Genomic DNA, 144,179 nt, shown 5'->3' with positions numbered 1-144,179 from the left:
CCATAGATCCACTCTTCTATAGCCTAACCCTCACATAAAGTTGCAAACTTTAAGTGAGAGCAAGGAGATATAAGCCCAAAACACTTCTAGGGTTAGGGTTAAAGACAAAGTGCTTCACCAATAACTCTTAGACAGGAACTTTATGACATTTTGGGCCATCACACGTCTAGATCTGAAGTAGCAACTTCAGATCTAAGCCTGAAACTCGAGATAGCTCCCAAACAAGCTAATGAATCCCAAATCAACCACCATTCATGAATCAATAATGAAATAGCTTAAGGAGGAGGTTCCTTACCCCTGAAATGTGCCCAAACAGAAGTAGATTCCAGATCTACCCAAGCCCCTTGATGATGGCCTCCAAATCTCCAAGCTTCTTACACCAATTTTCTCTTCCGAGCTCTAATTCTTCATCAATGGAGTCACACACACGAGATGAGGGTTTATGGGTCTCAAATGGGTAGCAAAGAGGCTGAAGGTGAGTTATAATGTGCTTTATATAGGTCAGAATCCTCGGATTAGGGTTTTTTGTCTTCAACACCAACTCGCCGAGTCCAGCCGCCGACTCACCGAGTTGGTCAATTAACACGTGACCAGAACCGCGAATCGACTCGACGAGTCTACCCATCGACTCGCCGAGTCGACCTTCCATATTTACACTAAGAACCCTGAACTTGCACTTCTGAACTTGGGGTGTTACAATTCTCCCCAACTTAATTTAGGCTTCGTCCTCGAAGCCTGCAGCAGCACATCCCAGATGATACTCCTGCAATACTGCTCCTGGCCTCAACCGACCCAGGTTCCTCCCAACACTGCTATCAAACCCTTATAAAGTCCAACTCTTTCTCACAGATTCATGACAACTGCTTCAAGCCGGCCACCGACTTCCTTCTCTGATAACAACACTTATCAACCAATGATCACCCGATGATACTTCCATCATTCCAAATCACATAATCACTTGTCTCTTACTAACTAGATATCACCCTGAACCACCGGGTCCTAACCCGGTACCAACTGCTATCCCTTTCCTCGCTTATCATAACTTATTGAATTTACTGTTGGGACTCATCCTGCTTCCTTCCGAATCCAACTCTTTTTCTTTCCGTGCTGACAGGATGCCACATCCTTCAGCTCCTGAGCAACTCCCATGAGCTCTCCTCTTCAATCACATACACATGCTGAACCTGCTCTAACATCCTCGGGCTGGAAAAACCCGACACACTGACGATACCTCCAAACATCCCAGGACGAATTACCGCTACATACATAGCCTCCTGATCACAACCATACTGGAAACCCAAGGCTCCATCCTTGCATTCCTTCCGAACTCCTCTGGTTCTATACCACCAGAAATTCTTCCGCAACCTCAACAGACACTCAATCCGGATGTGCTTCCATACCACTGACACAATCACAGTGCTCAACAACCATAATTGAAATACTCTCAATCATCCATTCTCACCACTGCTTTCACTTTCGTGAACCAACACTCCCTCCCGGAGTTACATACCTTTCCCCTTCCTTATCCAAGGAAATCTACTTGCCAACCTTTCCACTTCAGACAAGTGCCACGGTGCTCACACCCCACTCTACACTATCCCTTTGTAGAGTAATCGCTATTTTATGCATCACACACACTCTGAATCTGCTCACAAGGACTATCGGGCCCATGCACTGCCTTCCACTAACATGATCATTACCCAGGGCCAGACCTACTGTCTGCTATTGCATCGCAACATACCCAATCCATCTCCTCATATAGATCTATCAACACATATAGAGTCTTCAGCATGACTGGACCGCCTTACCAGGCCTTCAGCCAATCTGGACCATTCTCAGAACCTTCAGCATGTCCTGACCGCCCTTTAGGGCCTTCAGCCTGTCTGGACCGTTCAAACTATCATGCAATTCTCGAACTATCCCTCCTGGTAATCTCTCCCGTACATATTGTTCTAGCTCTCTAGGGGTTCCGAACTCTAACTCCATTCCATCTACTCAGATCCTGGCCTAATCCTAGGCCTCACAACAACCAATCACCTTTTCCGAAACCTTGGTCTGTACCCCACCCCATTTGCCTGTCACTTACTTATACCAGCCCACACTCTTGGCTGACTGAAACACTGTTGAATCCCAAATAGGTAACCAACCTCTAATTCTTGTCGATCCTCCTGAGAATTTTCCAATTCTCCCCACTTAGAGCACTGACTACCAACCACCGGTGACTCACCCGGGATAAATCAATCATCCCTACTCAACATACTCCTCTTATCCATGAACTGATTTCCTCTGAAACGAGTAACCTCCACAAACTCACTTCTCGACATCACACATCATGAACTCTAAGGGAGTTTGACTCTCCGTTGAGCACTTCTCAAATCACAATTGCTATACCTAACAACAAGACCATACAACCAAATTCTGACCATCAATTCCTTGGATGCTAACCGCCTACAACTTCTAGTTACTAACACTCCCAACCAAACCATGAAACACGCAGAACGGCGACTAAAATACAACACTACTTAAATAACCAGATAACAAAGAAATGAAAACATACCCGCAATTGCATTCGGCTCTGCCCTGACCTCCTCTGCTATGAACTGAAAAGCGCGCCCCTGGGCCCTCGGAGGCTCCTCTCCACCCTGACCCCCACCAGTAATCCTCACAGAAGACGGTGCTGGAACTTGCACCAATCTGGAAACAAGTTGTGGACAGTTGGCCCTCAAGTGACCAACCTGGTGGCAATGATAACAAATCCTCAAATCCTGAATCGGGGCTGACTAACGGAAATCCCTCGCGTAATGCCCCTCTCTCCCACACTTGTAGCATGCACCACCGGACCTACAACTCCGGTATGACCCTTCCCACACTTCTCACAAGTGTGGCTACCCTGACCTCCTAACCTGAAATCAACGGTCTTGGACCGTTTCGGCGCCGGCTGCGACTGCGCCGGGGCCTGCCTCCGCTCTCGCAACTGCAACTCAATCTCCAACTCACATCGTCGAGTGGCCTCCTGCAACTCCAGCAAGGTCTCGCATCTCTGCGTAGACACAAACTGCCTGATATCCCTCTTGAGCATGCTCGGATATCGGGACATCTGAGCCTGCTCCGAAGCAAACTTAGGGCAAAACATCGCCCTCTCAGTGAACATCCTGGTGTTCTCCGTCGCTGACTCCGAATCCTGCTTCAGCTCCAAGAACTCCTGATCCAACCTCCCTCTCTCAACTCGCGGAACATAACGGGTACTGAACATCTCCTGAAACTGATCCCAAGAAATCGCAGCCCGCTACGCATCCGAATAAGATCCCATGGTCAACCTCCACCAATCCTTCGCCCCGAGCCTCAAAAGGTTCAGAGCACACCTCACCCTCTGATCCGCAGGGCATGAACACGTGAAGAAACAACCCTCCACGTCTGACAACCACCTCATAGCAACGATCGGGTCCTGAACTCCATCGAAGGTATGGGGCTTCGAATTATCGAAGTCCCGATACTGAAAACCTCGACCGGTTCCTCCCCCTGCCGTTGATACAGCCGTTGTAGCTGTCGTGGCAGCCGCCTCTGTAAGAGCTGTATAGCGCTCATCAAAGTACTCAACCATGGCGGTCTTGATCGACCCAAACATCTCTGGCAACTCAGCCGGAACATAGCAACAATCTCCTCATGCAGGATCTCACGAGTCCTGGCATTCAACTCATCCGTACTCATCTGACCAATGACCTCATGTGGTACCGATCCACCCTGATCACCCTCTCCTGATCCTGATCCCGAACCGGATCCTACCCCGAGACGTTTCGTAATCGCCATACTGAAAATACGCCACAAGAATAATAGGCATTCCTCATAATAATCCCGAGAACTAGCTCCCAACAAAACCCTAGGGGTTATGAATTCCTTGATACGCATATGGGTCATGTGCTTTTAGTAGTACGGGCCCATACTACCTTCCATACCTACCCATATTTGTATCAAGTATCACCACAACACCCTAACAATAACATATACATAATGAACACTCGATCCCCACTCTTAGAGGAGCACCACTATCCCATAATTGACCTACCGGTCTCACGCAACCCACTCATCCATGAAACTTCCGCCAACCTTGCAGCACTAGTGTATGCTAGCCATACATAATGCTGGACCCCATAGACTTTCGAATATCCAATCCTACCCTAAGCTCTCCAATCAAACAATAACAAAATATAAGGCCAAATCAAACATTCTCAGGCTATAAGATCTTCATTATATATGGTTGTGATGCATACACTAAATAACTACAGTAATGATGTCAATTTCATACAAGGAAACCCTAGGCTAGCAGGCATCATATAATCAAGAAATTCTATTATGCAAATTCCTGAAGATCTGTAAGTCCCTAATTTGCCTGTGTATCAATCAGATTCGTTTGATGGTGCGGAATCCCAATCAAATGGATGATGTCAGATAAAATAGAAGAGAAGAAGAAGAGGAATAAGATGAATCTCAATGTATTAATGAATAGAATGATGATCCAGATACAAGAGATTCACACACACTAACACACAATAGTTCTTCTGTCTCTCTGGCCGTAAACTCTCTAGGGTTTATCAATCTCTACTCCTCACCCTAACACCTATATTTATAGTTGGAGAATATGGGTCGTATAACATGGGCCGTAAACCTCAAAAATATTATAGAAAAATACAATTTCCTAGAAAAGCAAAGTGTAAACCATATTTTTGACCCAACAATCTCCCCCTTGGTTTATAGCTTTCTTTTCTTAAATGACCCAACAAGCTCCCCCTAAAAAGTAGCTGGCTTTTCTTGTTAATCTTCATTGAGAGCTTGGCTTCAGCATTAATCTTCAAATTCTTCACGACTTCAAGATGAACTTGATGAATCTTCAATGAATGACTTCATCTTGAGCACTTGAGCTTTTCTGCAGAATTTGACATTGAACGCCCATTGGGTGAGGAGGCTTCTTGTACTGATTCTTGAAAATTGGTGCTTTCAGCTTGAGAATCTTCAGAAAGAACATCAGAGAGAACTAAACTTCTAGATCACTTCAGCAGGTACAAAGATAGCAGCAAACTGATTGAGGAGGCTTCAATGCAATCTGTCACATAATCTTCAATTTCAGCTTAACCTTGCTTCTAGGGTTGAAAGGTTGAATGTTGAAAGAATCATCTTCATTTCTTGCTCCTTCGAATGTGAATTCTTCGATGCTCACGGACGAGGCTTTGGCTCAAAAATCTTCAACACAAACTCCATGAGTCCTATCTATACCTGAAATCACTATTCAAGACAAAAACAAAACTAAAAGAAAACTTAGCACACAAATTAAAACAAAAACAAAAATATTTTTGGACTTTTGATTTTTCTGAACAAGAAATAAAACAGAAATAACACTATTTTTGGATTTTTTAATTTTTCTGATTTTTCTTTGATTTTTTGAATTTTTCTGATTTTTTTATTATTTTTAATTTTTAATTCTCCCCTAATATTTAAATTAGAAGAAACTATGACAAATTTAACAAAATTAAAAATGATATCTAACTTTAAGAGTGATTTGGGATCATAGTTTTTAGACAACCTTTGTCCACTTGTCGGTACCTTCTATATTCACATCTTTGTCTGGTTGATCGCCGATATTGTTGTCCACTTAAACACGAAAAATTGTGACTTATTTAGGACATACTATTTGATACAAGACAAGGTGAACTTAAGTTCCTAAAAATTATATCTAATCCTAATTGATGGGTTTTGGTCATAAGAACATCCTATGTGCTCATACAAACCCTAATGCTTGGATCTAGGTTTCTCTATTGTACATGCACGTTATCCAAGACTATAAACCCTAATTCTAGCATACAAGTAATCATATTAACATGAGAATAGGTTTAAGATATTACCTTGATTGTTATGTAGCAATAACAATCCAATTCCTTATTCTATTGACTTTAGAAAGCTTAGAGTCACAAATGTCACTCCTCTAATGGTTCACAAACACCAAGAGCAAGAGGATGAGGAGGAGAGATGAAGGAGGCTGCCCTAAAACATGTGAAACCCTAGAATAAGTATTAGCCACGTTTTTTTTTGGGTCATAAGGGATGTATATATAGTTAGGCTATTAGGGTTATCTAACAAGGAAACCCTAAATTGAATGCTTAAGCCCTAAGCAACCCATGGATCCCTTTACTTAAGGCCTTGGACGATTTCTTATGGGCTTCCCCATAGAATTCGTCAACTCCTTAATATAAGGCAATCCATGGCCCATATTGCAATTATCTTATAATTACAATTCCACTCCCTTAAGTTTAATTAATCTCTTTTAGTCACAAAACTAATTACCAATTAATTATTGACTAATATTAATTAAACAATATGATTTCTCCTTTAATATATTATTCCCATAATATATTAATAAATCATATTTAATCCTTTCTCTCCATAATTCATCCTATCAAGTTGCTTTGGTGAAGGCAACCCAAAAGGACCATGCACCATCGGGTCAAGTACATACCAAAATAGTTATGGACTTAGACACTAATCCAACATTAATTCCTTAGATACTATATCTTAAGGACCATTCATCTGATGACAACCAGGGATATTGTTGTCCACCTAAATTGAGCAGCGAGATCTACAGACAATCTGTATAAGTTCAATTTTAAGTGTACTGGAACGTGTTTCCCGCTTCCTGATATGCCCCAACCATCAATAACTTCCAGAGTACTCCTTACACCGGGTGAGCAAACAACCATTCAGAGAGAGAAGAGATTCAGAATTCTATCACTTACTACTTCAGAGGGGTTGAGAAGAAGAAGGTTGCATATGCTGTGTACCAGGTCGGATTAGAAGTCACGCAAAGGAGACATCATATGGCTAACAGATAAGACGAATTTCATATATATAACATGCAGAGAAATAGAGTCGCATATGTTGTGTACCAGGTCGGATTGGAAGTTGTGACAACCCGAAATTTCCATTCTGAACTACCCATATCAAGACAATAGAGCTTAGAACAGTTTCAGGGAAATTCCAGACTTTGGGTATAAGTTTGGCAGTTTTCAGGATTTACACTTAAGGAGATATCAGGAGAGTGGTGGCACTAAGGTTTTGTGCAACACTATTATTCCAACACTCTATTATATTAGAGATCGTTTCAAGAATAGAAATATTTTCTGCCAAAAATCTCAGGACTATAAATAGAAAACCGAACCAAATAATTCATTATTCACATTTCCAACTAGAGAAAAGCCAATTTCTCTCTCACGGATCTTCGGGTTTTCATCCCAAATCGTGAGTCTACTTTCCTAGATGTGTTTTAATACTTTTTATATGCTTAATAACATTGTTTACATGTCTAAAATGAGAGATCCGGGAGTTTACCGCCCAAGAACGTTCTTGGGGAGTAAACTCCAAAACAAGGCCTAAAAGCTACCTAGTCCCATTTCCTTGTTAGGTAGCTAGTTAAGGACATTATGTATGATCTTTTAAGGCTAGAACATAATCAAGAACACTTAGCTTTTGGAGTTTACGGCCCAAGAGTTTCTTGGACCGTAAACACCATTTTTCAAGGGCTTAAAGTGCCCTAAACACCCCTTAAGGCTTTAGACATTAACCCTCTATTACTTGTAGCTTGAATGGGGAGTAAAACACATCAAAATCATCCCTAAAATGGAGTTTACGGCCAAGAAATACTCTTGGGCCGCAAAACTCCAAGTAAAGGCACCAAAGTGTGCCTAAAGTCCCCTTTAGCCTAAATCAAAAGTCTAGAAATTATCCTTTGTGTGCAAGAGGACTAAATGAATTAAAACACCCACCCCATAGGAGTTTACGGCCGTAAACTCTAGGGGATATGGCCTTTAGGCTGTAAACTCCTCAAAGGAGCATTCTAAGGCCCTAAAATACCTAAAGGATTAAACCACAAATGCTAGGCTTATTCTAGAAATCATTTGACACTTTAAAACACCCAAAACCACCAAGAGTGGAGTTCATGGCCGTAAACTCAAGGGTTTACGACCGTAAACTCCAAGGGTGGGGTTTGTTGGGTGGTAAACACTTATTCAAGGTTCTTGGAAGCTTCAAACCCCTTTAGCCTTGTCCCGTAGCAACTTAGATGCAACCATTAGGACCTATAACACTTATACCAAGTGTTTACATGTTCCTGAGTGTCCCAACTTATTTCATTAAGTTATTATTTTGGCCAATTAGTTATATATATGCTCATTATATGATAACTAGGCTCGTGCATGTGAACAAGTCTCCGTTTGACACCTAGCCATCCTATACCGTTCAGTTCATCCCAATCACCAACTACAGGTGAGTTCATACCCCTTAATCAATGTTTTAAATGATTTTAAATGTTTTAATGGGGGGAATACAAGTAGAAAACAGTATGTTATTAAATAAATCTTATGTATTTTATAACTGTGTTTTCACTCAGTAGGTTTCACAGATTTCAAAAGGTGACACATGAAGTGGTTTTCTATCTTAAAATACCTTGATAACAAAAGTATTAGTTTTGAAATGTTTATTAAAATGACATCAAGTCATTCTTAATTATTGTTCAAAACTCCTAGATATCTTGCAAAACCATTATTTTACCTTCTTGAATCAAACTATACTTATGCACATATGTTCATATATATGTTAGAGATTATAGTTTTCACCCTTCATTTAGTTTCCAATACTCTTGGGTAGCAAGAGTGCATAAACCTACGTAAACAACCAATTACCTTCCAGTTAGCTATCATAGGGATAGTCAGAAGATATCAAACATTACTACTATTACAAGGAATCACACAAGAGTCAGTTCCTTCATGAGTCCATACCAATACCTTACATGATACATGAGTACACTTACTTAGGATTACCTGATACATGAGTACACTTACTTAGGATTAACTGATACATGAATATGTTTACATATACTTACCTGTTACATGAGCACACTTACATGAATACCATACAGGAAGACTGTTACTTAGGTGCATTATACTGTATTTACTTACCTGGATACTTGTACTTAGAACTACGAGGATGATTTATTAGTACCTTCTGTGTAAATCTTCCTGCCTATCCCACAGTACCTCGGAATATCTAAGACAGGACCCTATCCCATAGTACCTCGGGATACCTAGATGGGCCTCTATCCCACAGTACCTTGGGATATACGTACGGGACTAACCATTCCGGAACTCATCTGTTAGCAACAGTGGGTATGAACATCTACGGATGCCTACGGTTATTACTTATACTAGGAGTACCTTTGCGGGACTAACCCTTCCTCCAACCTGCTGCTGCTACAGAGGACAATTGGACCATCTTCGGAGGTTCATTAGGTTATTTATTTCGCTTACCGCGATGTATTGTTAGCACCAGTACCTCCGGCTAACACTTACATGATTATATTTTTCCTGTTTACTTTATTTTTGTGATACTTTCACATAAACGATGAGTTAGACTAAGTACTCTAGTACTAGTCAATAGAAAGGAAAAGTTATCATATTACTTACAAAACATTCGAGTCTTGGTAGAAGACTACCTAGTCATAACAGAACATTCGAGTCTTGGTAGAAGACTACCTAGTCATAACAGAACATTCGAGTCTTGGTAGAAGACTACCTAGTCATAACAGAACATTCGAGTCTTGGTAGAAGACTACTTAGTCATAACAGAACATTCGAGTCTTGGTAGAAGACTACTTAGTCATAACAAAACTTTAGGGTCTTGGTAGAAGACTATCATATCATTTTCCTATTTTACTTTATTTTGTGATATATTCACATAAACGATGAGTTAGACTAATTACTTTAGTACTAATCAACCAAAGGAAAACTACCATTTTACTTACAAAACATTCGGGTCTTGGTAAAAGACTAAATTTCACACTTATAGAAAATAAGGGTTTTTCTAGGGATTTCATACTTACCTCAACATTTTCATTTAAAGGTTTACATGGCTTTCATAACAGACTTTCATAAGCAAGACAACGACACTTAATTTCTTATGAATTCACCAGCTTTAAAGCTGATACTCACTTTCAAAATAACTTGTATTCTCAGGTCATCAGTTAGACAGGTGCGGTGGTCAGGTTTTTGAGAAGATGGAGCACAGACAAGACTCGCCTTATTTTGATTATTCATTTTATTGTTGTACATTATGAAAGAATACACATGTATTGAAATTCTACTTATAATGCAATGGATGATGTTGTTGCTTGTTTATTATATTACACTGTTGTGATACTGTACATGACGTCCTCCACCCCTGAATGTTTCCGCCGTTTGTGGTTTTGGGGTGTGACAGATTGGTATCAGAGCATTGTTTATAGTGAATATAGTATATCAACCCATAAAAGATATACTAACTATAAATACATCGGGATTAAAAACACTTTGTCTAAGAGTTATACTTCTAAATAATAAAATATTTAAGTAAGTATACGTGCCTGCATTCATACTAAAATCAGTGTTACAATGACAAAAACAAAAGTATTACGATTGTTGAATATCACAAGTAAGCCTGGGGATATATAGTCAGTCTTGGGAATGGCATAGCCTGATCAACTATGCTGGTCCGAGGAGTGATTAGCATATGCCCAAGAATGGTTGTGATATGGCAACAAGTCTAAAAACTTACCAACACCACCATAAAGAAATACCATATGGGTATTTGGTCTTACTGTAATTATCTTAGTCAATTCGTCTATATAGCTATTTCTTATATCTCCAAATTCTCGCGTAGATAACATGGCTGGATTCCATCCCCACGATAACCTGTTCCTTCCGAACGAAGTGATTGCTGGATGGTTTGGAGAAGAACCAGATGATGATCATCCAATCCCTCTGAATGATCACCATGCTGACGACCTTTCAGACGATGCCATCTCCGAACCCGAGGTTGAGAACCTACCCCAGGCAGCTCCCTTTCCGATTCCTAACCCTCGTCCGGCTTTTCATGGCCTGACGCCTGAGTGGGTGGAATGTTTGGAAACATGGAGCCAAGGATAAGATCAGCCCATGCCATTTAATGGTAATAGAAGCTTCTATGACCTGAGCAATGGGGGCTCAGCAGACAGGATCATGCCAATTCTGATCCGAAGAGTTGCCCGAAACGAAATTCAGGGCAGGACAGCTCTACAACGTATCGCAGAAGTTGATAGAAATGGAGGAATGCATATGCTTCGCACCAGTCGCCTTGAACATACTCGTGAGAGGTCTGAGAGAGACCATGAAACCCTGCTGCAAGCACTGGTCGAATCACGAGCCGAAGTCATAGAACTTCAAGTACGCCATAGAGTGTACGAAAAACACCTACTTGATGTGGAACGCCAACTGGCTGAATTGAGAGTTCACCAGAGTGATGATCGTCGCTAGTAGTAGATACTTTACTTTAGATCCCTTGTTAGAAAGGAATAGTGTTTCTGTATATGCCCGATGGGGCATTTTCTATGAAACTATCTTGTACTGTAAGTACTTTGGTTAGGCCTTTTTACTGTCAGGAACTATCTTCTCTGGTTATGATGTAAGACCTTTTTACAAGGTCATTCTCCCGAACCTGTACGTCATGAATATCAAAGATATTGACAGTCGGCTAACTTCTGTGTCGTTCTTTATTCGAATACTCTTATCAGGCTTTCTTTAGAGTCTATTTGAAACATGCTCTAGTCAAGTCATTGGACTATAGCCATTTAACTCAGGAGACATCTCCAAGTCTCTGGTAATGGTTGAATCACGTGATTAGCCAACCAGTGATACCTCGGTTAGAACGACAAACATCTTGAGACCATCGCACGAACTTACTTCCATTCCATACTAGGACTGCATCATAGGGATGTAGGTTGAACTTTCCTGAACATACTTCTATTCTTTTCATGAGCGATCGAACTACGTTCAGATTCAATCATTTTTGCTCACAAATTCATTTTCTTTCAGTAACAGAATCATGGTGGCTCCCAAGAAGAATGATCAGCCCATCAACCAAACACCAACTCTTCATATTGATGCATCTACCTTTCAAGCTGCAGTCTCGGCTGCCGTGTTAGCTATTCTAACCCACCTGAACGCTAATGACGCAGGTGTTAGCAGGATTGTTAACAATCATTCCAATCCAAGTATCAAGCGAAAGACTTGGACTAACTCTAAGGACACGTCGCTTCGAAGGGCGAACAAGAAACAACCACCAATAACAACCTTCACAGCTACGACATCAGTACCTCCAACTACCATCCCTTCGGGCGTCCCAATGGTCCCCAAACTAGCCAAACTTTATGATGGAAAACTCCCAAAATGCATCAGATGCAATTATCACCACCATGGACCTTGTAGGGAGATGTAGTGCTCACACTGCAACAGGAATGGACATACAGCTAGGCACTGCAGGATCCAGATCCAACACGTTTCTTCAACCACCAATGTCCAAACCTCTCAGATGTGCCATCTATGTGGCGTCATGGGACACTTCAAGAGGGACTGCCCATCGGAGAAGGACAACGACAAATCAGGATGAGTTTGACCTCAAAATGCAAAAAGACAGTTAAGGAACCTAATATAGTATAGGTTCCCTCCAAATCGTCAGTATTTTGTATGTACAAAAACATGTTTAAAACTAGTGCAACCAGAGTCTAATCTTTTGCGAGATTCCGTCCGTTAAGGGACTCTCGTGCTGCGTATACTTGTCTTTTGTAGTATACCTTGTTTCGCAGCAATAGTCTTGTAATAAATCCTAAGTACAGTAACTCTGTTAGTGGTTGCACTGTTGTGTTTTGTCTGTAACGCCTTATGTTCAAATCTAATGTCTTTAGTTTCCATATGTTTCCGACTTTATCATACGACTCGAGTAAATTAATCTTCGAAATACCAGCTTCATAAGTACATCTCTTTCTCAGAAATCGCCTTTTAGCAAAGCCGTTATATTAGAACACCGAAGTACTCATACAAGGAGTACCTTATAGTTCTTTTCCTTTCCGAAGGAATCCCCACATTATTGCTCATGCAGTACGTCAAGTTCAATTCCAGGATTCATACGGGTGATCTCTCACTGAAGAATGTATACATGAGAGTGATATATAATCAATGCTCTACAGGTTTAGAATTGATGATTCCACTTTAACTTCTTTTCCCTCGGTGGGATGTGAGATTAAAGAAGAATCAGTTATTCGACTACCTTTTCAGTCTTAATTATATACGACTCGTATACACGAAATTGTGATCGTTGAATCACGTATGAATTCTAATATGAACTTTAGGACGGAGACTGTCCAGGAGTACGAGAAATTGCATTGGCATAGGAACAAACTTAGAACCCAGTTTGACTCTTATAACCAGATCACCTTCAGTCTAAACACCTACGGAAGGTACAAGAACAACCCGGACAACACAACGAACTACTTAACCATAGAATTAGAAGACCAGGCTTCTCACCCTTGAGAGCTCCGACCTTAGTCTTACCAAAATTCGACGGAGTGCATTCTATGTACCTCGACAACCAGAGACTTCATTTAGATTTCCTTTAGAAATCGTTGTCTCTGCCTCGCATAGACGAATTGATCGGGAAAACACAGGGAAAGAATTTCTTCAGAAATGAACCTTAGATCCGAATATCACCAGTTCGAGTGTAAGGGAAGGATGTCCTAAAGACTACCCTCCGAAATCGATGCGGACACTTCGAGTCCGTAGTGATACCCCTCGGATAGGATCAGTACGTCCATAGTATACATGAGTTAAAGGAGTGGAGTATGCCTTTCTTACTGGGATCAGTTCGTCATTTCTCCATAAAATGACTACTTATCTACCCTCGTAGTAAGAAAGAACCCATAGAAACGTTACCCTCGGAGATACTTTCCGCAAAGTTCTCTGAACAAGAGTTTTGGAATTTAGAGTCAAAATTCCTGATACACACTGTTAGTGTTGTGGGAATTCTTGAGTACTCTGGCAAATCATCCAAAACCGTTGGGAATTTGTTGGCACCATAGTCACAGACGGAAAATTCGCCAAATTCTAGGTCTTACAGACCTACTATCATAGTCCATTCGGAACTCCCCACAAATTTCAGAAACCCTTTAGACTTTGACCCAGCAAGGGATGGCCCTTGACTGGGAAGTAAGCGAGAGAAAGAACATTTGGAATTCCAAGTGAGAGACCAAATTCTTTAGGAAACCTCACTCTGGGAACGGCTTAATACGCTTCGTAAAGTGTGGAAAGCTAAAAATCCAATATAGTTAGGACCTCCGAGATTCTTACCAGAATCGGTCCTGCATTTCACAAACTAGACCTACCCCGCGAACTTAGTAACGTACATTTTCCCCTTCACATCTCGAACTTGAAATAGTATCCTTCCATTAGGACTTTCGTAATCCCTCTCGACGAGATCGAGATTTACGAGATCCTTGCCTTCGTATTAGAACCGTAGTGACCTTCGACCGAGTGGCCAAGCGGACGAAACAACGTCGTCGCCCGTTAGTGAAGGTTCGTTGGGATACCAACCGAGAACCTGATTTCACTTGGGAGCGCGAGAGCAAATCGATTAGGAAGTTTTCACCTAACGACTCGATCATTTATACCTACTTCCTTATCTAAATTCTAATTTCGGGACGAAATTCCCTTTAACAGGGGGATGATGTGACAACCCGAAATTTCCATTTTGAACTACCCATATCAAGACAATAGAGCTTAGAACAGTTTCAGGGAAATTCCAGACTTTGGGTATAAGTTTGGCAGTTTTCAGGATTTACACTTAAGGAGATATCAGGAGAGTGGTGGCACTAAGGTTTTGTGCAACACTATTATTCCAACACTCTATTATATTAGAGATCGTTTCAGGAATAGAAATATTTTCTGCCAAAAATCTCAGGACTATAAATAGAAAACCGAACCAAATAATTCATTATTCACATTTCCAACTAGAGAAAAGCCAATTTCTCTCTCACGGATCTTCGGGTTTTCATCCCAAATCATGAGTCTACTTTCCTAGATGTGTTTTAATACTTTTTATATGCTTAATAACATTGTTTACATGTCTAAAATGAGAGATCCGAGAGCTTACCGCCCAAGAACGTTCTTGGGGAGTAAACTCCAAAACAAAGCCTAAAAGCTACCTAGTCCCATTTCCTTGTTAGGTAGCTAGTTAAGGACATTATGTATGGTCTTTTAAGGCTAGAACACAATCAAGAACACTTAGCTTTTGGAGTTTACGGCCCAAGAGTTTCTTGGACCGTAAACACCATTTTTCAAGGGCTTAAAGTGCCCTAAACACCCCTTAAGGCTTTAGACATTAACCCTCTATTACTTGTAGCTTGAATGGGGAGTAAAACACATCAAAATCATCCCTAAAATGGAGTTTACGGCTAAGAAATACTCTTGGGTCGTAAACTCCAAGTAAAGGCACCAAAGTGTGCCTAAAGTCCCCTTTAGCCTAAATCAAAAGTCTAGAAATTATCCTTTGTGTGAAAGAGGCCTAAATGAATTAAAACACCCACCCCATAGGAGTTTACGGCCGTAAACTCTAGGGGATATGGCCTTTAGGCCGTAAACTCCTCAAAGGAGCATTCTAAGGCCCTAAAATACCTAAAGGATTAAACCACAAATGCTAGGCTTATTCTAGAAATCATTTGACACTTTAAAACACCCAAAACCACCAAGAGTGGAGTTCATGGCCGTAAACTCAAGGGTTTACGACCGTAAACTCCAAGGGTGGGGTTTGTTGGGTGGTAAACACTTATTCAAGGTTCTTGGAAGCTTCAAACCCCTTTAGCCTTGTCCCGTAGCAACTTAGATGCAACCATTAGGACCTATAACACTTATACCAAGTGTTTACATGTTCCTGAGTGTCCCAACTTATTTCATTAAGTTATTATTTGGCCAATTAGTTATATATATTATCATTATATGATAACTAGGCTCGTGCATGTGAACAAGTCTCCGTTTGACACCTAGCCATCCTATACCGTTCAGTTCATCCCAATCACCAACTACAGGTGAGTTCATACCCCTTAATCAATGTTTTAAATGATTTTAAATGTTTTAATGGGGGGAATACAAGTAGAAAACAGTATGTTATTAAATAAATCTTATGTATTTTATAACTGTGTTTTCACTCAGTAGGTTTCACAGATTTCAAAAGGTGACACATGAAGTGGTTTTCTATCTTAAAATACCTTGATAACAAAAGTATTAGTTTTGAAATGTTTATTAAAATGACATCAAGTCATTCTTAATTATTGTTCAAAACTCCTAGATATCTTGCAAAACCATTATTTTACCTTCTTGAATCAAACTATACTTATGCACATATGTTCATATATATGTTAGAGATTATAGTTTTCACCCTTCATTTAGTTTCCAATACTCTTGGGTAGCAAGAGTGCATAAACCTACGTAAACAACCAATTACCTTCCAGTTAGCTATCATAGGGATAGTCAGAAGATATCAAACATTACTACTATTACAAGGAATCACACAAGAGTCAGTTCCTTCATGAGTCCATACCAATACCTTACATGATACATGAGTACACTTACTTAGGATTACCTGATACATGAGTACACTTACTTAGGATTACCTGATACATGAATATGTTTACATATACTTACCTGTTACATGAGCACACTTACATGAATACCATACAGGAAGACTGTTACTTAGGTGCATTATCCTGTATTTACTTACCTGGATACTTGTACTTAGAACTACGAGGATGATTTATTAGTACCTTCTGTGTAAATCTTCCTGCCTATCCCACAGTACCTCGGGATATCTAAGACAGGACCCTATCCCATAGTACCTCGGGATACCTAGATGGGCCTCTATCCCACAGTACCTCGGGATATACGTACGGGACTAACCATTCCGGAACTCATCTGTTAGCAACAGTGGGTAATGAACATCTACGGATGCCTATGGTTATTACTTATACTAGGAGTACCTTTGCGGGACTAACCCTTCCTCCAACCTGCTGCTGCTACAGAGGACAATTGGACCATCTTCGGAGGTTCATTAGGTTATTTATTTCGCTTACCGCGATGTATTGTTAGCACCAGTACCTCCGGCTAACACTTACATGATTATATTTTCCTGTTTACTTTATTTTTGTGATACTTTCACATAAACGATGAGTTAGACTAAGTACTCCAGTACTAGTCAATAGAAAGGAAAAGTTATCATATTACTTACAAAACATTCGAGTCTTGGTAGAAGACTACCTAGTCATAACAGAACATTCGAGTCTTGGTAGAAGACTACCTAGTCATAACAGAACATTCGAGTCTTGGTAGAAGACTAGTTAGTCATAACAGAACATTCGAGTCTTGGTAGAAGACTACTTAGTCATAACAGAACATTAGGGTCTTGGTAGAAGACTATCATATCATTTTCCTATTTTACTTTATTTTGTGATATATTCACATAAACGATGAGTTATACTAAGTACTTTAGTACTAATCAACCAAAGGAAAACTACCATTTTACTTAAAAAACATTCGGGTTTTGGTAAAAGACTAAATTTCACACTTATAGAAAATAAGGGTTTTTATAGGGATTTCATACTTACCTCAACATTTTCATTTAAAGGTTTACATGGCTTTCATAACAGACTTTCATAAGCAAGACAACGACACTTAATTTCTTATGAATTCACCAGCTTTAAAGCTGATACTCGCTTTCAAAATAACTTGTATTCTCAGGTCATCAGTTAGACAGGTGCGGTGGTCAGGTTTTTGAGAAGATGGAGCACAGACAAGACTCGCCTTATTTTGATTATTCATTTTATTGTTGTACATTATGAAAGAATACACATGTATTGAAATTCTACTTATAATGCAATGGATGATGTTGTTGCTTGTTTATTATATTACACTGTTGTGATACTGTACATGACGTCCTCCACCCCTGAACGTTTCCGCCGTTCGTGGTTTTGGGGTGTGACAGAAGTCACGCAAAGGAGACAACATATGACTAACAGATAGAAAGAAAGAAAACAATTTTCTACAGACCTAATTTATCGGAATTTACCAGTCGCCCCATCCAACCGGAATTAAGGATAGAATCCGCACATCGAGGAAAAGTTAAACCACGATTCCAAGTACAGGTTCATTTAATGTGACGAGTGGATTCCCATATATATCTCCCTGCTCAACCTATCCAAGTATCGTATTGTCAGGCAAAACGTATCTAACTAGGTCAAGATTTGTCAAGTCTATAAATTTCCTAAGTTCAACTCTGCCTAGTCAAGTCCATTTAGAATCTTTCGTGCCTACCGACGCATCAAACCAGAGCAAAGACCCTTCAACTTTGGGTACGTTAAGCAGACTCAGGTTGCCTGTTATCACTTGATAATATCACTTCCCAAAAAATCTCCCTCAAGCACACTTCATAACCAACATATTTTTGATTTTCTGATTTTTTTTATGTTTTTGGATTTTTTAAAGTTTTTTAATTTTTTTGTTTTGTTTTTATTTCTCCCCCTAAATTTGTGCATAGGAGAGAAACGAAAGTAAATGCGCAAATTTAAACTATCCTAAAACAAAATTTTGTCTTTAAAGCGAATCAGCTTAAGAAAAACTCAAGAGTATAGAGAAGAAAACGCAAACCGTAATTCACCGATTGAATCTGCATTCAGAAGGTCTGAGAACAGCAAGCATAATTTTATAACAGATCCGAAAATTCTTTATATCATTAAGCACTAACCCCATTTGTGATCTCTTCCTTTCTTCCTTTCCCACAAAAGGACACATACTCTCAAACAAAATTCCGAGTGTTGTATAGTTGAGATATGCCTCCTATCATGTGCTTGGAACAGCCACTACCAACAAACCGAAGTATGATGATATGCCTCCATAGCTGATCTGACACAGGGCGAGATTAATTGGTCTTTGGAACCCAGTCCATTTTGAAACTAGGTCGACCTTTGTCATCCTTGCACGGTACTCTCTCCCATGACATATCCTGCTTATCACAAATAGAAGATGTAGAAACGTTAGAAGCTTTAGGAAATTTGGGAGTTTTCACCTTTGGTATCGATCTATATTCGGGTTTAACCCATTTCTTGTTCGATCCGATAGGTGCCTCGGCACTTGATTTGGAACTTGAAGCCGACTGCCTAGATGACTTTGACCTAACCGGTCTTGGCTTCACAGGAGCATCTCTTGAACTAGACTTCTGGGCCAACATTCCCTTCTTGTTCTTGGGAGTTGGATGCTTGACCTTGGGAGTTGGATGCTTGGCCTTGGGAGTTGAATTCTTGGCCTTCATGACATTCCGGTCGGCATTGTCTGAACGTGAATTTGAGGGGTTTCTTTTGAAAAATCTCCCTCTTGGCGCGTTCTGCAAGCCTTGTGCATAGTAGGGAACATATGCGCGATTAGGACAATTTCTGGCAATGTGTCCAGGTGTTCCACAGTGAAAACAAGTTTTTTTCTTCACTGTGAAGTTATCTCTTCCTGCCCCTAGTGGCGTATCTTTGCCTTGTCTCTAATTTTTCCCACATGCACAATTGCAGGAGGCGCTCTGTTTCGCTGGAATTGGTGGCATGTATTTCTCAACGGCAGGTTGATCAGAAGCAGTTGAGTTCGAAGCAACAGATTTAGAGTTCAAGGAGTCATTGGTTTGTTCAGAAGAACTCTCCTTATTCTCATCCTCTACTAATTTACCTGCACATCTAACAGAAACATCAGTATTTTCAACATTAATAACTCCTCCTGACACAAATCCAGCTCGTTTGCCATATCGAAGATGTGGCTCCCTGTCAGTTTCGTCCTGTGTCATAGGGATGGATGTGTAGTTATGATTATAAGGAGGAGGTACACTATCATACCCTAGACCCTTGTTTTGATTTTCTTTTAATTTTAATTGGGTTTCATATAAGGATTCGAGTGTCTGACTTGACGCAGTATAATTTTTGAAACTGACATCAGTTTTTCCACACTTAATTTTTAAAGCGTCAAGTTATTCAGTTACAACAACAAGTTGTCTCTTAACATAATCATAATTTTCACACTTGTTGCTATACTCTTCCTGAAGTTTCCTAAAGTTCGTGGTTTTTGCTTCTAATTCAGCCTTCAGGGGTTTCTGTCCTTTCCTGAGTTGATATCCTTCATATCCCAGGTCCTCAACTTCTCTTTTAAATAAATCAATTTGTTCTCGAAGAAATTTAATCGTGGCTTCACAAGTTGGAGTACATGTAACTTCAGTGATCGAAATGTTTTCAGAACTCATTGTTTCTCTACACTTCAAAATATCAAGTTCTTGAATTACATCAGCAAGACTAAGATGATTGAGATCTTTTGTCTTCTTGATGATAGCCACGTTCATATCCCACGATTTCGGAAGTGAATTCAATATCTTTTTGTTTATCTCAGATTTGGTCAAAAAGATCCCAACAATATTCATCTCAGTAGTGAGTGTGGTAAATCGTTGCAACTGAGCTTCCAGGGTTTCTCCAGGGATATAATCGAACATGTTGAAATTTTGTCTTAAGATATCCTGACGACTCTCTTTCATGTTTTCGACACCCTCGTAGACCTTAAAATCAATTAAAAAGCACAACTAGAAGCTAAGATAAAAATTAAACGTCAAATTTAAAATGCCCCCTTTTTTTTCAAAAGTCAACCTTAAAAGTCAAATATAAAAAATTAAACTCAAAAGTCAAACTTGAAAAGTAAAACTGAAAAGTTAAATTTGGTTGGCAGCAGACCCTGATTCGATCCCCGGCGCCTGCAAAGTCACTTCCTAATTTTTTTAAATGCGAAGCGAAGGTTGTTCTTGCGAGGCTGCGCTTGCGAGGCCGAGTAAGCTGGTGCGAGGCCGTAAAACACCGAGGCCGAGTCCGACGCCGTAAACTCCGAACTGCAAGCTCGGACCGTGAACCTTCGGAACCCTAGCCGCCGGCCACTAACTCCTCGCAAAAAACACCGATTTTTCGACTTTTTTGCTCCAAAACTCGATCAAAAACTCTTTTTTATGAAAAACACGAAGAACAACCCCCCCCCCCTCTTATTTTTGCGAGATCTATCCAAAAACGCAAAAATATTTCAAAAATAAGATAAAATAATGCCCCAAATCTGACAAAATTGACTGATACAACTTGGCTCTGATACCAATTGTAAGTCCCTAATCTGTCTGTGTATCAATCAGATCCGTTTGATGGTGCGGAATCCTAATCAAACGGATGATGTCAGATAAAATAGAAGAGAAAAAGAAGAGGAATAAGATGAATCTCAATGTATTAATGAATAGAATGATGATCCAGATACAAGAGATTCACACACACTAACACATAATAGTTCTTCTGTCTCTCTGGCCGGAAACTCTCTAGTGTTTATCAATCTCTACTCCTCACCCTAACACCTATATTTATAGTTGGAGAATATGGGTCGTATAACATGGGCCGTAAACCTCAAAAATATTACAGAAAAATACAATCTCCTAGAAAAGCAAAGTATAAAGCATATTTTTGACCCAACAAGATTCCTAGCCCCCAGTACTAGCATGCTGTTCTAACATATCACATAATCAAATAACTTGTATGGTATTTTGGGGTCTACTTACTAGCTTTGGCTGATCGTAACTCCGCATCCTCCCATACTCATTTTTTAAAACCATTTTAATTTCACTTTGAAAACACTCCTGGATTTGAGACTAGATTCACACGAATGTTCCTCCAATTCACTCAAACCTGACTTTGATACCAACTTGTAACATCCAAAAATTTACAACCAATTTAAACTTTTCAAAAACAACCCATATTCATTAAGTTATTACAAAAAGGTTTTTAGTTCATTTATTATCAGAGTATCCGAGAAACATCAACATAAAACTGAGGAGCAATAAGATCACGCCTTCGCCTTGCCACGGTCTCCTGAAGTACATTAAACAATACCCTGAAACTGTAAGCCCGAAAGCTTAGTGAGTTACCCCCAAAATACCAACCACAATACCATATACATATCATATCATAAACAGAACAGTCATGCATATCGAATCTACAATGTGTCTGGTCCGCCTGCACTAGGCCTTCAGTCCACCCGATCCACTCTCTCTCCGAGTCAACAGTATGACTGGTCCACCTGCACCAGGCCTTCAGTCTGTCTGGTCCACTCTCTGAGCCTCGGCAAGTCTGGTCCGCCCTCTTGGGACCTTCAGCCTATCCAGACCGCTCGTCGGGCCTTCGGTCTAACCGGTCCGCCCTGGGTATGTTGGCCTACAACACAAAGCAAGACCCTCCTCAACCCAACCCTAGTCCAACAACCATGTGCACATAAACATATAATCATATAGAAATTCACAACTAATCAACCGATCTAGCAGATCACATAACATAGCAACATCCTAACCAGGATACCGACCTAATCGATCACTAACATGGCATCATCCTATATACCAGGATACCGACCTTAACCAGGTCCCAAACATAGCATCATCTTATATACCAGGATACCGACCTTAACCAGTCACTAACATAGCATCATCCTATATACCAGGATACCGACCTTAACCAGGTCCCTAACATAGATTCATCCTATATACCAGGATACCGACCTTAACCAGGTCCCTAACATAGCATCATTCTATATACCAGGATACCGACCTAAACCAGGTCACTAACATAATACTGTCCTAATTACAAGGACGCCGATCTAAACAGATCAATAAGCACATCAAACAATACATGTACATATATCAGATATAGCTATCTCATAGATCATCGATCATAGTAATCTCTCATAACTAAAACACCAACCTAACCAGGTCACTAACATACCAATCCTAACGGAGCATAAGAGCTTGACAACATAATGTCTATCCAGATACCGATCTAACATATCATAACCACATGTAGCATACTGTAACCATGATAACAACTAAAAGGGCCGATCTTGGTGCCTTAGACCCTATTGATATAGTGAGGATAACTCACCTGCAACTGCCGATTTGAAGAAATAAGATCACGCTGCTCTAACTACCAGCACGAACTCCACCACTGAACAAATCCAATAAACACCAATAATTACCAAAATACCCTTGGAAGTCAAACTAGTCAACCCTTGGTCCAATTCAAAGTCCTCAGTCAAAGTCAACCTTCCTGGTTGACCCTACTCGTCGAGTTCCTGTGCTCAGAAACTCCCATGCCATGACTCAACTTGTCGAGTCACCCAAAGACTTGTCGAGTCCAACAATCTCAAAGTCCCATCCTGCTCAACTCACCGAGTTGTCCCTCAACTCACCGATACACGACTTAACCAGAAAGCCTAGGGTTACACGACCAGACTTGCTGAGTCCAAGGCAATCTTCAACAGACTCATCGAGTTGTTCTTCCAACTCGCCGAGTCCATGCACATTATCATACAACTCGTCAAGCACACCCATGTGACTCGCCGAGTCTCTTTAGTTCTCATTCCATACAAAGGCTTTTCAAGCCATGTAGGGACTCCAATCCATAGATCCACTCTTATATAGCCTAACCCTCACATAAAGTTGGAAACTTTACGTGAGAGCAAGGAGATATAAGCCCAAAACACTTTTAGGGCTAAGTTAAAGACAAAGGGCTTCACCAATAACTCTTAGACGGGAACTTTATGACCTTTTGGGACATCACGTGTCTAGATCTGAAGTAGCAACTTCAGATCAAAGCCTCAAACTCGAGATAGCTCCCAAACAAGCTAATGAATCCCAAATCAACCACCATTCATGAATCAATAATGAAATAGCTTAAGGAGGAGGTTCCTTACCCCTGAAATATGCCCAAACAGAAGTAGATTCTAGATCTACCCAAGCCCCTAGATGATGGCCTCCAAATCCCCAAGCTTCTTACACCAACTTTCTCTTCCAAACTCTAATTCTTCATCAATGGAGTCACACACATGAGATGAGGATTTATGGGTCTAAAATGGGTAGCAAACAGGCTGAAAGTGGGTTATAATGTGCTTTATATAGGGCACAATCATCGGATTAGGGTTTTTTTCCTTCAGCACGAACTCGCCGAGTCCAGACGCCGACTCGCCGAGTTGGTCACTTAACACGTGACCAGAACCGCGACTCGACTCGCCGAGTCTACCCATTGACTCGCCGAGTCGACCTTCCTTATTTACAGTAAGAACCCTGAACTTGAACTTCTAAACTTGGGGTGTTACTGGATATGGAAGATAAGGAAGACGTTATAGAAAGGAAAAAGGTGGTGCAAGGTTCACATTCAAAGAAAAGTCCAAAAAGAAAGAAAGGAAAAGTAGAACATGAAAATGATAAAATCAAAATAGTGGAGGAGAATGTCAGAAAAATAAGCAAGGACCATCCAGAAGGTTATAAAAGACTTGCAACTAGGATGACTCCTGGAAGGAAAAGTTCAGCTGTGAAAGTAATGTCACCCCGCACAGAAAAATGGGATTTGGTTCACTTCTTCATATTGACATAGACACTACTCCGGGTTTACTTAACTACAATCTGTTAGATCACTATGATCCAGCTAGTAGCCATCTAGTTCTGGAAAATATGGTCATAACAATTACGAAAGACACAGTGCATGAGATGTTGGGTTTACCAAATGCAGGGGAAGACTTTCTGAGGTTGAGTAGTTGTGATAAGGATAATGAAGTTCTGCAATAATGGAAAGGGTAATACGACAAAAAAGGGTTCAATGGTGAAGAATACCTGAAAAGTATCAAAAGACAGTCTTATGTTGTAACATCCAAAAATTTACAACCAATTTTAACTTTTCAAAAACAACCCATATACATTAAGTTATTACAAAAAGGTTTTCAGTTCATTTATTATCAGAGTATCCCAGAAACATCAACATAAAACTGAGGAGCGCTACGATCACGCCTTCGCCTTGTCACGACCTCCTGAAGTACCTGAAAAAATACACTGGAACTGTAAGCCCGAAAGCTTAGTGAGTTACCCCCAAAATACCAACCACAATACCACACACATATCATAACATAAACAAAACAGTCATGCATATCGAATCTACAATGTGACTGGTCCGCCTGCACCAGGCCTTCAGTCCACCCGGTCCACTCTCTCTCCGAGTCTACAGTATGACTGGTCTGCCCGCACCAGGCCTTCGGTCCACCTGGTCCACTCTCTAAGTGTAACAACCCGAAGTTGTTCATCGCCGATAACCCGTTCTACCCGTAAAGATTCGCCGTTTGTCAATCGATCCGTTTTCATTTTAGGTTGAATAATTTAAATTTATATGTTATTATAAATCCAATGAGTGTCCAAATCCTTTAGGAACTCATGAATCTAGCCCAAAAATGTTTATTTCAAAAAGTTAGAAACGTCCCCGCCGGGTGACGGAAATTTAATCGGGTGCGACCTAAAGCCTCGTTTAAGGCCGATATCGGGTAGAATTACTCTGTGTCCAAGTTTTAGGACCTATATAAACATGTTTAAACATTCATTTGAAGCTTTTTCTTCCTCTCTCTACTCTCTCTCTCTCTAACCTCTCTCCTAAAATCCAAGTTTAAGGGTCCAAATCATCAATTTTAGGCTCCAAATCTTTGAGGTACCTTCCCTAAATTGATATGTAACCTCCCTAGCCTTCAAATTCGAGTTCAAAACATGGATTAGGACCACATTCATGATTTTACGGTCCTGGAATAGTCCTAGGCCGTGAACTCATATGAAATGGGTTTTGGAGCACAAAAACCCTTCCAAAACACAAATGGACCTTAGATATGGCTAGAAGGCTTTATGGAATGGACCTAGAATGCCTTAAACTATAATTTGGAGACTTGTATATGAGTTTATGGCCAAGGATGGTGTTTAGGTCATAAACTCATAATTAAAGGGTTTTTAAGCCCTTAAACCCTTCCTAAACCTCAACAAGACATGGATATGACTTCTAGAATAATTGCTTTAGTCTTGGAACACTTTAAACATGATGTTTGAGGGATTTATATGAGTTTACGGCCAAGGCATGTGCTTGGGCCGTAAACTCCTTAAAACATGGTATAAACTCAATTTCAAGGTGTTAGAAAGCCATCCAACACCACCAAAAGCCTTGGAATAAATCATAGGACCAACCAAAAATAGTTTAAGGACCTTAAACACATAAAAACTCTTCATTTGAGAGTTTACGGCCATAGAAGGTGCTCCATGGCCGTAAACTCCTAAAAGTATGTCATTTTGTGTCCAAAAATCATTATAAGGCTTGTAGGAATTTTTAGAATCACATGTGATTAACTTTGAGACCTTAAGAACAATTATTCATGGGGATTTGAGAGTTTACGGACATGAGTCCTATGCTAGGCCATAAACTCCCTTAAATATGTCCCTTTGGTGTTTAAAAATTATTCCAAGCCCTTAAAACAAAGTCTAACATTTATCCCTAAGTGTTTCAAGCCAAATTGTGCCATAAATCACCCCACCATGAGTTTACGGCCGTAAACTCATGGGGAGGGGGTCATTAGGGCCGTAAAATCCCTAAGGAGTTTACTTTTGGAGTCCCATTTCAATATCCTAGCTTTATGTGTCCCCAAATGTCACCCGGGTCCCTCCAAACACTTGTATCGGGGTGTTTTCGCGACTAGAAGTAATTGTCCCTATCAAATAATCAATCTAAGTCCTAATTAGATACAAATGTGTATCTTTACATTATACTGAGGAACCTCGTGCGTTTGCAAGCCCTGGACCAACGTTTAGCATCCGAAATCGTCACATTTCTCATTTGGTGAGTTCATACCCCAACGTCTTTTCTGTGATTTTCAATGTTTTCAGGGGGGAATACAAGCAAACTATAACTGTTTTCAAATCATAACATTGATATGTTTCAAATAATATATGGCAAACTTATTAACTCTTTTACTCCTTATGTATTATGTTGAGCATAAGGAATGATTTATTAATTACAACTAAATGGATTTTAGTTAAGAAAATAACCAAACTAATCAAATTATTATGGGAATAATTTGGGAATTCTTTAGCGTTCGTTTTATCATGTACTGATATTTATATAAAGTTATTAGATAAACTATGTCTGATTCAGTTTATCTCCGTATCATTTGAATGTATTGCCAGATAATTTCTTTGTATGTATCCATTTTCACTGTATTATGTTTCATAATCCTTGTATGTTTGATATCGTATGAGAATCCTGTGAATAGTTTAGTACTAGTTTGTGAGTAGTCACTACCCTTTATGGATGATCAGTAAATCCTCCCCGGAAGTGTAACCAGAGTCTCCTGGAGGGAGAGCGAGGAATTTGTGAATAGATCTATTCGGGACTGACAATCCCACACCTTAATTGTTAGCTACAGTTAGGCGGGCACGCCTGGGGTGACAAATTCTGGATATCATCCGACGTCTGACAAACGTCAAGGAGGTCTCGTTGTCGTATCAGCATGGTTACCCGACTCACAATATGTATTAATATAAGTTTATTCACAGCTTTGGTTTTAGAAACTATATCTAATACGGGATTGTAATCCCATGACTTTATCCAATTATCTTATATCTAGTTCGGGATAGTGATCCCATGGTTTTATCAAACAATCTTATACCTATTTCGGGATAGTAGTCCCATGGTTTTTAATCTAAAATTTCAAGTATATCAAACAATCTTGTAACTGGTTCGGGATGATAGTCCCAAGGTTTTCAAACTACTTTCTATCTACAATTCGTGTTTATTATAGTATTTCATATCTAATTCGGGATAGAAATCCCATGATTCTCAATATATAGTTTTGTGTATTAAACTATACTCTGTGTTATTAAATCGATCTTGCATTTAGGAAAATATGGGATTTTCCTGGGGTTAACATATATCGCATAAGTGAACTGTAACGAAAGATAACCAAACTAACTTTACATAAGAAAATATGGGATTTTCTTGGATAACAAACCTTTACGGAAAACTAAAGGAAACCGATACGTTTTCATAAAACAAAACCGCTTATGAACTCACCAGCTTTATGTTGATTTTCAAACTGCTTGTATTCTCAGGTCCAAGTTAGATAGGTACCCGACGATATCTTTTGGTGAAGACGGAGTGCTCAGAAGACTCGTCTCAACTTTTGTTTATATGATATATGTATAACACTTGTACAATTTACTTTTGAAACAAATGTAAACTTTCACGTATATGTAATGTAACGGTTGTTTACTGTGATTACTATGTACATTGGATTTGATATTCAACGTGGAGTCAACCCCGGAAATGTTTCCGCCTATGGTTTTCGGGGTGTGACAGATTGGTATCAGAGCCCTTGTTTATAGTGAACAGAGTATACCAAACCTTACATGGTATAAAACTATAAACATTAAGGGGCCTAAGTGCTCTGAACTAAAAGTATCCTACAGAATATAAGTATTTTCAAAAGTATTTAAGTATGTCGAGCCGTCGAAATCCGTAACTACAAGTAGAACAAAACAAAAGTAAATGGGTGTTGTACGCTGCATTAAACATGGGCAGTTATGTAGTCGTTGTTGGATAAGGTGTCTAAGTCCATAACTTATTTGGTATATACTTGACCCGACCCGGCATGGTCCATTTGGGTTGCATTTCACCCGAACAATTTATGGATAATTTTATGAGAGTTATACACATATGTTTATTAATATATTATAAGTTATAATATATTAATATGAAGTTATGTTATTTAATTAGTCTTAGTCTTAAATTAATTATGAATTAATTTAGAGATTAAAAGGAAGACTAATTAGATTATGGGCTATTGGTTTTATATGGTGTGGGCTAACACTCATTTGTTAATGGGCTAGGCTTGGATGGAAGTCCATGGATGATCCATGGAGCTTTTAACCCATGGATCCTTGGAAAAGGAAAGGTCATGGGTTATTAGGGTTTCACCCTAACCATATACACTATATAAGCATGCTTATGGTGCATGAAATGGCAACTAGTGAACTAGTGTGTGTGCTTGTGAGTGGCCGAAAATTGCAAGAGTGTATACTCTCTCAAAGTTTTCCAAGTGTTTGTGGTGATTTGTGATTCCATTTGAGGCATTCATACTATTGGTGCTTGGCCCTCAAACTCCTCAAGAATCAAACTCATCAAAAAGGTATGTAATCTATTCTAACTCTTTTATGTTGAAATGTTCCCCATGCCATGTTAGATAGGTTATGAACCTTGGAAAATTATTATTTTGCATGTATTTAGACAAACATAGATCCAAGGTTTATTAGGGTTGCATGCACACTTAGGAAGTGTTAGATTGCTCAAAACCCAAGAGTGGTATCAGAGCTTAGGCTTGCTTGTTTGATACTTGATGCAAAATAGTTGAAAAAGTCGAAAAACTTGTTGTCTGCCTGATGAACTCGCTGAGTCCATGGGGGGACTCGCCGAGTCCATGTGTATCTTCAACCTACTCGCCGAGTAGGTTCATGCACTCGACGAGTAGGAGCCACAGAGTGCAAATTTTCGACTTTTGCTGCTGGAAATGGACTAGAAACATTACCCTAAACTGTTTTGGTGTTTTAAAACTTGTTTTAGTTGGTGTAATGGTTGTTCTAATCCATTTACAATAGCATATATCAAAATTCCATGATTTTTATGTGCTCATATAATTCTTGAAATTTTGATGATCATGTTCATGTTCTTATGAATTTAGAAGATGATAGGAATTATTTGCTGAATTGTTTAGAATTAATTCTTGATCATTTATGTGTTTTAATGGAGTCCATAATTTGTCCTCAAGTTATGGATATCCAAAGGTCACTTTCTTTAACACACACATTTAAACACATAAGTTACATGAAAATGAAGAGTCTTCATTTTTATGAACCTTTAATTCATAAGTTATGAAATGAAAAGTTTTGGATAGTTACAAAACTTGTCCTCAAGTTTTGGAATTTGTAAAGTTTCACACACTTTAATAAACTTTAATTCCAACCCTTAGAGTTTTAATAGTTAAAATTCAACCCTTATACTATTTATAACATTAATGGTTAATTATTATATATATGTATAAGAATAAGTCGTTCTACCGTTAGTAGGCCTCATTCACGAAGCCGGTCTATAAGGTGGGTATAAGGTTGTTGCCTATAAAATGGCGACTTAATGGGTGTCCACTCTCACCCACCGCTTGCTTGACTGGTGGAGGGTCGTTAGCCGAACGGGTAGGACAATGACTTTAAATCCTCATTAAAAGTATAATGATTATTATAAAGTAACTAAACCTTTTTAATTCCCAATCTTAGTTATTTTAGGAAAAATGTGAACATGGTGCTAGTCCATGGAATTCACACTTTGTACCTTACCAAGTCGTTGGTGGAGCGTGTGTGGTTAACCGGTACACTAACTTGGACTAGTAAGGATCACGAAGGGTGACTTAATGTTTGTCATGGATCGATGGAGCGTGTGTGGTTAACCAGCACATTGATTAGGTGATAATATTAAGGGTACCAAGTGAATTAGCATGGTTATTCACACCTTGTTTTGTGATCCTCGGCATCCCAGTCACAAAACTTGAAGGGCACAATCGAGATTGAAACATGCCATTGAAAAGTTCAATGAATCTCAAAAGAATCTAGGAATTTCAAATCCAATTAAAACCTAATAATTCATTTGGTTTTTCATGGTGGAAATTGGTGAATTGTTATTCACCTACCTTTCAAATATATTATTACTTAGATTACGGCATCCCTCTTCTAAGTATAATATATTGTGATTGGGTCCTAGCCTTAATATTACATTTGGGTGTCTTATTAAGGATTCTATATATCTAATCTAAACTTGCCTTCTTCTTTCAGATGTCTTCCAACACTAATGCTTCAGGCTCTAACCCAACTGGTTCTTTCTCTCTCATGAATCTTTGTGGGAGGGTCATCTTTGATGGTTCCAACTTCATGGATTGGATTAGGAACATCAGGATGGTTACTCGTTATGAGGACAAGGAATATGTCCTCGATAAGGAGTTAAAAGAGCTTGATGAGTCTACTGCTACTCCTGAGGAGATCGCTGAATTCAGGACACATGAGAGAGATGCTACTAAGGTGGCATGTATCATGATGGCCACGATGACAACCGAGCTCCAAAAGTCATATGAAGATTTCTACCCTTTTGAGATGCACCAAGACCTGATGGAAAGGTACCATCAGAGTGCTCGTCAGGAGCGGTATGAAATAATCTCCTCCATAATAACTACCCGCATGAAGGACGGTGATTCCGTCACGGCTCACATGCAAAAGATGCAAAGGTATGTGGATCGTTTGCTGAAGCTGAATGTAAACATCCCTGAGGAGTTGGCAATTGACATCATTTTGCACTCCTTACCTTCTTGTTATGACCAATTTCGTATGACATATCATATGAACAAGGAGGAAGTTACCCTCAGCAAGCTTCAAGGACTCTTGAAGACCGCGGAAACCGGTCTTAAGGGCAAGGCGGTTGTTACCTCTACTACTCCTACTCCAACATCTACCCCTGTTTTGGCTATCGGGCAAGGCAAAGGGAAAAAGAGGAAGCACCCTTCGAAGGGTACCAAGGGAAAGTCTCTTGAAGGCTCCTCATCGAAGACCAAGAGCGGTTCTGTCACTCCTTCTGCCATTCCCAAGGATGCTGAATGTTTCTATTGCCATGAAAAGGCACACTGGAAGCGAAACTGCCCTGAGTACTTGCAGGATCTAAAGGATGGGAAAGTGAAACCCACCCATGCAGGTATTTACACAATATTGTCTAATTACTCATCATATTCTAACTCTTGGGTGCTTGATACAGGATGTGGTATTCACATATGTTCTGATATGCAGGGCCTAAGAAGAAGTGAGGATGTGGAGCACGGGAAGATGAACTTGATCATGGGGAATAGGAAGGCTTCGCCTGTTTCCAAGATTGGAGTTTATACTTTGTTGCTTAATAATGGGTTAAAATTAGATTTGAATAAATGTGTGTACTCGTCTGAAATGGCGAGGAATATTATTTCTTTTCATGCTTTGTACAAATAAGGTTTTACCTTTTTGTTTGATAATGAATGTGGTGGTATTAATGCTTTCTTTAAAAAAGTGTTTTATTTTAAAGCATTACCTTGTGATGGTGTGTATGAAACTGTGTCGATTGTAGACAACTTAGGAAATAATGTGTTGTATATTGATTCTTCTACTAGCCTAGATAAATCATCATTGTGGCATTGTCGTCTTGGACATGTAAACAAGAAATGCATAGGCCAACTCCAAAAGAGTGGAGTTTTGGAATCATTCGACCTTAAATCGGATGATAGTTGTGAATCTTGTCTACTTGGAAAGATGACAAAATCACCCTTCACTGGAACTTGTGAAAGGGGTGAGGGTTTGTTGGACCTAATACATACTGATGTATGTGGGCCATTCAAAACCGCCACAAGGGATGCTAATCGGTATTATGTGACTTTTATTGATGATTTTCGTAGATATGGGTATGTCTACTTAATCAAACATAAGTCAGAAACCTTTGAAAGGTTTAAGGAATTCAAACAGGAAGTAGAAAATCAATTGGGCAGGAACATTAAGATGCTTTGATCCGATCGAGGTGGTGAGTATCTTAGTACCGAGTTCCTTGACTATCTTAAGGAGTGTGGGATTGTCTCACAATTGACTCCTCCCAGGACACCACAGCTGAATGGTGTAGCTGAGAGGCGTAATCGAACCTTGTTGGACATGGTTCGCTCTATGATGAGTCGAGTTTCGCTACCAATCTCTTTTTGGGGGTATGCCTTAGAGACTACCGCCCATATCCTTAATCTAGTCCCTACAAAGAAGGTTACCAAAACACCTCATGAGATGTGGACTGGGAAGGTTCCCAATTTGAACCACATCAAGATTTGGGGCTGCGAGGCTTTCGTGAGGCGTGAGACTCATGATAAGCTTGAACCCCGAAGCGAAAGGTGTATTTTCATCGGCTACCCACAGAAATCCTTTGGTTACCTCTTCTACAGACCCAGTGAGAATGTGGTCTTTGTAGCAAGAAGAGGGGTCTTTCGTGAGAGAGAATTTATAAGCCAAGGAGACAGTGGGAGGCAAATTGATCTTGAAGAAATTCAAGAAGCAATTGGTGAAGGAACCTCAGACACTAGCAATCAACCTGAGGAGGAAACTCCTGTTGAGCAAGCTGACATGTCTGTACCTCCGAGGCGTTCCACACGGGTTAGGAACACACCTTCGTTTTATTATGGCTTTCATATTACTACGGAAGGTGATACGTTTATCAGCGATAGTACACTGGTAAATTTGGATGAACCTAGCAGTGTTAAGAAAGCCATGGCAGGCCCAGAGTCTGCTAAATGGAAGGAGGCTATGGACAGCGAGATACAGTCCATGTATGACAATCAAGTTTGGAACTTGGTTGACAATGTACCAGGCCGTAAAACAGTCGGGTGCAAATGGATCTTCAAGAAGAAGACCGACATGGAAGGAAAAATGCATACTTATAAGGCTCGACTGGTTGCGAAGGGTTTTACTCAGACTCAGTGTATTGATTATGATGAAACCTTCTCGCCGGTAGCAAAGATTAAGTCTATTAGGGTTATGCTAGCCATTGCAGCATTTCATGATTATGAAATATGGCAAATGGATGTCAAAACCGCTTTCCTTAATGGAAAGTTGGCTGAGGATGTGTAGATGAATCAGCCAGAGGGTTTTGTTAGTACAGAGTACCCTAATAGAGTATGCAAGCTTGAGAAATCCATTTATGGATTAAAACAAGCATCTCGTAGCTGGAATCTTTGTTTTGATGAGAAGGTCAAAGAGTTTGGCTTCTCGAGAAGTGAAGATGAGTCTTGCGTGTATGTCAGAGCTAGTGGGAGTATAGTTAGCTTCTTGGTACTGTATGTGGATGACATACTACTTATAGGAAATGACATCCCAACCTTGCAGGAGGTTAAGTCCTGGCTTGGGAAGTGCTTTGCTATGAAGGACCTAGGGGAGGCTACCTATATCCTAGGGATAAGGATATTAAGAGAAAGGAGTAAAAGACTAATTGGACTTAGTCAGAGTACCTACTTGGATAAGGTGTTGAAAAGGTTCAACATGCAGAATTCCAAGAAAGGAGATTTACCGATCCAAAGCAATGCCAAACTAAGTAAGACTCAGAGTCCGAGTACAGAGGCAGAGATAGCTGAGATGAGCCAACTATCGTATCTTCCGCTGTTGGCTCGATCATGTATGCAATGAATTGTACCCGCCCTGATGTGGCATTTGCTTTGAGCATGGTCAGCAGGTATCAGGGGAACCCTAGCAAGGCTCATTGGACCGCGGTAAAGAACATTCTCAAGTATCTGCGGAGGACTAAGGATTGGATCCTTACCCTTGGTGGGAGTGATGACTTGAGAGTATTAGGGTATAGTGATGCTGGTTTTCAGACTGATAGGGATAACTTCCGCTCTCAGTCGGGCTGGGTCTTTACCTTAAATGGAGGGGCAATTTCTTGGAAGAGTTCCAAGCAGGAGACGGTGGCTGATTCGACTTGTGAATCAGAGTATATAGCAGCGAGTGAAGCAGCGAAGGAGGCGATATGGCTAAAGAACTTCATCGGAGACCTTGGAGTTGTACCAACTATTAAGGAACCTATGGAGATTTTCTGTGACAACGATAGTGCGGTTGCCTTAGCCAAGGAACCAAGAGATCATGGCAGATCCCGACACATTGACAGAAAATATCACTTCATAAGACACAAGATTGAAGAAGGACTCCTCGTGACAAGGAGGATATCGTCGGATGAGAATCCTGCAGATCCCCTTACGAAGGGACTGACGAGGGTTAAGCATTTTCAGCATGCGAGGCGCATCGGGCTGAGGGACGATATTAGTTTTACAGATTAGATAGTTTTCCTGAAACTTGTAAAATGTAATCGACGTTTGATGATGAATAAAATTTGTGATTTATTTATGAGTAAAGTGTTACTATCATTGTCAATTATTTACTATTGTTTCAGTTTTGCATGTTTTGACTTCCAGAATAATTAATTTATTCAAACCTCCACAATCGGTCATACATCGGAAGTAGGTATGAATCAAGATTGTCATGAATTGGGTTTGTAGATGGCTAAAGGTGTTTAGACATGGCAATGGTTGCTGCAACGTTCATGAGTACTCATAAGTTATGAGTATTGGTATAAACCCACGCTCACTTGTATCACTTCATGGAATTTATCTCGAGTGATCGTGAGACGATAATATCATATAAGTCTTCAAACCTAGAGATATGAGTTGTTACCTATGAGTTGGTTGTGCATTGATTGCACGAAAACGCATCAGTAACTTGATGTTATAAAACGTGCCTTTGTGTACAATTCAACAAGTAGTAGAACAAGCATATGAGTCGAAGTTTATCTGTTCCTTCTAGAAATAGAAGCAATATCTGGGCCCCTCGATGATTTTGTGTTGACCCATGTACCGGGCCCGGTCAGAACTAAACTGATATGTTCAGTAAAGTTCTTTGTCAAACAAATCGGAAATCGAGAAACAACTGCCAGACAATAAGCAAGACATAGTTCCATGTGTTTGTCCGGCTGATATCATGAGAACAGAGGATTATATGATCACTTGTCTTAAAATGGCGCTTCATAGTTCAACAGAGTTTTCGAGAGCTACGATTGCTGGTTGGTTCCTGAAGTTATATAGGCAAATAGAGTTATTAGACTTATCCAAGTGGGAGTCTGTTGGATAAGGTGTCTAAGTCCATAACTTATTTGGTATATACTTGACCCGACCCAGCATGGTCCATTTGGGTTGCATTTCACCCGAACAATTTATGGATAATTTTATGAGAGTTATACACATATGTTTATTAATATATTATAAGTTATAATATATTAATTTGAGGTTATGTTATTTAATTAGTCTTAGTCTTAAATTAATTATGAATTAATTTAGAGATTAAAAGGAAGACTAATTAGATTATGGGCTATTGGTTTTATATGGTGTGGGCTAACACTCATTTGTTAATGGGCTAGGCTTGGATGGAAGTCCATGGATGATCCATGGAGCTTTTAACCCATGGATCCTTGGAAAAGGAAAGGTCATGGGTTATTAGGGTTTCACCCTAACCATGTACACTATATAAGCATGCTTATGGTGCATGAAATGGCAACTAGTGAACTAGTGTGTGTGCTTGTGTGTGGCCGAAAATTGCAAGTGTGTATACTCTCTCAAAGTTTTCCAAGTGTTTGTGGTGATTTGTGATTCCATTTGAGGCATTCACACTATTGGTGCTTGGCCCTCAAACTCCTCAAGAATCAAACTCATCAAAAAGGTATGTAATCTCTTCTAACTCTTTTATGTTGAAATGTTCCCCATGCCATGTTAGATAGGTTATGAACCTTGGAAAATTATTATTTTGCATGTATTTAGACAAACATAGATCCAAGGTTTATTAGGGTTGCATGCACACTTAGGAAGTGTTAGATTGCTCAAAACCCAACAGTCGTGTCTAGGGTCAATATAGTCTGGCCAACTATATTCATTCGAGACACGGCCAACATGTGCTTGGGAGTGACTGTGGTATGCGGCATATCTAAAACTTACCCAATATCCCAAACAACAAATCGTCGCTGCAGCGAACCATGAAATACTATGGGAGTATTTCTCGAGCCGATTCTTTGTAGAAAATCCTCGTATACGCGTTGTTCCTTGATCCTTTCTCTAGCGATAAAATGTTCTGTCTTGATAACTCCTTCCTACTTTATCGCTTAGTATGATGCTATATCTGTCTTGAAGAGATATCCTCTGTTTCTTATCTCTTGATTCAATTCAAAGGACTTATGATCCTCTCTTTCCTGATCTTTTTATATCAAGATGCCTCCAAGAAAGAGACCCAGCTCAAAGAACAACAGCAATCCTCCTCCGCCACCACCTCCTCCTCAACTTGATCTTGCATCACTTCAGATAGTTCTGACTGCTGCAATGGTAGCAGCCATGTCGCAAATGAACCCTGGTAATTCAGGAGGTGGTCCCCAGCCCCAAAACCCAGAAGATAGCCAGGGACACCAAAAAGGGGGTTCTTATAAAGACTTCATGAACGCGAAGCCCACATCCTTTGATGGCACTGGAGGTGTCATTTACCTCACCCGATGGTTCGAGAAAATCGAATCAATCTTTGAAATATGCGCATGTTCGGAGTCTGATAAAGTAAAGTTTGCCACCTGCACCTTCCTAGACAAAGCCCTGACTTGGTGGAACGGCCGAGTCAAATCCCTAACTCTACCTGCAGCGAATGCTATGGGTTGGGAAGCTATGAAGGAGCTTCTACTCGCAGAATATTGCCCTCGGGGCGAACTCCAGAAGCTAGAACACGAACTCTGGAACCTTAAGATGAAGGGTTCCGACATAGCCGCCTATACTTCAAGATTCGATGATCTAGCGTTACTCTGTCCGGGAATGGTTACCCCGGAGAGTAAAAAGATTGAGAGGTTCATCTGGGGGTTGACCCAGCCAACCAAAGGTAATGTCTTAGCTGCAAAGCCAGACACATATGACAGCGCTAAATGTCTTGCGAAAATTCAGATCGATCACGAAGACAACTCTGATGAGGAGGCTACCACGCCCGAGCCAGTCACCAGTGGAGGCGGAAGCAAAAATAAATCTTGGAACAAGCAGAAGGCCCAGAGTACGCAAGGGTCTTCTAAGAAACAGCAAACAGTAGCAGTCCATGTTGCTACTGCCCCTGTTGCTGTTTCAGCTATCGGTTCCACAGCCCAAACTCCCGCCAGTGGATACACTGGTACCCTTCCTTGCTGTAGGAAGTGCAACTACCACCACCGCAATCCTGGTCCATGTCGCGAAAGGATCTGCGACAACTGTGGCAATAAGGGCCACCTTGCTCGAACCTACAGAAAACCAGCCAAATCAACGAACCAATCATCCGGAGCAGGAATCAGTCCTGCCTGCTACAATTGTGGCGAAGCAGGTCACTTCAAAAGGAATTGCCCCAAAGCAGCTACAACCACTGATCCTTCTGTCGCTGCAGGTATACTTCTCTTTGATAATTCTTATACCCGCAACTCTTTTCGATTCTAGTACAAAAAGGGAAACCTGTTATCTATTTATTCGAACATTTCCTAAACTCAATCCTTCGTATGTAATCGAAATGTGTACCGTCGAGATGACTAACTAGTGAGATAGAGGACACTAACTTCGTACCTATAGATTGAATCCTCAGTCCGGAGGATTATTCTGTCCCATTCGATTTTAAAAGGGGGAAACTTTTCACGAAAATACTTTGATGCTATGTTTAACATGAAATGACCGAGTCTCATTCATGTTGTTATCCTCGGTTTCGAAAGGGTCGCTTGTCTAGATCTTTTCCTCGACCCAGTTCTCGTGATCTTCGGCATCAAACCTTCATATCATTCCATGCCTTAAAAACTCAAAAGTTTTTCCCGATATGAATTACCACGCATCCCTCGTTTCTGTGATCAATGAGAAACGGGAAGTTAGCAGCTCTTTCCTCTAAATTTCTTTCCCGAAGGATTCCCGGGAATTTCTTTCGAACATCTAGTTTAGTCCCACATCAGACCTTTCGAGATCTTCGTAGAAATCGATTCTGCAATCTTCAGATTTCGGATGCCCTTAGAGCTTGGTAACATCTATCCAGTACATCACATCTCGAATCCTTAGAAGCATCTACCCATCAAAACTCTAGTGATTTCCTTTGAGGAAAACGAAGTCGTCCAGGGTTGGAACTTCCATGAGAGAACCGATTGATATCGTAGATTGAGAGAGAGTCAATGTGCAAAACAAAGACACGTCCCGATAATGAGAATTCGCTAGAACGCCCAGTAGAGACCTGATTCCACTTGAGAAAGTGAAGATCCGAGGCAACAAATCCATTCGTGTCTCATTCCAAATTCATGATCTATATCTTATTCTTTGAATTTCGGGACGAAATTCCCTCTAACGGGGGGATAATGTAACAACCCGAAGTTGTTCATCACCGATAACCCGTTCTACCTGTAAAGATTCGCCGTTTGTCAATCGATCCGTTTTCGTTTTGGGTTGAATAATTTAAATTTATATGTTATTATAAATCCAATGAGTGTCCAAATCCTTTAGGAACTCATGAATCTAGCCCAAAAATGTTTATTTCAAAAAGTTAGAAACGTCCCCGCCGGGTGACGGAAATTTAATCGGGTGCGACCTAAAGCCTCGTTTAAGGCTGGTATCGGGTAGAATTCCTCCGTGTCCAAGTTTTAGGACCTATATAAACATGTTTAAACATTCATTTGAAGCTTTTTCTTCCTCTCTCTACTCTCTCTCTAACCTCTCTCCTAAAATCCAAGTTTAAGGGTCCAAATCATCAATTTTAGGCTCCAAATCTTTGAGGTACCTTCCCTAACTTGATATGTAACCTCCATAGCCTTCAAATTCGAGTTCAAAACATGGATTAGGACCACATTCATGAGTTTACGGCCCTGGAATAGTTCTAGGCCGTGAACTCATATGAAATGGGTTTTGGAGCACAAAAACCCTTCCAAAACACAAATGGACCTTAGATATGGCTAGAAGGCTTTATGGAATGGACCTAGAATGCCTTAAACTATAATTTGGAGACTTGTATATGAGTTTACGGCCAAGGATATCGTCCGACGTCTGACAAACGTCAAGGAGGTCTCGTTGTCGTATTAGCATGGTTACCCAACTCACAATATGTATTAATATAAGTTTATTCACAGCTTTGGTTTTAGAAACTATATCTAATACGGGATGGTAATCCCATGACTTTATCCAATTATCTTATATCTAGTTCGGGATAGTGATCCCATGGTTTTATCAAACAATCTTATACCTATTTCGGGATAGTAGTCCCATGGTTTTTAATCTAAAATTTCAAGTATATCAAACTATCTTGTAACTGGTTCAGGATGATAGTCCCAAGGTTTTCAAACTACTTTCTATCTACAATTCGTGTTTATTATAGTATTTCATATCTAATTCGGGATAGAAATCCCATGATTCTCAATATATAGTTTTGTGTATTAAACTATACTCTGTGTTATTAAATCGATCTTGCATTTAGGAAAATATGGGATTTTCCTGGGGTTAACATATATCGCATAAGTGAACTGTAGCGAAAGATAACCAAACTAACTTTACATAAGAAAATATGGGATTTTCTTGGATAACAAACCTTTATGGAAAACTAAAGGAAACCGATACGTTTTCATAAAACAAAACCGCTTATGAACTCACCAGCTTTATGCTGATTTTCAAACTGCTTGTATTCTCAGGTCCAAGTTAGACAGGTACCCGACGATATCTTTTGGTGAAGACGGAGTGCTTAGAAGACTCGTCTCAACTTTTGTTTATATGATATATGTATAACACTTGTACAATTTACTTTTGAAACAAATGTAAACTTTCACGTATATGTAATGTAATGGTTGTTTACTGTGATTACTATGTACATTGGATTTGATATTCAACGTGGAGTCAACCCCGGAAATGTTTCCGCCTATGGTTTTCGGGGTGTGACACTAAGTCTACAGTATAACTGGTCCGCCCGCACCGGGCCTTCAGTCTGCCTGGTCCACTCTCCGAGCCTCGGCACGTATGGTCCCCCCTCTTAGGGCCTTCAGCCTATCCGGACCGCTTGTCAGGCCTTCGGTCTAACCGGTCCGCCCTGGGTATGTTGGCCTATAGCACAAAGCAGGACCCGCCTCAACCCAACCCCAGTCCAACAACCATGTGCACATAAACATATAATCATATAACAATTCACAACTAATCAACTGATCTAGCAGATCACATAACATAGCAACATCTTAATTAGGATACTGACCTAACCGGTCACTAACATAGCATCATCCTATATACCAGGATACCGACCTTAACCAGGTCTCTAACATATACCATCCTAAATACTAGGATACCAACCTTAATCAGGTCCTTAACATATACCATCCTAACTAGCAAGATGCAGACATAGCAAAACAATAACATAACAAACAATTACCAGGATTCCCATCCGATAAAGGGCCAGCCTTGGTGCCTTAGACCCTGTCGATATAGTGAAGATAACTCACCTGCAATTGCCGAATGATGAATAAGATCACGCCGCTCCGACCACCGACACGAACTCCACCACTGAACATTACCAAATAACCAATCCAATAAATACCATTAATTACCAAAATACCCTTGGAAGACAACTGGTCAACCCTTGGTCAAAGTCAAGGTCCTCAGTCAAAGTCAACCTTCCTGTTGACCCTACCCGCCGAGTCAACCCGTTGACTCGTCGAGTTTCTATGCTCAGAAACTCCCATGCCACAACTTAACTCGCCGAGTCGCCCCAAGACTCGTCGAGTCCAACAAGCTCTGAGTCCCTTCCTGCTCAACTCACCTAGTCATCCCTCGACTCATCGATTCACAGCTCAACCAGAAAAAGGTTAGGGTTCCACGACCAGACTTGCCGATTCCAAGAACAGACTCGCCGAGTCCAAGGCAATCTTCAATAGACTCACCGAGTTGTTCTTCTAACTCGCCGAGTCCATGCACATATTCATACAACTCGTCGAGCGCACCCATGTGACTCGCTGAGTCTCTTCAGTTCTCATTCCAAACAGAGGCTTTTCAAGCCATGCAGGGACTCCAATCCATAGATCCATTCCTCTACAGCCTAACCCTCACATAAAGTTGCAAAATTTACATGAAAGCAAGAAGATATAAACCCAAAACACTTCTAGGGCTAGGGTTCAAGACAAAGGGCTTCATCAATAACTCTTAGACAAGAACTTTAGGACCTTTTGGGCCATCACACGTCTAGATCTGAAGTAGCAACTTCAGATCTAAGCCTCAAACTCGAGATAGCTCCCAAACAAGCTAATGAATCCCAAATCAACCACCATTCATGAAACAATAATGAAATAGCTTAAGGAGGAGGTTCCTTACCCCTAAAATGTGCCCAAATAGAAGTAGATTCCAGATCTACCCAAGCCCCTTGATGATGGTCTCCAAATCCCCAAGCTTCTTACACCAATTTTCTCTTCCAAGCTCTAATTCTTCATCAATGGAGTCACACACACGAGATGAGGGTTTCTGGATTTCAAATGGGTAGCTAAGAGGCTGAAGGTGGCTATAATGTGCTTTATATAGGGCACAATCCCCAGATTAGGGTTTTCTTCTTTCAGCACCAACTCGCCGAGTTGGTCACTTAACACTTGACCAGAACCGCAAATTGACTCGCCGAGTCTATCCATCGACTCGCCGAGTCGTCCTTCCTTATTTACACTAAGAACCCTGAACTTGCACCTCTGAACTCGGGGTGTTACATATGTTTAGGCTGAATTTCATGACCCTTTTCATTAACACATTTGTTGAATCAACTTTGAGTGGTACAAATCAAATTAATGTTGTGAATAAGTTGGTCTTGGTAAAGGACTTCTCTAAAATTGATTGGTGCAAGTATATCCTAGATTGTTTGGTAAGCAGAAAACAATTGTGGAGAAGAGATGATAAGACATGCTATTACAGTGTACGTATACTAGTTTTGACGGTAATATTGTTGTGTATATTGATGTGTGTAAAACCAACTAGTTTTAACCCTACTAACTTAGACACAAAATAAACACACGAAAGGCAGTGTACCTATCAATTGTGGTATAGCTAAATAAGCAGGGTATCGAACACAGGGAACGGCAAATTAAACTAAAAACTAATTTAATCTAAGTTAATTAAGAAGCAGGGGGTTTTTCTCTAGTTTTACAAGACTAGAGACTTACTAACTATTACTAATTTAAAACTAGAAAATAACGTTTTAACTAGATTCAATAATTGGAAAGGAACTTCTGTCTAGTTCAACTTGGTTAACTCTATGGTTGATTTTCAAGGTAATAGTGCAATGGATTAATTCTTTTGTTGGTTACCGATTCAAGTGATTAGATTTGTGTTCACTACCCTAATCCTTAGCAAATAAACTAACTCAAACAGTGACCAATTGTCTAATTTAATTATATTTACTAGATTAATTATTCGGGTTAAGTTAGACTTGCAATAGTTAACTAATTTATTCTTTTTAATTAACCTCTTGTTTGATGGTCATCTTACAAGCTTGCACATGAATTTACTCAATTTTCTAATTAATTCTAGTTTCATATTCATTAATCCTAGACATATGACTATGTGGTCACAATATATCATATGAGGACAATAATCAATAGATGTTCATTCTAATCAATTATCTTCCTATTAACAGAAAATTAATTATTATTCACACACAAGGTTCTTTAGCAAGCTAAAATAACAAAAATTCACCAACTTGGAATTAATCCTACCAATCAATCAAGCCATATTGTCAACTTTGTATCCCCAAACAGAAGTCTAAAGGTTTTAGCTCATAATTAAAGTAAATAACAGCAAACAATCAAAGTCAAGTTGCTTAATCATGATGAATAAACAAAAGAATAAGTGAAATGATGAAATTTTGCCTTAATTACTCTCTGGAATTGAATTCTAGCTTCCTTCATCGTCTTCTAGGGTTTTTTAGGCTTCTCAATCGTAACAAAGCACTTCTGAATCGTCCCAGAACTCCCCTATCGATCTGTGGAATTATCCTTAAATATACGAATCGACTCGTCGAGTCAAGTGGTGACTCATCGAGTCCCTCTCACATTCCCCCTATTGCGATAACTCTCTGGGATCCCGAGTCATTATCTTCTCGATCCTTCGATTGGACTCGCCGAGTAGACGATATGACTCGCCGAGTAGGTGCCTTTTTTTAGTGTTTTCCTTCTTTATTTCATTCTCGATCTTCTAACTGTTTCTCCCGCTTCCTTTCGCTTTCGAGCTTCATCTTTGAACTGAAAAACATAATTTAACACTTTTAAGTACCTTTTGTCCTTAATATGCGATAATTAGACTAATAAATGAATAAAAATGTATACTTAATATGAACTAATTATGCACATATCATATATTAAATATTTACTTTATTTTATGACAGTAATATGCATAATGAATTACTTAATGAAGTTTAATCTTTTTTTTATGTAGTTGGTGTATGTATATAGAATGAAGTTTGCAGGTTTGAAGATAGTGAAAAGGTTACCGTTTGTTAGAAATGTTACTGGTTCTTTACTTGAAAAAATAGAGAAAATGGATATTAGTGTTGGGGGGTTTGGTAAGCAGTTACCGGAAAACTTTGAGGATATTGGTGATGATGATGGAATGGTTGATGAAGATGATATGTTCGACGGTATGATGAGGGATTATGGTGACGAGGAGGTAATCTATAAATTCACTAAGAATTAAGAACAATATTTCTTTCAGAATTGTAAAAAATGATAGTTTAATATAAAACATAAATGCAGATGTGGCTGATTTAAATTGTATAACTTGATTTATAGTTATTGATCTATTTGGAACATTTATTTTTTTAGAATATTAATCATGATATGTTAATATAAAACTTACAGGCATACGTGGTTGTTATCAAGCATAGGTATGGAGTAATATTGTCTGAAAAGAAGAATATTGAAAAAGCTCTAAAACATGGAATTGAGAAATTCCCAGACAGCTTGAGCTTGAAGGAGTGGAGTGAAAAAAACTAAAAAATATTCAAAGAAGTTAATAATGCAGAGAGTGGAGGAGTGAAAGACAAGGATCCTAGTTTTGATGGTCATAGTAACAAAGGAGATGCAGATGGTGGTAAAGAAGCAGAATTCTCGCCAATTAGAGGATTGGTAGTTGAAGGGGAAAAGAAGGATGATGGTGGAGGTTTCAGTACACCTCGAATGGATAAGGTAGGTAATACATATAATCTAACCTATTCACAATTCTTGGAGAATCCTAAAGTGTTGGAAACGACAATTAAAATGACGGATGAGGCTGTGTTGGAAAGTTATAAAAAAAAAGAGAAAAAAGAGGAAAGAAAATCATGGAAACAGTTGAGGTATGTGAGGAAGATGATGACCATGGAAAAAGGGGAAAAGAGATCAAAAGATACATGTATATGGAAAATCACCTTTTGTTGAAAGGATTGTTAGAATGAGTGAGAAGGTGAAGAAGGATGAAATGTCGTTATACAACTCAGTTTTTGCATCAAAAAGAGATTATGGGTAAGTTACATAATACAATTTAGTGGTTTGCTTTTAAAATGTGGTGTTATAACAATGATCATTTTATAATTTTCAAGCAGGGAAGAGATATGGAACATTGGTAGCGGGCATGTTTTGCATCAAGGATTCACATATCATTTTAAAAGAAACACGTTTATTCATGCGATAATCATTGACTGTTGGTCATCATTACTCAATAGAATGGAGGAACCCAGGGATGTAGGATCGGTTACTAGAGTATTCTTTGACACAAATTTTTTGGTAAGTATTTAAATTAAAATTAGTTCCAGTTGAATAATATGTGTTTTATTGATTGGTTTATTAATCTATACATGCAGAAGAGATACTGGGTGGATCATTGTCACCTGAACTAACTTAAGACTTATTTGATTCGATGTTGAAACTCCACCTTAAAAGTCTACCAAAACAGGAAAAGCTGAAGGATATTGGACTGGTGAATTAATTAAACCTTGTTTTTTTTTTATCAATTACAACCATAACATACAATACTATCTTATTGGACCACTATGTGTTATGTAACAGGTTTTCTTCCCAATAGTTGATAAAAACAAATATTATATGATATGCTTTGATCTAAGGGTTCCAACATACTACATTATAGACCATGTGACCCGAAATGGTTCTGTTGAGGAAATTTATGGAATAAAACACATTCATGTGGTATGTTGAAGCTTTATTATTTGAAAGATTTAAAATACATGAGTTTAATATTGAATTGTAAAATGATTGTTTTGTATCGCATAAAAAGTTGCTTGGGAACTATCTGAAAATAGAGAATTACCAAAAGTCAACAGCTTTCAACAAGATTAAAGCTCGTGTAATGAAAATGACATGGAAAGTAGAGAAAGAAGGATCAGACTGTGGAGTATATCTTATGAGGCATATGGAGTCATATATGGGGGAAAATGAAGGGCGTTGGGATTGTGGTTTTACAGGAAAAAAACAGATTGATTTACTTGCATTAAATAATCTACGAATCAAATACATGGCAAAGCTTATGAAATCAGAGTACAACAAACATAAAAGTATGTTGGAGAAAGATGCAGAAGCATATAAGAGGCTCGATCCATTGCAGATATTGGTTATGATGAATGAAGTGAAGGAAATCAGGGAGAAGCAGAAACGTGGAAGGCGTCGATTTTAAGATGGGTGTTTTATGATGTTAGGATGGTTGGTTTTCAAAGACGTTTGGTTAAGTCTATGTTTTTTTATTTTGGTCTAGTATTGTGTGTTTTGGGGTAATAGTTTATCATGGTAGGATTGTTATATGGTGTAAGACTTTTGGTAACATTGTTTGTGTTGGTCTAACTTATTTGCTTGGGAACAATGTTGATGTGTTTTATTATGTTCTAGAATTGTTTGTTTTTTAGAAACAGGTTAATGTGAATGGTGTTTGTTGTAGTATAATTTATTTTTTGGTAATTGTTACTACTTGATTGATGTTGGAATGTGTATATGGATATGAAAGCTATCAAAAAATGCAATGTGTTGGAAGATGGTTTGTAATGTACAGGTAAGTTAAGTTTATAAATCATACATTACGATATGCATTTGTTGTGGTAGTTTGATACAAGTTAGTGTAGACAGTTTTGGTGTATGTAAAATGTTTTAAGTATAATTAAATGATATTCTGATGGAATGTATATGTTTGAGTATAAGTGGCAGAATGTATGAAGATTATGATTTACCATGATTGTTTCGATGATATATGTCATATGTGATACAAAATAGTCATGTGTAAGAGTTGTTAGATTTGACTTTACATAATGTTCTGGAAGAATATATTAGCTTATGTTACAAATGGTAAAGTGTAACAAAAATGAGTTGTTGAAAGATGGTTTGTAATGCACATGTATGTTTTGTTTTTCAAGAATAATATGTGTACATTTGACCTGTCCATTAAAAAAGGAAACTGTTAAGTGTTATGTTTACAAGATATTCTGACAGAATATATGTGCTGTTTTGCAAGTGGTAGAATGTATGAACATTATGATTTTCCTTATTTGTTTCAATTTTGAATTTCAGATAAGATGCACATTAATCGTGGTAGAGTGTATGAAGGTTATGTTGATACATGTTAGGATACTCATTAATGGTAGATAAGAATTGTTACAAAATATGCAAAAGTGTATAACAATGTATGACGATTTTATTAAATACGATGAAATTTGTAAGCAGTAAAATAAATAAAGATGAAACAAAAAAGTTTTAATGTAATATAATATTAAAAGAAAAACTACATATAAAGCATACTACTTAGACACGTTTTTTAAGAGGACAATTTCGTTTATCATGGTTAGCCATCTGTTGACATAAAGCACACTTTCACTTAGGCTTCGAACCAACTTTTTGCAGCATTTCTTTTTTTTTTTTTTTTTAATCTCTTGCCACGACTGCCAGTTCCCTTATTACGAATATTTGATGGGTTGTCAATATCGGGAGCATCATTAGTTAATTCTACGCTTATAATCTGGTTGTAGAATGTTTCTCTTGATGGCATCTCAGGGGATGGACAATCATCTACAAATTTTTTCTTCAACTTATTCAACTCTTCAAGGTATGACTTTAACTTCGATGCATCATGGCTTAAAAATGAAACACAACGATCTACGTTTGAAAAAATTCCAATAGCCATCATGTCAGAGTTAGAGTCTAGTAAAGAATTAGAAAAACGCCTTTTAAGCAATTCTGTTGGAACAACATCCCGACGCCACTGTTTCATAATGTATTCTTCAGGAATCTATTCAATACTAGAGAACTTAAAAACACAAAATATGTGCCTACACAAAATACCTACATGTTCAAAATGCATGCAGGTACATTTGTATGAACCATCTGTTGTTGAGTGTGTAACCTGGAATATGTATGAATAAATATGAGTTTCAGTAATAAAGTATTGTTGTGTGATTAAAAAAATAATTACGCATTGTTAAAGTAATAACGTACGATGTATTGGGTATCCTCTGTAAGACAATCGTAATGGTATTCCTCAAGTTTGTCATCAACAACAGGACTTGATGGTTGCCTTGTTGTTATGTTCTTTTGCTTCTCCAAAACAATAATAGTGTCAACATAATTATTAAAAGTAACACTCATTTGGAAACAAGTGTTATCAGAATCTGATATCTCTTTCTGCACCTGATAAAATTTTTTATGAGTGTAAACCTTTGAAGCATGTGCTTCAATTGGACTAGATGTGATGAATCTGGGAAGTGTTGTAGCAGTGTTAAAGTCGTTGACAACTTGATTACGCCTTTGCCGTTCCATAACACCCTCAAATGTCATCATAAACATTAAAAGATAAGAACCAGTAAGGGTATTGTTCTGAAACGACCAATTTTGTCCTTCTGACAATGATGTAGTTCTCATAAGACCAGACATCGGTATGTCCTTGAAAAATGCAGGTACCCAACGTCTACGCAACCCATATATCTCTTGCAACCACTTGTTATTTGAAATGTTAAACTCATTTAAACAAGATTTCCATTCCTTTTCAAAATCATGTGGTTCCAGCTTAGAATTCCAGATTATAGAGTGAAAATGCTTTCGAAAGGCTGAGTTTGTGGCTAGTTGCGATGTTATCTGAAAAAAAAATATATATGTTAGTATAAAATAAATAATTGTGTTGCACAAGGAATGCATGGGGCTGAATGGTGTAAACTATGAATTCCAACAGAATGTTCTTCATGAAATTCTTAAAGAATGTATCTTAAAATCTAACAAAAGTCGGTAATGAATTGTAGTTGAGGCATATATTTTTTTCTGAAATATTTTATTTCTATTTGAAAAATATGTGCTAACAAGATAAACATAGTGAGTTTGGGTTAAATATAAAAAAAAATATTGACCTTGTTTGGAAGTTTTTTTTGTAATATGCCACATACAAAACCTATGTGCTGACATTGGAAATACTTCATTAACAGCCTTGTTTAAAGCCGGATCTTGATCTGTAAGAACAAGTGTAGGTTGTTTTTTGAATGATTTCAAAAATGCACTAAGCAGCCAGGAGTAAGAACTAGCATCTTTCTACTCAAAATTCCAGCGCCAAAAGTCACACATTTTTATGATTATCTATCCCAGTGAAAGGTACGAAAACCATATCATATTTGTTTAAAAATATAAAACTTGGTAAGCATTATTAGAATCAAGAAAAATTATGTGAGAAGATTGCAAATTTTAATAATACTTATTCATGCTGAATGTGGCATCCAGAGAAACAACGTCTCCAAAAGCATTGTAGTTGTACTTTGCAGTTTCGTCAGCCCAAAAAATCGTGTTCAATTTTTTCTCAACAACTCTAAAATCGAAAGAAAAACTTGGGATATTTTTTTTCCTCTCCAGCATCTTTAATACAAGGAATTTTTCATCCCTGTCACCTATGTAAGAATTGAGATTTCTCGTACTATTCTTGAAATCAGAAACCAACCCACCTCTAATGTCAGAACCACCTTGAAGTCCGGAATACAATCTATGTGCTTTTGAGGCATCAATATTTTGCTTTGACAAGTTATGAATAAACATCTCTTGTGAATAATCAATTTTCCTCTTTGTACGAGACAAAAACATATTGTCCTTACCAAACAACATATGATTATGTTGTTCAACAAATTCAGCAACATTATATTTATTAGTACTATGTAGTAGAATAACAACAATTTTCGTTTTGCATTCACACCTAAATGAGTCTTTCCTTCTCTGAATCTTATTATGTTGAGGGTCCAAAGTATCCACTTTAGATGTTGTTGGTTTACCTTCCCGATTGCATAACAAATGTCGTTGTGTGGTAATGCCAGATTCGGTTGTTCTAAATGGTCCAAGCCTGACATCAAAACCTGCTAATGATGCATAATTGTAATACATTGATAATGCTGTTGTATATGAATCAAAAATTGAATTGATTTTAGGTTTGATGTTGTCTGAAACAACATGAATCCAATATGATGATCCACCAGGAGATACATAATCATGTGTAACATGAGATTGTTCTGCATAAAAGAAAATTTTAAAAAGTTTCAAAGAATTAATCTAGTTTATTAAAAAATTATCATATACTAACCTTTCTAAAATTCAATGTTATCATCGTCTATAGTATAATCTGCCTCATTATCGTTGAACTTGAATTGATTTTCTGCATCTTTTAATAAGAGTATGTGTAATGGATACGTAAAAATATATAAAAACGAAAAAATACTTAAAATACATCACCTGGGTTATGATTACTAGAGTCACCGAAATGTTATTAGGAATGGTCATACATGTGATCTTGAATGTGTTCTAATGGATCCTCATCTTTGCAAGTGCAAGTTACACCAAAAACACAAAAAACAATAGAAAATTTCAACATTATTATTATACAAAATAACACATATTAAAAACTTATAAATTAAATTCACCTAAATTTAGATTGCTACTCTCAGATATTTGAAAAATCGACATTATGTAGAGAGTCATGATCCCGTAACCTGATATTTTCATACTCCTCAGGAAATTCATGTTGATCATGAATATGATCATCACCAGCTATATTGTATCATCCATAAGATAAGTAACAACACGATTGAACACCAGTTGATATGAGTAAGCAAAATAAATGCGATATTACAAAATTTGAGCCAATTCAGTATATATTAAAAAAGGAGAAACCGTGTAATTGATATGTAACTAAAAATGCGTGATATTTGTATTCATTGTTATCAAGTATTTGTTTTTTTTTTTATTTTTAGAAAGATTGTAAGGATAATAATCAACACAAAATCGTTTTATTCATCATGATATTGTAAATATTTGACATATTCAACTTCCAAATATAATAAATTGTGTTTATATGACTTCAACACATCTTGCGTTTTAAATTAAACTTTTAAAAAACTAATTCTGCGAACTTTAAAAAAAAATAATTGAATTTACAAATGATTTCTGGTTTGTTATGACATAAACGCATATATGAAATAATCAATTAATATCACAAGCGTGTTATTCTGTGAGAAAATCACAAACAAGATCTACAATAAAAATATTTTTCACACATTTGTTCTGTATATTCTCGTACAACTTAACATAGACATACATATACCACGATATCATGATACAACAATTTTATTCTGTAAAACTATATGTGATAATAATAACAACAAATTTATTTTGCTCCTGTTTGATCTGTATATTGTAATACAAATTAGCATTCTGGTAGAATTTCATCCAAAGAATTCTAACACAATCATTGACTAATCAAAATGTAACAGGAAATTAGAAACACTTATTCTGTACGAATAATAAGCATTGTGTTTTTTTTTAATGTATATTGTAATCAACAATTACATTATACTACTTTGGATAAAAAGAATTGTGTTTTTTTTTTGTTCTATACGAATCATAAAAATTATGTTTTGTATCGCACATTCTTACAGAATGTGTACATATGACATTAAGTACAACACAATTTACAAAGAATTGTTATATCCATAAACATTAGAAAGAAAAAACATTTACAACAACTCTGTATTCATATGATAAATAAGAAAATGTATGGAATTTTAATCAAACTCAAAATGAAAATTATTAATATTAATTGAATGAAAACATAAACTTACAAGGATACCCCCTATAATTCATGAATCCATATCATTATTATACTGAAATAAAACTCCATAAAATCAGATAAGGCTAAATTGAAAACATTATTCAGATCCTAAAATATGTTGACGAAGTAAAAATCTACTTTATGTTGACCCTAACTTGAGGACAATTCCGCCTATCATGACCAATACCAAAACAAATCCCACATCTTATTTTCTTCCGATCTTGATGCACTTGACATTGATTGACATTCCGATCATTGTTATCTGAAAAGTTCTTCTTATTGTTATCAATATAATCTTTGTCATGAAAAACAAAACAATAAAATTGAAAACATGAATTTCGTCACTGGAATATCGTAAAGAACAAATATTAGATTAATCATATAAATGATTATTCTTAACTATGAATATACAATAATTTATATGCACATGATAAATGATACTTCAAAAATATAAAAAAATCCATGAACAACATACCTCCATTAACGAACAATGAGCATAAGAAAACTGCTCTGAAGATGATGAACTATGAATCTGCAATGGATTGAAAACGTATACGATAGATATATATATATATATATATATATATATATATATATATATATATATATGTTATGTTCGTTGATACAATGTATATTTAATAGCCTGATATTTAGGAATTTGATTGATATCAATCAAAGTTTAATTAACTGGGAAAAAATAAATTATATTGTAAGATTACATTAATACCCTTTTAGAATAATTGGTCCACATTTGTCTATACAATAACACAATACTTAGTTAATTTAAACAAATGAACCATCTCTCTCTCTCTCTCTCTCTCTCTCTCTCTATATATATATATATATATATATATATATATATATATATATATATATAGTTTAAAATAAGTAAGAGACTACATTATTAAATTTGGATTCTAATGGCTTAAAAAATTTATATTATTTTGAAACAAAATAAAAGGTTACCAAGAAATATGATATTTAATTTATCGAAACAATATGTGTTATCTAACTTGAAATAAGAAGGAAAAATGTCATTTTAACCCTATAAACTTTTTATATTTGTTTTGTAAATTCACTTGACTTAATTTTGGACTTTAAGGGAACTAACTCCATTATGACTTGCTAAAAAAAATCATTTCACATTGTATTAGCGGGTTTCGTGCCACGTTGGATAAATATTGATGAGTTTTACAACACCATCGATTACCATATCACATGTTCAAGCAATCAAATTGATGATGAGGGTGATAGTCCAATAACAATGAAAAATCGATACTCCGTTAGAATAACATATTAAAATTCATCGACATACATCAATTTACAAGAAAGAAAGATATAAAATAGATAACCTAACAATCATCTTGTAACAAAAACAATGAATGAAAGAACACCTAAACAATACCTTCAACGAGCGAAATCTAATCGAAAACTCTAAGCTTATTCACCATAGATTCTACGAGCGATATCATATCCTTAGGCATAATAAACTCTTTTATCAGAAATTGAGCATAAGTTAGTATCATCAAACAATCCAACTAGGTATAGTTTAGCCACCTCTTAGAGTGCATCAACAACATAGCTCTAAAATCAAAGATATGTCTTGAAATCATGAGCTATTTCCCCCACAAACCACTAAAATAGGAGTTTCATGATCAACAACTCAGTGCTCTTCTCATACTTCGTTACTACTGTAGTGGTCAACCTCTTCCTTGGAGTCTTTCATCCCATGAACTTCTTTTATATTTGCTTAGTATGAGTCATTTAGTTTTCAACAAGAAGATGGAAATTAGAAGAGTGTAAAGGAAAATTTTGGAGGTAGAAATACTCGAGGAGGTGACAAATCCCCAAATCGCCACCATACACGTCCATGTAGCATCCCATAAATCGTGAAAATTTAAAACTTTTCAAAAACAACCATTAAGCATCATTGTTTACAAAAGGCCATTGTTTCTAAAGTAAAAATCATGTCACAGTGTCCCAAAAGTCAATATCATGAAAAATATGAGGTTGTGCACGGTCAGGCCTTTACTTTATCATGTTCCTCTGAAGTACCTGAAACAATAGACTAAAACTATAAGTCAAAGCTAAGTGAGTTCCCCCCCAAAGTACCAACACACAACATAACAAACAAATCATGCAGATATGAGCCTTCAACCTGATTGGACCGCCTCGTAGGGCCTACAGCCTATTTGGACCGCTCTACAAGCCTTCGGCATGACTGGACCGCCTCGTAGGGCCTACAACCTATTTTGACCACTCTCCGAGCCTTCTTCATGACTGGACTGGCTCGTAAGGCCTACAGCCTATCCATACCTCCGAGGGTATCTTGGCCTTCAGTACAAAGCATGACCGCCTTAACCCAACCACAATATGTCGACATATGTAACAAAAAAACATAAACATCGAACCATCAAATACAGATAATCATACATCTAATCAGTCATATACCAACATATCTCTATCCTAAAACCAGGATACATAATCTAGTGGGTAGGCATTGGTGTCTTCGACCGACGATTACAGTGAGAAGAACTCACCTCTCAGTTCGAACAAAAACTGAATAAAACTCTACTCCAGAAATCGGCTCTACTCGACAATTATTATTCAAAATATTGCCCAAATTAACAATAATATTAAACTACCCTAAATACCCTTTGGTTAAAATTGGTCAAACTCAACAAAACAGCGGAGTCAACCTAGCTGAGTCGACCCAGCCTTGCACGCGGGGCGTACTCACTCGCTGACCAAAGACGGGGACTTGATCGCATACGCGCGACGTACTACTTAGTACGCCCAACGTACGCAGTTGGATTCTTCCCAACACATTAAGTGCTTAATACTTAATGCCCTACGTCCAAATTACAAATCCCAGTCCCAAATGTTGTCCTTAACCATAAAGTTTCCAACTTTATGGTTTATTGTGGCCATTAAGTGCTTAACACTAAAACCCCCAATATCTTAAGCCATCAAGACAATCATACCCATGCACGGGGAAGAACCAAGAGTTAAAATCCTATTTTATTACTCTAGACATAGAAAAACATCCAAAAGGACATCCCATATGCTCTATAGCATGCCATGCACAAGAAAGTAGTATTTTAGGGGCAAAAGCTTATAATATCATCATACCAACAAGATCTATCAAGTTAATCACCAATGTATGAACTTTATACATTTTTGAGATTGAGGATAATACAAGACTTCCAGATCCAAGCTTGCTTCTAGTTTCCAAGCTTCACCACCACCTTCTTCTTCCTTTGAAACACACAAAAACACACTCTCAAGCTTCAAAATGTAACAATTGGGGCTAGGGGTTTGCAAGGGGGGACGTTTCTAGTGATGGAAACTATAAATAGGATGGGGAAATGGGACTCAAGGTTCAATATATAGGGTTTAAACCCTAAATATTAGGGTTTATGTCCAGACGGAGTATGCCCAACATACTCCCAAAACGCTTCTTTTTCACGTTAAGCCCCCTTACGCCCAGCGTAAGGGCCAAAGTGCCAATAATTACAATTTAAAGGGTTAGAAGGGAAACTTACCAAGACTCGAGTGTAACAATCCAACAATTAGAGCTAAAGTTGTCGCATGAGTTGTATGCATCACCAAAGAAGGGAGCTCTGTCGGAGAATTAGGTGACGTCGAAGAAGAGGATACTTTCTTCTTCGAATTCAAATCTAAACTTAGATTGTCTATAAAGTCAAGGATATTCTCATCCATCGATTCCTCCATTTTATCTTACGTGGCATTTTATTTAATGATACGACAAAGGAGTGACCAATTTACCCTTTCATAATTTTGAAAATGACTTTTAAACCCAGAAAAACCCACATTGTGCCCCTAGGAAGCCAAAAAAAAACATCAACGAATAATTTGAAATAATTTGAAAAAAGTTTGTTGGGTTATAATGACATTTATATCTATTAAAGTTTGTTTATATAATTAGTATTAACTATTTAAAAAGATTATTGGGTTCTAGTAATTAAAATATGCATATTAAATACACTTAAAATTCAAATTTCATGATAATAAAAGTATTTATCTTAAAAGTTATCAAATTTCTACCATATAAAAGAATTAAAATATTTTATTTTTAATGTTAATATTTTTAATTTCATTCTAATATATTTAATTTTTCAATTTAAATATGTTACTCAATGTAAAATATTACCATTTAGAGGGTGTTTGGGAGTGATTTTCAATCAACTTCTGAAAAGACCATAAATTCATGACTTTTTGAAAAAAAAAAAGTCATTTTTTACATTAAAAAGTTGGTGTTTATCAAACATTTTTTTTAACTTATTGATTTTTTGAATTGTCAATGAGTTAATAAGATATTTTGAAAAGCACTCCCAATCACCCATTTAATCTCTTTCCTTTAAGCCATATTTATGTATACATTTTAGCTTAAACGCCACTCAAATATATTTATTTATGGTTATAAATGGGAAATATTATGTTTCAAGTAGTATATTTATTAAAAACATGGATAAACTTACTGCATTTGCAAGGAAAAATGGGAAACAAACATAAAATGGAAAAGTTTGTTTCCCATTTTACATGTAGTGAATTTATGTATACATTTTAGCTTAAAGGTCGCTCAAATATATTTATTTATGGTTATAAATGGGAAATATTATGTTTCAAGTGGTATATTTATTAAGAACATGAATAAATTTACTGCATTTGCAAGGAAAAATCAATTATATTTTCAGAGCTAGGTTATTAGTAATATAAAAACTCAATAGGAAAATAGATTGTTATTTTGATTGTTTAATATATGTTCACACAAGTGCAACATTCTCAAATGTTTCATTTAGTTTACACCCCTGCACATCCAAAGACAATATTAGTTGGAGCTTTCAGATTAAACAAATGTTTAAATTACAAATTTATTGCCCCTGATTTTTTTGTGTGTGTGTCTATGGGTATTAAGAAGATATGGTAATATAAAGTGGAAAATTACATATACAATTTCAGAGTTTTATGCAAAATATGTAAGGGTAAAGACTAACCGATTGGAGTCTGTAATAAATCTCTAGCTAAAACCTTCAGTACTAAGGGGGTGTTTGGATAGGAAAAAATAGTTGTTTATTGCTTATTCCCACAATAAGTTAATTTGAGTGTTTGGATAAAATCCAGCTTATTAAGCGAAATAAGTTAATTTTAATAAGCATCCCTCCCCATGCTTATTGCTTATTGCTTATTCCCACCACAAATAAGCTATAAGCAATAAGCTAAAAAGCTAATCCAAACACCCCCTAATGTAACATGTAAATAAACCTTAGTTTACTGTATAAAGTACATTTTATATATGATGATCTAATCAATTGTAAAAAATGAAAAAAATGATGAATTGCCGGTTTCTGATTCTTATCTTTTCAAAAGAAATGTATATCAGAATCACAACTAGACTTCAATCGACTACAAGAACAATTTCAAATTCAGTTTTGGGAGTATGTTTTTGCTCAATGATTTGGGTACAAATATGTTGTGTCCTTGACATTTGATTGGAAATATTTGAAAGTAGTTCAATCTTACTTTCTCATGGAAAAAAAAGCAAGTATTAAATGGCACAACTGTTTTTCATATTCAGTAATTTCATTTTCAGATATTTCATAAATAGTACATTTGGATTACTGTACCAATTACCAAATAACTATAATTGGGTCAAGTACAACCTAAAAGGACCATGCTCATAATTGGGTCAAGTACATACCAAAATAGTTATGGGCTTAGACACCTAATCCAACACCTTATCATCCCCACCTACCACAATCACCATTCATCACCCACCACCACCACCTACCCACCACCCAACATCGCCACCCACCACCACTACCCACCACTACCACCGCACACTCCTATCCATACGCACCACCTTTTACTACCCACCACCCACCACCACCTACCAACCATCATCTACAACTGCCACCACCACCACCCACTATGTAACACCGTAAATTTTCAAACCAAAATTTTCATTTTTAAAACACATAATTGTTAGAATATTTCATAAAAACCACCAGTGTCTCAAAGTTCAACATAAATCCATAATAAAAGTCCCAGAATCCTCAACATAGTCTCGGGCAGGTGTGTACAATCATGTTGGTGCCTTCTCGCGGTCCTGAGAGGTACCTGAAACACATCCACATAACACGGTAAGCACGAAGCTTAGTGAGTTCCCCAAAATACCACATACACAAACAATAAGCCTCTCATGGCTATAACTCGACATGGACCCTCCGGTCTCATGCGTCTTGGTGTGGACCCTCCGGTCACGTGTCTCAGTGAGGACCCTCCGGTCCCACAACTCGGTTTGGACTCTCTAGTCCAGTATCTCAGTGAAGACCCTCCAGTCCCACAACTCGGTTAGGACCCTCCAGTCCTATCTCAATAAGCACATAATATAGCATATATATTTCACGGACAAAATGCCTAGTATCACATAACTCAAATAAGCACATAAGACCCTCCGATCACACATAGATACCACTCATGGTAAGTGTGGTGAGGAGACTCACCTCGTACGAAAGCTAAGGAAATGTGTACTCTTCGAACACGAATCACCGAACCTAGCCTCCGCCTAGTCACATTTGATAATTATCTCTAATTAACACTTAAATCACAAATTCTAACAAACTAAGTTATTTTCCCTCTCTAACTCTTGGATTATGAAAAAGACCATTTTATGCCTCCATGGTCACCACGACTCATGATTGACCAAACCTTAAAGTCAATAGAAGTCAAAATCGAGTCAACAGTCCATGTTGACCCAACTTGCCGAGTGCACCTATGTGACTCGCCGAGTCCCCACTGTTCCTCAGAAAGTCGCGAAAACCCAACTTAACTCGTCGAGTTGTCTCATCAACTCGCCGAGTCACCCTTGTCCAGACTCATCGAGGAAAACCCTAGCCGACTCGTCAAGTCAGCTCATTGACTCGTCGAGTCCCTTAAGTGAAAATCTTATTCAGACGTTTCTAAGGCAAACCTACCACTCCAAACTCTAGATCTAGCCTCCCAAGGTTCGAATGACACGTAAAGCTTCGATCTTTATGTTCATGCATGGCATATTTGCTCCATAACGCCACTATAAGCTCTAACCAAGGTGTTTAAGCACAATAACTCTTTCATGGTTGAATAAAGTTGGGACCTTTGGACTCTAAGGACCTCACAAGGTCCGAATCTAATGTCTCAATGCTTGGCAAGCACAAGTCATACCAAATCTCAAGGAAATATGGAAAAAGCCCTAAAATTTCCTCGTTAGCAACATCTAAATAACACGACGATCAAGGTGATGGCTTTACCTTTCAATAGAAGCTCCAAGTGAAGGAATGTTGGATCCCACAACCTCTCCTCGTTCCTTGCTTGAATCTCACTTCTTCCTTTCAAAAAGATTCACCAAAACACCCAAATGTTAGCTCAAACACTCTCTCTTAGCTCAATGGCCGATTAGGGTTTCATATAGGGGAGTTGGGTAGCTGGTGAGGTAGAAATGAGGACATAAGTTTCCTTAAATAGGCCCCAAACCCAAGAATTTAGGGTTTCCTCACACAGCGCCAACTCGGCGAGTCGACTCTCTGACTCGTCAAGTCAGTCATTAAACCCACGTGACTAATCCAACTCTACTTGACGAGTCGGACACATAACTCGTCGAGTCACTCATTTAATCCCAAAAAATAAATAATTAAATAAAAAATGCAATACCTGGGAGTCAGGATGTTACACACTGTCATAACCACCCTACCCATCACCACCAACTACCCACTACCCATTACTACCACCACCCCACCCACCACCACCACCAAATACCCACTACCCGCTACTACCACCATGCCTCACACCACTACCACCCCTACCACCAATAACCACCATCATCACCTACCACCTAACTCCTCTAACACATTTCAACATCCACCTACCACCCCCATCACCACCTCTTACTAACCATTACCCATCACCCACCATCCACAACCAACCATCTCCACCATCACCCTCACCTGCTATCCACCACCTACCATATATGACCACCTGCCACCCATCACCATCCAATAACTACAAGTACAACGACGACCAAAAATGTGATTAAAATGAATATAATCACATAAAACATATATGGTTATATGCATTTAATCACATAAATCACATGTGATTAAATATGTATAATCACATGTGATTAAATACATATAATCATGTTTGATTATATGTATCTAATCGCATAGTATTTATATAGACAAGATTCGTTTTCAAATTTTTGAATCAATTTTTTTCATGTATTTAATCACATATGGTTAATATGGACAAAGAACAACTTTTGAATCAAGAACACAAAAACATATCTTGCATATAATCACATGTAATTAGATACATATATTGAATACACAAAAACACATATTGAATCGAAAATGAAAAATGAATATTGTTCGTATAAATCATATGTGATTAGATACGTATAATCACATGTCATTAAATACAAGAACAACTATTGAATCTAGAATGCAAAAATAAACTTTTCTACATAAATAATATATGATTATATACTTAAATTATATGTGATTAGATACATACAATCATGTGTAATTATATGGATTTAATTTTTCTTATGTATTTAACCAAATGTGATTATATATATATATATATATATATATATATATATATATAATCACATATGATTAATGTGGATGAAGAACAACTATTAAATTGATAACACAAAAATGAATCTTATGCATATAAATCATGTGATTAAATGCATATAATCGCATGTGATTAAATACATATAATCATATGTGATTAGATACATATAATCACAAGTGATTAAATACATAAGAACAACTATTGAATCGAGAATGCGAAAACGAATCTTGTCCATATAAATCATATGTGATTAGATACATATAATCACATATGATTAAATACATGAGAACAACTACTGAGAACAACTACTGAATCACGTGTGATTAAATATATATAATCAAATGTGATTAAACCCACTACCAACCACCCATTTTAATCACATATGATTTAATAATAGTTCACGTGTATTTAATAATATATGATTTGAAACACAAGAAAAATATAATTGGATCGAGAATGCAAAAATTAATCTTAGGTGGTGTGTACTGGTTGGTGGGTGAGCAGTAGTTGTTTATGTGTATATAATCATATGTGACTAAATATATAAAATAACTTGTGATTAATTACACGAGAAATCATATGTGATTAGATACATACATACATACATATATACATATATATATATATATATATATATATATATATATATATCTTATGCGATTAAATCAAATGTGATTATATGTATTTAATCACATATTATTTTATATATCTAATCACATATGGCATAATTACATGTGATTTAATAAAAATGTGATTATATGTATATAATCGTATATTTCTTAATCAAATATGATTTATCGATTCAATTTTTTTTGTGTGTTTAATCATATGAGATTTTATATACTTAATCACACACACACACACACATATATATATATATATATATATAGTATTTAATCACATGTGATTTTATATATTTAATCAGATATCATTTATATGGATAATATTCATTTTCTTATTTCGATTTACTATCAGTTTTTTAGTTTTGGTATGCATTAAATTGACCTAATGTTTAAAAAACCAAATTTATTTTTAAAAAAGTCACCACACTCAAATGTAAATATTTATAAAATATATTAGGTGTTAATAAGTAGGTGTTATAGAAAGAGTTATCGAAAATTTTAATGGATTAATAGGATAAGCGATAACAAACATTAGGAAATGAAAGGTCGTTTATAGATTATGAATCCATAATAAAGTTGAATCGTCTATAAGGTTATTATAGACTTTTTATTATTATTCTCATTCTGTCAGAATGTTTATTAAGTCGTATTTTGTCAGAATGAAAATGAGTGAAAAACGATTTGTGAGAACAAAAATGAATAAAAATTAGTAAAGAATGCATGAAAATGATGATATTCTTGTAAGGTTAAATGTATTCGCATTACTAAACAACTTATTCTCTTAGTAATTCTCATAGAATCGCACTGTCCATACGTCCGCACAATAATTGTTCATCCACATTATAACCTAGCCATATATATATATATATATATATATATATATATATATATATATATATATATATATATATCCACGCGTTGCGCGAGAATAGAATTATATAGTTAAAATAATAACTTTTACCAAATTATTATTTAATATTTCTACTTGAAACAAAATGTTAGTAGTAAAGCTAACATATAGTTACCATATTAGTTTTATTAAACATTATAGTTTAATTTTGAAGTCATTGTGATATATATAACTATTTGATAATTTTATAAACCGTTTAAAATTGTGTAAATTATATATTAAATGAATAATAATATAACGGGTAACAAAACAAATGAACAAAAATATGAACTACAACTTTTAAAAACATAAAAATAGAAAAACATCGATTATAACATTTGTATTAAAAATATATATATATATACAACGGATAATAAAAAAATATGAGAAATAAACACTATAACTTTTAATAATATAAAAACACAAAAAGATCTATTATAACATTTATATTAACTTTTCATATTTAAATCACAAATCTCTTCAAATACATTAATGTTTTTAATGAACAAAACTTTATAACCTTATAAAAGAAATGAAAATAAAAAGTTATTAGTGATTACTAATTAATAATCATAAGTTAAAAACTCTTGAGTTGTAACTAATAAATATACATAAATTATAAACTCTTGAGTTGTAGTGTGAGTTTCAAATGAATGCGGTACTTGAAAATGTGTATTTATTATTATTATTATTATTATTATTATTATTATTATTATATTTGTCTAAATAATTTGTTTTGATGCATCATTTTAATCCCTTCGATTATTAAACATAAAGATATTTAATTATAAATTTATAACATACATAGGTGCATATACATATTAAACAAATCACATATAATATATATAGTTTCGTAAATGTCATATGTAATTTTTGTCGTAGTAATATGGATAAATTACTTTCATATGAAGAACATATTATGATAAGTCTATCATAATTACATATCAAATGTTAAAATTTTTGTTATCTTTTGAATATGTTGTATAGGATAACCCAACAAAAAAAAATAATAGAAAATAAACATAATCAAAATAGAAATACTACAATCAAATAAATAAGAGCATTGGGTGGTTGAATATATAAATAAAGATGTTACATAAACATACATTTAAATCAAAAGAAAAAACGAATATTCATCAACTTTGCTCAAACAAAAAAACATATATCCATTTTCTGAATCTTCTTTTCTTCATTTAACACCATTCAACCATAGAAACTTGATGACAATTATTCACTAACCTGCAATCAAAATATTTTTCTTGAAAAAGAAGAATAAGAAAGATATTCCAAACAAAATATTGATGTTTGAAGAGTCACATTCAAGATTGAGTAATACATACAAATCACATATAACGATTAAATGAGAAACTGAATATAAAGAAAGAATAGAATAGCTTCATTTGTTTTGGTTGAAAGATATTCTAAGCAAAACATTGATGTTATGACATCCTTCTTACATGTAAGATTTTATATAACACAAAAGACACAAAAGATTGATCTTTTTATAGTAAACTTTTCACTAAATGCTAATTAAACATAATATAAGTTATAAAACTTTTGAGTGTTAAATCATAATCAAGAAAACTTTTGAGTTGCATTAGTTAAAAAAGGGGGTTTCAAATGAATGTGGTTTGAGAAAGTTAAAAAATGGGGGTTTCAAATGCATGAGATTCAAGAAAAAATGCTAGCTTTATAAGTATTTATGATATATATATATATATATATATATATATATATATATATATACACACGTGTGTGTGTATGCTAGCTGCTAGCACTTTTCAATTGAGAAAACGACCTAAAAGAGTAAGATTGTTACGTTTTATATATGTTTAGTTCTTAGTGTAGTTTAATTGCAAAATATACCTTTTAACCTGTTGTTTTGTCCATATTATGTTCTTATAACCCATTGTTGTAGGTTTCCAACCAAAAAAATAGATTTTCCAACGACTTTGGCATCTCCGACAATCCTCTGGTCTTCTTCTATGGTGCCTACAATTTTTCCGGCGACTTGTTTTTTTTTGGTGAATAAATTTATTAGGGCTGTCAAATCGGGCAGTCGTGTCGTGTTTTTGTCTGACACGACACGACACAACAAAGTTTTGTATAATACGAACACAACATGATACGATGCCGTGTTTTTTTTCATTAACACAAAAACGAACCAATTAAAACACGACAACACGACACGACACGACAAATATAATATTACATAACTATTAGTGTATTTCGTTCATACTTAAAGATATATAACGCGACAAAAACGACAAACACGACAAACATATGCTTAATCGTGTCAATTTCGTGTCGATTTATGAACACGACCACGACACGACACACCATTGTTTTTTTTATCTTGACATGAAAATGACACAAACACGAATTCAAATTTTGATTTCATCCCGATTTCGTTTTGTTTCGTGTATTTTTGTCGTGTCGTGTCATAAATTGACACCCCTAAAATTTATTGTGCCCTATTCTTTCCCATCTATGCAATCTCCTCTTCTATTCTTATTTCTTTTGTTGCTCTCGACTGTTTTAGCTATGGTTTACGTTGGTTTGGATGGAGGCTGTAGAAGGGCGACTAAGGAAAGGAATGAGGATGGTGTATGGTGGTGAAGGTGTTTCCGTTGAGGAGTTTTTCGACAGATAGAGTGTAGTTGGTGTGATAGTTAGTTGTAATGGAGGCTCGGTGGTGCAGGTGATCAAATGGTGATGTAGTTAGTAGAGTTGGCGATGGCAGGAGGTTGTTAGGGCGGTGGCTGACAAAGAGGGTCTTGAGGTTTGAAAGGGTGCAACAAGTGGCAGTGGATAGCGGTTCCCGTTGTTGCAAGTTTCGATGAAGGGGTGGTTTCCGGAGTTAAAAAATTTAACTAGCCTTGTATCACTAGTACACAAATGATTTGTTGATGCACTTAAAATAGTTATTTGTTGCGGTTATTAACCGCACTAACAAATATCGCATCAAAAAATAACCTCATTTAATAGTGCGGTTATAAGACCGCCTAAAAAAATAGTCAAAACCGCACCAAAAAATAGTAGAGGAAAAATACAAACCACACTATAAAATGATGAAAACTGCCCTAAAAAATGCAAACAACACCAAAAAAAAAACATCCCACCGGAAACCACCCTTAAACCACCATTATCTCTACCGCGTGTTTGTTGCCGAGAACACAAGATTCACCAAGCCACACCATTTTTATCGCCATTAACCTCCGTCGAGCATCTCTACGTTGACCTCCTTTACAACCGAGCATAAACCACCACCATTTGACATCATCGCCATCTGCCCTACCTTTGCCGGAAACCACCACTATAGCCACGAAGAACACCCAACATCCCCGGTTACCATTGTTTTTTCCACCTTAAACAAACCAAACGTACATCAATAAAAAAAGAAGAAGAACAAAAATTAGTTTATCTGCATACCTGCCATCTCCACCACTAACCACCGTCAACACCGACCACAAATGTCGTGCTTTTACTGAGAACCATCGAAGCACCACCATCTCCTACATATTTCTGGTCAACCAACTTATTTCACCTTAAACAAACCAAACGTTAATCAAAAAAAGAAAATAAGGAAGAAGAAAATAAATATGTTTCTTGTGTTGTTTGTAAAAGGGGGAAAAGCACACGCAATGCACACATACTTTTAGAGGGAAATTAAAATATAGAAGGAAAACGAAAATATAGGAGGGAAATGAAAAATTCGAAGGATCAACCAACTTGTAGCTTGCTTGAACATAAAAATTGAATGAAATTTGGAGGGATCTTATGAAGAATGAAAAATCCGAATGAAATTTTTAGAGGAAAGATTGATGGTGCAGTTGAATGTTTTTTAATGCGAATTAATTTTTTGGTGTGGTTCAATGTTTTTTAGTGCGGATTATTTTTTGAGGCAGTTTTAATTCTTTTTTGGGGTGGTTTCCGAAATTATTTTTTGGTGCAGTTTTGGGAAACCGCCTTAAAAAATGCTTTAATGGTGCGATTTTCGGAAACCACACTAATAAAGCTATTTTATGGTGCGGTTATCTTCTTTTTTGATGTTGTAGATATTTAATAAGACGGTTTTAAGAAATGACCTCATCAAAAAATAAAAACCGTTCGCACTATTAAATGACTTGTGTAGTAGTGTATCTACCTAATCCTTTTGAAATAAAGGAAGAAAATAAATGAGTAGAAGAAAAAGGAAGTGTTTATTTCATTATGTTTTTCAATGCAAGGAAATAAACGAACAAAAGACACCTATACATAATATAATAATAACTACTATTTAAAAAATAACTGTTAGAAAACCTTGGCATGAAACGATTATCCTCATAAGGGGATAATTGGGTTGGACATGGATGACTATTATGCATTGCTTTATACACATGTGTTTAAATGAGAATGTTAATATGAGTTCAAGGAAATATAATTTCATTCCATGCGCAAGATGCTTAAAAGTGTTATATGATGTTTACGAATAAAAAACGATCCAAAGAAGCTCTTTGCATGTTAGGCATACATTTCATTTCATACGAGTTAGGCATTGTGAATGGTATGATACATAATTAAGTTCAAATTTCATATGATGTTTTGCTTACTACACCACTTTTCCACTGTTACGATGTTTTAAAGAATTCAATAAATGTTTAAAATTTGGATGTCTTGGGTGCTAAAGAGTAAGATATGAAGTAGTTAAGTGTACGATTAGAGACTTGATCTTATTCACATTATGGTTGGGAATAGTAATGGACTAGACTTACACATGGTTGATTTGTCATAATTTATAACAATTGAACCCAAAGTTGATTTTATTGACTCCTGATGTTTATAAAGTAAAAACCTGAGATTTCCACAAGAAGTTCTCATCAAATTGAAATATTTGATAAAGTACATTGTTATTCCCAATCCTTATAGTGAGGGTTGTTTCAAAATAGACTTTTATATAAAAACAAACTAGAAGAATTTGAGTTAAATTAAAAAATATATATTATTTTTGTTAGGTTTTGGATGAACATGGTCATTTTTGAAATCGAGAGGTATTCCTTTAGATTGTTTTCAGAAACGACCTTGTTCATGCACTCGCGACTTCCCGAAGCCCATACTTGACCCCGATTTCAAACTGCCGACATACGTAACTCAACTAGTTTTCTGGTGTCAAGAGCTCGTAGGGGAAGTGACAAGAGCTCTCAACTACAACTTCATTGGATGTTGTCCCTTAACATATTTGTCCATCCATGACTTTGCAAAACTCCAACATCCAAGCAAACAACAAATTATGGATGATGTGACCATTTTGATCCTGATAGAGAGTCTAACATGATGGCACAATCGCCATTCTTCTCTCAACACAATTACACATATATGGATCGTGACATAATCCTCGATCCAATGATCAACATACAATATAGTCACATATTGCACTCATCGATCACATCCCGTAGCTCGGTTGTAGCCACCCCAATGCAAAGATGGAGTAGTCCTCAACATGTTGCCTCCTCCTTAAGGCCACACACACACACACACTAGTATAGTCCATGGAAACCTCAAGAGAAGTTGATAAAGATGCTATGTTATATATATGCTGCTAACATTCTTCAAAGTTAACCTTAAACAAATTATAAATGTTTTTTTTATGTTTACTCTTTTCACCGCTCTAGAAAACTAAATGAATCTTACCAATATTCTTTTGGAAAACATTTATGAAGCATACGATCCCAAATTTTGTTACAATACCTTATATTAAAAAGTAAAACAAAATTACTTGTTTACCCCTTCATTTCATATGATATGAAACTATAAATTCATAAGACTCTCATTTGTTTTTATTATTGTTCTTTGGTCAATCAAATGCATCTATTGCTCACAAATATCTTGTTCTAATTATCAAATATGGAATAATTTTTTTCGAAACACATATAAGACCACTTCTATAAAACAGATAAAAAACTAAATCAAAGTAAAGAGAAGGGGAAACGAAGATAAAAGTGGAAGAGGGGTTTGAAAGGGAGGAAGAGTCATCCCACATCGGCTGCTGGAATGAAACAGAAGGTATGAGAGTCATTACTTAAAGCAAGCAGCTGAAACAAGGAAAGACACGCAGCCATGTGGTAAGCACAAAGCGAACTATTCTTTCGCCTTTTACTAAAGAATACCGTGTGCTTGCCATATACAGTGGCATACGCTTATTTTTGGAGAGTCCCTTCCTTCATTGGTGGGCTCCAACCAATTTTCAGTGTTAAAATTTTCTACTCAGCTTTGCCTAGTTTGCATTGCTGGTAATTTGGAAACAGAACAACTGAAGTAACCCAAGTGTTACGAGTTTTACTTGGTTTCAGGAAAACCTAGTCTGTTTTATAAAAGATTTAAAAGGGACAATCGGAAATTCTCTTATGAAGAAACCAGTCAATCAGAGGGTCTTTACTGGAATATTAATCATGAAAATTCATTGAATTTTCAACTGACTTAAATCGGGATGACAAAACTATATTATCTAGAGCGTTTGTTAACTAACGGAGTGTCAATATAAAGACATCCTACTATATTAGTTAATCATAAAAGTCAAGAAATAAAAGCCAAAAAGTACTAATAGGTTAAGCCAAGATGACAACCTCTTTTGACCTGTCATATTGACACCTATAGCTACATATTATATTGTTCTTAAGTTCTCTTCAAATTAGTTTTAACCACAATTTTAGTAGAAGTGTCCCTCAAGAACTTTCCGAAGATGCTAAATAATGCACAGATATATAGATATTATATGCTAGCTACCAACACTTTTCAATTACAAGAATGTTTTGATAATGATCACTCTAGCAAGTGAAGGAACAAGGGGGTCTTAAAATTTCTATATCTCCCGAAACATTTAATAAACGCTCCTTACGTGTCACATTACCTTTATCAAAAAGTAAAACAAATATACATGTTTACCCCTCTATTTACTATATTTTTAAACACTCGCTTCATAAGACCGTGTTTGACCAATCAGATAAATAATGTACTCTAACCATCTAACATCTAGTAATTATATACCTTCAGAAACTTGTATATGTTCACTTCTTAAGGCCCCTCCGTATACCTTAAACCGAACACTACGGTGGCTGAGGTGGTGCCGCAGTGTGCATCGACCCCCTTCGGTGACCATGGTGATGTCCCCGCACCAGATGGTATTACCGCACCTTGCTTTGCCTCTTTTGTGACCGTTGAGCCTTCAATGTCTATTTTTCATTTTTTTTAAACTTTGCTAAAAATATTACTATTCACTTCTCATTTTACAACACAAAAAACACCAAATACTCTATATACAACTTTTTTTTTTTTTTTTTAATTTAAAAATGTTTGCATCCTCGTCGTCGTCCACTTCATTGGATACGTTGGTGTTGTGGGAAGCAAGGTTTATCGAATACGTTATGTAAACAACACTAGCATATCTACAAGAAAATGAAGCCGAAAGTTTGCAACCGAAACTTAGAAATCATCATTTACGGAGAAATTGTAAAGTCGGCCACAACCAACTTGTCAACGACTACTTTGCCGATGATGCATTGTATGCCGTAAAATTCAGACGCCGGTTCTGGATGAGGAAGAAATTATTTTAACGCATTGTCGACGACATCAACAATTGATTTCCATATTTTCAGCAGCGGGTTAATGGAAGAGGTCGGAAAGTTTCTCCTCAATTAAAAAGTGTACCACTGCAATCCGTCAACTAGCATTCGGCATGGGACCGGACTCATGGGATGAATATTTGAGGATGTCAAAGCGAACGACGAGGCAATGTGTATACAAGTTTGCTAGATTTGTGATTATTCTCTATCGTGATCGCTATTTACGCGATAAGTGACATCTACAAACTATATACAACACTTGAAAAAACATGGGTTATATGAAATGCTTGGTAGTACTGGTTGTATGCATCGGGGTTGTAACATCATGTTTCGAGAAGTTTCTTAGTTCAGGATTGTGGACAATAAATGGATCAGGTAAAGGCCGTGGGCTTAAAGGGAATAGGGTTTAGACCCTACTGGATGTTGATAATATTAGCCTTGGTTTGTGTCTTGGAGTCAAAGACTAAAATGGGAAAAGTTATGTTTTAGACTTTTTCAAGAATTAAGGATTTTAGTTTGGTGTGTTTTAAGTCAAATGTAACTACATAGAGTTGTGGAACTCCTTAATACCTTCCAGTGCATATAAAGATCGTTGAAAACATAGTTGATAGGAAGAAGTTATGATTGTTTGAAGTTAGTGAAATTTGGTGAAAACCCGTTCTCACGAGGTGAGAAGTAATTCTCACAATGTGAGAACTGTGTAGCCCAAGCCCACAAATTTTTAGGGTTTTCAAGGTATTTAAAGGTAATGATTCATGTTTTAGGGTATTTTCTTAGCCTCCATCATATCTATAACCTCTTGGGAGAAACCCTACCCTACATTTTCAAGATTTGAGCCTCCACTCTCCATCAATTGAAGATCTCAACTTTCATCTACCTTACAGACCTATATAAGCTATATATAAAGTTCCAAGTTTTATTGCATTTCATCTTGGATCTGAGTGTATTTGGTGTTTTGGTCCATTTTTATGAGTTTTGAGTGAGTCGAGAATAATGTTTGAAACTTTATTACTCTCCTATGTCCCAAGAACATTGTGTGTTTAAGATATGGACCCCAATACCTTTTGATCAGTTTAGAATGTTTTCTTGGACCTCATGTATAGGAAAGTTTTGATATTTTGCCTTCCCTTTCAGCCATGCAAGTTATCTTGGTCATTTAGGTAATTTTGGTGTATTAAAGTTTAGATCTTGAAAGCTTGAGACATTATTATGGATAAAGTTGGAAACTTTATCCATCTAAACATCATGTTAAATTAGATATGAAGGTTGGAGACTTAGACTTAACGGATTAAATTAAGAAAGATGCATTTTGGGCCCGTTTTGAGACCTAAAGTCCACATTTTGATGGTTTGAAACTTCCTAATGGATAAAGTTAGAAACTTTATCCATTAAGACCTCAGAAATGATCAAATTTGAGCTTTGGACCTCTTGAAATAGGAAGAAAATGGATTAAGCTTGTTTAAGTTGTTCAGACCAGTCCCCATGGCGTGGTCTTAGGCTGCCACAACATGGTGACTAGGGAGTCTGCGATTATTTTGGCATTTAGTTCCCATGACGTGGCTAAGGAAGGCCATGACGCGGAGAGCTGTTGTTGGCAATTTTGACCTTAACTTTTACCATTGACTTTTTGTCAAACTTGGGTTGAATTAAGTATTTGACTAAGGGATGGTCTCAGTTTGGTTTTAGGAAGCTTGGTTTGGCTGTGTTGTTGCTACGATAGGTGTTGGGCTTCTGTTAAGTGGTTCAGGTGAGTTCTTTTCACCATATTTGTGGGTCGAAGGCATCAATACCAACCCACTAGGTTATGTATCATGGTATATAGGATGTTGTTATGCTGTAGTGACATGTTAGATTGGTTGATATATAATTGTCTATATTTGTTGATTATTGTTTATCTGTTGCATATGTAGACATATTGGTGGTTAGGTTGAGGTATTGCTTCGTGCGGTGGACTAACAAACCTAGATGGTTGGGTTGAGACTTTGTGTCAACAAACTTGGATGGTTAGGTTAAGACTCTGTGTTAACTAACCTAGATGGTTGGGTTGAGACTCTGTGTCAACAAACCTGGATGGTTGGGTTGAGACTTTGTGTCAATAAATCCAGATGGTTGGGTTGAGGCCCTGGGCCAACAAAACCTATATGCATGTATTGTAATTGTTATAGTATTTTGTGTGGGGTATTTTGGAGGACTCGCTAAACTTTGGCTTACAATTGTTTTCTTGGTTTTCAGGTACATCAGATGATCGGGGCATGGCGAAGGTGTGACTGGACACATCATGCTTGGATATTTTATTGATAGATAATTTTCGTGATACTCTGATTTATGGTTATGACTTTTTGGAAACAATGTTTTGTAATACTTATGGGTTATTAAATGGTTTTAAAAATAAAAAATTTTATCATGATTTTTTGGATGTTACAAGGTGTTCAATGTGTCCTAATGTGTGGCACGGTCAATTTATGTGAGGTAATCAAAAGATGCCAACAATAATTTTAGAAGCAGTGGCATTGTATGATCTTTGGATATGACATGCGTTTTTTGGTCAAACGGGTTCCAACAACGACATTAACATTCTAGACCAATCATTGATATTCAACGACATCTACCTTAGAAATCATATAATGTGTCGTTTCAAGCAAATGAGACATCGTACATGCATGGATATTACCTTATTGATGGGATATATCCCGAGTTAACTACGTTTGTGAAATCATTCTCATGTCCAAATGATGAAAAAGCGAATAAAGGTTAAGGGGGCCCAAGAATCTGCTAGGAAGGATATCGAGCGAACCTTTGGTGTTCTAAAGAGATGTTGACAAATACTAACAACACGGACGTGATTTATGGAGTGCAAACGAATAAGTAGCCTGATGTATGCGTGTATCATATTGCATAATATGATTATAGAATATGAGGGGAAAGCGATTTGCCACTACAATGTAAATGAAGATTTATCAAATGTAGAAGGAGTTGGTATTGGTATGCAGGCGTACATGGCGAACAATGCGGAGGTATACAACTAAGTCGGACACCACAACCTTCGTGCAGATTTGGTGGAACACGTCTTCAATGCTCGAGTGAATCATGGTGTAGGCGATTTTGATGTAGACGAGTTGTTCGAATCTAGCGATGACAAGTCGAAAATGTTTGATGGAGATTCATACGCGAATTATGACGATGTGGCTAGTGACGATGACTAGATCATGTTTTTTTCGATGTTTTGAGTATGTTTTTTTATTTACGTTTTCTAATGTATTTTGTATTTTTTTTTGTGGGCTGAGGGGAAAATAATGTGGCGATGAAGTCGCACTGTAGTATTGTGGTGAGTGTGGTATGACACTCTATGACCTAAAAACATAGCATAAATAAGAGAGAAAACGGGAAGATAAGTTTGAAAGAGAGGAATGTGGGTTTGGGTTTTATCCTACACCGGTTGCTCGAATGAAACAGAAGGCGTGAGAGTCATTACATAACCCAAGCGGTTGGGAAATGGGAAGGCATGCAACCATGTGGTGAGCACAAAGCGAACTATTCTTTTGCCTTTTGCTAATGAATACCGTGTGCTCTCTATATATAATGGCATACACCTATTTTTGGAGAGTCTCTTCCTTCATTGAAAGGCTACAACCAATCTCCAGAGTTAAAAAAAGTCAACTAGTCTTGTTTGCCTAATCAGTTTAAGAAAATAAATAAAGGAAGAAAGGTAATGAGTAGAAAAATGAAATTTTGTTTATTTCATTCTATTTTTCAATATAAGAAACAAATGAGCAAAAGACACATACATAATATAATAATCATTAGTATTTAAAAAAAAAAACAACTGTTAGAAAACCATGGCATGGATGAACATTGAATGACTATTATGAATGTTCTTTACGCAATATTAATATGGGTTCAAGGAAGTATATTTTCATTCTATATATGCACAAGAAGCTTAAAAGTGATATGATGTTTATTCATAAAAAGTGATCTAAAGAAGCTTTTGCATGTTATGTATACATAAGTGCATATTTCATATGATGTTTTGCTTACTATCGTAAACTGCTTTTCCATTATTAAGATGTTTTAAAGAATTCAATAAATGTTTAAATTTTGGATGTGTCTTATGTGCTAAAGCGTAAGATATGAAGAAGTTAAGTGTACGATTAGAGGCATGGTATTATTCACATTATTGTTGGGAATCGTATGGATTAGACAATCTAGACTTACACATGGTTTGATTTGTCATAATTTTATAACGAGTGCACTCGAAGTTGATTTTATTGTCTCGTGACGTTTATAAAGTAAAAAACTAGGATTTCCGCAATGAGTTATCATCAAGTTGAAATATTTGATAAAGTATGTTGCTATTCCCAATCCTTTATAGCGAGGGTTGTTTCACTTTTAATCATCAAATTGAAATATTTGATAAAGTATGTTGCTATTCCCAATCATTTATAGTGAGGGTTGTTTCAATTTTAATCCATTTTCTCTTAGTATGAGATCATCTAGTCATGATTGGTCAAACATATTTTAGCTCTGGATAAAGACCTATAAAAAATAATTTTAAATAGTTATTGCCAAGATTTGAAGCTGGGGCTCTTAAATCGAAGCTAAACATTATAGCCAAATAGGGTAACAACAAATTAATGAAAATAGACTTCTAAATAAAAACAATCTAAAAGAATTCGAGTTAAATAATATATATATATATATATATATATATATATATATATATGTATATATAGAGAATATATATATATATATATATATATATATATATATATATATATATATATATATAGAGAGAGAGAGAGAGAGAGAGAGAGAGTTAGGTTCAAATGTTTTTACTATCTATTGTGTGCTTGTATGATTGATTCTGGACCAATTATTTTAGTTATTTTAAGAAAGTAATTAATGCATATTAAATGTTGAAGTTTTAATTAATGCTCATTATATCTTTAACATCTAATATGCATTAATTATTTTCTTAAAATAACTAAAATGATTGGTCCAGAATCAATCTTAAATGCACACAATAGATAGTTAGAACAATATAACCTAACCCTATATATATATATATATATATATATATATATATATATATATATATATATATATATATATATATATATATATATATATATATATATATATATATATATATATATATATATATATATATTGTGGAGTAGTCCTCAATATGTTGCTTATTCCTTAAGGCCACACATACCAATATAGTTCATGGAAACCTCAAGAGAAGTTTCCAAAGATGCTATGTTATATGATGCTAACACTCTTCAAAGTTAACCTTACATAAATGTTTTTTATGTTTGCACTTTTCACCACTATAGCCAACTAAGGAACAAATAATCTGTTGAACCTGAAGGGGTATATTCGTCATTTCTGTATTAAGGGTACATTTGTCTTTTGCATTTATTAGTTGCAAGATTGTTAAAGTTAGGTTGTTAGCTAGTTGCTCTATATATAATGTTATAGCTTGTACTCTGTTTTTGGGTTAATCAAAGCAATTCATTCCAATTCTATAGATGTAATAGAATGTTACAATTTTCATTCTTTTCAAAAACATTTACGAAGCATATGGTCCCGGTTTTTTCACAATACCTCTATTAAAAAGTAAAAAAACTTGTCTACACCTTCATTTTTATATAATATGAAAGGTACTCTAATTTCATAAAACTGTCATTTTTTTTAGTTTTCTTTGGTCAATCAAATCTATCGTTCACAAATATCTTATTATAACTTTATATCCAATATACAGTATATATTGTTTTAAAACCCATATAAGAATATTCCTAGAAATCAGATCAAAAAGTAGATCAAAGCAAGAGAAGGGGAAATGAAGATAAAAGTGGAAGAGGGGTTCGAAAGGGAGGAAGAGTCATCCCACATCGGCTGCTGGAATGAGAGAGAAGGTGTGAGAGTCGTTACTTAAAGCAAGCAGCTGAAAGAAGGAAAGGCACGCAGCCATGTGGTAAGCACAAAGCGAACTATTCTTTCGCCTTTTACTAAAGAATACCGTGTACTTGCCATACTCATTGGCATACGCCTATTTTTGGAGAGTCCCTTCCTTTATTGGTGGGCTCCAACCAATTTTCAGTTTTATAATTTTGACCGGTATTTTTTACTTATCTCTTTATAAGCCAAACTTGACAAATACAGCTACTATTTATTTGGTAATTAAAATCCTGAAATAACTAAAGAAATACGATTCAGCATCAGCAAAATTATCACATTATAATAACGAAATTTTGATTAAATCAAATATATACATTTATAACACATATATGAATCTACATACTTAAAAAGGGAACTATAAACATACTAAAATCCCTTGAAGCTTAGGCCTTCTACACCTTCTCCTTGTGCTCCAAACTTGAAGCTATAGCACTCCTGAGATACATGTTAAGGTGAGCTTTATGTTTTTAATTCACGATTATCTATCTTAATTTAGAAAATATCACACTTCCCACAGCCGTAAACTGTGTTTTTCAGAAAACATGGTAATGACACATTGATACTGATTGCATACAAAATACTTAAACATGTACTATACCATAACACATTAATTCAAAACAAACATGCCTTTCATAAAGATCATCATATATAAATGTACCATAAACAAATAACATGTTGAAAACATATATGTATCCAAGTTAAAGTAAAAAGGATTTTCTTTTTGTATTTTAAACAAATTATGTAAATATTACCCTCTTTTCTAAGATGCATATCTGTCTTGACATACAATTTAGTTATGTTTTAGATACATGATAAAAAAATTAAAATATTTGTTAAAAAGACAGTTGAGAAACATATCTATTAGACTATTACAGTAAATCTCACAAACATCTTGTAACGATTGCTTTAAAGTATATAAGTAACTTTATAAAAAATGACATCAAGAAAATATTTTCAACATAGTTTGCAACAAAGTTGTAATGTAATATGATGAGATATTGTACCTTGGTTTCTCCTTGTGTTACGAAGTGGCCTTACCCATCTGTCTTTCCTCTTTGTGAACAAATCACTATACCTTGTATACAAAAAGTTCCCAATAACAGCTCCAACAACCAACCCACTTCCAATTCCACAAAAAATAATGATCCAATCAATTCTTTCGCTCGGGAGGAGAGACTCAGATGCATTGCTTGTTGGTGGAAATCTTGACAACTTTAAACCCTCACATTCCTTCGATAAAGGTTTCCCACATAACCCAGGATTCCCCTCATAGGAGTTGTTCTCAAATGTATCAAATTGTTGCCCTTGAGGAATGTGCCCATCAAGATGGTTGAATGACACGTTGAAAATAGAAAGGAAGTTGAGTTGCGCCAACAGTTGAGGGATTTCTCCAGATAGCTCGTTTCTAGAGAGATCCAAAGATTCAAGATTCTTTAGGTAACCAAACGATGCCAAGACACGTCCGGTAAAATGGTTGTTGGAAAGATTGAGTGCTTCAAGCCCTATGAGATCTTTGAGTGATAGCGGGATTTCTCCTTCAAAATGGTTACAAGAGAGATCAATATCCATATATATGGTTAAAATCTTTTTGTATTCCGTTTTGACACCTTTGTGTATTATTGTCATCGTGTATGGCATACTTGAATTGTAGTATTTGAAGGACATATCTGATTTCATAACAGATGATTCACCATCATAAACCGATGTCATGGCATTGCAATTTTGGAAGTAATTTCCATGCAATTGGCCACAAAAACCATTGTGAGAGAGGTCTATGATCCGCAACTTAGGGAATTGTGAGCAAATAGTCGTTGAAGCTTGAATTGGACCATAAAATTTGTTGGATCTTAAAATGAGAACTTGGAGCTTGGCAAGAGTTCCCAGCCAAAAAGGAAAGACATCATCAAAAGTGTTATCTCCAAGAGAAAGAACTTCTAAATTAGTACAATTTGTCAATGATCTTGGAATCTGACCCATAAATCGGTTTTCGCTCAAATCAATATTTTTTAGCTGGCTGCCATGCACAAACAAATCCATCATCATGCCATGAAAGTTATTTTGCCTTAGATCTAAACTCAACAATGAATTGCTTAAGGCACCGAAACATGGAGGAAGAGTGCCACTCGTGTTGTTAGAAGACAAATCCAACACTTTGAGAGATTTCACTTCACATATCGATGGTGGTATTTCTCCAGTTAGATTGTTATTTGATGCTGAATAAACAACTGTGGTTTGTGGTGGGATTGGTAGCTCCCCTCAAACCTGATTATTCTTGATGGAAAATCCTTGTAAACGTCTCCATGGGAGAATCTGAGGATGCTGATGAAACCCAGTGCTGGAGTTGTTGGAAAGGTCAATCACTTGTAATGATTCTTTGCTGTTGTTCCAGATCCACACGGGTACCATGCCATTAATTTTGTTGTTGTCGAGAAATAAGACTTCCAACTTATTTTGGAATTGCAAAAAGGCAGGCAATTCCTTCAAGTTACATGTGACAGTGATAGGAGTTTAAGTTCTGGTAAGGTGGTATTGGTGTAGTTGTTGGTGGACGTTAATGATATCCTATTGTAACCTAACCCAAGAGTCACGAGTTTGTTGAGTTGTAGGAACATCTCTAAGCCGACATTCCCACTAAAACTATTCGAACCTAGGTGAAGATATTGAAGGGTTTTTGAGTTGGAAAATGAGCTTAAAATTGGTCCTTGCAACTGATTTTGTTGAAGGTCTAGCGTTGTTAGTTGGGTGAGGTTGAAAAGTGGATAACCTTATTGACCTCAAAGAAGAAAAGTTGGACAAGAAATGAGGTACAGAAGAACTAATGTCAACCCCTGAGAGATGGAGTTCTTCCTTCTTCGAGTTCTGTTAAGTTTTGTATTAGGTTCTTGAGGCTAGGATTGTGAAGCTTTAGTGGATTCCCCGATAGATCTAAAGAAGACAACTGTGTCAACTTTGCGATCTCATTTGGGATTTGGCCACTAAAACCAGAATGAGAGAGATTGAGGCTTTTTAACTGCTTTAGACGAGCAATCTCATATGGGATTTGAGATTCATCAAAGTAGTTCATGGCAAGGTTGAGGCTTTGAAGATGAACTAGGCTGAAGAGGGTGTTGGTAGAGTTGATATGCCCACAAAGAAAGCTTTCACTCAAGTCAAGGCTGACTACATGGCCATAAACATGGTTGTTGCTGCATTCCACCCCATGCCATGAACAACAATCAAAACGAGCATCTGATGCATTGCTTGTGGTCTTCCAAGAGTTAAACGTTTGAAACCAACTAGCAGCACAAGCCACATCACCTTGATGAATTATGCTTTGCTTAAACTGAAACAAGGCTGAACATTCCTCTTCATGGCTTAGTGAAGAAGAACGAGTCATGCATGTGATAGTGACCAACAAGTATACAAGGGAGCTGGTTAGCAACAAGTTGAAGTGATTCGTGTATGGAGCCATGAAAAAGGTTTAGTTTCTGCATACTTCTTTATATAGACCAGTACTATATGCTACGTAGCAATCAAAATATATATTAAGAAATGCACACTCTAGAGAGATGAAGAACGAGTCATAACTGTGTAAATAATCATATACTTTATGTTTTAGGTAGATGAAGAATCAACTTATAAAGTCAAAAGAAAAAAAGTCAATTGAAGATTTTTTATGTATCTGTTTATTATAACATGTTATAACTTTAAAGTATTCTTATTTGGTTATTGTTATATCAGCTTATATGAATACAAATTTTCTATTATAGCAATCGGTGGCTAACTTTAGTAGTTTTTTATAAGGATAATGACATGAAATAATAACTTAAGAAAATTTAAGATTTGTTTAACCTACATAGCTCAACTTTTTTGAAATGGTTTTACATTCAAGCTTCATTTTTGTTATATTTAATTGAAACAAAGTAAACCGTAACATGTTTATGTTTTTGACTAATAACATGACAACATATTTAAAACATTTTCTTCAATAATAACCAAATTTCAGTTTTGTTTTACTACTTTAAAAGAATTTTAACTTACGCCACTAAAGTTTAATATTTTTTAATGTTGTGAAAATTTCTTCCATTTATGAAAGGAAGTAATTCGTACACAACAATTTTTATCCGTAAAAATCATGCTTAACAAAGTTGTACAATACAACATTTTAAAACACAAATTGTTGTGTATAGAGAAATTTTGCTGTATACGAATCATTCCCTTTATGAAAGTTTGTAGCATAGTATAAAGCAATAAAACGAAGTTTAATAAATAAAATGGGTGTAATTGTCAGTTTTAGGGTTAAAGGTTTTTTTTCATGCATTGAAAATATTTGGCTTGCAATGAAAGATTATATATGAGTTAGCCTAACTTAACTAAGGAAAGATAATTACTTGTGGACTAAGTAAATAATAAGATAACCCTAATAATTCAAATTCAATATCAACACTACCCTTCAAGTTGGATTGTGAAGATCACAAACACCCAATTTATTGTATATAAACTTCAAACGTTTAGCTCTAAGAGCCTTAGGGGACAAAATCATTCTCGTCGAACTTGTTGAAGCCGCCGAGCCCAAGGTGTAGGGAGTTGTGATCTTGTTGAACCTGCCTAAGGATCCCTCCCAACATGTCTTCCCATTTCCCTTCTTTGCTTACAACCTCCAACGGTTTCTTGAACCCGCAACACCTCTCTCTTATCTTTTGTTCTCCTCCCACCATTCCCTCTGTTGGTGATTTTAGTGTCACCATGTCATTTTAAGTAACCGAAACTAACATGTGAGCTAAGGGGTTTCATAATTTGTACTCTAATATATGTACGGGGTTGTGCAGAGTGCACACATGTATAAGATCGAATTAGAAGCCGGTTCGACGACTAGTCGGGGGTCCGGGGGCAGCGCCCCTTTGGCGGGGTCTAGGGTCAACGCCCCTAGCGGAGTCCAAGGGGCATTATGGTAAAACTAACGAAACTCGTTAGTTTTGGTAACCCTAAATTCTCATTAAATCCGGATTATCATGACTTGCTTACAAAGCAACTAATGACGACCCAACCCTAATGAAACCCTAATCTCGTTTAATATATAAACAGTTCTTCCTCTTCAAAAGGGAGGGACGAACTTAACATCTCGTTTTTCATCATAGTTTCACAGAATCCTCTAGCATATTAGCTTATGATTTATGTGCCTAGAATCGTAAGTGTCCACTTGGATTATCCTAGACTGGATTTCTTGTAACCCAGGCATAGGGTAGACATATCAGTTCGGAAAGTGATATCACAATCCAAGTTGGTATCCAGATCTCCACCACAAACCCTAAATTTCCCCACACCCTCTACTCCCCTCTGGTCCAACCCGCTCAACCCCTCCATTTCTACCCCGTTACGATTTTCTGTCTTTGATACTTTGATGTATTAGAGACTGATTTTCAGTCCCACATACATAAAAAAATCAACTATCTAGGACTAGATTTCAGGGACTAGCTGGGGACTAGCTAAATCAGTCCCCAAGTTTCACCAGAGACTGAGTATTTACCATCAAAGAATGATTATGTCAGTCTATGATACCCTTTTTTCTTGTAGTGCTTAGTGAAGATGTCGGCAGGTGAAACTCAGACCGTATGGGACAAAGCTTTATTTCAGTACTATTCACAAACTCAAAATGAAATAACAACCTATTTCGATATGATTTGTTATTTTCATGATAAACTGGGTTTACTGCAACGTGTCGAGTAGCTTCCTTGTAACACATCAATGACGTGACACTAGCACTAAGAGAATCCACACTTGTGCCGAAGACTTCTATGTCGACGACAACAGTCGTCTCTACAACTTAGGCTATATACCGACGACATGTCGTTTGTATATGTTTTGAATAATTATTTTGACCAGGATATCTATGTTGGTGAAATGTTGTCGCCATAATTTAGGTGGGAACGAATAAAGTTTTTGCGGTTTTCTGAAAATTTATTTCGACGACATGTTGTCGGTATAAGTTACAGAATATAATTTCTATTTATTTGTAATTCATGTTGCAAAAAAAAAAAACGGTGTCGTTTGTAAAAGAGTTATCCCGACGATATGTCGTCGGTATAAAGGGCATGTGATCCATGTATACTTTATCTCGACGGCTTTTCGTTGGTATAAAGGTATTTTTTTCTTTATGAGAGGGTATAAACGACATCGTTTTCATTATCCCTATACCGACATTTTGTCGTCGGCATAGGGTTCCAATGACTTTGGTATCCCTAGTTCGTCATTCACAACGTTGCACAAAATAATCCAACCCAAAACTTTCTAAATCCATGATCCCTTCTCCGACATGATTTTACCGGTGTTTCACCGCCTTTCACCGATAATTTGCTTCATTCATTAAACTTTTGTTGATTTCACGGATTTTAGGTGTAATTTTGAGTTTTTTGTGTTTCAATTTCTAGAAATACGAACACCACGATCTCCAACAACATACCACCTGTCTCTAGTCGCCACTAAAGGACAATAGGTAAGACCCAAAAGGTCCTTATTTCTCTTGTGTTTCTAATTATGGTTGCAATTTTGAGTGATTTGCGTTTTTTGTTTTGATTTTATGATTTGGTGCTATTTTTCGTTGAGTGAACCACCATAGACGTTGGACTTTAGATTTTGGGTGGTATTCCTGTGGCATTTCATAGCGATGCGTTTTTCCGGTTTTGGGGGTTCTTTCTCGTTTTTTCTTAGACAAAACTTCAAAAATGGTCCCTGTGGTTTCATAAAATCTAAAGTTTGGTCTCTAATTTACAAAAACCTCACGGATCGTCCATGTGGTTTCAAAACTTTTAATATTTAGTCCTTCTGACTAAGTCCGTTAGCTTTCTACCGTTAAGTGAGGGGTATTTTCGTCATTTGAATACTCAGGGACCATTTTTGAGGTTTTCTATTTTTTTAAATGAAAAAAATGAAATTTAAAGGGGTCCCGCCCTCTCTCTCATATGAAATCATCGCATGAACAATTTTTGACTGAAAAAGTCAAAATTGAAGTTCGATTTAAGGGAAATCAATCTATCGTCCATCATCGGTATTGGTATCTGATGGAGATGATGAAGTCTTCACCAGCTCCACCGGAGATACATCTCCACCACACCTCGCCATCTACACCCTACAAGTCCACCACCGCTACCGGGATTGAGAATCGACCACCATTGTTAGCATCTAATTGAGATAATGTCTTTGCAAATGATGTTGGGCTTTCTTGATCAAATAATAGCTGAAGATGATTAAATCAATCCCTTGAAGCAACAACACCACATACATCCCAAACGTTGATTGTTATTCTCTGATAAACAATCACAGGTGTAACATATTTGATTTTAATTTATTTCCATTGTTCTTATCTCAATAAACAACTTGCGAGCACGAAAGAGGTCCAAAAATTGATCTGGGTTAAATGCATCTTGAAATTTGTAGAAAAAAATAGATGCTTGTAAGTTGTACCCCATAAGCAGAAACAATTTCCGTAAATTTAGAACGTATCAGACAAAGGGTTTCAAGGGTACAAGCAAAGAAATCCAAAACATCATAAAATTCAGAAAATTCGGTCAAGTCCCAACCTTTTCTTACCAATTACCAACAATCATTGTTCGTAAACATGGAATCCAAGAACACTCGAACTGCCACATGATGAAGATTAAAAGCCAGTGTTGCGTGTAAGAGAGAGATTTAAGTTGTATGCATAGATGGGGAGGAGGAGTAAAGCAGTTCAGCAACAAGTGGGGGTGTTTGACTGTTGATGCTCGACATGAAGAACGAGGAAGATAGGGAGTCAGTTTTCTGGTGGCTCCCCTTTTTGTTGTTAAGCCTTGTCGTTGAAGTTGTGGCTTCGAGAGATGCAGGGACAGATCAAGAAACAACAGGGTGTTTTTGAATCTGTTATTGACGGGAAGGAGCAAAAGAAAAGAGCTTGTCGTCTCTTGGTTTTCACCGGAAAATCACACACTTCGGTGCTGTGTTATTGACAGAAAACAAAAAAGGAAGGAGTATACAAGCAACAACGGTCTTTAGGGGTGTTTGTGGGGTTGCTAAATGACGTGAGGGTGCTAAGAATTGATGATATCCTTTCTTCACGAGAGAGAGACCCCTTCAAAAATTTTTTTTCATTTTAAAAAAAGAAAAATAGAAAACCTCATAAATGGTCTCCAATTATTGAAATGACAAAAATACCCTTTAATTAACGGTAAAAAGCTGACGGAGTTAGATGGAATGAGTAAATATTAAAAATTTTGAAACCATAGGGACAATCCGTAAGGTTTTTGTAAATTAGGGACCAAACTTTAGATTTTATGAAACCACAAGGACCATTTTTGAAGTTTTTTGTCTTTTTCTTAAATAGGCAAATGTATGTTTCCTGATTTTTTGGACTTATATATATATAGGGTTAGGTTATTTTGTTTTCACTATCTATTGCGTACATGTATGATTGATTATGGACCAATCATTTTAGTTATTTTAAGAAATTAATTAATGCATATTACATGTTTGAAGATATAATAGGTATTAATTACATCTTCAACATTTAATATGCATTAATTACTTTCTTAAAATAACTAAAATGATTGGTCCATAATCAATCATACAGACACACGATATATAGTAAAAATATATGAACCTAACTCTCTCTCTCTCTCTCTCTCTATATATATATATATATATACATATATATATATATATATATATATATATGTGTATATATATATATATATATATATATATATATATATATAGAGAGAGAGAGAGAGAGAGAGAGTTAGGTTCAAATGTTTTCACTATATATATATATATATATATATATATATATATATATATATATATATATTAGTTTATAACCCGTGGAAACCACGGTTACAAAATTAATTAAATATTCATAGTAAAAAATTCAAAATTATTAATCAATTATTTTATATAAAATTTTAAATACATTATTAATTAAGAGATTTTTTTATTAGTTATGTAAAATTATAATTATTGATTCAAATAAATATGTGGAATTAATTTATCATATATATTAGACTATTTTTATTTGTGGACTAATGAAAATAATAATATAAAATTTAAAATTTAAAATAAAGAATAAATAGATTGACAAATAACATCACATTAATTAGGAGGTTTAATGAATTTAAAATAGAAAATTAATAGAATGACAAGTGGCATCATATTAATTAGGAGTTCTAATATTATGACATTTGACAAAAATACTACTCTTTTATTAGTATATATATATATATATATATATATATATATATATATATATATATATATATATATATATATATATATATATATATATAATTTCTTATTTGTTTAAGTTTAATATGTATGATTGTGTTATTTGTTTGGATTTACTAGTTTGAGTATATATAAGATGAAATTATAAAGTGCTTAATTGATAAGTGCTTAATGTGTTTCTATATTCATGGTAAGTGTTTAATATGCTTTGTAAGCAAATGGTTGAAGTGTTTCTATTTTCATGATAAGTGAATTAATTGATAAGTGTTTTTTTTTGGCAAGTGCTTAAGGTATATTATTATTATTTTAGTGTTTAAATTTAGTTGTTTGTTGTAATTAATGCATGTTTATTGTTTTCTTTATTTTATGAAAAAAAAATCAAAAGGAGTATAGAAAAATGCAAGAAGAGGTTACGGAGGACGAAGATGTAAATGAGCAAGATGTAAATGTACAAGTAATTAATAAAACTATATTTTCTTCCCCGAAAATCAGTCTCGATGACATCTAATGACTTATCGTCGGTATAGACTATCTTGGCGACTTGTCGTCGACATAGGGTTAAAAGTTGTCATCGCCATAGGGTTGATTCTTGTAGTGTAGTCTCGTTGGCATCAAAATCACGATCAATCTTAATTATAAACTTCACAAATGGTGTTAGCCATCACCCTATATTATGCTTCAACGGAAGACCCGAGAAATGACGCTTTGTCTCTTTGTTCTCCCTGGAATTGGAGTACCACCAAGGCTATTAAAATAATTTGTACATGATCATCTAGTAGTTGGATAGCTAAGCTAACTTGCATCTCTATAGGCTATCAAGTCAAGATTTTCATCTGAAGGCATGAACAAACATTATATCCCAGTGTTTTCTTTAAATACCGAATGATGTGAATGGTTATAAAATACTTAACTGGTTTACTGAAAAAGCTATATCTGATTGTGTCATGGTAAGATATAAGAACTAACCCACTATTTGTCTATACCGGTGATGCTCCATTTTAGGATTTCATCTTCTTTTTGTAGACTGACAGGTTTTGTTCAATGGAAAAGGCACTTGAACAACTACCCACAATCTTCTAATATACCCACAATGTATATTCTCTGGTTGATGACAAAACCTTCTGCTGAACGAGCCACTTCTATACCCAAACAATACTATAACAAGCCTAGATCCTTTTTAGTTTTTACTTAACCATGCATGAAATTGGTCTTGGGTTCTTCAATTAATTTCACACCACCATTACCATTAGGAGAATATCATCCACACATATGCGAGCTACAACATGAACATTCCCCCACAAAACACAAGCATCAAATGACCAAACCATCCACTTTTGACTAGTTTAGTAACAGACTGTTTTTCTCGAGTTAAAAAACCGGTGACCTACCACCCAGTTGAATCGGTTCAGTCCATTTAAAAAAAAACAGTGAGTTTATCCTTACCAAATATTTTATTTCAGCTATCCATTTATCTAATATAAGTAGATACTTTATACGCGACCACCTCCTACAAAACATAACAAAATTACCAACTCAAAGTAAAGGAAGATGGGAAGGGGAGGAGGAAGGCTTTGAAAAAAAAGGCATGTAGGTTTAATGTTCATCCCACATAGGCTGCTTACAGGAAACAAAAGACTTGGAAGTCATTACATAAACCAAGTAGCTGAGAAACGAAAAAGCACGCAGCCATGTGGTGAGAACAAAGCGAACTATTCTTTCGCCTTTTACTAAAGAATACCGTGTTCTCTCCATATATAGTGGCATACGCCTATTTTTGGAGAGTCTCTTGTTATATTCAAGGGCTCCAACCAATTTTCAAAGTTCAAATTTTCTCTAGTTCTTGTGTATGAGTCACTACTCTGGTCAATAGTATCATGGTAATTTTCATGACAGGAAAGTTCTTGCCATTTTGAGCTTATAATGGGGTATGAAATTAAGCTTCTGTTTGCCTAGCTTGTATAAAATTAAGTTAAAGGTCAGGACTAATAAGCTTCTTTATATTACACCTTGTTTACATTTCTAATACAACTGCATATAAATTTGTAGAACTGAGCCAAACTTTAGTGTATCCGAAACTCAAAAACAAATTTTTTGTTCAATCAACTCACTAATGCATGCATCGATAAATTATCCAACCTCCTTGATCCACAATATGAAAATGTACATTTTAGCAATCATTATAACATAAGAAGTACAAGAAAGGAACTCATGTGTTTGAGATAACGTAAAAAAGGTTGCTGATCATGTGGTTTTTATTAGTGCTAACATCTAAATGATGAAATCCTAAAACGTGTTTAAACATTAAACGCCAATGTGTGAAGTCTAAATTAAAAGCCATTAAGACTCTTTGATAAGTGAGTTGAATAAAATGAGTTAATACATATACCATTATCCATTTTCACAATACCATTATTTGAAACTCCAACTTGGCTTTTCTTCACGAAAATGTTTATTTATTTATTTATTTTTTTGTCATATAAATTAATTAATCTTTCACTAAATATCTTATTCTAATTATAATATCCAGTAATTACTTTCAAAACCCATACATTAACACTTCCTAAAAGACAGATCAAATATCAGATCAAAGCAAGAGAATGGAGAAAGGTGGAAGATGGACTTCAAAAAGAGAGGGATGCAGGTTTGGAGGTAATCCCACATTGGTTGCTTGATAAAAACAGGAGGTGTGAGTCTCATTACTTAAACCAAGCAGCTGTGACAGTAAAAAACATGCAGCCATGCATTGAGCACAAAGCAAACTATTCTTTCGCCTTTTGCTAAAGAATACCGTGTGCTCGCTGTTTTATGTGACGGACGCCTATTTTCTAAGAGTCCCTTATGTATAGGCTCCAATCAATCTTTTAAGTTCAAAATTTTAGTAGTTTAGTGATAAGTTGTATAGTACCTTTGACCTTACTAGTTACTATTGGGGATTGAAAATCTCTATGCCTATTTTTTGAGAGTCCCTTATATATAAGCTCCAATCAATCCTTTAAGTTCAAAATTTTAGTAGTTTAGTGATAAGTTGTATAGTACCTTTGACCTTACTAGTTACTATTGGGGATCAAAAATCTCTTCTATTCAACACAAAAATAAAATTACAATAGGAGGAGCAACTCACACTCAACTATTACAAAAAAACCAACCCTCTCACTAACACACACACACACACTCTCTCTCTCTAAGTGTTATAATTAAACTCTCTGAGTTTGTGATGCTTTACAACCGAAGATGAAGCCTCTATTTATACCCATGGCAGCCACCATTTGTGCAACCTTAATTAATTGTGTTCATCATAGGGTAGGAAGAATAACTTGCCACCGTAGGTTTCATTTCGTCAACAAAGATGGTCATTGTAGATTTGGAGGCTGGAACGCAACAAATCCCCCCCCCCCCTCCTCCAGTCTCCATCCAACAATCTTCGTCCCAACTATGTCATAGTTTGTGTTTCTCTTGTGTCACCACCTTGGTCAACATGTATGTAGGATTGTTATTGGTGTTGATCTTTAACAGCTTCAATTCTCGTCCCTCAATTGCTTTTTTAAGCTACTGATAACGGATATCAATGTGTTTTGTGTGGGAATGGTACATCAAGTTCTTGCTCAGGTCTATAGCACTCTAACTATCATAATGAATGATGTACTCTTCTTGTGGAAAGCCCAATTCTTGAAGAAACCGTTTTAGCCGTATAAGCTCCTTCCCAGCTTCAGCAGTAGCAATATACTCGGCTTCTGTTCTTGATAGTGTTGCACACTTCTGTAATTTGGATTGCCACGAGATAGCTCCCCTGCCAAAGTGAAAATGTAACTTGATGTAGATTTCTTATTATCAAGATATCCTAACATATCAGCATTTGTATAACCTTCCACGATTGGCTTTGCTCCCCCGTAGCATAAGCATAGTTTCGAACTACCCTTCAGGTATCGAATTATCAACTTGACCGCTTCCTAATGTTGTTATCCCGGATTAATTAGATATTTACTCACAACACCAACAAAATGAGCAAAATATGGTCTTGTACACACCATTGCATACATAAGACTTCCTATTGTTGGGGAATAAGGGGCTGCTTTCATCTCTTCTTTTTTCTTTCTCGGGAGAGGGACAATTTTTCTTACTCAACATGCAGTGATTAGCCAAGGGCGTACCAACGGGCTTGGCATTTTCCATGTTGAACCTTTTGATCACACATTCAACATACTCCTCCTGTGATAAGAACAATTTTATTGATTTTCTATCACATATAATTTTCATGCCCAATATATGTTGTGCTAGGACCAAGTCTTTCATATCAAATAACTTAGACAGATCTTTCTTCAAGTTGTTGATCATCATTGCATCTTGGCCCACCATCAACATATCATCCACGTAGAGCAAAAGGATGACAAATTTCCCATCTGGAAACTTCTTTAGGTAGACGTAGTGGTCTACAATGACTCTTTTGTAGTCGTGAATCGCCATTAATAAGTCAAACTTCTTGTACCATTGCCTCGGGGCTTGCTTAAGACCATAAAGGCTCTTATTTAATTTATAGACGAATGCTATTTCTTTGGGAGTTTAAAGCCATCGGGATGCTCCATGTATATTTCTTCATCCAAATCACCATGGAGAAAGGCTATTTTCACATCTATTTGCACAAGTTCAAGATCTAGATTGGCAACAAATCTTAGTACAACTCGAATAGACATCCTCTTCACAACCGGAGAAAAAATTTCATCAACGTCGATTCCTTCTTTCTGTTGGAAACCTTTGACAACGAGTCTTGCCTTATACTTCATAGTATTTCCCTTGTCGTCTTTCTTCAACTTGAAAATCCATTTGTTTTTCAAGGTTTTCTTTCCTTTGGGGAGTTTCACCAACTCGTATGTTTGATTCTTCTGCAAATAATTCATTTATTCTTCTATGGCTTTCTGTTAATTTGTTTTGTCAATATGAGATTCGGGTTATTGAAAGCTCTTTGCTCCCCCCTCTCTCACTCTCTCGCAAGAAGGATGTAGTTTGTAGTCAGATATCTTCTTGATGTAGCATGAACTTGTTCAGATTGTCTAACTTGAGTTCCTTCATTTGTAACTTCTGGCGATGTATCTAAATTATCATGTGGGTGGAAGCTCCCCCTGCTCTACACTTTCTTGATCTGCATCATCAACTTTTTCATCCTCTTTTTTAGTGGAAACATCATCTTTATTTTCATATATTATTTATGAAACTTTTGATCTTAGTCGCTCGCTAACTGATGCCTTGAAATTGCAATATTGGTTGTTAAATAAAACCACATCTTTGCTTCAAATAACCTTCTTCAGTTTTGGGTCCCATAGCCTATACCCGAACTCTCCATCTCCATATCCAATAAAGATGCATGGAGTGGATTTGAGGTCTAACTTCTTATGCAATTCACTTGATACATGTGCAAACGCTTTGAACCCAAATACTCTCACGTGAGAATATGAAATGTCTTTACCTGTCCATATTTTCTCTGGAACTTCAAAATTCAATGGAACAAAAGGTGACCTATTTATTAGATAGCAAGTTGTCAATACAACTTCATCCAAAAATGGCTTTGGGAGGTTAGTCATGTTGAGCATGTATTTAACTTTCTCAACAATGGTGTGGTTCATCTATTATGCTACACCATTGTGTTGTGGGGTTTGTGGGACAGTCTTTTCATGTCTGATACCATGTTTCGCGCAGTATGTAGAGAACTCATGGGAATAGTAGTCGCCACCATTATCTGATCAGAGACATTTTAGCTGCTTGCCTGTTTGTCTTTCCACAATTACATGAAAAGCTTTGAAGCAGTCCAATTGTAACACCCAAAATCTAGAAGGTCGATTAAGGAAAGAAAAATACTCAAGTAGAAAGCCAAGTCGTCGATTCCATGGGGGAAGAACTCGACGTGTTGGAAATCAAGGTCGTGTGTTTTTGGAATACCAACTCGACGAGTCAGATAGGGTTTGGGAAAACCTAAAATCATGACCCTATTCTAGCAACTTAAGCTCTTGGGTTTGGTCTCAATTCCATCCTCTACTTCCCAAAACCATAATATCGAAACCCTAAGCCATTTTTGGTGATTACGAGCTAATCTTGTGCATTCTTGGAGAGTTTGAAGAAGAAAGAGATTGAAGGAGGAGCAAGAACGTGTAGGAGGATTGTAGATCTAGAAGTTGGGCTTCATTTATGGTTCATCTAAGGTATAAAACTTCAACCTTGTACATGGCATGCTTAAATCTAGTCTTAGGATGTTTTGCTTCATGTTTTGGTCCAAGTATGTTGATGGTTGGGATTTGGACGTCCTATTTGGGAAAACCCTTCGGATCTAAGGTCTTGAGGGGACTTAATGCCTTAAAGGTGCCAACTTTATGTTCATAGAAGTCCCATGCAACCTTTAGACAATCATTTTGGTCTTTTAAGCCCTATTAGGTCATGCATGTAAGTAAAGATGGGAGCTTTACGTGACCAAATTGTCCCTTGAGTCCAGATCTATGACCTCATGGTCTATCTTGAAGTTTTGATGGCTTTTGGAGTTGGATCTAAGCCATTTTGGGTTAGGGTTTGAGATTATTCTATTTAGGAAGGGATTAATGGGTAAAATTGGAAACTTTACCCTTCTAAAAGGTATTTCCAGTCTAGATCTAGAGTATTGGGTTTAGATTTGAAGAATAAAGGCTTAATGCATTGAAGAGTAAACAGACTGAAAAACTCGACGAGCTCACGAAGCAACTCGGCGAGTTGATGTGAGTATGACCCGAATCTATTAAAAAGGAAAGAACTCGACGAGTTGATACGTAGTATCACGATTATGTGGTTTATGGGAAATCGTTGAGTTGTGAAATAACTCGACGAGTTGAGTCAACTCAAAGCGTTAACTTTGACTTTGACTTGGATGTTGACTTTGACCTTGACTTGACTTTGACCAAGGTTGACCCCTTTAGGGTTATGAAGTACAAAATGGGTTCTAAAGGGTAGTTTCATGTAAGGCTTTTGGCCCAATTTGGAAAATTGGGCCATTGATTGGCTTTCATGGATTCTAATTGGGTGATATTTTGGTATTGATAGCTCGAGGAATTGCCAGGGTAGCAAGTAAGGATTTCTTGCAGTGAGCTTCAGCAAAGTGAGGTGAGTTACATTCCCGGTAGCAATGGGACTAAGGCACCAAAGCCGACCCACTAGTAGTTGTTTATAGTATAGATGATTGTATTTGTGATAATTATATGGTATGCCACTATCTTTAGAGATTTATGTGCTTGTATGCTATGTATTATGTGGTAGTGGTAAGGAGGGGTGGAATACACCCCGTAGCCGGTTGAAATAAACTGGAGGGTAGGTCGGGCACCCAGATATATTTGACAGTATGTTTATGTTATGTTATTATGTGATAGTGGTAAGGGTGAGATATACCCCGCAACTGGTTGGAATATACCGAAGGGTAGGTCGGGCACACAAATATGCTTGGCATGGGTAGGTCGGGCACCCCAGGTATGCTTGAAATGGGTAGATTGAGCACCCATGTATGCTCAGTAGGGTAGGTCGAGCACCCAGATATGTCTGAAAGGGTAGGTCGGGCACCTATATATGTCTGGTAGTATGTGATTATATGGTACGATGGGGGAACTCACTAAGCTAGTGAATACCATCACTACAAGAAAAAGACCCTTTTATGACGCGCAAACCACGACACTCATTGATTTATGTTTCGCAAAAGAGAGTGACATTAAATAAGTGTCATCTCTTCAAAAAATTTAAGGATTTATGTCACGTATTATTGCGTGCCCTTAAATTAGTGTCTAATGTAAAAAAATTAAAAACACGGAGGGCACTTTATCTAAAATGTGCGTCCTCTCTCAGTGTTGCTTTATGTTTTTACTCAAAAGGCGCGTTTCTTAAAAGTGGGAAATGAAATTCTCTTAAAATTCTAAAATTTTTAAATACCCCGCTTCAAATCTCCCTTCGTCCTCTTCTTCCTTTCTCTATGCAAACCCTAATCACGATACCTGCTATACACCTCGACAACTCATCTAACCATTCTACAATTTTTTTTCTTAAAAACTCGCGTTCATTCCCAAAGATCACAAAATGGAGACCAGCAACTATACGTATATTGTTAGCCCAATACTTTTGTGTGTTTTTTGACGGTAACTGCAAGGTTCAAGGCAGGAACTTCAATCGACTTCGTGTGGGTTAGCTCGACACCCCTGATTTGTCCGATTATGCCGCATGAGTAAAGTATCCCGCCCTATCGGACTGCTATACATCTCCGCTTCAAGATATCCCATCTTAATGAAAGCGATTCAGGTCTCACTCCTCTCTTATAGCGATTTAGGTTTTTTTTGGTACAAGTTATTGACTAACACACCGAAGACTTAGGGTTTTTTCATAAAAGATGTGTATGTGCACTTCCGTTGGTTCTGGCTCCCACGACTTCTCTCAGGTATATTTATTTTCTTTTATTTCAATGACTTCACAATGATGCAATGCTACAAAGGAGTAGCATTTGGGGAGCTAGATCGTCATGTTTTCTCAATTGCAGATTCTGATTTTAGGTCATCTCCTCTCCTCACCTCTTCTTTTTCTTTTCTATTCTACTTCTACATATATACTTCTTTTACAGAGGATTAACATTCTTCCATTCTTAAATATTTATAAAATCGGTATTATTTGAAGTTCAGTGATTATGGTCTAGTTAGTACTTCATATTTTCTACTTGGCACTTGTATTTGTTTCCTTACCCTTTTTCATGTTAATTTAGACTAATCTCTGCCTATTTCATCTTTGTAGAGAGATTAATGATAAGGTTAAGATGATAAAATGTGTGAATTATTCTTATGCATGATGTGTATATTTTGTTTGTCTATGAGTATGACGAAAGAACTCTGATTATAAGTGCCTCAAACCCTAATTGATGAGTTCAGCCCGATTTATTTCTCACATACATACAGAAGCTGATTTTGAAAAGTTCATGTGATTTGAGAAATAAGAACATAAATATGTGGGTCCTCGGCCATTGGATATATATTTGATGAATGATGATTTTCTCTTGCCTCTTCTTCCATTACAATCCACCTGCTAGCAAATTGTACCACCAAAAAGAGGCATCAGGTTCTTCTCTCCACCAAAAAGCAAAATTTGAACCATTGACACCAATGATTCACCTTTCATCTATGAATATGCGTGTTTATGTGTATGAGAGAGAGAAAAAGGAAAGAGAAGAGAAGAGAGAGATGTTTTGGGTACTCTACAAAGCTGTCCTATCTTAAACCTACCCTACATCTCTCATAATTTTCTTCATTTCTTTATTGCCAATATTATTTATCTTGGTGAGTGAATTGTAAGTTGTGCCCCCCTTTTCACAGGGATTTACGCATGAAAATTCTCCACTCATGGCTACAGTACAAGACCCCCTACCTGTTAAAAGACACCATTGTCCAAATACAGTTCATCTATATATTTATTGTATGCATAATATATATATATATATATATATATGTATGTATGTATGTATGTATATGTGTTTATTTATTTTTCGAAGAACTAACGGTAATTGTTTTTATTAGTTAAGCATGAGGTCAGTGATCTTCAAAAACTTGAGGCAACTTCTTAGATGTTTTAGCATTGCATCGGGGTTAAAATTTAATTTTAATAAGTTCATCTGGTATGGTAACCACGGCCTTGGCTGTGGTTTCCTTCCACCTTAGCAAGCACAAAGCACCACTACATATGGTACCTGCAGAGTGCTCTCTATTAATACCTAAACCTATTTGAGATGGTTAGTCTCCACATAAATTAGATTGAGAAAACAGAATAAGGCTAGAGCAATTTTCGATGATCTATTCCTAAAGCAAAGTAAAATTTTATAAACTCTTTCTCCGATCAAGATAGCAGATTTCGTTATTATGCTTGTGAAGCTTTATACAACATCACAAAGGTGAGAATTAGTTGTGAGCTCATCAGATGGTGTATAAACTGTAAACAATATATTTAGGGCTTACTTTATGCCTTTTGCAGGTTGTGAGAGGAGACTTCATTGTGTTATTAAATAAGATATTTGATGCTTTATGTAAGCTTTCAGCAGACTCATATCCCAATGTACAAAGTGCAACTCATCTGTTAGATAGAATCATTAAGGTAAGTAAATGACTCATCTTTTTATTTGTTATATTTGTTCTAATGCTGAATCACAGTTGTTCTTATTGTTGAAAACAGGACATTGTGACAGAGACTGACTAATTCAGGTGATCACCTTTCAGTTGTTTGTATAAATTTGATAGGTTTACTACTGTAAATTGTATTTAACTTGGGATCCTGAATAATCTTTATCTTTTATCAGCATTGAAGAATTTATATCTTTGTTGAGAGAGCGTATGAATGTGTTGAATCCTTATGTTCGCCAATTTTTGGTTGGATGGATCACTGTGTTGGACAGTGTTCCAGACATAGACATGCTCGGTTTTCTTCCTGATTTTCTTGATGGTAAATGATCTCACTTCACAGTTAAAGGGTATTCCCATCAATTTGCATGTGTTTTTTTCGCACAACATTGTTGCATTCATCTGACATGTCACATGTGGAGATCTCAGGTTTATTTAATATGTTAAGTGATTCCAGCTATGAAATCCGGCAACAAGCTGACTTGGCACTTTCAAAGTTTCTTCAGGAGATGAAGAAATCTCTGGTAAGACTCTGTAGCTAATGAACAAGGTAATGGAATCAGTCATTACATTACATTCCATGATCATGTTTAGTTGACATGTAATGAATTTTCATATTGTATGTAAAATACAACATATTGTTTTGACTCTACTCTTTATGTTATATAGTTATAATTAATGAACTTTTATCTACAAATTAAAATTAAACATAATGATATTTTTTTAAAGACCAAATAAGATTATACTAAAAACTATATAAATTGTAATTCGATTAAACCTCATATTTTTTAGTAGCAAATTTTGTCATTTATTTGTAAATTTCTGACTTTAGGAGTGGTACTGATGAAGTTTGTAGATTACGGTCGCATGGCAGATGAACTCACCCGTTGGACTGCAATCACATGGGTAAGTATTTTTTTTCGTTTTTGTAAATTTAGTTGCACATTGTAATGAGATTTTTTTTTAGAATTCCTGCAAGTTTTTATTAAATTTATGCAGATAAACGAGTTTGTAAAACTTAGGGGTGTTCAATTGACAAGCCCCTTTAATACAACACATGGTGATGATGTAAATCAAAGTAATGAAAAAGATGAAGACGTGTGACATCCCCATTTTCACGGCCAGAAAAGACCGATTTTGTTTATGCTTTATAAAAATCAGAGTACTTCATTTTATAAAAATGTTGCGGAATTTGTTCCCAGAAAAACATGGTAAATACGTTATTAAAACATTTTCGATGAAACGTATTTATTTCATTTTAAAACGTTTGGGATGTCATCGTTAATACAGAAACATAAGCATAAACAGAACTTACAATTATTTACACTAGTGATCTACATCTCTTTAAATCTCTCAGTGTATTGTGACTTCATATCAACACCTGTGATAAAAATAAACTGAGTGGGTCAGGTTGGGAAACCTGGTGAGCACATAGGGTTTTCAACCCACAATAATATAATTATTATTTTTAAACATCAAACAATCAACCCAATTACCCATTCCCGTTATCCTCACATTACGTCCCTAAAACATCTAACACAAGGGACCTAGTCAAAGGACTATCATTGGGATGGAGTATATCTGGTGAGCACACAGTTCACACAGTTCGAATAAACACACAGTTCGAATAAACACACAGTTCGGTTAAACACAAAGTTCGAATAAACACCTACAGGTTGCGAGCCTGTTAGTGTTCCACTGGACTGTCTAGAATAGTCCGTGGTCGTCATCTATACTCCGCTAGATGACTAGATCATCAAGAACATCTATAACGAGGCATCTCATTATTTCATTTTATCACACAGCAACTAATACATCTACCCATGTTTTACCCAACACATTTTGTAGATATAAAATACATATACAGTTTAAATCATTGAAAACATGTATAAAACGTTCATCCAGCATAGATAGCAAGTATACAGATAATATACACACACAGCACGTAATTTATATAAAATACTTCATATCTATGTGTAAGCTGAAAGTAACTATGCACTCACCTGAGAAGGTGGTGACTCGGTACTCGGACAGCGCTTCGTTTACTTTAAAATAATTTCCTTTGACAAAACCTAGTATTATCACCACTAGATTTTAGTCTAATATTACCGTGACTAATTATTAGTCTTATTATTATTATTATTATTATTATTATTATTATTATTATTATTATATAAGCGTTTAAACAATACTTTCCAACTACTATGTACAGACAGGGGCCAGACATAAAACACCGGAGGGCAGGACCATTTTGGCGTATAGCACTTCTGAAATCCAACAACCCTATGCGGCCCTTTAAACCAGATTCCCCGTACCGCGAGTAGTTAAAAGATATTATAACGACACTTATATAAGTCATAATAATAGCCCAAATATTTATTATAAATTTATAATAACAATACTAATTTTAAATATAAACTATATTTAAAATAGGGTAAACATAACTTACTTTCAAGGGGATTTTAGCTAGGAGTCGGGCTCTGCAGGGGCAGAACTTCGTCGCTGAATCTTTCTAAGAAAGATTCGTGCAGCGCTTCAGCGCTCACCTTACTATACTAAAACTACAGAAAGAGAAGTCGAATCACGAGGGACCGAAATGCTCGGGGGATAAGGAGAGAAAGACTCTTGAATCAAGAGAATGGTGCAAGAAATATGAGAGCCCAAGGCTCTTATTTATACTAATTGACTTTTCAAAAACTACCCTCCATAATTACTTAATGACCTTTTAGTTATATAAACAACTAAACACCCCTCTATAATACTATTTTAAATGGATTTAATGATCTTTGTACTAAACTAATGTCGAAAGAACTCAACATTAGTTTTATAATAACCGCATCGTCGATACCTTTCTAATGATATATACATATGTATATATATGTGTACGTATACATGATTTATACTTTATTTTAATACGTAAATATACTACTATAATTTGTAACTAGCTCATACGAACTCCGTTTTTGACGTTATTTATATCCACGCGTAGGTGGAGACATACTCTACAACTTTCGTTTAGACTCCGTTGGTTAATTTTGACTTTATTTTTAAAGTTATATTTTTAACAGGCCAGGACAGGATTGGTCCGTTAAAATCTCATAACTTCTTTATTCGATGTCCATTGTCGTCTGTATTTTTATCGTTACGCTACTAATAACGAGATCTTCGATTCTTGTTTAGGTTGTGTCGGCTAAAAATCAATCGATCTAAAATTCGAATTTCGGGCTGTACACCGCTAATCCGAAACTTCGAAAAATCATAACTTCTTCATACGAAGTCAGATTTGGGCGTTCTTTTTATCGATTTTCTTAGTTTAACATATTCTACGACTTTTGTTTAGAGCGCTAAGGCTAAATCTCTATATATCATAAATTTACTATTTACGATTCCCGGCGCCGTGCCGGTTCCGACGCGAAACTTCGACGGGTCATAACTTCTTCGTTATAACTCGGATTTCAGCGTTCTTTATATGTACGGAAACCTTGTGACATATTCTACAAATTGGTTAAGATTATTTATTCTAAATAATCTTTTTGTCAAAAAGTCGTTTTCAACCCCTATTGTCTCTAAATTGACTAGCCCGGATCTGCGGGCGTTACAAGACGCTTCAGAGGCTGGAAATGAACTTGTAAGTATCTAATCTATAGGTTTCTTGATCCTTGTAACCTTTTATTCAAACTTTTTACTGATTCTTTTGGAGTTGATTGTAGGTAGGAGTTGTCTCTGATGAGAATTTATTGGAACTTCTGGAGTTAGCAATGTCATCAAATACAGATGAAATTGTGAAAAGAGCCAGAGAATTGATGGAATTGGGAGTTTACCCTATGGTCCTCATGTCTCAAATGGCTACACTTATTATGGACATTATTGCTGGAACATATCAAGTAATTGAAGCTAGTGCTGACTCATTGTTTGATGGTAGAAGCTGTAAGTTCTTCTCAACTTTTTTCTTTATTATTATATTTTGATTACTATAAACTGAAACTATGGATGATTGCACAATTCTTCAGTGACAGAAGTAGAAATTGAAAGATTAAAGCATGCATTAAAACTTCTTTCTGAGTCTGAAAAACAATTAAGACTTTCAAGTGAAAGGTCAACATGGTTCACATCAACCCTATTACAGCTAGGCTCAGTCCCCTCAGCGGACCCCACTCCTTCCGGAAGCAGTAGAGCAGGTTCATATACTAGCAGACTTATCTGCATATAAATAGGATACATATATCATTACACCTTTCAAGGTTGTTGAAGTAATGAGTAAAAATGGCATAGGCCCAAATGCCAAAAAGCAAAACGGTGAGGCCAATGGGTCCCCTGTTTCTGCAGTTACAAGTCCTGATTTTGTCAACAGTGTTGTACCATGGAGCTGTAAGGGAAGATTCTATTAAAACTACTTTAGCACAGGACAACTATCAGTTTGCTAAATTAAGTGATGAATGGAATTGAACTTATTTAACTGAAACTTATTATGTATGGTCCAGGAAATAATGCAACATAAATTGGTATTCATTGAGACATAAGATGTGGTTGGAACTACTTTAGCACATGACAAATATCAGTTTGATACCGATTTTGTTTTTTCAAGTATGAGTTAGATGTCTAAAATAGACAAAATTGGAGAACTGTGTAGACCAAAATCAATGTCATTGATTATTTTGTAAAATTATAAGAAAGTAAGTGCTAGCTTGTGATTTAGTAGAGGTTTGTTGATGACACAGGAACTTGATCAATGAAGTAGGGTGCTATAATAAACAAATAAATGAAACTGTGTTCTAATTATTGCGTTTAAACTTTTAATATTGTGTTTTTTTTCTTTGTTTAAAATTTGTTAAGGTTTTTTTTTAATAGATTGTAGCCTCGGAATCCATACGAGACACTGGAGCAGTTGCAAGTTCTCAGGCTGCTGAAATTGGGCTAGCACAAACAATCCAGGTGTCACCTAGTTATTAAAGTTATATTTGTAAACATGTATATAAATACAAGGGCATTTCGGTCATTATACCCCCATAAAAGTTTTTAAAAAAGATAGGTAACTATTTGTTGCGCTTTATTTATGGATTTATAACATTAAAAAAAATCATATCTCATAGTATTTTCAAATATACATTTCTCCTTTTGTCTTACAATTGTTATATTGAATGTTCACGATGATTTAGATATCATAACTCGTTTTCTAATACTAGCAAGATAACCTATAATCCCAGGAATTGACAAGCCCCATAAGGTAATAAAAAAGATAATTTATTTTATTGTATTTTAAATCAAATTATCAAATCATATATAAACTACCCAAACAATATTCAAATTTTATTTTATCGCCTCAATTTTGCAGACGAGCATTGTGTTTACATTAGAAGAAGGCCCTAGGGTCTTGTTCAATGCTTTAGCTGTGTTTTCTCTAAGGGAGATCAACTTATCAAAAGTAAGTTATTTTTTTCACCCTTTTATTTAATATTTTTGTGATTGAATGAAAGTCTTAATGAAAGTAATTGACAACCCTTTTTCTGTAAAGGATGTTGTGATTGTGGGAGAGGTGTTGTGTTTTTCTCTGTTGCTAGGTAACCTTCTCAACAACAACATTCTACTTAAGCAGGTGAGTAATCAAGATTAAGGGAGACTTGTAATCATGTTTGGCATTCCTTTCCAGTACACATTAAGCAGGTGGTACGCACACAAGGCGTTGGCAGAAACAAATAACATGAAATGTTTCCAGTAAGAAAGAGAGTTGTATGATTATTTGTTAGTTTTATAGGAATGTATAACCCATGTTAGCAATGTATTATTTTTGTTTAACATTTGAATGATTCTTTGTATGGCATTATAATTTGTGCAATTTATTTTATTTTTTTAGTACGAAATTTTATTTTATATTATGCAATGGATTGTATTTTTTGTATATATTTTATTTCTATTATGAGAAATTAAATGCAAATTTAATTTAAAATTAATAAATATATAAATTTATTTTTTGTAAACATTTAAATTTACGATACGCAAAAATGTGTGTCATCTTCATTTATGACATGACCTTTCTTGACAAGGGCTTTCTTGATACGCATTGCGTGTCATTAACACGCGCGTCGTAAGGTTACGACACGCGAATGCGTGTCGTCTTCTTTTATGACAGGGCCTTCCTTGATACGCATTGCGTGTCGTAAACGCGCGTCGTAATTGCGCGTCGTAAATGAGCGTCGTAAATGCGCATCGTCTCTCTTTATGACAGGGCCTTCCTTGACGCGCATTTGTGCGTCGTCTGAGCCTTTTACGACGCGCAATGAGCGTCGTAAAAGGCTGTTTTTCTAGTAGTGCATGATGGGGTTCCCATGGAAGCTAGTGAAGACCATGTAGGGGTTCCCATGGCAGCTAGTGAAGACCATGTATGGGTTCCCATGGTAGTTAGTAAAGACCATGTGGGGGTTCTCATGGCAGGTAGACCGTGCGGGGGTTCCCATGATAGGTAGTTAAGACCACGTGGGGGTTCTAGAGGCACTTGATATAAGACCTTGGAGGGTTTCCATGGCATCCCTATATGCTGTATGCATGACTTATGTGGTTTATGTAGCTTATATAGCTAATATGGATTATGTGATTATGTGAATTGTGTGGGGTATGCTATGGGGAACTCACTAAGCATTACCTTACAGTTTGTTGATTGTTTCAGGTACTTCGGAGCCTAAAGGCAAGGGCAAGGCTTGATGGCGCGGCGTGCACTCTTCGATATTTTATTTGGGGACACTATGATTTTTTGAATAAAATGTTTGTTATTATGGATTTTGAAAACAATTGTCATTAAGACTTCATATTTTATGGGAATGTTTTGGTAATTTAAAAATGAAAATTTTATTTGAAAATTTGGGTCGTTACATGGTGGGAATTGCCTATTTTTGGAGAGTCTATTCTTATTGAAGGGCTCCATCAAATTTTAAGGTTCAAAATTACACTAGTTTTGGTATATCAATAACTACTTAGGTGTAGTTTGCTTCGTAGAATGTTGCTGAAGGAATTGGAAAAGGAATATGTCATGCATTAGAATCCAATTCCATATATATTGTTTGGTTGGTGGGAAATATAATTAGAAAATTTGAATTAATTCCAGATTTTGTTCGGTTCGCAGGAAATGGAATTATAATCCATGTAAAATCACAAAATTATTCTTTTTGTTTGTTTTTCTTAATTTTACCTTGTTTTCTAACTAATATGTAAATATACATTATATAAAATAGTAAAATAGTAAAAATTTTATTTTATTGATCGAGTATCATGTTAATATAACGTGCAAAATCAAGCAAAAAACATCATAACCTAAAATCATTTCAATACACATCCCAAAAATGTTACCAAAAAACATAACAATATATCGTCTTCTTTAGTACATATCCTAATATGACTTGTCATACCTGTAAACATAACGAAAAACAAGAGATAAGCAAACAAGTATAAAAAACCCTTTAGAAAGAAAAGGTGGTTTCTCCGAACACTCATATAGCTAATCAATATATTCATGGTGATAACCAAGAAGTTATAACTTGGTAAATAACAAGCAATTAACTTCTTGTTCTACATAGCAAGCAACAAATTTCAATTCTTCACATGAAGCATCGATTTTCAGTAGCAATTGGATTTTAAACAAGCATATCAGGAACCATTCGATCTTTGATTATGATTATTAGAAAGCAATCGATTGTAATGAACCATCAATTTCAAGGAACCAATCGATCCTCACATAAATTAATTCATGAAAAGCCACAACTCAAAAGATGGTAAAAACACAACAATCGATTTACATATCAGATAGAGAGAGAGAGAGAGAGAGAGAGACGGAGAGAGAGAGAGACATCGACATCGGAGGAACCTGGCTATCGACAATGTGAAGAAATGAAGATGACGATCGCGGTGTGTGTTACCTGTCAACCGGAAAATAAGGAGTGCATGTGTAAGGTTTAAAATTGATGAAGTGTTTAGTAAGGGCAAAATGGTAATCTTCCTATGTCCACTGCCAAGGAATTGATTCCTTCAACATCTTGATGGAAACATATTTTCTTCGTTTGAAGGATTTTTTTCATTTAAGAATCATTCCCTCCCTCTAAAGCTGAACTAAATACATAAATTCAAAGGAATTGAAATCATTTTCTCTAGAATTTTGTTACGCTTGGATTGAGCCCGTCAACAAATGTGGATGTTGATCATGGCCCGTCAGCTTGACTGGCCAGTAAGGAAGTCCGATAGGGTGGTGGTGAAACCCGTTTGGCAGAAAGATTATCAGATGGGTAAAGTCGTGAAGTAGGATAAGATTGGTTCCATGCTTTTAAAGTATTCCTTAGGATTTGGATTTTTGTTTGGATTGAGTTTATATTTTGGGATTTCTATTGTGAACTTGATTTATCCTTTCGTTGTTATTATTTAAACACTAGCAAAGAATGGAATACAATAGTTTTTTTTTATCTTCTTTCTTTCAGTTTCTCATGGAGTTTGCACTCACTCAAAGTAGTTCTCGTTGACCACATAGGCTTTAGTGTATCAAATTCCATTCATTTATTGCCAGCCAAACAACACCTTATGTCTATAGTAACATGGCAATTAACCTAAAGCTTTGAACAATTTTATCAGAAGTAAATGAGGTAAAGAAATTCAATTTGGATTAAATATGAACTATACTTAATGATTAGAAATGGATTTTGTCACAAATGTCCATTGGCTTTTCATACTTTATTTATCTTTTCATAATATTAGCTGCCATCAAAGTTCTTGAGTTTTGGGGCTTATAATGGGGTGATACATAGCTAAACGGCTAAACACAACTAAATTAAGCTTATGTTTACCTCACTTGAATAAAGTTAATTAGTTAAGAATGCGGACGTATAGGCTTATAGTTTTATTTATATTTTAAGTATACGAGTGTATATAACCTGGTTTAACTTACCTCTTGTTTATATTTCTATTACAATTGCATATAAGTTTGCAGAACTCAGCCAAACATTAGTGTATCCGGAAATCAAAAACACATTTTGTGTTCAAGCAACTCACTAATGCATGCATCTAGAATTATCCAAGCTCCTTGATCCACAATATGAAAATGCGGTTTTTACCATCTTCATTACTTTAATATGGGTTCTTTGGACGTACCGGAACGCGATGCTTTTTCGTCATAATAAGTATTGGAAACATTGTTGTGTTTTCTTTTTGATACATAAGTGGGTGAAAATAGGATAAAAGAAAGGCTGTAACAGGGATAGGGTAGACAACCTGATTAGATCAAGGATAAAGTAATTAAACACCACCAATATCAACCAAATTGACGATGGTTGATGTTAATAGTGATAAAGCAACAACACCACACTAATAACAAACAAGAATCGAATCCTTCCGTGTGTGAACATGTAACGACCTAAAAATCACGACTAAAAATTTCTTTTAAAACATTACTAAAACCATATTTACAAAACTGTATCATAAGTTATAACATAATTTTTAGAGTATTAATTCAAAATATAATCTCATTATCAGAGTCAAACATCCTCAGGCTAACTGACTATGGTGTGTGCACTGCAATCTTCCCGAGCTCCTCTTTTGAAAACCGAGTACCTGAAACCAAAACTGAAAACCGTAAGCACGAAGCTTAGTGAGCTCCCCCAATCTACCACATACCACACATTAACATATAAAGCACATACTGGGCCTTGCCCACTGCATCGGACCGAAGTCCGGGCTAACTGGGGCCTTGCCCCCTCCATCGGACCGAAGTCCGAAGCTGACTGGGACCTCCGTCCCCTACATCGGACCGAAGTCCGAAGCTGACTGAACATAGCATAAATATATCCACTAGCATGAACTCACATATACTACATCGGGCCGTAGCCCGGATCTCATAACACATAAATCCTGTCTGAGCCACGCAGACATCAAACATGCTAACTACTGCATCGGATCAAATCTGGAAACTACTACTAGCTAAACGGGTCGGCATTATGGCCTTAGACCCGTTCCTACTGGAAGGAAATTCACCTGAGACTGCTGAACTGATGCTGCTAGTCCTTTGACTGCTACTTGACCTCTGACTCCGAACTGCTGCTCCACTAGCTCCTCGAGCTACCAATGCCAAAATAACACTTAGTCCAACTGACCTCCAAAGGTCAACTAGGTCAACTCTAGTCAAGGTCAAAATCCTGGTCAAAGTCAACCTTCCAGGTCAACCCTACTCGCCGAGTCCACCTAATAACTCGCCGAGTTCATATGCTCAGGGTCCTTCTATTCGCGACTCGACTCGCCGAGTCAGTCCATGACTCGCCGAGTCAACTATTCCCGAGTCCTGACCTGTCCAACTCGCTGAGTCTCCACCCGACTCGCTGACTCGAGTTTCAACTCGAAGGGTTTGGGGTTTCGCGACCTGACTCGCCGAGTCCAAGAATAGACTCGCCGAGCCTAAGGAAATCTTCAACCAACTCGTCGAGTTGTTCTTCCAACTCGTCGAGTTCATGCCTAACTTCATCCGACTCGACGAGCTGTTCATCCCACTCGTCAAGTTCCTCCTCATCTTCAAGCTACTCGCCGAGTCCACTAGAAGGACTCGCCGAGTCTATTCAGTCCTTAATCCATGCAGTGGCTTTTCGAGCCAAACAGGGCTTCCAACTCATAGATCCATACTTCTAAGGCCTATCCCCCACGTAAAGTGGCAAACTTTACGTGTAGATCAAGAGATCTAGGCTTAAAACAATCCAAACTATGGTTTAAGACAAAGAGGCTTCACCATCAACCCAATAACAGATGCTTTATGACTTTCCAGGCCAAGATACACTCAGATCTGAAGTAGCAACTTCAGATCTAGGCTTATAACTCGAAATAGATCTTAAGCATGGCATAAAATCCCCAAATCACATAGCTAAGGTTGATCTATCAAACAAAAGAGGGAAGGTAACGATTTATTACCTTTGAGTGCTCAGAAATGATCCACCAACTCTAGATCCAAGGCCCCATTCTTGCTCCATAAAGACTAACTTCTCTCTCAAGCTCCAAAAGCTTCACTAAGGGTAGATCTTGCTCCAAAACGATTATGGCGGCTAGGGTTTAGTGATATGTGCTAGAGAGGCAGTAAAGGAACCCTAGGGGAGAGAATGAGATGTTTAAATAAGCTCCAAGTCCCGGATTTAGGGTTTTCCTTGCTCAGACCAGACTCGCCGAGTCACCTTGGCCGACTCGCCGAGTCGGTCGCTTACACCTCAACCCGGATCCCGCTCGGACTCGCCGAGTCCCTCCTTGGATTCGCCGAGTCTCCCCTTAAAATTGGGGTTTTCTTTCTTTTCTTGGCTTTCCAAACTTTGGGTGTTACAGAACACTCAAAAACAACTTTACAAGCTATGGCGAATTCATTATTCAAAAGATGATTTTGCTGCTACAACTTAGAGCTCCTTATATAGAGCTGAAAAACTAAAGGAAACATAACTCTAGGAAAATGAAAAGTCTAGTGAAAGACCAGAAGTTGGAAAACAATCAAAAAGACAATTAAAGAAACATTTAAAACAATAATGAGGCTGATTATGAAGACTCTTCAGCTTTATTGGGCTGCCAGAAAATGATACTTCTTCCTTGAATTGTTTTAAACCCAAAATAAGAATCTGATTCAAGCCCAAGGTGAGTTGGAGACATGAAATGGGCTGATTTGGTATTAGCTGAAAATAACATGGATGCCCCTGCATCACTTTCAATTGGTTTTCTTTTAGAAGAGTTAAGGCTTCAAAGAATTGGAATGTCTGTGTTCAACAACCAATTATGCCTTAATTTGTTTGTTCCTTGCTACTTTTTAACTAGCTCTCGTTTTATAGTATATAGCTACCGTTCTAAATGAAATGTTGTAATTGAAAAAAATATTTGAAGAGTACTAAAGCCAATGTGTCAAGTGTGAAGTCTAAATTTAAAACCATTTATAAGCTCTTTGACAAGTGAAACAAACAAAATGACTTAATATATTTTCACAATACCTTTGTCCAAAAGTAAAACGCACTTACCAATTTAGCCCCTTCATTTACCATAAAATGAAACTCCTACTTTGTTTTTCTTCAAAAAAGATGTTCTTCTTTTGGTCTAACTAAAATTAATGTTTCACTAAATATCTTATTCTAATTATAATATCTAGTAATTACTTTCAAGCCCCATACATGAACACTTAAAAAGCAGATAAAAAAACCCAAATCAAAATAAGAGAAGGAAAAAAAGAAAGAAGGATGGAAGAAGTGTTTAAAAGAGTGGGATGTAGGTTTGGGGGGTCATCCCACATCGGCTGCTGGAATGAAACAGAATGGGTGAGAGTCGTTACTTAAAGCAAGCAGCTGGGAAGTTAGAAGGCACGCAGCCATGTGGTAAGCACAAAGCGAACTATTCTTTCGCCTTTTACTAAAGAATACCGTGTGCTTGCCATACACAGTGGCATACGCCTATTTTTGGAGAGTCCCTTCCTTCATTGGTGGGCTCCAACCAATTTTTAAAGTTCAAAATTCGACTTAAACTCACTGTCTACTCTGGTCTGAAGTAATAATGAAATTAGCCTTGAGCTTTGAAAAAAAGTAAGTTAATAAATTCATTTCCTTATGAAATACAGAGTAGAGTTTATGATTAGAAACAACCTCAGATAAATTAGCCAACTGTATTTAATCATAAGTGTTGATCGGCTTTTCTTACTTTATGTCTTTATAATACAGTATTAATTTTCCTGCCATAAAAGTTCTTGATTTTTGTGCTTATAATGGGGTGATACATAGCTAAGCCTCTAAACGCAAATAAATTAAGCTTATGTTTGCCTCGCTTGAATAAAATTAAGTTAAGAGTTAGGACTTATAGCTTCTTATTATTTTTGAAGTATACAAGTGTATATAACCTCGTTTACACTTTGTTTATATTTCTAATACACATGTTATATATAACCTTGTAAAACTGAGCCAAACGTTAGTGTTTCCGGAACTCAAAAACACAATTTGTGCCCAAGCAACTCACTAATGTAAGGATTGATAATTATAAAACCTCCTTGATTTACAATATGAAAATGTACATTTTACCGATACATTAATACTTAATAAGTACACGAAAGGAACTCATGTTGTTTGAGATAAAGTCAAAAAGGTGTTACCAATCATTGGTTTTTATTAGTGCTAAATGTTAGAATCTGAAAAGATGTTTGAACAGTAAAAGCCAATAAATTCAAAACAATTTAGACTCTTTGACAAGTGAGATAAGTAAAATGACCTAATATATCCATTTTCACAAATCACAATATCTTTGCTCAAAAATAAAACGAACTTACCTATTTATCCCCTTCATCCACCATAATATGAAGCTCCAACTTCGTTTTTTTTTTCGAAAGTATTATTTTTTTGGTCAACTAAGATTAATATACAATAATAACTTTCAAAACCCATGTATGAACACTTCCTAAAAAACAGGTCAAAACCAAATCAGAGTAAGAGAAGGGAGAATGAAGAGAAAAGTGGAAGAAGGGTTTGAAAGAGAGGGATGCAGGTTCATCGGCTGCTAGAATGAAACAGGAATGAGAGTCGATACTTGAATCAAACAGCTGGACTATGATAAGTCATGCAGCCATGTGGTGAGCACAAAGCGAACTACTCTTTCTCCTTTTACTAAAGAATACCGTGTGCTTGCCATACAAAGTGGCATACACCTATTTTTGGAGAGTCCCTTCTTATTGAAAGCCTCCAACCAATCTTTAGAGTTCAAGATTTGACCAATCTATCGGTATCTTACTTTTCTTGCTTTGCCTGTTTTACTTCAAAACCCTATAGAACTTAACAAATACAGATGTTGTTGATATCACAAATGCAATGGGTCCTATTAATTGGACCCCATATTTTCTTAGAGAACCCCTCATTAATGATTTTTTAGGCATAAATTTCCGTGCATTTATAATATCAATAGCTTGTATGATTACTAAAAGTTAATTTTTTTTGAAACTCGTACCTATCATTTAAATCCTATAAACTTTTTATTTATTATATATTTTATTTTTTTATAATCAAATAATAATACAACATGTTAACGTTTTCTATATATTTTAATATTTTCTATATTTTAACATTTATATAAACCAAAAAATAAAAATAAAATGATATTAAATATTTAAATGAAAACTAAGTATTATTATTATATCGTATTTGAAGTCACTTATTATTATGCTTTCATATAAAATTGATATTAGTAAATTGCACTAAAAAACCGAAAAGAATTAAATTTTTTTGTTTAGAATATTTTATTTTATAAATTTGAAAAAAAATAAATATATTTTTATTTTAATACTTTTTTATAAAAATGATATTTTTTTTCTATAAACAAATCTTTATATTGGCCCCTTTTATTATGTAATGATTAGTTTTATTTAAATTAAAATATAAAATAATCATGAGGGTCTAATATTATGTAATGATAATTAATAAAAAGATAATTATTTGGTAATGATTAGCTTATTTTAGGAAAAAAGTTAAAGTAATTATTAAAAGGTCCTTTAAGAAAATAAAAAAGGGTTCGAATAGCTGAACCCAAATGCAGTATTATCTTATTAGAAAAGAGTAAATTACACGATTCCTCCGTTGTTCAAGTGACAAAAGACATTGTCAGTCTTTATTTTCAAAAACTAACTCGGACCATTGTCATTTGTTTTTTTGCATGTTTCATCCTTGCCATCATGAAATGTCTATTTCCCTTACCATTTTTTTTCAATTTTTTATTTGTTATAATTTATCAATTATAATTTTTAGAAAATAAAATGGCCTCTCTCTCTCTCTCTCTCTCTCTCTCTTTAATTTTCTAGAAAATATGTTTCCTCTTTCTCCTCTTAACCCTCTGAAAACCATAAACAAAACTGCCAATCTCCACCACCACCATTGATGAACCCTACATATGATCACCAAACATCAAAAGCCAAACCCCAAACATGCGTTCAGATCTCATACTCAAACCCTTCATGAATCTTCGGGGTAGGGGTTACTAGAGAGAATGAGATGAAAGAATGGGATACAAATCGGAGAAGAAGCAGATTCATATTGGAAACTCGAACCCAACAATTACCATCAATCTCTTCCACCACATCATCATCTTTGAAACTCAAACCATACCGGTGATGGAGAACGATAGGAGAGAGATGCGAGTGGTTGAGTCTGTCGACTTAAGGACTGCTCGAAAGAAGAACAAAAGAGGAAAATATATGTTGGTTTCAACGACTCTAGGGTTTTAGGTGAAGCTATGGTTTTCAAGTGGTGACGACGACACTAAGATTTTAGGTGAAGATCAGAAGGAGTGAAATCGGCAATGGTGATGGTATTTTTGACGGTGGTCCACATTTTTGGTGGTGATGCAATTTCCGATGACGATTATATTTTAGATATTAACTTAGGAAGGGAAATGTGGTGGTCGGTGGCATAAGTCAAGGGTGTTTTCGGTGGTGGTTGTATCTCTGGTAGTTGCATTTTGACTTCAAGAGGATGTGATCTTGTCAGAAAAAAGATGGAAAGTCAGGAAGGGAGATATGTTTAGTTTTTTTTTTTTTTTTTTTTTTTTTAAAAAAAAAATTATTAATAAATGTGAAAATAAGGGATTGGAATCCATTTTTCGTTTTTTTATAAATACAAAATAAAATAGTAAGGACAATAGTCATTTTATGTCAAACAAATTATGAATGGTGCAAATTTAAACTAACGAGGGACGAAACATGCAAGTTTAAATCAAACGAGAGACGATCCAAGTTAATTTTTAAACGTAGGGATTGAACGTACCTTTTGGCACCGGCACAATGGATGATTTGTGTAATTTACTACATAAAAAATATGAAACAACAATAACTAGTTTGATTCACCATTGAAAACCAACTAGGTTTTATGACGAGAGATAAAAAGTGACTGTCATAGATCTTCTTCGTTTATTTCAAACATAAAATCAAGGTTTCCTTTTTATGAAAAAATCAATCGAAGGGTCCTACCGAAACATTAAAGAAAAAATTATGATGCGTTATAACCTTTTTAAAATTGAGGTAAAAAATAAGGACATGTGAGTTTAAGGTCATCTCTAACACAACACCAAGTCTTTGTTTGATGTAAATAATCTAACAAATTGTAATTTAGGGTTTGGCAACACCACAAAAAGGTAGTTTATCAAAGCTTATAAGATAGCTTTTTGAAAACGTAATTTGATATAGCTTATTGATAAGTTAAAAACCAGCTTTTCGATTAACACGCCAAATATGGCCAAATCATATTATCTACATCAAAATAACCCATTCACACAATTTTGGTGTAAATGTTTGGTTTTGGTACTGTCGTATACACATTTATGCATATTTGCTTCTAGTTTTTGAAATCTGGCACCCGTCACCCTCATAGTTGGAAAATCCATTAGCCTAGGTATAACATCCCTAGATCAAGTATACCTCATCAACCCTTGTTCTTTTGACAATTGTCAATTTTGGCCCTTTATTTGAGAAAAGGTGGTAAATGAGTACGCATGGTGTATGCGTGTGTACGCTCAGCGTACTCATGTGCGTGTTTTTAACGAGAAAGCCACCTAGTACGCTGAGCGTACCAGAGGGTACGTTGGGTGTACTAGGCCCAAAGTGAAAACCCTAATTAAGGGTGTGTCCCTTTTTAAAGGACATGATGGCCTCATTTATGGCCACTATTCCCAGACCTCAACCCTCTCAAACCGTAGTTTCTCGTCCCTTGAATTTGTGTGTCCATTTGTGAGCTATTAAGTGTTCTTGTGGTTTCTTTGAAGTAAAGAAAGAGCTTTGAAGAGGAAGGAGTGGGAGTCCACACTTTGGATCTGAGCTTATCTGTGGTTGGAGCTTAAGTTAGAGGTATAAAGCTCAAAGCTTTCTCACCTCTTTTAATTTGTGCATCATTTTAGTCCATTTTAGGGTTTTGGTCCAAAAGTTGGATGCTTTATGAGATATTGAGCTCCAAAGTTTATTATCAGCTCATTTGAGTGTTTTTAGCGGTGTAGAGTCATAAAAATCGAGACTTGGACGTTTGAACCAACCCATGCATGAGATATGAGCATTCTTGAGAATAGAGAGTGAGAGTTTTGGTGTTTGTGACTTTTTCATCCATGCAAAGGCTTAAAGTCACAGACTTTATGGAGTATGAGCCTTTAGGGAGTCGAGATCTGAGATTTGAGATAAGGTCTTAACGGATTAAGACCAAATGAGTAGGAAGAGCAAGGGGCGTACATTGAGCGTAATCCCAGTATGTGTAGCGTAGGGTCGAGAATCCCCGATGCATGCATGGCATAAGAGTAGGCCCAACGTAGAGGGGTTGTATGCACTGCGTATGCGCTGACGTTGACTTTTAGGGTTTGGTCAATTTGTGGACTACTAAGGCCATGGAAGGGTAAAATGGTCTTTTATCCTTCTGTGAGTTTGTATAAGGGTTTAGTCTAGCTTCTTTGAGAGTCGTTATTAATTAGAGATAATTATCGTATGTGTTAGGCGAAGGCTAGACCGATGATTTGAGTTCGAGGTTATCTGATTTCTTACGAGGTGAGTCTTCTCACTATACTTACCTAGAGTGGTAACCTTTGTGTGACCGGAGGGTCTTATGTGCTTATATTGAGTATTTTGATATCCTGCATTATGTATTTATGATTTATGCTATGTATTATTTTGAGCTTACTGAGTTAGGACCGGAGGGTCCACCCGAGTTGTGGGACCGGAGGGTTCCACTGAGACACGTTGACCGGAGGGTCTTATTCGAGTATAGCCATGAGAGGCTAATGAGATGTGTGTGGTATTTTAGGGAACTCGTTAAGTTTCGTGCTTACCGTGTTATGTGTTATGTGTTTTAGGTACTTCTCCGCATCACGGGGAGGCACCGGCTTGATTGTACACACACGAGTTGGAGATATGTTTTGGAGGATCCTGGATTGTGTTTTAAACAATTAATGAACATGTGTTTTTGATAACTCGATATTTAGGGATTTTTATGGTTGTGTTAACGAAATCCATGTGATTTTTAAATAAAAAATTTGTTTGAAAATTTACGGTGTTACACTTGGTCCTCTACACTAGCACCATTATATATATATATATATATATATATATATATATATATATATATATATATATATATATATATTATTAAGCTCAATAAATTTTTTTCTTACTCTTGGAACATAATTGTTAAAAGCTATAAATTAGATGGGCCATTTTTGAAAAAAAAAAATCTTAATTAAAGCATGTTAAGGCCGTCTTGTTCGCCATAAGCATGTCGCTTTGTCTGTCATGTTGCTAGAACTTCGACAACCACCCTTTCTCTACTTATGTAACCCCTCCTCTCTTACTGATATCCTCATCTTCTATTTTCAGTTATAGCATTCTTTTTGATGTCTAACGTCCCTCCGTTAACATCAATCACTACTGTACATGACCACTTCATGTAACAACTCCTTCGCCTCTTCATATATGATCCATGTCCTCATAAGATATTATCCTTTGCATATATATCATTGTGATGCCGGGTCATAGCCACCACACCATGCAATGAAGTTACTCGCTTTGGTCTAATAGATATTTGATACTTGATTATCCATTTCCTAGCAACCACTTTCAAATCTTATATCTTAATAGTTCCCAAAAAAATAACAAAAAAATAACAAAAAAATTAAACCAAAAATAGGGAACAAAGAAGAGGGGACTAAGAGAATGATTTGAAACAAATGCATGTAGATTTTGGGTTCATCGCACATTCTAAGATATATGTGGAGTCATTGGTTTACTCTCCAAAAGATTCACTACGGAAAAAAATGAGACTCCAACATATATAGTCACTTATAAGATCATATCACACTAATATGGAATACACTAACACTCCCTTTAGAAATGAAGTCTCAATAAGGATATAAAAGGACATGGTAAGCCATAGAGGTGCAGACGTTGACTCTAATAATATGTAAGATATATGTAGAATCCTTCATTTACTGAGCCCTTATAGACAGAATGAAGAGTCCAACATATAGCTACTTATAAGGTATCTCACATCAGGGGGACATGGTCCATTATGTATCTATATATGTTGAAGTCTCCATCTCTTAATTTGAGCTCATTTGGAGAGACAATTTTGTACTCCACACACACACACACACATATATATATATATATATATATATATATATATATATATATATATATATATATATATATATATGGCTTGCAAGCCAACCCGCTAAAAGATGGAAATGTACATGACCATGTTGTGCTAAGATGTGTAAATGCACGCAACCATGCATGTTGTGAGCAGAAAAGCTAAGTATTATTTTGCCTTTTACTAAAGAATATCGTGTGCTTGCCATATATAGTGGCATGCACTTATTTTTAGAGAGTCCTTTCTTATACTTAAGGGCTTTAACCAATTTTTAAAGTTCAAAAGCCCCTTAATTTTATATTTGGCAAATGAATAAAGGACTCCAATGCAATACACAAACCAATCAGCTAGGATATGGAAATGCACACAACCATGTTGCGACTTGTGAGCACAAGCGAACCATTATTTTGCCTTTTTTCTAAAGAATACCGTGTGTTTGTGATATATAGTGGTATACACTTATTTTCATGGAGTCCCTTCTTATACTTAAGGGCTCCAACCAATTTTTAAAGTTGAAATTTCTCTTATTTTTTATGTTTGCCAAATGACGAAGTGTTAATGGTTAACCCTTTTCTTATTTTTGAGCTTAGAATGAAGTGTTAAATGGTTAACCCCATCCAACCTCTAGACCCCACCTTTTATTGTTTGTCTCATCTGTCTTGTCTTAAGAAAGTTTTTGTTGGTTTATATTAAAAAAGCATTGCCAAACCAGTTTGATAGAATCGATGGTTATAGTAAGATTAATAATTTGATAGGTGCGGTTTAGAATGAAATTACTTGCTTGGTTGGGATTTTACTGATCCAACTTGCTAAAACGGGCCAAGAACATGCCTACCCTGAACAGAACTTCATATAGAAATGTATGATATATGAATCATACCTTTTTTACGTTTACTAATACAACTATATATAACAATGTGTTACCAAAACTCAAAAAGGCTTTTAATTTGTTCTCAAGATTGACCCAATACTCAAGTAACTCATTAATGTATGAATCAATAATTACCAACCACCTTAATTTACATAATGAAAATGTACATTTTACCAATGCGTTATGACCTCTTATATAATAAAAATTGTTCCTTTCTGTTGATCAAAATTTATCCATCACTAGATTTTTTATTTCAGTTATCCAATATCATGTATACTTTCAGAACGCACTTTATAGAAAACAAAATCAAAGTAAAATAAGGGGAAAAAGAAGAGAGGAAGAAGGGGATAATTGTTTGATCAAGAGAAATGTAGGTTTGAGGTTCGTCCCACATAAGAAAATATGAAAGTCATTACATAAACCAAGCAACTGGGAAATTGAAAAACATGCAGCCATTTGGTGATACCAAAGTGAACTATTTTTTTGCCTTTTACTAAAGAATATCGTGTTATCGCCATATATAGTGGTATACGCCTATTTTTGGAGAGTCCCTTCTTATTGATGGACTCCAATCAATCTTAAATAGATCAAATTTCTACTAATTTTTGTGTTTCCCAAAGGAATCTAAGAAAAAAAATTATCTTTATTCTTCAAGACCAAAAAAAGGAATTTGTCAAATTCCCTCTTTTGCTTGTTTTGCTAGTTTCTTACAACCTTATTGTTTGTTTGTATATTTTTTCTTTAATCACAAACCACTTTTTATTTTCTTCATTTGAACCGAAGAAAATAGAAGGCTTTTGGTTATCTATGAGACTTGTCCCCCTTTCTTCATATAGTGGTTGTCTGCTCCTTACCCTCCCTTTAACCCATTTTTATGGGAAATGGGTATTGATATTATATTTATAGTGAATATTTTACTAGGACTTGCTGCCATGGGAAACATTATGTGATAATCATGGAACAATTCCCTCCAAATCTTAGTGGCTCACAGGAATCTTGGTATTTCTTGTTTTTGGAAAAAAGAAAATAAATGTTATGAATCGTACTTGATAAGTCCTGAAGTTAATAGAAATAAGTATTTTATATTTCAGGAAGTTATCATGTTTCCGTTTTTAACTTTGGTAATTAGGATCGTTTATTATTTGAGTCGATTTTAGAGTATTTGTTTCCTTATTTGACTCTTTTGTTTATCCCTATTTAAAAGTAGTCATTAATGAAATAAGATATGTTGGAATTTCAAAACAATCAATAGAGTATTATTAGTTTAATAGCTTAGTTTAGTCTCCTGCAAACAAGACACTAGGTTACAAGGGAGTTCACGACTCCTTCAATGGTCCTGTCACGAGGTCTAGATCCTGAAACATAACAGTAAATGAACAAAAGACAAAAATACTATTGCATTATAACACACTTTTCAATTAGTACATATACGGTATTTGAAAATGATTAACTACTAAAAAACATTCCTTGAAAAGATTACCCTTTGTAAATTGTGATGGTTAGTTCAATACATCACTCATGGCTTGTACAAGTTTGTTATCTTCCATCGCATTCGTCTTTCTTTTGCATTTCCTGAAATTCTTTCACTAAGGATATGAGATTCCATTATCCATACCTTTATAGGTAGCATCATTGATATAAGTGGAATGAATATATATATATATATATATATATATATATATATATATATATATATATATATATATATATATATATATATATATATATATATATATATATATATATAGGTCCGGTTCCTATGATGACTAATTTTAAAGTGAGAACACCTATAAAAAATTGAAAAAAAAATCTAAAAAAATACAAATCATAAAATCGAGTATAGATCTATGTCCGGGGGAAAAAAATTAGAAATTGTTTTTTGCATCATTAAAATTAATCCATGATTCAATTTTAGTTTTTTATTTTGCATCATTATGATCTATGATTCAATTTTAATGATCCAAATTTTTTTCCACCCGGACATAGATTTATGCTCGATTTTATGATTTGTATTTCTTTTTAGATTTTTTTTCAATTTTTTTAAGGTGACCGGACGAGTCCTCACTTTAAAATGAGTCCTCATCCGATCTTATCTCTATATATATGGTTGTAACTTTTATGCTAAATTTGCCTTTTGTCTTGTTGATATTTATCAAGGATCCCAATTGTATTGGACAAGTTTTTTACCTTCTTACAACAACGAGTCTACTTCAAAAAACCTTATATTCGGAATCAGTTGCATTACTTTAAAAGATTCACTCCATAATGTAGACAATAACAACACAAAGCAATACAGTACTTGCTTATTCCATATACAAGAGCACAAAATTGAACTATTAAGCTTCAAGTAAACAAATCGAATCCTATTATGATTCGACATTTTGTGTATAGGATGAATCCTGAAAATCGGAAGATATGCATGCATTAATACGTTATTTTAAGAAATCTAAATACCAATGCATGTCTTAGAATCCACTTGAAATGTTTTAGTTGCACAATACCATTGGAGTGACGAATGTTTGATTGATTTGAATTTTCTTTGAAGCTCTGAAACAGTGCAAATGGAAGCTCAAATGAATGTATCATCCGAATATTTGATTGATTTCAAATAGGATATCCAAAATATCATCTCCTTAACTCCAGAGGAAACTTTCATTTGAACCTCCATTTGCTAAAACAATCACTGAGTTCTTGAGAGGTCCCATTTCTGCAACTAAAACATGAATATCTGATTGATTTGAATTTTCTTCGGAGCTCTGAAAGACACACATTAACGTTTGTAGGGATGGGAGGGTGGGGTAGGAAGGGAGATACATAATCATGGTTCATATCTTTATGATCATCATAGTCTTTACAGTTGAGAACAGAAAGATCAGCAGCTGATATGTGGTTGCTCCCTCCTGTAACTCGTGGTGGCTCATGTTGCAACTCTACTTTGGTGGGCGTGGAGGATCTATATGTGTTACCAAGCTGAGTATGAACAGACTTCAATTGAACGTGTTACATATACACAGTTTGTAAGTAACAAATTCAAGTAAAATCTGTTCATACTCAGCTTGGTAACATATATAGATTTTCCAAACCCACAAAGACAGAGTTACAGAGATGGCATGGCTGCAGCAAGAGCCACCAGAGTCGCAGGAGGGAGAAAATCACTTGGATGTGTTACTTATACACTCCAAAAATAGAGTTCTGTAGACAACAAACATCCCGATTTGATGATGTGCTTCCAGATTTCTCTACTCACGATATGATGACATACTCACGATTTGATGATGTGTTCATGATTTGATGACGTGTTCCTAACTTCTGTACTTGCGATTTGATGACGTGCTTCAGGATTTCCTGTTGCTAAAAGTCTATAAATACTACTAACTTTTGTGAGAAATAATTAAAATTTCAGCCGTCATGTCTTGTTTAGTATCCCTGGCCAATTAAAGATATTTGTGAATTTGTAGTCAAGCACGTCATTTTTCTAATCCTAAGTAATCGTTGTTTCGTTATATGGGGAGCATAAAGTTATGATTATAAAGATGCCAAAGATCAAATATGATAATTTATTGGGACAATCGTTGTTTTGCAACCAAGCAACTAAATATGAACTCGTACCTGTTTCACCAATGCTAGAGGCAATTTCAAGAAATATATGTGAAAATTTAGGGTGGTAAACGAGCCGAGCCAATCCCGAGCTCAGCTCATGGGGATCAAGTCCAGCTCCTTTCGAGCCTAATTTTGAAACGGAGGAGTTAACTGGCTCGACCTCTGACTCGTTTTCCAGCCACCCTAAACAAGCCTAAGCTCGGCTCTATCCAACATGACCCAACCTTGTTGAACCTCTATCCAACATATTCGTTTTATCACTATATCTATACATTATAAACCAATCAACAACTTTGTTCCTAGATTACAAACCAATCCCAATATCTTCATATTACATTCGATTACAACTTTAACCAAACACTCCCTTGTTTCACATACGCTTATCCAAAAGCTAAACGAACTTTCAATATAATATATATATATATATATATATATATATATATATATATATATATATATATATATATATATATATATATATATATATATTTTTTTTTTTTTATTTTACATTTTCCATTTTTTTTTCCACTAAATAAAATATTAAACTTTAATTTCATAAGGCTGCTATTTTTCTTTACAGATTATTTTCTTTTTGACCAATTAAAACCGTCACAAACATCCTATTCTGATTATCAAATCTCTAGTATTTAGTTTCAAAACCCACTGCCTAAAAAACAAAAATCAAGGTAAAAGAAGAGGAAAATAAGAGAGGAAGAAGGGGTTGAACATGTGGAATGTATGTATGGGATTCATCCCACATCGGCTGCTGGAATGAAACAGAAGGTGTGAGTCGTTACTTGAACTTAATGACCATAGTGGGATGTTAATGCGGAGGTTTCATACAATTTGAAGTTCAATGCTCATGATATATATTTTTTAAAATATATTCTACTGAGCTTTATAGAGTTCTATGTGTTGTACGAATTAAATGAAAACTTGTATTAAAAGTGGAATGTTGATATAGAAATCTATTAAACTTATAGAATTTAATGCATTATGAATTCCCTTAGTTTCACAAGGTCCTAGCTCTTCAGCAAAATTTTGTTGGTCTATATTGGAAAGAAATGTTGCCAAACCAATTTCACGGAATCAGTGGTTCTAGTAAGATTAACAATTTGATAGGTTTAGTTCATACATATGTTATAATGGCATTGCTGGTTTGGCCGGAGTTTTACAAATCAAACCTGCTAAAACGGGACCTGAGCATGCCTAGCTTCAATAAACTTCATATAGAAATGTAAGAATTAGAACTATTACCTTTGTTGGATTTCTAATACAGTTAGATATAACTATATAATGTTGTGTGTTCAAAAGAGTAGGCATTTCGACTTCCTTCCTCTAATGAAACCCGGGAACACTAATTTCTTTTACTTTCTTTTCACTTCCATCAATTTCCTTTCTTTTCTCTTGTTAAGTAGAACTCGGGAACTAGGTGTAAGAGACTCTAATATGAAATAACTCAGTAATGCATGAATCGGTAATTACCAACTTCCTTAATTTACAAAATGAAAATATACCTTTCACCGTTGCGTTAATTATCAACTTGTAGAAAAAGGAACTCATATTATTTGAGATTAGTCAAAAAGTTGAAGGTTCACTTTATTTTTTTTTTATTATTATTGAAGGTTGAAATCTGGAACATATTTCTTACAAAATGGAAAATGATCTTTTTGGCTGATATTGATTTATCCATAACTAAATATTCTATTTTAATTATCCAACATCTAGTATTTAGTTTCAAAATCCACTTCCTATAGACACAAAAACAAATTCTAAATTCTAAGTCAAAGAAGAAATAAAAGGAGAGGAAGAATGGGGAAGTAGGGTTTGGGAGAGGGGAATGAGGATTTGGGGTTCATCCCACATAGGCTGCTTACAACAAACAACATGTGTGAAAGTCATTACACAAACCAAGAAGCTGCAACATGTAAAAGTATGCGGCCATATGTTAAGCACAAAGTGAACTATTCTTTCCCCTTTTACTAAAGAATACCATGTGATTGCCATATTTTGTGGTATATGCCTATATTTGGGGAGTCTTGACTCTCTTCCTTTGGTGGAGGACTCCAACCAATCTTAATTAAAAAGCCCAAATTTCTATCTTTGATGGAGGACTCCAACCAATCTTAATTAAAAAGCCCAAATTTCTATCTTTGATGGAGGACTCCAACCAATCTTAATTAAAAACCCAAATTTCTATCTAACAATAGAATCTTATAAAAAATTGCTCACCTACAACTTCTCATTTGAGCTTATGTTTATTTTTTTAATGTAATGACAATTATTATGTTATTTTTTTATATTCTGGAAGTTATAAATGAGAAGATTGAGAATGATAAGCAACATCATGAAAAGTCAACTGGATGAGTCTTGCATTTTTATATTGCATTTTATTACTTCTTTAATGTGTTTTATTCATTTATTAAGTTGTTATGTCATGCAGGCATGCAAGAGCATATTGATAGTCCGCAAATGAAGCAGCAGAGTCAACATTTTTAATCATATCAAGTCGATTTGAATAAAGATGTATGGAAATGGGAATGAATATACAGTACATAATGTTCGATAAACTTATTATAGTAATATATTCGTATTCACAATATGTTTGATTTTTCAAAGAAATATAATGATCTTGGGCGCTTGCATCATCATAATTGGATGAGGTTATTGATATTGAAACTTCTAAAGTTTAATAATTTGAGGAGAACTTGACTCATACCGCTAACACATTGGAAGATTCTCCAAAGAATGTCAATATGCCTCGGTGTGGTTTGTAACATCCTAAAGTTTAAGACTGTGTTCTTGAATTAATAAATTAAATAAATGAATCATTATTTATATAAATAAATCATCAAGGTATAATCATATCGTTATTTGATATGAAGTTTAGAAAGTTATGAGTGAAAATAATAACATTTCAAAAGTTAAAGGGCCAAAAGTGTCAAGTTGGCAAAATGAGTTAACCAAAGGGTTCACTTAAATAATGGAATGAACTACAAAAGTTATAAAATGGATGATGAAGGACTTATTATGTCAAAACTTAAGTTAAATCACAAAAATATGAGTTTATGGTGGAAATTGGCAAAATGAGCAAACTTGAGAGACTAAATGGTACACTTTTAGGAAATAAGATGCATCATTCTTCTCTTATGGAGGAAGAATGTGTTTGAAGTCCACCATACCTCATCTAATGGTGATTTTAATCCTAAGAACTCCTAGGGTTAGATTCAAGTGGAATTCAAGCAAAAGGAAGAGAAATCAAAGGCTTTCTAGGTATAATTTCTTCTCCTTCTAACCTTGAAATTCGGAATATTGATGATAAATATTTATTAGGTTTGGTTTTATAGCCTCCCTTTATTGGTTTCCATGGTTCTAATCTCAATCCAATCATACCATTGATGGATTTGGTGATTTGGGTAAAAAAACTCCATGTACCCTAAAAAACCCCTAATTGGGAATATTTCAATTGATGATGAAGTGAGATTAGATTCTATGACCTAGATGATGTTTGAAAATAATCAATATAATTGGAATTATCAAACTCATCCATGACGGTAGAATCATGTATAAGCTTGGATTGAAATGGATTTGGGGACAATATGATGAAAACAATGGAATCTTATGTAATTGAGCAATTGTTGAGAAACTGAAGTTCATAACAATGAATAGATGTTATTAGAATGATTTGGTGCAAAATACAAAGTGTTTATTGATTATTGGATGAATCCGTGGAATTTGTGGTCATAAGGGCATTTTGGGAAATCTATGGATAACTTTATGATGATTGACTTATTCTCAGTGAATAACATTCATGTATATGAATTGACACTCTAGATATGATGTTGGAACATTAACATGAAGGGATCCTAGTGAAGTTCTAGCCCTAGTGATTGTTTTGGCCTAAAGGGCAAATTGGGAAACATATAATGGAATTGAGGATTCATGTACATACAAAGAGATTGGTTGTGGTTTTATGTAATTGACAACACACAATGATGTATTAAATGATTTGGGAATAATTTATATTGGTTAAAGAATGTTATTGATCAACTTGGACTCTTAACCCTTTCATTTTAGTGTTTGTAAGCATTATGAACTTAACATTTTGATAAAGGTCTTAATGATTAACTTATCACGAGGATAATGGTTAATTGAGTATTTTAGAAGTTAATAGTCCTTATTATGTCCATAATAACCTTGTGGTGAAGTTTGGTAGCCATTGGAGGTGTAGAAAACAAGTTACAAAGTTTTTAGCAAAATTCTACACAAAATGGTGACCTGCAATTTTGACACGGGGGCGTGTCAAATAGTCCGTTAAATGTATTTTTTTTTTTGTGGAAAACCTAGTAAATGACCTCCGATTGCCCTCAAACTTTATATATAAGCTAGTGGGAAGTAAATAAGCTTATGGGTGATATCTAAATGTTAAAAATCTTATAAGGTTACTTTGGTCATTTTGTTGACCTTCACCTATATGTTATATAGGTGGTGTTTGAGAAGTCTTGATCTAAGCAAAGGAACTAGAAGAGGACTAGCTAATCTATATTGAAGAACTAGGTGAATACATGTTGGCATTTTTCCCACTTTGGGGTACATGGCAAAATTATTTTATTACAATGAAATGCAATGTTTTGATATATGAAATGTTTTGATAAGGAACTGTTAAATATTTTGGAAAGAGTATTTTGAAACAATGCCTTGAAGGCAAAAATGTTTTAAAAGCAAATAATGTTTTTGAAAGAAAGAATGTTTTTGATAACGTGTTTGAAATGTTTGAAGTATAGATGTTTTACTTTTGAAATGAGTATTATAATGCTAAAGTATGAAATGTGTAAAGCATGGAAAGTAATGATAAGAAACAAAAGTAATGACAAGAATTGGAAAGTAAAGAAAGAATGAAAGTTGCCTAGGCCATGATGCCTCATAAGTGGTCTAGAGGAATCTATTAGGGTGGTGCCTCCCCTTCGCGAAGTAGATGTCCTATTTAGCACGATGCCTTGGTGGATTGATTTATACTTTCCACCTTGGTCTAGACTTGGGGGTACCCTAAGTATAAAAAAATTGGCAACGGTTTAATATCAGAATTAGCCATTGATAAAAAAGAAAGAAATGTAGAAAGATATCTTTTGAAATGAAATGATAAAATGTGATATAATAAGATATGAAATGATATTTCTGATGCGTATGAAAAGAGTTTTCCTTGAAAATGCTTGAAAATGTTTTATAGTTTAAAACTATGTTTTGCAAAGATGAAATGTTTTTTGATGAAAATGTGATAAATGTTTTGGGTCATAAACCCACATAGCTCACGAGACATTATTGTCTTACGTATCTCTTTTATATGCCATGTATCTTAGGTTACAGTTAAGGAAAGAGGATGATAGATGAAAGTTAGAAGTCAAGAGATATGGAATGGAGTGGAACTTGTTAAGTTCCTTATTAATTGCATTAATGTGATTCTTATTTGCTAGACATGGTTGTAATGATGCTTAATGGTAATACCTAATGTTTTAATTATAAATGTTTTTGTGGGAATGAATTTTTATTAAATGTGGGTTAACACCCGAATGCTTTTAAAACCATAGCATTTTAAAGTTGAAAATTTTTGGGGTGTTACATGGTTGTTGACCTGTAATTAGTATTGGTCACTAAGTTTCACCTAATTGGTGATTTAGGTGGTTTGTGTTGTTGATTCGTTCGAGGTTACGAGTGTGTGGTTGTTCTTCTTCAAATTCAGGTGAGTATTCTCACTATATTGTGTGGGATATTGTATGTCCAGTGTGGTAGGCTGTGTGTGTACTGTTAGGGTACAATCATTTGATTAGTATTGGTTTTTCTTATTGTGGTATGTATCAGACCCTAGGGTAAGTTGGTCTTAAGCCTTTAGGCCCATTAATATGATAACTAAAAGTTTAATAGGTCAAATTGGAATGAGAGATTTGTGCCTATAAGCCCATTGAGGTGTTGCTTGTGAGCTTGCTAAAAGTATAGCATGTCAGGTTGTGATGATAGTATCATACATATAGGTCCACTGAGGTGTTGACTATGAGTTATTTGTATGTATGCATTGTATACATGATATGATATATGGTATATTGGAGAACTCACTAATCAGTATGCCTATTCTCTTAAGTTAAATGTTTTTTAAATTGTTCCAATGACAAATGTAATGGCAATGCTTGACTGCTACACATCGATATTTTGTTTATGTTTTGAGACTTCCACATATTCTGATACATTTTGATCGGGTTGGGTTATATGATGATTGAACATTTTGGTACTTGGTGTTTTTTAATGAAAAGTAGTTCATGGAATGTTATGATTATGCCTTTAAAATTATTACTTTTTTGAAAATTTGGTACTTTAAGTGTTAAGATCCATTAATGAACAGTAAAAGACATATAGAGCTTATTGTAAAATATGAAAGAGGTTCTTTTTAATAAGTTTATATTCACATAAGCTAGAAGGCAACTTGTAACATCCAAAAATATGGTCCAAAAATTATTATTTTAATAATAGATAAACTCATAAAAGAGTATTTTCAAATAACATCCAAACATTTAAATAAAACTAAATGTATCATTTTGTCATAAAATTAGAGTAAACATCATAAATGGAATCTCAACGGTGTGTGCGATGCAGTCATCCCGAACTCTTCCATTTACAACTAGAAGTACCTGAAACATAAAATGAAAACCGTAAGCACAAAGCTTAGTGAGTTTCCCCAAACTACCCCATACCATATATAATAAATCATATACTGGGCCCCCGGCCGACATCGAGCCTCACTCGGTATACAGATCTGTTATTCATAGGCATCACCTGTCACTAGGCCTCTCCCGCTATACACATACAATAAATATCATATAATCATGTTAACACATATAAGAATCATTACAATAGCGTATGTTCCCGTCCTCAGGCCTCGCCTGGCATCGAGCCTCGTTCGGTATATATAGTAACACATAACACATGAAATGTCACACCCCCAAACCAAGGATGGCAGAAACGTCCGGGGGTGGAGGACTTCATGTACAGTATCACAACAACGTGCATAATAGTGCTCAAAGTAAATACAACCATCATAAATATAATTGAAAAAGTTACACCAAAGTATATGTTTACATGTTTCAAAATCAATTACATTATGATGACAAAAATAAATTGTTGACGGTTTAACGTCCCATCCTCAAAGCGCTGAAGTTTTCCTGTTTCACTGATTTCCTGAGAATACAAGTAGTTTTGAAAGAGTGTCAACAATTAAGTTGGTGAGTTCATAAGAGTTTTTTTTGGAGTAGAAACCGTTTTCCTTTTAAAATCGATAGAGTTTGATCTCCAGAAAATCCAATATTTTCTTAGTTAAGTGTAAACAGAATATTCCTATATGATGTGTTGATGTATCCTAGATTGACCCGTAGATTTCCCCTATAATCGTCCAGTGTATATAAGTTATATAAGATTTAGGTTAGATAAAACGTCGAATATAATGGGTCCGCCCTAGGTCCACAACCAAACAAGGAACAGGAGATGAGGCGGGCACCACCAATTCTAAGCCAATCCAGACTAAATTCTTGTATGACTCAAGCATATACGCTCAACGATTATAGTTGAAGTCTAACAATGCGAAAATTTAATGTGAATATAACCTATACATATCATAGTTCACCGGAGAGTATTAGTGATTAGTGAACCTGAACTATGCATATTATAGCTTATCAAAAGTGATGGTGATGGTGAATATAACCTATACATATCATAGTTCACCGGGGAGTAATAGGGATTAGTGAACCTGAACTATGCATATGATAGCTTATCAAAAGTGATGGTGATGGTGAATATAACCTATACATATCATAGTTCACCGGGGAGTAATAGGGATTAGTGAACCTGAACTATGCATATGATAGCTTATCAAAAGTGATGGTGATGGTGAATATAACCTATACATATCATAGTTCACCGGGGAGTAATAGGGATTAGTGAACCTGAACTATGCATATGATAGCTTATCAAAAGTGATGGTGATGGTGAATTCCTTTCTTGTAATTAAGTTCCTAGGGTAGATGAAACATAAACTATACCTATTATAGTTTATCACTTAGTTTGTAATATATATTTCCCATAACTATACCGATTATAACTAGCGCGTTCGTTTGTGGGGGTATAATGGCTTAACTTTACTTATTATAGTTTATCATAATTGTCCATAGTGGCAATATCTCTTTTGTATGTGTAAAACCTTTAATAATGTGTTTGTTATATAAATAACCCTAAACTATACCTATTGTAGTTTATCAATTATTTGTGTGGGTAGTGAGCATAGGCCTTACTTGTCATAATTTACCAATGTTTATATTTTAATGGATATAGCCTCGTAATATCATTTATATATTTACCATACTTGTGGAGGTGTAAATCCATTTGTTTTCTGATGTATGTCTATGTAAGAATACAAAATTTGTCATATATTGCAACTACACATAATCACATAACGATGTATACCTTGCTCAACATGTTACAAGGTGAAATGAAATTTATAGTGTTTTTCTGTTAATAACATTTTCTGTAACTGTTATTGGAAAAATTGTAGAAAAATCATAAAATGTCCAAATCAAGTTCTGTAACTTCTGAGAGTTTGGAAAATGAGTCTAGTTTGTTCATAATTTTTATTATAATTTTTAATGACTTCTTACTTATGTGAAAGAGTCCATAATCACAGACTGGTCCGGATTGATGTTTGAAATGATAGGCAGTTTTGTAAAAATCACCATAAATTGTAGAAAAATCTTATGGAGATGTGCAAGTAGTCATTTTAAAGCTAAGAAGTGGAACTACATGCACCTAAAACAGTTTTGAAAACAAAAATGTTTAAGATGTCCAAAACAGTCCGTTAATGGAGTTGAACTTTTCTGATGAAAGCTGTTAGAAAAATGTAGTTATGTTCTTAGTGTTTTAACTTGTATTCTCCCCCCCCCCCCCCCCCCCCCCCCTAAAAACTTGAGGAAACATGAAAATGTAGGGGTATGAACTCACCTTAAGTGATTTCAGTAGGTAAGTGTTGAAGAAGAGAAGTGTTCAACCCAAGAACACTTGAAGAATCACTTGAAGATTCGAAGATCTAACACAATTATGAGAGAGTTTGTGTAAGATATCCATGATTTGAGTGGAAATAATTGAGATAATCATAAAGAGAATGGATTATTCTTACCAAATGTGGAGGAAAATCCCAATATCAGCCCTCAAATCTCGAGTTCTAGAGAGGGAAAATGAGAGAGAAAAGAGTTTGCTCTTTTTGGTGAAAAGAGAGGAAATGAGAGAAATGAGGAGAGAGGATGAATATTCAGCTCTCAAAAACGTGGGAAAGAGTGATGATTGAGTGGAAAGTACATTGATGTGACCTAGGTAAGGTGGGGAGGTGTGGCTGGTCATAGAGTGGGTGTGGGAGTGGTTGCTTGTGTCATAAAGTAAAGCAAAGTCAACACTCCATCTCTTTGTACTTTACCCACTTGCTTTTATTATTTAAATAAAGATTTTTATGAAAATATGATTAAATTGTGAATATTTAGGGTTTATTATGTTAAAATATGATTTTGGGTGAAAACCCCGCGTTAAAATAATTAAAAACGGGCCTTAAACGTAAAACTATGCGAAAACCGGGAGAAATTGAGCTCCCAGCGAGACCTCTCGGTCCTAGGCCGAGGCTCGGTCCATGCTGAGGTTGGAGTCGGAAACGAAGGCGCGATCCAGAAGAAGGAGCGAAGGCGAGGGTTCGTCCGAAGGCTCGGTCCGAAGGGTCAGCAGGGAAGCTTCGGTTCGGAGATAAGAGGCGAGAATGGCAGAACCGAACGGACTGTAGTGAACAGTACCTTCGGTTCGGTTAGTGAACAGTACCTTCGGTTCGGATCAGCAGCCTTCTTCATCAGGAGGTTTCGGTTCCTAAGAGGGGTTTCGTTTCGGTTCCTAAGAGGGGTTTCGGTTCCTAAGGGGGGTTTCGGTTCCTAAGAGGGGTTTCGGTTCCTAAGGGGGGTTTCGGTTCCTAAGGTCCGTTTTTCGCGTAGACTTCCGTTTTTGGGCTGTTTTCGCCAAATTCGAGGGTCGGGATGCCCCGAGTGATTATAGAAAGTTGGGAGAGATTTCGAGAGAGATTTGAGAGAGATTCCACATACTCAGAGAGATTTGGGAGAGATTTGACATACTTGGAGAGATTTCACATACAGAGAGATATGTGGGAGAGATTTCACATACTTAGAGAGATTTGGGAGAGATTTGACATACTTGGAGAGATTTCACATACAGAGAGATATGTGGGAGAGATTTCACATACTTAGAGAGATTTGGGAGAGATTTGACATACTTGGAGAGATTTCACATACAGAGAGATATTTAGGAGAGATTTCACATACTTAGAGAGAGTTGGGAGAGATTTGACATTCTTGGAGAGATTTCACATACAAAGAGATATGTGGGAGAGATTTCACATACTTAGAGAGATTTGGGAGAGATTTCACATACTTAGAGAGATTTGGGAGAGATTTGACATACTTGGAGAGATTTCACATACAGAGAGATATGTGGGAGAGATTTCACATACTTAGAGAGATTTGGGAGAGATTTGACATACTTGGAGAGATTTCACATACAGAGAGATATTTGGGAGAGATTTCACATACTTAGAGAGATTTGAGAGAGATTTGACATAAGAAGAGATAAAGTGAAAACGATTGAGAGAGGTTTCATTGGTGACCTTTTTGAGTGTTCGACTTTGCAATGCAGGGTCTGTAAGCCCCGTTAAGCCTTGTTTAAGGATCTTGCATACTCCCGATGAGTATGCAACATTGTTTTATCGGTTTGGCTTGCCACGCACCACAGTTTTAGGTTAAGGAGATCTAGATGTACGCACTTTTCGATTTATGATCTCTCATTAGAATAGAGAGTTGTTTAGGAGTTACATAACGTAAACTCTAATACTCATGACAAATTGAGTTGACCGGTTTGACTTGTTGACTTTAGTTGACTTTGACTTGACTGAAAATTGACGGTTGTCACATGAAAGGGTCGCGAAGACTCTTAACATCCTAACTTATCAACAAGGGGCGGCATTGGTGCCTTAGACCCGCTAAACCCAATGAGGAAAAATCACGTCGAATACAAAAAGATAGTTGAACGGATCCCGACTCCGAGTATCGACTCTACTCAACCCCTAAACATAAAAATTTCCTAAAGTACAACACAAAATGCCCAAAATCCCCTTATAGGTCGAAATTGGTCAAATACTAAAGTCAAATTCAAAGTCAACAATCTGAGTTGACTCAACTCGCAGAGTTTCCCCCAATCAACAGAATCATGAAAAGTCGATCCAACTCGCCGAGTTCACCCTGAACTCGCCGAGTTTCCCCTTTAGTCAGCAGTATCGGGAAAATTCAGTCCAACTCGCCGAGTTTACCGATAAACTCGTCGAGTTCTTCAAGAAACACACATCTTAATCCATTAAGTTACCATTCTCGAAACTAAAAGGTCCACCACTCAGATCTTAACTGAAATAACGTCTAGAAGGGTAAAGTTTCCAACTTTACCCTTAAGAACCATCCTAATGGGTTTAGAACCCAAACCCTAATCTTAAAAGGTTAAGACTTAATAAATAATCACTTATTCATCAAGACAAGGCCCCACAATACATATCTGGTCCTTAAAGGTTGCATGGTCACGTAAAGTTTCCAACTTTACTCTCATGCATGGCTATAAGAGACTCAAATGTTCAATATAAGCCATAATAAGAACCCAATGGAAGCATGGAGCTTTTAAGACCATAAAGTTGGCACCTTTATGCCAAAAGAGCTCATGAAGATTATGGATTTGAAGGAATAACCCCTTTGGGACGACCTACACTCCATCACCCACTCAACTTGGCTAGATCATGAAAACTAGCCCCAAAAAGAGATCTAAATGAATACTAAGCAAGGTTAGGACTTTATACCCAATATAGGTTCGAAATGGAGCAAGGAATAGAGATATGAATGCTCCTACTTGAATCACCACATTGCACCAAGATCCTCTTCCTTTAACAAGCTTCAAACACACCAAAAAGTACTCACAATAAACTCACAACACTCAAAGGAGGCTCTAGGGTTTCGAGATTAGGGTAAGGGACTATAGAGGATGGAAATGAGGCCAACACCTAGGACTTAAGGAGTTTAAATAGGGTGAAAAACCTCGAAATTAGGGTTTCTTCTCCTGCTGCCAACTCGTCAAGTTGAGGCATCCCAACTCGTCGAGTTGGTTCATTAAACCAGGACGTCAAACCCACTCCAACATGACGAGTTGAGGCTTCCAACTCATAGAGTTCTACAAATAATTTCAATAATTTGAAGGTTAAATACATACTAGAAACCAGGCGTTACACAACTAGTCATATCCCATAAAAGGAGACATAGAAATACATAGTTACATATACAAATAAATAGCCAACAAATAAAGAAATTAAATTCCTCTTCTTTTAACCTAACATTATTGAACACTTTGCCATCTTTAATGACCACAATACCTTCCTATAAAAATATATTTGAATTAGGCATGTTTGGTGACAAACTTAAAGGCTTTTTCTTAAACAATGAACAAAAAGTAATACCTATAAACAAATTTGATCTGCTTAATACATGTTCATTTATCATCAAGTAAACTTCAAACTACTATGAACTAGGGTGAGGTTGTTGCTGATATTGAATATATTAGTTGAAGAAAGCTTAATGTGAAAGATGCATAATAGATGAAGAGAATCAAGGAGATGCGTGATAGAGAATATAGTTGGTATATGAAGAATGATATTTATTCGTAATTAATAAGGGCGTGTAGTGATGACTATTTCCAAATTTCCTCCTCGTCTTCGGTTATTATAAGGTGTGTGGATGCAGTGTTGCTAGGGAGAACGAGGAGTCAGAAGCATACGCATGGGATTTAGGTGCGTCGTTGCCCCCTCATTTTTTTCTCATGTGAACGATAACTTAACTCTTTGTGCTAGCGGATCAAAAGCAGGCCTAAATATGATATACCCATAACAACCATATGGAATCATAAGCCCCTTTACAACCTGTTGTACTAGGTTGTGTCCAACTTGCCCTAGGTTCGGGTCGGCCATGTCATCATCATTTATAAGTTTTGAGGGGAGAATGTTGGATGCGAAGCTTTCCATAAAGGATGACAAGAAGGATTGGATTATTACTTTTAATATGCGGAGAATATTCTCTTATGCCTTGGACACACACTTATATATCGACATATATGCATTTGTTGGAAGTGTTTAGAGATTTAGTTCATAGAAAGTTGAACTTGGATTTATATCTATTTCATAATTGTACTTTCCTAAAAATAATTGAATGCAACTTTAACCCCGAAACCATATGTTGTAAATTATGTCGCTCTTAATTTCCGCATATCAAATTCTAGTTTTTTGTCGTGAAAATCTACATTATTTATAATTAAAAGGCATTAGCTAAGTAATATTAAAATATTGTGATATTAAACAAACCAATTATCATGAACAAAGTTATTAACAAAAACAACCAAGTTTTTTTGTGTTTTAAGAACATAACAACTTAGTTCGGAATGGGGAATTCTGAATTCATTCCGGACTGACTTAATGTCACATCAAAGTACTTTTTTCTAACAAAAAAAATACATTTCGGACGGACATTTGGGATTACAGAAAAAAAATTCAGAATATTTTGAAATTACAAGAACAATTTCGAAATCCAATACACAATTTTGGAATTTCGAGAAGATGCTTCGTTTTTCACTCAAATCCAACAAAATTCTAGAGAAACGCAACTGATGGTAAGTAGATACGATAAAAGGACTTAAAATGTGATATTTAATTGAAAAACAATGATATTAGACATTTCGAAAGGATCATCATGAACATGAGTAGAGATATTTTTCGTGCAACTAAAAAAACACAAATTATATATTTGATTAGTCCGAAGGAGCCATCCCGGCAGGACAAGTTGGTTATTTTCACAAATCACAAGCAAATTATCATTTTTGTTAACAACTCTATTCCTATTGGTTAGTTTAGTTAGTATGCATATAATATTTATAATATTTATAGCGACAACTCACAAAACACATAAGGCAAAAAGTTCAAATACAAGGAAGCCTCAGTTTAGGATTAAGGAGCAGTCAAAACAGTTAAGGCAAAAGGTTCAAATACAGTTAAAACCAATCAAATTTTAAACTAGCACTATATATTTTATTCTAATTATCCAATATCTAGTATTTACTTTTGAAACGTAAACAAAACAAAAACAAAATCAAAGTAAAACAAGAGAGGGAGGGTTTGGAAAAGAGGAATGCAAGTTTCTTATTCATCCAACATCAACTGTTGGAATGAAAGAGAATGTGTGAGTCATTACTTAAACCAAGCAACTGAAGGATGTAAAGGCACGCAAAGCGAACTATTCTTTCACCTTTTACTAAAGAACTAGATTATGACTCGCTTTAAACGCGGGCAATGATTAAATACATATCACATTAATAGGTGACTTTGCCTTAGGTTGAATTTTAATAAAAAAAAAATGTTAGTTAGATTCATTGTTAGAGTTTTTGAACCAAACTTAGTAGATAAAAATATTTAATATTTATATTAGAGCAATTTGGTTTTTTAATACAATAATTTTTGACATAAATAATATATGTGATCTTTAATGCGACTTCTTGATTAAAACATGTTGTGTAGTTTCTTTATGAATTAAGTGTGTTCGGCGTACCAACCCTCATGGAGGCTAATACGGCTCTTCTCATATCGACCATGTAAAACCAAAAACAACAATAAGTTGTTAAATGTACCGGCAACATTAAATTTTGCAAAAAAATTCGATAAACATTACAAATAAAGTGAATTGTCATAACCATAAACATCAAATTCATACATTGTAACTTGGTCGATTTCAAAGTATTTTTCCTTATAAAAATTAAAATATGATTTTTTAGGCTACACCCAATCACATATACATATCTTCCGATCATATAAATTATTACAAAAAAATGTTATTAACAAAAATATAATATTAGTTTCATAATTTGTTAAAGGTTAACACTAATAAATAATAATGAAATTTCACAAATCTTACATTTTGGTCGGTACATCCAACTAACAAATGAAATTCGGTTTAGATGTTTGATTCAAGAAGTGCATCCATTTAGAATGCTTACCAGTTTTGAATGTTTCCACTTGGATGTGAACATTAATATTCTTGTAGAGAAATGGAACTTCAAATGAACTCTACATAGCTAAATCAGCAAACATGACAACACAAAAAGAAGCCTAACTTGGCATATAACCAAATTTCCAGCAAATTTCAAAATTTTAAGGTTTTGTTGAACAATTTTTTCAATTTATCAGAATTTTATTTTTTTTACAACCTTATATGAGTAATCAAGAATTTAAATCAAGTGAAAGAAGTAATTATTCATTTAAATCCAGTAAAAAAATTACAATATTGCGAAATTGCATATAATTTACATGTTTGTTTATTGTCTTGGAGGTACCCGACCACTTGGATATGTACTATTATTTGATTAATTAGTGCATAAATTACATCATAGAATATGAAATTTAACAATTGTTTAAATTCATTTACACTTGATTTAACAATAGAAAATAGACAAATTTATAATCATAAAAGTATGCTTAATTCAACAAATTTGTTATTAAAATTAATAGAAAACTAAGTTTCTTGAAGAAACATTGATGGACAACGTGTTTGACCAAACATCGGTCAAGATGATGTAAATAATTTGATCTAAGGGTGGAAAAGGTATAAGTGAAATACAATCAAAAATATTTATTGTTTTAGATGATGAAATAAAGATTCTCTTTTAAACATATAATTCAATCTTCTATTTTGTATATGTAATGTCATACACTTGGGTTGCGGTGACTTCGTAAGACATGTGGAAGATATGATGGATAACCTATTGACTCATGTTCAAATCACCGCACTACTCGGCCTCTGTGGCCATAGAGTTTCGCGTGCAGTGACTCCGTGTCATGAGGCATAACATCATGTTCGCAGTGGGGGATTAGTCGGTGCGTAGAAGCTGGCCCGGAAACCCTCGTTAGGGAAGTTCCCTTCCCAAAAAAATGTAAAAGTCTTAGTCTTTGCCTCTCTCTAGCGTCGTTGTAATGAGTTTTATTATTTAAATCTGTAAAATTGTGGCTATCATTAATATCTAAAAAATAATAATATTTCAATGGTAAATGTTTACTAATAAATTTATTAATAAATTCACTAGGAACTATAAATAATTGTTTTAGAACGGTTAAAAGATTTATAAAAGTTTATAATTTCATAAAAAGTTGTAGTTTGCTAATATTTATATTGAAGTTGTAATGAATAACATTGTAACAATGTTGACAAATTCACATTCAAACGGAATAATAGAGTAAAAATGATTAAAATTATAAATTCATATGAGTTTAAACCCAAAAGGCAAATAGATGAATAATTCAACATTTCATAAAACCCAAAAGGTATTTAAATGATAAAAATTCTAACCCAAAAAACGAATAGTATTAAACAAAGTAATCAAAAAACAAACCCAAAAACCAAATGGTATGTAAACATAATATGAAATCAATTGTACTCAAATCACTCAACTGTTCATATAAAATCACGGAAATCATATATTATTTTTCTTTATTTGGAATTAACAGTTTTGGTTTGCATTCTCCATAAGTACGATCTGCGATTTATGTTAATGACTGTTTGGTTGAGGACATTGTCTCCATATTATCAACATCGTAAACACATTCCAAGTTGTGTTTTAATTCTTCATGTCTAGACATTTTTTTAAAGGATGTCCACTTATTTAGTGGACTTGTTACAATACTTTTATCAAGATTTGAAGCCGGTGTGACGTTATCACCAGTAAAATGAAACTGCATCCTAAATATACAAAATAAATTCATATGTCAATCTAAAAGTTAATAATATTAAGTATTTAAAATATTATATTTAGTTATATTATATTTAAAACCTTTAAATTTAATGTGTCTTGACATTCGAATTTCGTCGATAAAACGTTAAACGAATCAGATTACGACACCTATAATTGTAGTACATAGACATATGTTAGTTGATCAACTAAAATATAAGAAAACGAATCTAATAAGTGTAGTGTTTGTAGTATGTTTCGTAAAAGAATGTTACCTGTTCGATGTTAATTTTTTTTCCAATTCAAAAGTGATTTTATTATCAAAATTGAAGTTTGAGATTGAATAACCATCAATATTGTTCTTCAAATTATAATGAGAAATTTGAATTTTGATCGACAACTTTTTATCCAAAAGTAATTTCAAATCAGATGGATAAATCTTCATATTACCCTCCTAAAAATGGAAAAACTAACGGTTATAAAAATAGATAGACAAATAGTAAATATTAGTTTTATGTAAATGAAGTTAATATCGATAATCTCATTAAACTTTTGAAGCAACTCTAGTGTGTTTTTTTTTTCAGAAGTTTCTTTGCGTCACGATCAAATAATGTAAGTAACACCACGCCGGTAAAGTTTTGTACTATAATGATGATTTTGAAACTAAAACCATTGATAGAAACAAATTCAATAATATAAAATTTGAAAATTTAATCGAAGATTACAATAATATGTATAAAAGAGTTATTGAAAACTTTGGAACAACAGATACGTCTTTGTTCATGCAAGTTGAAGTGTAACAATAAAAAAAACTTATTTATCTTGCTTTTGATCCGTTTCACTATCTTTGTTCATTTTATATGGGATATACTGAAAGATAAATTATGAATAATATTGATTTTAATTTTGACTCTTAAATATTTTGCTGATTTAATGGGATTATATTAGATTTTATTGGTTAATAACTTAATTATTGATATTCTTGTTTAATGAGTTTTTTAAAAAAAAATAAATAAATAATAAAATATAAACGAGTTTGAATTTGGAAATCAAAAACTATAAATAAAGGAGTTAAATTAGGAACAATATTAATTAGAGAAACTGATATCATGTATATAAATAGAATGATATGTTTCAATTGATAAAATAATTACTGAATTTAAAGATGCTATAATTATTATAGATTCTATAATTAAATGTAATTTTGTTTGAATTTTATCTGGGGAAGATGACGTCAGCAGTTTGATCTAATGGTGGAAAACATAGGATTTAAACACAATCAAGGGCCATGATTGTTTCATTGGTGAATTAAAGGTTCTCTTTTAATAATATTTAAAGATGAGTTTTTTAAAAAAGAAAAAACTGAACAAGTTTGAATGCTGAAGCCAAAAACTATAAATAAGGGAGTTAAATTATGAACAATATTAATTAGGATAAATGATGGCTTAGATCATCAAAAGATGGAGATGCTTGCTTCAGTTTGTAGAGATTTGTGTGAAGCTAAAACACAGGTGCGATAATTGGAGATCCGAGTAAGAGACAATACACAAATTCTAAGAATACATGAGAAAAAAGGAACCAACTTATGGTGCTACATTATGTTATAAACACACAAAGCATCAATAGAAGCATAACCATTAACATGAGGACGAAGAGGATTAGACAATTATGGTTTAGGAGAAAAAAATAGAGGAGAAAGATGGGGCGGCTATTCATGTTTTTGACAAGATTTATGGGGAAACCGATACTTAATATATAGATAGAATGATAGGCTTCAATTGATAACATAATTGCTGATTTTAAAGATTCTATAATTAAATGTAATTGTGCTCGAATTGTGAAATATATTTTAGAAAGTATGATAGATTCTATAATTAAAGATTTTATAATTAAATATAATTGTGATTGAAATGTAATTGCTAAATTTAAAGATTCTATAATTAAATGTTTGATTTCTATTTGGAGAAGATGATGTCAGCAATTTGATCTAATGGTGAAAATCATATGATTGAAATACAATCAATGGCCATGATTGCTTTATTGGTGAATTAAGGGTTCTCTTTTAATAATATTTAGAGATACCGTGTGCTTGTCATACTCAGTGGCATACGCCTATTTTTGGAGAGTCCCTTCCTTCATTGGAGGGCTCTAACCAATTTTTAAAGTTCAAAATTCCACTAGGTCTTGTCAACTGATACAAGAAATACAGTGATTATTTTAACAGAAACCCTGAATGTTTGACTTTTTGAGCTTGTGATCGGAAACTGCATCATAGAAGAAACCAACTGGGTTTTGTTAATTTATTTATCTTTATAATATTAACTGTCCTGCCATATTTTGACTTTACAATACAAGAAAGGAGCTAATGTTGTTCGAGATAAAGTAAAAAGGGTTAACAAATCATCTGTTTTTTTAAGGCTGGTAGGAATACCGACACCACACACCACGGTAAAGTGAGGTCCCAAAATGAATTCGGCGCACCTTCTTCCTTTCCTCCCCAACGGCTACTTTTGGATTTTATTTTATTTCACACTATCTAATACTTTGTTACACTTCCTACTACTCATTTCACACAAACACTACACTTAGTATCTACTACCAAAAATGAATTCAAACAACCTTTCCACCGATTTCACCCCAAGATTCGGGCGAAACAAGCCGCGTGCAAGTGGTTCTACAACTCCGAGTCAAAATGTTTTCGTTTTTGATCCGTCGATTTACCGACCACAACTTGATACCCCTATGTTTTCAACCCAAACAATTTCACTATTAACAAATACCACAATAATACTTTATGCCGCCCTAATAATGATACTTTCTATGTATAAGAGCACGTGCATAGTCTTAGTCCTAGTCATACTTTCATACCGGGTCTAATGCTTGTATTTAGGAATCAATTGTATTTTTCTGTATTTATACCAACTCATATAAATGTTATTATTCATTCTCATTCAATACAAGAACTCTCAATGTTCATCAATTTACATGGTATCCAGAGCCTTGTAATTTTTTTTCTCCGTCGTCTTCCTCCTACCCATGGCTAACAATTAGCTTATTCTTGGTCTCGCTACAAATTCCACCTTCCAAATACCAACCATTAACATCAAATTAGCCACAAAAAACTACTATCCTTATTGTTCCCAAAATAACCAAACGCTTGCTCAGTGTCTCTAAACTGAGTAAAGAAAATAATGTATATTTACAATTTTTGCATAATCACTGCTCTGTCAAGTCATTGCATGGACACACTCTTCTCACAAGGGACATTAAGGATGGTCTCTATCGTGTTCCAGCCTCCCTCACCACATTGTCCAACAATTCAACTCTTATCATTGCACTCACTGGCGTTCGTACTTCTCTTCACGGCTGGCACAAAAGACTTGCCCATCCTTATGCACCTCTTCTCAAGCATATGTTATCTTCATTCAAGCTTCCAACTTCATCAAATGCCTTCCTTGTTGTCTGCTTGGAAAGATCCACCGGTCTCCACTCACTAGTTCTCATGTTGCATCTTTAAAACCTTTTGATTTAGTTTATTCTGATGTATGGGGTCCCTCCCCACATTTTTCAATAAATGGAAACCGATATTTTGTTTTGTTTATTGATGATTGCACAAAATATGTGTGGATTTATTTCTTATATCAAAAATCTCAAGTTCTCCCTACTTTTATACAATTTCATCAAATGATACAAATTCAATTCACTACTACCATCAAAAGTCTACAATCCGATTGGGGAGGTGAATATCGCAGTGTTTAACCCTATCTCTCGACACACGATATTGATCATCGCATTTCTTTTCCCCATACACAGGAACAAAACGGGACAGTCGAGCGGCGCAATCGAGTCACTGTGGAGAAAGGTCTTACTTTCCTTGCTCATTCCTCTCTTCTTCTTACCTTTTGGGAACATGCGTTTAAAACAACAACTTACCTTCACAATCGCACCGTAACCCCTGTTCTAAATTATCAATCACCCTACCAAAAGTTATATTCTAAAATTCCCGATTATGCATTTCTGAAAACTTTTGGATGTCTCTGCTACCCATTTCTCAGACCTTATAATCAACATAAAATTGATTTCATATCTTTACCATGTGTGTTTATTGGGTACAGTGCCTCTCACAAGGGATATTTGTGTTACCATCAACCTTATTTTGCATATTCATTGCCAAACATGTCGTTTTCAACGAGGATGTTTTCCCGTTTTCAACCACTTTGCCTCCCACCCCTCCTATGCCATCTTCACTTTCGCCCAAATCTACTACTGATCCTACACTTCTTCAGTTAGCCACTTCTTTAACCCCTACCCTTCCGCCTTCCCCACTCCACACTCCTAATTCTCCCAGCCCAAGTGTTATTGTACCCTCCAACAACACATCCCCACCTACTCCTAGTACTTTCAATTATCAAAACTCTATAGTAAGCTCTCGTGCCAAGCAGGCTTGTCCTTCCACCTCTCACTATCGTTCTTCAAATACCACCACACATTCCATGACAACCGGACACAAACCAATTCACTCAAACCCAAAGCTTTTTTTAGCATCCACTAATTCTCTCTCTACTGTTGAACCCTCAACATTTAAACAAGCAATTAAGCAAAAATGTTGGCAAGATGCAATGCAAAATGAGTATGATACCCTTATGCGAAATAAAACTTGGTCACTTATTTCCTGTCCCACTAACATTAATCTTGTAGGCTGAAAGTGGATTTACAAGGTTAAAAGAAAGGTTGATGGCACAATTGAAAGATACAAAGCCCGTCTCGTTGCTCAAGGATACAGTCAAGAGGAGGGTGTCGACTACTTTGAAACTTTCAGTCTCGTAATCAAGCCTACCACGATCTGTTTAGTTCTATCTCTGGCTATTTCAAATGGATGGGGTATACGTCAACTTGACATCAACAATGCATTTCTCAATGGTGATTTACAAGAGGCAGTCTACATGAAACAACCGCGAGGATTTGAAGATTCAACAAAACCCAATCATGTTTGTCGCTTGCATAAGGCACTATATGGCCTTAAGCAATCTCCCCGATCTTGGTTTACTAAACTAAAGACATAACTAATCACTAGAGGATTTTGTTCCTGTCACTCGGACACCTCTCTATTTGTTCATCATTCATCTTCTGTGACTATCTATGTCTTGGTGTATGTTGACGACTTGATTATCACAGGAACAAGTGCAACTCTTATTAACCGCTTCATTTCACAGCTAAATGGTGCCTTTACTCTCACAATGTGTCAAGTTGGGGATATACATGATATACTCTTACGAACACACATGCATGAAGCAACCCCAGACTCAACACCTGTTGATAGTCAGTCTCGTTTAACAGTTCATGATTTCCTGATCACACCCTATACCGACAAGTCGTTGGATCCTTACAATACGCCACCATCCCCCGCCCAGACATCACTTTTGTTGTAAATAGAGTTTGTCAATATATGCACTCGCCCACTATTATACATTGGCAGTCGGTTAAACAAATTCTCAGGTAACTAAAAGGCACTTTAAACCAATTGCTTGCACTTCAAACCCACAACCACTACCTCTCTTATAGCATACTCGGATGCTGGATGGATTTCAGATCAAAACGATAGCAGGTCACAATATGACTTTGCCATTTTTCATGGTTGTAATCTCATCAGTTGGACCTCGCGCAAACAGCGAGTGGTTGCTCGTTCAAGCACCGAAGCGGAATACCGTTCACTTGCCTACATGGCTGCATAATTGATATGGATTAAACAATTGATGCATGAGTTGCACTCTCCTCTGCTCCGCTCCCCCTTATTATTGTGTGATAACATTGGTGCTATTTTTATGACAAAGAATCCAGTTATTCGTACAAGATCTAAGCACATTGATTTGGATTTTCACTTCATCAAAGAGTAAGTTGAAGCCAAGGAACTCCAGATCAGTCCCGTCTCCTCAGTTGATCAGGTAGCGGACATCTTCATGAATCCTTTACACAAAGATCGCTTAACGACCTTAAGACACAAGCTTCAAGTTCGACCCGTCTTTGAGCTTGCAGGGGGGTAATAACGGTACTTTCTATGTATAAGAGCACGTGTATAGTCTTAGTCCTAGTCATACTTTCATAACGGGTCTAATGCTTGTATTTAGGAATCAATTGTATTTCTCTGTATTTATACCAACTCATGTAAATTTTATTATTCATTCTCAATCAATACAAGAACTCTCAGTGTTCATCAATTTACACGCTCGTTTTTCTTCTCTCCCCGAATACATTTTGGTAAGCCAACCCCTGACGGAGCCGGAAATGGAATTTGTTCGGGAGAAGAACTAAAAATGTTGCAATATGAAATTTCAAATAAAAAACATTGACCATTTTCAGGAGACGACCTTGTGAAGGTTTGGAGGACAAGAGAGGAAATTATAAAAAATTATTTCAAATAATTGTCATTTTTTACTATGTAATGATTTTTATTATTAAGTTAATGAAATATTCCTCTTTTATTATTATAAATATTTAGAACCTTATTAAATTATAATTTGATATATTTAATAAAAAAAGAAAAACATGAGAGGTGGCCATTTCCTATCAATGAGAGAGGTGAAGGGGGAACTGACATGATTACGATGTCAGGCAAAAAGTGCGAAGTGGTGAGAAGGTACACTCACTATGCCTTACGCCTTGTTCCCGAATTCTACATAAAGAGAGATATGGATGTATATGGAGGGAATGTGAGTGATGTCGAAGGAAAATCGTGTACACTGAGTTTAATTGTTGTAAGGAAAGTAAGGGGAAGAAAAGGATTTTAGAGCCATGTTTTCATTCTAAAATTTCCTCCCAAATTGGGTGGATTTTGGAAGAAAACACAAAAACTTACAATTTTTCTTTTGTTTCCATCCAACTCAGGAACACGAAATAAGAAAATTTCTCCTTCCCCTCCCTTTCTTCCTGTCAATATTTTCTTTCTCTTTCTTTTACTAAATTTACTAAAAACTCATGCACAAGGCGTTAGTGCTAAATGTTGAACTATGAAACATGTTTAAACAGTAAAAGCCAATGTGTGAAGTCTAAATTCAAAGCTATTTAAAATCTTCGACAAGTGATATGAATAAATTGATTTAATGGCATATCATTATCCATTTTCACAAAACCTTTGTCAAAAAGTAAAACGTACTTACAATTTATCCTCTTCATTTACAACTCCAACTTTGTTTTCTTCACCAAAATATTATTTTCTTGGTCAACTAAAATTAAAATTTCACTTGATATCTTATTCTAATTAATAATAATTCCTTTCAAAACCTATATAGGAGCGCTTCCTATATTAAAGACAAATCAAAAACCAAGTAAAGAGAAGGGGAAAGAAAAGAAAAGAAAAGTGGAAGAAGGGTTTGAAAAAGAGGAATGCAAGTTTCTGGTTCATCCCACATAGGCTACTTAAACTAAACAGAAGCTATCAAATTCATTACTTAAATGAAGCAGCTGAGACATGAAGAGGCACGCAGCCATGTGGTGAGCACAAAGCGAACTATTCTTTCGCCTTTTACTAAAGAATACCGTGTGTTCTCCATATATAGTGGCATACTCCTATTTTTGGAGAGTCCTTTCATTTATTTGGAGGGCTCCAACAAATTTTTGAAGTTTAAATTTTCACTAGTTCTTGTTTGTTAACTGTCACTGATCAGGTCTAATGTAATCTGGCGCTAAACCTAAAGCTTGTAAAATTGTTGTCAAAAATACAAATGCAATGATAATCAAGATAGAAGTACAAAGGAGGAACTCATGTTGTTTGAGATAAAAGTCAGAAAGGTTACTGTTCATCTGCTTTTGACTTTTGAATGATGATTAAATGTTGAAATCTGAAAACCTGTTTGAGCAGTAAAAGACAATGTATGAAGTTTAAAATCAAAATTCAAAACCTTTTAGATTCTTTGACAAGCGGGATGAATAAAATGACTTAATGCACATCATTATCCATTTTCACAGAACATTTGTCCAAAAGTAAAACGAACTTTTACTTATTTATCTATTTCATTTACCATAATATGAAACTCTAACTTCATAATACTGCCGTTTTTCATCAAGAAAATATTCTTTTTTTTGGTCAACCAAATATCCTTTCCTTAAAAACCCATATATATGAACACTTCCTAAAAAACAGATCAAAAACCAAATCAAAGTAAGAGAAGGGGAAAAAGAAGAGAAAAGAGGGAGAAGGGTTTGGGGGCATCCCATATCTGCTACTTGAGTGAAGCAGAAGGTATCAAAGTCATTACTTAAAGCAAGAAGCTGGGATATGAGAAGGCAAACAGCCATGCGGTGGCATACAACTATTTTTGTAGAGTCTTTTCTTATTGAAGGGTTCCAACCAATTTTTAAAGTTCTAAATTTCACTAGCTTTTGTGTATCAATCACTACTCATGTCTCTTGACTGCTTACAACAAACTGAATGTTGAAACTTGTTACTTAAAGCATCAAGCTATGACATTGAAAGCCACACAGCCAAGCAATGAGCACAAAGCAAACTATTCTTTTGCCTTTTACTAAAGAATACAGTGTGCTCGCCATATATAGTTGCATACCTGTTTTTGGAAAGTCTCTTTCCTTTGTTGTAGGGCTCCAACCAATTTTAAAATCCCAAATTTCAATCTAACAAAATAATCCTACAAAACATTTGCCCAACAAGATTACCCCTACACCTTCATCTCTACAAAAACCTTAACCTGCCAATGGTAAAAAGATTTTGGTTGGATATTTTAAATAGTATTTTTTTTTTCAATAAGCTTGCATTAAGGATGCTCTCATTTAGGCTGACTTTTTTATTTACCGTAGTGGATAATTTTATTATAAAAATGGAGTCAATATTTTGTTATGACAATGCAGTGATAAACCAAAACTGGAGTTCACGGTAACAAACTCAAATCACATTCATCACATTCGTGGAATGAACTCAAACCACAAGTGCTTGCTTATTCATCGACAGATTAACAAATCACAAGTGCTTGCTTCGTTGACGGACTAACCTGGAAGTACTTTTT

General features: G+C 35.6%; 1 protein-coding gene, 1 long non-coding RNA gene, 12 other non-coding genes and 2 pseudogenes across 14 annotated transcripts; 13 read left to right on the top strand and 3 right to left on the bottom strand.

Annotated features, from left to right (window-relative positions):
- Positions 1-49,156: 49,156 nt before the first annotated feature.
- On the bottom strand, positions 49,157-55,295 carry LOC145060359 (protein FAR1-RELATED SEQUENCE 5-like). The gene is made up of 2 exons (XM_079008042.1): positions 55,106-55,295; positions 49,157-49,965 (listed from the first exon to the last, which is right to left on the bottom strand). Exons 1-2 carry the CDS (start codon positions 55,293-55,295, stop codon positions 49,157-49,159), a joined length of 999 nt encoding a protein of 332 aa, XP_078864168.1.
- Positions 55,296-64,843: 9,548 nt separating this feature from the next.
- LOC145060358 (receptor like protein 27-like) lies at positions 64,844-78,644 on the bottom strand (annotated as a pseudogene).
- On the top strand, positions 67,802-67,920 carry LOC145060703 (U5 spliceosomal RNA). Its single transcript, XR_013686892.1, has one exon. It is a non-coding gene; the product is annotated as a U5 spliceosomal RNA (small nuclear RNA).
- Positions 72,814-72,933, top strand: LOC145060713 (U5 spliceosomal RNA). Its single transcript, XR_013686901.1, has one exon. It is a non-coding gene; the product is annotated as a U5 spliceosomal RNA (small nuclear RNA).
- On the top strand, positions 75,276-75,394 carry LOC145060710 (U5 spliceosomal RNA). Its single transcript, XR_013686898.1, has one exon. It is a non-coding gene; the product is annotated as a U5 spliceosomal RNA (small nuclear RNA).
- A 7,539-nt stretch (positions 78,645-86,183) lies between the features above and the next one.
- Positions 86,184-86,302, top strand: LOC145060702 (U5 spliceosomal RNA). Its single transcript, XR_013686891.1, has one exon. It is a non-coding gene; the product is annotated as a U5 spliceosomal RNA (small nuclear RNA).
- Positions 86,303-87,233: 931 nt separating this feature from the next.
- Positions 87,234-87,350, top strand: LOC145060715 (U5 spliceosomal RNA). The gene has a single exon (XR_013686903.1). It is a non-coding gene; the product is annotated as a U5 spliceosomal RNA (small nuclear RNA).
- A 19,632-nt stretch (positions 87,351-106,982) lies between these two features.
- LOC145060706 (U5 spliceosomal RNA) lies at positions 106,983-107,101 on the top strand. Its single transcript, XR_013686895.1, has one exon. It is a non-coding gene; the product is annotated as a U5 spliceosomal RNA (small nuclear RNA).
- A 1,119-nt stretch (positions 107,102-108,220) lies between these two features.
- On the top strand, positions 108,221-108,338 carry LOC145060711 (U5 spliceosomal RNA). Its single transcript, XR_013686899.1, has one exon. It is a non-coding gene; the product is annotated as a U5 spliceosomal RNA (small nuclear RNA).
- A 5,566-nt stretch (positions 108,339-113,904) lies between these two features.
- LOC145060719 (U5 spliceosomal RNA) lies at positions 113,905-114,025 on the top strand. Its single transcript, XR_013686906.1, has one exon. It is a non-coding gene; the product is annotated as a U5 spliceosomal RNA (small nuclear RNA).
- Positions 114,026-114,141: 116 nt separating this feature from the next.
- On the top strand, positions 114,142-114,259 carry LOC145060720 (U5 spliceosomal RNA). Its single transcript, XR_013686907.1, has one exon. It is a non-coding gene; the product is annotated as a U5 spliceosomal RNA (small nuclear RNA).
- Positions 114,260-115,086: 827 nt separating this feature from the next.
- LOC145060712 (U5 spliceosomal RNA) lies at positions 115,087-115,204 on the top strand. The gene has a single exon (XR_013686900.1). It is a non-coding gene; the product is annotated as a U5 spliceosomal RNA (small nuclear RNA).
- Positions 115,205-116,842: 1,638 nt separating this feature from the next.
- Positions 116,843-117,797, bottom strand: LOC145058982 (uncharacterized). The gene is made up of 2 exons (XR_013686595.1): positions 117,138-117,797; positions 116,843-117,035 (listed from the first exon to the last, which is right to left on the bottom strand). It is a non-coding gene; the product is annotated as an uncharacterized LOC145058982 (long non-coding RNA).
- A 2,378-nt stretch (positions 117,798-120,175) lies between these two features.
- Positions 120,176-120,282, top strand: LOC145060716 (U5 spliceosomal RNA; annotated as a pseudogene).
- Positions 120,283-142,644: 22,362 nt separating this feature from the next.
- On the top strand, positions 142,645-142,765 carry LOC145060707 (U5 spliceosomal RNA). The gene has a single exon (XR_013686896.1). It is a non-coding gene; the product is annotated as a U5 spliceosomal RNA (small nuclear RNA).
- Positions 142,766-143,640: 875 nt separating this feature from the next.
- Positions 143,641-143,759, top strand: LOC145060718 (U5 spliceosomal RNA). The gene has a single exon (XR_013686905.1). It is a non-coding gene; the product is annotated as a U5 spliceosomal RNA (small nuclear RNA).
- The last annotated feature ends 420 nt before the right edge of the window (positions 143,760-144,179 follow it).

Source organism: Lactuca serriola, chromosome 6 (assembly GCF_051521515.1).
Source record: "Lactuca serriola cultivar US96UC23 chromosome 6, Lser_US96UC23_V15, whole genome shotgun sequence".
Lineage (NCBI taxonomy): Eukaryota > Viridiplantae > Streptophyta > Magnoliopsida > Asterales > Asteraceae > Lactuca > Lactuca serriola.
Note: the sequence above shows the minus strand (reverse complement) of the source record. Positions and strands in the feature narration are given on the sequence as shown.

What these genes read in the sequence shown, in the direction of transcription:
- LOC145060359 (XM_079008042.1), bottom strand. Translation starts at nt 55,295, where the DNA reads ATGGAGGAATCGATGGATGAGAATATCCTTGACTTTATAGACAATCTA. An exon ending in ATTGTTACACTCGAGTCTTG is followed by an intron (nt 49,966 to 55,105) that starts GTAAGTTTCCCT and finishes TCTTTTATGCAG; the next exon opens with AACAATCTCATGTTACACAT.